Here is a 111,848-nt window from a genome sequence, read left to right on the forward strand (position 1 = left end):
CATTCTTTGAAGTTGATGTTCCAATGGTTATTGTAAAAACTAACTGTTTTGAAAAAAATTTAAATGCTATAGAATACGTTGTAATTTAATGTCTTGAAGCAGTTTTGAAAAGGTCTCGATACAGTGTGAACCTTACGTATCAGTGACAAGGACATGTATAAATTTGTCAGATTCAAAATACAACAGCACATATTCTATTGTAGATTTTGTCTATAAATATATATTTTTCAACTGTTTCTTGTTCGTCGAGGCTTAGCATTTGGAATTTCTTTATTTTGTTTTTGTATAAACTAAAATAAAAATAATCATCTCATTAAACAACAAATTCAGTTCTATTAATACGAATCTCCGATCAATTCAGCAAAATTAGAAATAAACCTGATATCGTGTGTAACCAATTAAATATACTCGTCCTATATTCTTGCGGATACTGATCGAAATGTATTGTTTCATCATTTCAAGTTCCTCATTGTTAACAATATTTTTTGCCGTGATCCTAACAATATCAGGTGGTTCTGTCAGTATAGAATATTTAGGATGGTCCTAAATACATATATATTAAGTTAACAATGCAAAAGAATCTCAATGATAACAGTATATTAATAAAAATTAAAAATTGTTAAGATGTGATACGCTAAACATTCCAAGCAACACTCTTAATAAAGAAATAATACAGTATGCCTTATGTATAGAACACCCAAGCACTAGCCGTTTGTTTCAATTACTGGCGATAATTTCATAGTCACTAAACAACATAACGTCGTCATCACCACGTGTAAGTAAAACTATACATAATTCTTTATAAAAAAACGTCTTGTGGTGAATGAAAACCCTGTTGTTAAACAGGTCCCACAGTGGATAGTAGTATGTGACATAAGTTATTACGATACATGTCATTGTTTAGGTGTGATGTTAAGTAGCAGGACAGTGCCAACAACAATTTAATGTTTGTGAATATACAGAATAACAAATAAGAAAATGAAATAAATACCTAAATCGCAGAACAAATAGCTAGAATATTCTTGATGACGAGAAACCCACTTGAAATAAAAATGTATCTCAGAACTGCTGGTATGGGTATTAACACTTTTATTAATAAGACATACCAGCTATTCTGAGCTAGAATATTGGTTCTGCAATGAAAATTAGGCGCTACTTCTGCTAGTTGGAGATATATCAACTCTTGCCATTCTCTATATCTGTATACTGTGATAAGTTGATGTTGCAGATCGGGTCACATCCGATTTCATCAATTATGAAAACCTATTGCTGAACTAAACTATATCTAGTCTCATGAAATCAACAAGGTAGATTTCAGAGAAAGAGATCAAACTGACCTTTTATTATATCTCAGATGTGTAATCAAATATCTCTTTACGATAACTTTCTCTTGAATGAAGCACGTGAGCTAAACTATTCTTAGAATTGACAAAATCTTCACCATTTTATAATAGATAAATGATATATATATATAATATTTATATAATATGTGTGGAAAATAGCGTTTGTTGAACAGAGAAATAAGTTCCTTTATGTTATTTCAAATGTCAGGTTCTGTTTGATTCACAGATATCAAGATATGAAAAGCGATTAGTCGTGTATTTATAAATATCACAATAAAAATGTATTAGTTTAGTTTGTTGTTACTAACTTCTGATCAAAGCAAGCTCTCGCTCAGTACAAGAAATTAACCCAGTTATGAATATAACTAACTTTATAAACCATTCTTTATCTTACCAGTTGATCTCTTCAGGATTAGGTTCTGATGTTATTTAGTTGTTGTTGTTGTTTGCAATTAAGCTCAAAGCTACACAGTGAGCTATCTGTACTTTGCCCACCACAGATATTGAAACCAGGATTCTAGCGTTGTACGTCCGCAGACATACAGCTGTGCCATTGGGGGGCTTGTTATTTAGAGTAAAAAAGATATTCTATATTTAACACTTAAAATAAGATTACAGCAATAAGAGTTAATTTCTATATTCCTTTAATTAAAGAAACTGATGTACAAAGTGAGTGTCACAAATCCACACATTTTAAGAATATTAAGTTTGGAGCTCTACAGCCACTAACAATGTCAAGGAAAACATAGCTGCTTGCTTTCTCATTGTCGAGGTTTTAGTTATACAGACCAGGGAGGGCCAGGTTCACTTAGACCTCTTCCTCCAAACCAAAGATGTTTCACTAAGTTTACTTTGAATTTCGCGAAAGCTACACGAGGGTCATCTGCCCTAGCCGTCTTAATTTAACAGTGTTAGACTAGAGGGAAAACAGCTTGTCATCACTACCCACTCTTGGGTTACTTCTTTACCAACAAATAGTGGGATTAATCGTAAATTCCAACGCCCCCACGCTGAAAGGTCAAACATGTTTGGTATAATAAGATTCGAACCTGCGATCCTCACATTACGAGTCGATTGCCCTAACCATCTAGCCATGCGGGTGTATTTCATTAAGTCATAAATGTAAAATTCATTCTTATCTCCGCTTTATCTTTGAACAGCTTTTAGCCAGTGAATGAAATGTTTTTATCGTTTCTCTTTAAAAAAATAACGATTTCGTTTTTGTAGAACCAGTGACTAATTATTGTTATTAGTATAACTGGTGTTCGAATTTAATCCTAGTTTTATGTTATCTATTTAATATTAATATAAAACTAAATTTAAAATAACATTTTCACCCTTGTATACATACATACATACATACTAGCGAGCACTTGTGGTAAACATTCACATCTAAAAGCTTTTATTCTTCTTCAAATACCCAGGCAAAAATATGGACAAAGACATTAAGAGTTATTGTATTATTCAATTCAATTTTAGAGGTCTCTCAAAAGTGTAACTTGGAAAACTCAAATGTTTTGAAGGTAAGTTGGTTTCATTTAAACGATAATTGCACAAGGGCTATTTGCGCTGTGCAGTCGACTCCAAAATATTCCCCATGAATCGTACATCGAATTTTCAAACCATAAACCTTCTCATTTATCGCTGAAATACCGAGATTTTAATAAGTAAGTTTATTTACGAAATATTTCGTAGCGTTGCAGGGAAGGTGTACTGCAAACATAATGTTTACTGACACGAGTAAAATAAATCGCTACCTAATGATGTGTTTATGAACATAACGCCATTTTAAAAAAATGTTTTTAAAAATATTTCTCTTATGTGTTTTGTGAGTATATTTTCGTGGTTTCGAACTCGAGCTTTTTTTGGAAATTTATAATAATCCCCAGCCTATATATGTTTTACTACTATATCTTTACAGTTTGACAAAACTCCCCCCTCAAACTTTCCCGCTCTTACAAAGTAAGTGATCCATTGGAAACAGTCTAGCAGTGTTGATTCTTATCTTCAATAATACTTGACGACACATTTTCAGAGAATAACAGCAAGTCAGACTTTTAAAACAATTTCAAAATGCCATAAAACTTATATAGTTATTAAATGAATGTGGTCGCTGTTGAAGCGCTGTTGATAACTTTATGAGAATTGTGCTCGCAAATGCATTCGTATTCATTGTTAGGAGTGCTGTCACCATTGTTATAAACTGTTTATTTTCTATACACATTTAAACAGTTCAGTAAACAGGTTGCTTTCAAAACGATTATTTTGTCGTTTTAAAGAGCAAAGTTGCACAATGGGCTACCTGCACCGTGGTCAGTGCAAGAATCTTGTCCCAAATTTTAGTGTTTTAAGTCCTCGGGTTTACCACTGAGCAACTGGAGAAGGTGGTAATTCATCAATAATAAAACATACAAGCTCAGTTTGTGCTTTGTTTTTCACGAAATTTAGATTTTGAAAGAAAGTAATTTTGAGATCATACGCACATTATGTTTCAATAATTGAATAGTGGCGCGTGACTAGTCTTATTATTTTTAATTAGTTCTTTGATGTTACAAAACAAATAAAACTAAACACGATTTGAACGCGACAAAATTAGTTGGTCTCAGCTAGTGACACATTTGTTCCACTCGTTTGTTTTGAAGTTTCACCCGTGAAAAATCTTTTTCATCTGACAGACAGTATGTAACGAAGCATTGGCATTACATACACGTTCCACAGAGAAATAACGAAAGGAATATAAGAAACCTTTTCTGCCCAAAAAATCGATCGCTGCCTGGAGTACGCTGACGAGGAAGCAGGGATTTCAATTATCTTTGAGACGGAACGTTGGCTATGCAAATTACTTGAGTACAAAGGGTCATATTTGCCGTTCTGACTTGAACCGTCCAATTTCGCCGTGTCGACTGCAGCAGGGGATTGGAAGAGTAAAAGATTTCAAATAACACTAGCTGCCTCAGAGAGCTCAGCGAAACGGTAGGGTTAGCATAATCTTTGTGTGTGTGTGTGTTTGTAAGAGATGTTTTGAATACGAGGCATGCGAACATGTTTCTCTACAGGGTTGTTATTATTGTTACTTGTCGGGAAAACCAACCTGTTTAAATCCAATCAAACAAGAACTTCTTATTTATAATTCCTGACAAACTCAACCTCGAGGCTCAGAAAACCTTTTGTTATTCGTAGACTTAGACGTTTTCTTTAAATCCAAACTTAACATTTCAACTTTTAAGTTTTCAAATTGACAATAGTGATGTTCGAATGTCTGGAAATGTAGACTTTTATTCATTTGCCAAATCTCAGTTAATTCTTTTTTGGGTTCAAACGAGGCTTAGGTGAAGTATACGGTATATATAGTGTTTATTTTATAGTCCAGCATGATGAATTACCAATTATTGGTTTTAATTTTTGTCATAACAAAAAGATAAATATTGTACGAAAGTTACTAGAATGTAAACACAAGTTACTATAGTTTTGTTTCAGAATTCTCTTTTAGTTATTTATATTTACCCATACTGTTCATCAATGAGTTGTAAACATTTCAATGATTGCTTACGTTAATTAATACCAACGAGTAATATATAAATATTTTATTATAATTACTTGGAGTACAGGATATCCAAAAAAGGTTAATACAGTGTAAGGTTATTTCAGTTTGACTACACTCTATCCAACGAGTAAATAATTATTTACCCAACGATACTGAAATAAGCTGTATAGTTTATAAAATCCCCATTTTTATGTCTGTAGTACAAACTTCTCTCTCACTTTTTAATTCAATACAGAAGTTTCACAAATTAGATACATGCGCAATGTTTCATGTTTCTCTGTTCCTAGTTAATCTAGTTTTACAAAAACAATTCTTTTGAAAGATCTATTTTGCGGAGAATTGCCAATCGATCGCAATGAATTGTTACAGGAAAATGCAATAGATTTCATCAAGTTGAAAAAAATTGTTCTAGACGATATAGTTTCATATTAAACTGTTCTTGTAACTATTATGATTTCGTGGTAATTGCATTTTAGAACTGCTTTATATAAATATGAGTTTGAGCGATATGTTTTGTCAAATAACTAAGTGACGGAACGAAACTGAAACTTAACGAACAACTCTTTAAAATGATAATTTGATTTTACTCAATATTAACTGTTCACCAGAATTTGTTCTAAAATAAAATATGTCAGTTCGTCTAGTTAACTCTTGTTCATAACTTGACCGATAGTTCTATATTGTTATTTGGTCAATAATTAGTTCTTAACCACTTGGATAATCAATTGCGATTTTAATACGACACTGGACAACCAGGTGAATTAAGCAAACAATGAAATAACATGTTTTTATCTTAGTTAAACAATGAAAGAAACAAACAATTTGATGTTCCCGACATCGTCGAAAAATAACCAATATTTGAAAAAAAACTTATAACAAAATACAACATTTCAGTAAACATCAAATGTATTCAAAAACCGGGTACAAAACTAAAGTCCATACTATGTAAAAACTTGAGTGACAAACACAACATCAACATAATTTATAAAATAAACTGCAATAACTGCCACGACTTCTATGTTGGTGAAACATGCAGAAAAATTGAAAACATATTTAAAGAACACAAAAAAAAACACATTCACACGTGTTTGAACACTGCAAATCAAATAAACACAACATAACCATAGAAAACACCCAGATATTAACTAGAGAAACAAATATAAACAAAAGCAAAATCAAAGAAGCTTGCTTATACAACAACTAAAACCAAATTCAACCAATATAAAGGGACACCTTTATACCTACACTAATTGATAACATAACATCTAACTGCAACGCCCCCTACAATCGCGTACCCGTTTTTACTCTCGTCCCTAACACATTTGGCCAGCAGCGATCAGTTGCAAACTCTCTTTGTGAACCTATAGATGACCTAAGAAAGTCGAAACGTTGTTTTCTGCTTTTTTAGTAAAAGTCGTCCTGAGATACATTTCTACTTCAAGCGGGTTTCTAGTCGTCACGAAACAATTTCAATTGAGCAAGTCGTGCTGTAGATTGTGTCTATAAACGGTAATAAAGCAAAGTGTTTTTTATAAACGATTTGATTGTTATTAAGAGCAAAACTACACAATGGGCTTCTTTTTGTTCTACACACCACGGGTTTCAAAACCCGATTTTTAACGTCGTAATTCTGAGACCTGCTAAAAAGCCAGTAGGGTGTGTGTAAATAATGTCAGTTAAGCAGGCAAGGAAACAAAATGTTTATGTAAACAGTTAGGCAGGCAAGGAAACAAAATGCTTATGTAAACAGTTAAGCAGGCAAATAGACAAAATGTTTATGTAAACAGTTAGGCAGACAAGGAGACAAAATGTTTATGTAAACAGTTAGGCAGGCAAGAAGACAAAATGTTTATGTAAACGGTTAAGCAGGAAAAAGACAAAATGTTTATGTAAACCGTTATGCAGGCAATGAAACAAAATGTTTAAGTAAAGAGTTATGCAGGCAAAGAAACGAAATGCTTATGTAAACGGTTAAGCAGGGAAAATGACAAAATGTTTATGTAAATAGTTAGGCAGACAAGGAGACAAAATGTTTATGTGAACAGTTAGGCAGACAAGGAGACAAAATGTTTATGTGAACAGTTAGGCAGCCAAGGAAACAAAATGTTTATGTAAACAGTTAGGCAGGCAAGGAAACAAAATGCTTATGTAAACAGTTAAGCAGGCAAATAGACAAAATGTTTATGTAAACAGTTAGGCAGGCAAAGAAACAAAATGTTTATGTAAACAGTTAGGCAGGAAAATGACAAAATGTTTATGTAAACAGTTAAGCAGGGAAAAAGACAAAATATTTATGTAAACAGTTAGGCAGCCAAGGAAACAAAATGTTTATGTAAACAGTTAGGCAGGCAAGGAAACAAAATGTTTATGTAAACAGTTAGGCAGGCAAGGAAACAAAATGCTTATGTAAACAGTTAAGCAGGCAAATAGACAAAATGTTTATGTAAACAGTTAGGCAGGCAAAGAAACAAAATGCTTATGTAAACGGTTAAGCAGGGAAAATGACAAAATGTTTATGTAAACAGTTAGGCAGGCAAAGAAACGAAATGCTTATGTAAACGGTTAAGCAGGCAGAAAGACAAAATGTTTATGTAAACAGTTAGGCAGGCAAGGAAACAAAATGTTTATGTAAACAGTTAGGCAGGCAAGGAAACAAAATGCTTATGTAAACGGTTAAGCAGGGAAAATGACAAAATGTTTATGTAAACAGTTAGGCAGGCAAGGAAACAAAATGTGTATGTAAAGAGTTACGCAGGCAAAGAGACAAAATGTTTATGTAAACAGTTAAGCAAACCATGGAACAGATACAGCTGTAAACTTCTCATGCAGGATAGGAAAATAATGGACAAAATATTCTTGTAAGCATGTGGTCTCAGTAGTAAATAAACAAACTGAAGTATAGCCTTTCTTAAAACTAAAGATTTTTCCTACGTTACATGATATGATAAAAAATGGTTTAGCAACACATTAAACTAAAATTAATTATGCAATAGACATATACATTTGAATCAGGTTTTATTTAGCACATTTTCTGCACAGTAAATCAGTCTGTTTCTATGGTTACTTTTTAAACTGATTATGCGGCTCTACATATGACACGTTAAAGGTAATTCTCAGCAATCTCATTCAATTTGTGAAACCCATTTAGTCTCGCATTATAATTTATTTCTAATCATGGTGTTTTATTGTTTAAAAACTGTTACAAGTATTCATAAAATTGTTTTGTGGAGTACAAATGGACATTTTTTTAAATTTCAAACCAGCTACGTTATTAGATAAAGAATATAAAATTAGTGTAGCTTCACTGTTTGTGAGGACATCAAAGATAGAAGCTCTGTATACGTAAGATATGTTTTATTTTTCGACAGTTTTCTGCTTTTTGACAGAAGCTCTGTGTACATAAGGTATATTCTATTTTACGATGGTGTTCTCATTTTCCATTTTCTAGCCTTGTTTGTTCGCATATCTAAAATGACATCGAACAGCCTGGGAACACGACAAGAAATTCCACTTAGGCAGAAAACTCGTTTCTAGAAGTGATATAAAGAAGTTCTGTGATTTTAAAGTTTTGTTACACACACATAATAGTTGATTTTTCATTAATCAAATGGTAATGGTATATGGAAACTATTTGAAAAACTTCATGGTAATAACACTAAGCCTTATTAGTTCAGGGAAGATTCCAACACGTTAAATAATTTCATGCTGTAACGTCTAACTGCTCAAAAATCATATAGAACAGCTTTAGGAAGAGTAGGTGAAACTGTGTTAAAGCTAACGTTTCATGGAGCTACGAGGTAGTTTTTATTTAATTGAATGTAACTGCTGCTCAAGAATTGGATAAGGCAAAAGCAGTAATGCAGATTTTGAAGTCGTTAATGGGATCATAATACATTTTGCTAATCTGGCGTTATTAAAACAGAAGGACACAAATATGTTTTGACATTTCATTAACATAAAGAGTTTAATTCCCGCTCGACTCCCGTTTAGAAATTAACAGCAACATGACTGCTTAATCCAATTTTGATATCTTGTTAAAATGTTCTTATTGTGAGATTCACGAATCTGTAACCCCATAATATCTTTTCTAGAATAACGAGGAAATTGTTTGAAAACGACTCTTAAGAAAGGAGATTCAAGGAGATTCGTCATTTTTGAAAACCCGTTACTCAATCAGCACTATTTCTGCCATAAAGTGGTTGTAAAGTATTTGTTTAAAGTAACAGTAAACCTAAGAGAAACTGTTAACAATCTTATTACTCATTTGTTAAAGAGAAAATTAAAACGTACACGAAGCAGCCTTGGTTTAACTGGTATATCTTATGCAAGACGAGAATTTCTGACAAAATAAAAGGTTGGATCTGAAAACAGTGAATATGAGATATCCAACAGGTGACGGCGTTAAAAAAAATCTTACACACAAAATGGATAGCAGCATACTATGGACTGTTTTCGTGCTCCATTTAACGACGAATTCGTAGTCTAAATCTTTCATCAAGAGTTTGTTTGTTTGTTTTGAATTTCGCGCAAAGCTACTCGACGGCTGTATGCGCTAGCCGTCCCTAATTTAGCAGTATAAGACTAGATGGAAGACAGCTAGTCACCACCATCCGCCGCCAACTCTTGGACTGCTCTTTTACCAACGAATAGTGGGATTGACCGACACATTATAACGCCTCCACGGCTGAAAGGGCGAGCATATTTGGTACGATTTGGATTCGAACCCGCGACCCTCGAATTATGAATCGAAAGCCTTAACGCGTTTGGCCATGCCAGACCATTTCATCAAGACTAATCAATATCTTCGTCATTAAAGTAACTTAAATTTTGGTCTAGAAGGGGCTTATGATAGACTTAATCAACAGTATTGAAAATAAATAAAGAAATAAGAAACTTATATATTTAGTTTTAAGGGATTAATTTCGCAGGCCTTTGGGGACCTAAACGAAAGTGTTTGTTGTTGTTTTTCTGACCACTAGACGATAAGTTGAAACGAGAGAGATATGCGTCAAGGAGATCCAACCAGTGGACTTTCCTACTTTTGCTTTAGAACTTTTCCATTGTGGTGTTGGAAAATCTGTCATGCACTTCCTAGACGAGAACGAACGTTCAAATGAAGTAAAAGTCGAATTATCTGGACATTCGCTGACGATATAAGTATTTCTATAATCCCAGAAAAAGAGCTCAATTCCACAAATATTAAGCTAAAAATAGAAGACTTTTCTCTATGTTGTGAAGTTAAATATATAGAAATCTCTTGGTCTGTAATGTATCAATATTCTTGTATGTTCTGAATATCTGCTAGACAATGTGTGGTCGAAGTTAGTATTAAAAGTATTTGAAGCTTATCCAAGGATTTTAGCAGAGTAGAAAAAAAAACGATGAAATAATGGAAATTCTTGGGAAAGCTTAGTGGGGCTTGTAAGAGATTAACTCTTTTTTTTCATCATCGAAGGATAGGATTTTGGTTTTTAAACGTGTGTTATTTTCAGGCTAATTTATTTTAAACGTGTGTTATTTCCAGGCTAACTGATTTTAAACGTGTGTTATTTTCAGGCTAACTGATTTTAAACGTGTGTTATTTTCAGGCTAACTGATTTTAAACGTGTGTTATTTCCAGGCGAACTGATTTCAAACGTGTATTATTTCCAGGCTAACTAATTTTAAACGTGTGTTATTTTCAGGCTAACTGATTTTAAACGTGTGTTATTTCCAGGCGAACTGATTTTAAACGTGTGTTATCTCCAGGCTAACTGATTTCCTCTGATATATAAAATAGTTAAACCCATTAATAACTGGAGATCCAATCCGAAAATAAGGAGCTTGTTTATTCTGTGTTTCTTAACCTAAGTTTTCCTACTGTGTGATATATAACGACATTGGAGAAGTATAATTAGATGCATAGCCCGTCTTTCTATCGACTAAACACACTAATCTTAAAATATGTCTTTACTCAAAGAACTCCAGATAGAATACTGAACAAAAAACGCACGCTTCATTTCTGCAGGCAAACTTGGCTTCCGTGATTTCCGTGATTACTTCATAGCACTGCTTCGTGATCTTCGTCATCTCACAGGCTTTGGTCGGCTACAATGTAAAGACAGTGCTGACTGGGTCAGCAAAGGATACTTCAGACGCATATCACTTCAATCTAGCTGTTATATGTTATTGTAATATTCTGTTGGACAGAATAAACATTTTATACTGTAGAAGACAAACAAACATAAAACAAGACAATCTCGATGAGTTTTTAAACCTAGGTCTTTATGCTAAAACAGTTTACAAGCTACATAAATGGAAACACGTCTATACCATTAAGTGGGTAAAAACATATGACATGCCTACTACATATCATAAGAGTAGCATGTGGCATGTATTAGAACTTATGAGAAATGTCGGTGTGTTATTACTATCATTAAGATGTTGACAGAGTTGTTTGAAAAGCGTTCACTCAACAAACATCATTGAAAGTTGTTATTAATCTTGTAAAAACATCTGTTTTTGGCCCGACATGGCCAGATGGGTTAAGGCGTTCGACTCGTAGTCTGAGGGTTGCAGGTTCGAATTCCCGTCACATCAAAAATGATTGCCCTTTCAGTCATGAGAGCGTTATAATGTGATGGTCAATCCCACTATTCGATGGTAAAAGAGTTGCCCAAGGGTTGGCGGTGGGTGGTGATGACTAACTGCCTTCACTCTAGTCTTGCACTGCTAAATTAGGAATGGCTAGCGCAGATAGCCGTCGTGAAGCTTTGCGCGAAATTCCAAAAACAAACAAACAAGCATGAGTTTTCGGACATGTATTCTGCTTTAAATCCGTGTGTTCAGCTCTTTGCATTCTAACTGAACCTGTATTTTCCTTAAGTACAATCTTCATTGTATAAATTATAAATGATCTTAGGAAAACACAATAAAAACACTTTTTTCTCAGAACTACAACAGAAAAAAAAACAAATTATAGTGTACAGTTAAGTAGAAACATTGCAGGCCTTTTGTATAAGGCTATATGTCACCGTTTGCAATTGTCAACTAGTTATCACATTTTGTTTTTTTTTTTTTAATTTCGCGCAAAGCTACACGAGAGTTATCTGCTCTAGCCGTCCCTAATTTAGCAGTGTAAGTCTAGAGGGAAGGCAGCTAGTCATCACCGCTCACCGCCAACAGTTGGGCTACTCTTTTACCAACGAATAGCGGGATTGATCGTCACATTATAACGTCCCCACGGCTAAAAAGACGATCATGTTTGGTGTGACGGAGATTCGAACCCACACCCTCGGAATACGAGTCGAACGCCTTAACCCACCTTGCCATGCCGGGTCAGTGGCCACAGAGACACATCCTAATATCAAATCATCCACACTAAAAAACTGACTGGCTCTTAAAATGTGGGTATCGCTTGTTGTATCGTAAGGATATGAACTTGGCTGGCTGGTAATGTTTGTTGTATCGTAAGGATATGAACGTGTCTAGCCAGCTCTAAAAGACAGTGTTCTACCTTCACTCTACACATTATTCAATACACACTGTTTTTAAACTTTGGGTTTTCTTGGATATTCGCACAAAGTTACACAATGGCCATGTGTGTTAGCCGTTCCTAATTGTGAACCAATGGACTATAAGAAAGGCAGATGGTGAACAGCACCTACCACCAACTTATAAGTTATTTTAATGGAACATCAAGATTCGAACATCGATTGTATAACATGCCCACCGTCCCGAAGTGCGGAGCGTGAGTTTTTCTAGTGGGAAAGGGATGCGAGGTACGGAATTTTTGGACCCACAGTTTGCTCCGCTAACTACTAGGGCACACTAGGCTCTCTATGAACTTAAGTTTAGTAGGTGGTAATGTCTCCTTTTTGTTAATTCTCACTCATAGTAACTGGTGTGATTCGAAATCGAATAAATGGTTTTTGTTTGTTTGTGAACTACTCAATGTGCTGTCTGTGTTCTGTCCATTGTTGGTATGAATCCCGATTTTTAGTGTTATGAGCACTCGGGATTAATGTTGAGTTACTTCGGGGTGGTCGAATAAATGGAAAGTTAACTTGTCAGTAGTGATATTGTATTAGTAAGATGTCGAAAATAAAGAAAGTTTGAGCAAATAATTAAGGCGATCACACCCTCAAATAAAAAAATTACATAAATGTGTGTTATAATTATCATGTAATCGTGTTATATAGATAAGTGTTATAATTATCATTTAAACACGTTAAAAGATAAGTGTTATAATTATCATGTAAACACGTTAAAAGATAAGTGTTATAATTATCATATAAAAAGGTTATATAGATATGTGTTATAATTATCAAATAAACAGGTTATATAGATAAGTGTTATAATTATCATATAAAAAGTTCATATAGATGTGTGTTATAATTATCATGTAAACAGGTTATTAGATGTGTGTCATAGCTCTCATATAAACAAGTTAAATAAATGTGTATAATGATTCCAAAATACCAAAATATCATTACTTTCGATAGTTTTTAACTTCATTTACCGAATTCTGCTGAGAAATGCAAATGCTAAATGTCAGTGTGGTCTTGTATGTTTACTCGTCGGCGTCGCTAATAACTTATTGTTTTTGTTTGTTTTGAATTTCGCGCAAAGCTACACGAGGGCTACCTGCGCTAACCGTTCTTAATTTAGCAGTGTAAGACTAGAGGAAAGCCAGTTGGCCATCACCACCCACCACCAACTCTTGGGCTACTCTTTTACCAACGAATAGCGGGATTGACCATACACATTATAACGTCCCAACAGCTGAAAGGACGAGCATGTTTGGTGTGACGGGGATTTGAGCCCGCGACCCTCAGATTACGAATCGAGCGCCCTAATCACCCTCAGATTTACTCTTTTCAATATTATTTTGAAAAGTGGAATTTAAAATTATTAGTTTGACGTAAAACAAAATCTAATTGTTCTTAAGTATTGTTTACTAAGAAGTACGAAGTAATGTTTCTGTAACCTGATTATTTATTAATTTTTATTCTTTAACGAACAACCACATTATTTTGATTTTTAACGAATATTCATTGGTCACATAACATGTGGCTGCAAACTGTGTCACAAACAAACCAATGTAATCCAGTCTCTGAATTAAATATAAGTCCGGTAAATAGTTTCGATGCAAATAGTTAATGGACTGACAGACAGTATAGGATAAACTAAAGACACTGTGAAACATTCATAATATAAATGTTTGTTTTATGACCAGTTATGTCTTAAGGTGTATAACAGTGAAGGTGGTAAAGAGTGAACGTCTTATTGGTAATACATCGCATTAGTACTTTTCATTACGGTGCAAGTAAGAAACGCACGTGCTAAAATTGCAACTACGCCCGTCTCTATTACACGTCACAACTAACCTATCGTGTTTCGTAAACTTATAGGGGCTATACTCTTTAAGTCTTACCATGTCATATTGTATAACATTTCAACTACACTTCCCCGTTTCATGCCACAATTAACAAAACTTGATTTGGTGGTATGGCCGTAAGACTTGTTGTATCATATTATATAACATTTCAAATACGCGCGTCTCTTGCATGCCCAAAATAACGGATTATGTGATTCTTCTGCATATGAACTTTGCATATTTTGACACAGGCAGCCTGATGAATTCTGGTTTCGAGCACATGAGGAAAACAAAAAGTTGTATATGAATTTTATTTCCAGCTCAGTTACCGTATTGCCCATAATTAACGCCTCCACTCTAATTATCGTTCCTCCCCCCTTGCATTATATTTTTCACCGTAGCAGCAAGCTTCAAATATGATATTTTGAACTTATAAACAAAGGTCACCATATTTACTGCCATAGGAAAACTGATTCTTATAGCAAAGTTGGAAATAAATAGGCTACGTTTGGTACCACTTACTGTTCATATAATGTTTATAATTGAGGTTTTTACCATATGACCCACTTAGTTCTAGTTAGCGCCCCATTTTGCAACGCCCCGGGGGGCGTTAATTAGCGGCAATTATATAAATTGCTGGTCAAACCTACCTTTGTGTTGCGCTGTGTAAGAGATCTGATTTTGTAAGAATTATTGGCAGCGTTACATAGTAACAAAAATAAATTACCATTTTTTTTGTGTGAACTGCTGTACGTTACCAAAAGTTTATTATTACGCAAATAATTCATTAACACCTGTCCAAGTTTATGATAGATTAACTTTCAGGTGAAAGACGTGCTAAACCATAACAAGCACATGTATGCCACGTCAGAATTGTGCGTGTTAATTCCACAGAAAACACTTTATTTTTTCGGTATATGAAAGTGTTATTTGGAAACTTTTCAAAAATCATTGAAAATGCTCAGAAATATTTATCAATAGATGGCGCATGTAGAACTATTGCAGATATTCAACTGCCATAATTTAAAACAACGTATTTTGATATGACTCGCACATATAACATTTTTCCTGCTTGCGAAAGTTTATATAAACTTGTAAATAGATTAAAAAGTGTACATTCTAAGCGAGTAATCAGGTTTCTGTAAGATCAAATCTTGTAGAACAAAGAACAGAATTAATAACGTATTTTTATTTGCATTAACAATACGAAGGTGTGCTATGTTTAGCGAAGTGGATGTCGTAATCTCTTTTACAGACTAGACAAAATTTTGCGTGTAACAGATTATTCATAGCCAAGTCTTGGAGAGAGAAATAACATGATGCCACATTGAAATTGTTCCAGGTGAGTTATCTAGTTTATATTTACATTATCCATACATCATATGATGCGGGATTTTAAAACAGCTCTAAGTGAAAGTCTGTTATGTTATCCGAATTTTGAATTAAAATTCACTACCAAAGATACAGCATTTGATACACGTGTCGTATCACACGAATGAAATTGTCTTTTTCCTAAAACGTGATGATAAACTGTTAAAAAGGCCCAGCATGGTCAGTTGGTTATGACGCTCGAGTCGTAATCTGAGGGTTGCGGATTTGAATCTTCGTCACACCAAATATGCTTACATTTTCAGCCGTGGGTGTGTTATGAAGTGACGACCAATCTTACTTTTCGCTGGTAAAAGAGTAGTCTAAGAGTTGGCGGTGGGTGATGATGACGAACTGCCTTCCATCTAGTCTTACACTGCTGAATTAGTGATAGCCCTCGTGTAGCTCTGCGCGAAATTCAAAACAAACAAATAAACTGTTAAAAAAGATAAAAAAGAGATATGGGATAATAAACAGTAAGCCTCTCGCTGGGACAGCAATAAGTCTACGGATTTACAACTCTAAAATCAAGGGTTCAATTTGCCCCTCGGTGGACTCAGCATATAGCCCGATATGGTTTTGCTACAAGAAACCACACACGTAATATACAAGAATGGTATTTACGTATTATTCGAATTTCTCTCATTTCATTTTTTTAATGAGCAATTTTTTTATCTGTAAATTATCTTTCTTTAGTTCTCATTCTGTTATTATTTGCTTAATGTTCTAGTTTTCTCAATAAAACTTTCAATGTTTTTATAGTTCACTTCCTTTACAAATTCACTATTATTACAAAACTTATCCTGATTCGCTTTGCAGTATTTCTTCTTAGGTCCTACTTTTTCCTTTTACTCCTTCATTTTCCGTATAATCTCAACCTTGATCGCAGATGAATTTCCGGCTTCTTACCTTTGTTTCTCAAAATCTCTGACCTTAGCTTTGCCAATAAATTTTGTTTTGAACCTAATCGTATTAAAACAAGAATGAATAAAGTTGTTTAACTAAAAAAAAAAAAAAATCTATTTCCCTTTTTTTATGGGTTTCTGGTGACTTCCTTCTAGCCTTCATGTCACCCTTATGCGAACCGTGTCACAACTTTATCTGTATTATTCCGATCTTTTAATCATCGACTAACCAATGTCGATTTTGAATTACTTTTGAGTAATTCATACCTTTATACAAAGTTGTTTTTTTTATGCTGAAATTCTATTTTAAGGATGGTTTAATCATAAAGCTTTGTTTTCATTTTTTTGAATCGAGTAAGCCTACACAGGGATGTGCGAAAACATCTTGAAATTATCTGTGACTACCTGATTAACCGAGATGAAGCAAAGTCCAATTATTCTCCCTCACTAGTCTGTATCATCACTTCACCCTTCTTTACCATGCAACTCCTATTCTGTTGTCTCAACAGTCGACTGACTCATCGTTGTTTATTCCAGACCCTCTGTTTTTATCCTGTTGACTCATCAACCCAGTCGCGAAAACCCTAAGTAACAGCATCATGTTTCACATATAGACTCATCTGTCCAGTCAGACAAGATTAAAACTTTAACATTCTAAAATTAATAATCTCACCCAATATTCCATACTTCAACCTACTGAAACGACAAAATGTTGTTTTTTACAGTATCATTATTCTTTATTCAGAACACCCACACACCGATTTATTTAGTACCAACTGCTTCATCTCGAATTCTAGAAATCTTGCACTATTGTTCACCAACATTACTAACTTTTTTATTAAGCAAGTGGGTGGATGCTGCTGTACAAAGTGAAAGTTTATAATTAAACTTCATATCAGAAACACATTATTTTAACATATTGGAAATTTTTTACCTTTTGATTTATTTAAAAAAGTTCCATTTAGTCTTTCAAAGTTTTTTGCTTCAAAAAGATGTAGCATGTTCCTCAATGTGTTCTTAAACAATGTGCAGCATTTCTTATTATTGTACACTAGATTCTTGTCGTGTTTTTATAAAGCTTCAAGTATAGATAAGCTAAATTTTTCTAAACATTTAGATACCTTAAGTTATTTGACTCTGAACGAACTAACATGCTGAAAACAAAAGTCATTCTGCGTAAAACAATATAGCTCCGGATGCTTACTTTGGTTAAGATATAAAACAATCACACAATACCAGACACAGATAAAGCTTTAGCCACCGTTATAACAAACATAACGATGAAGAAGCTAGCTGGCTTGACAAGTAAGTTTATGTTGGCTTTCTTTTGAATTGTGATTTGTTTACAGCCGTTCCTTGGCTAATGCATAAAATGTTCTGTTCTATGAATGTACACCAGTGGACTCCATTATTCTATTAGAGCTTTTAAAAGCATGAGAACCACGACCAATGAATTCCCGTTCCAAAGTCGTTTGTCATTGTCGCCGCTATGTTAGCGTTCAGTGATATTTTAAATAGATCAGTGAGAGTCATCTATCTATCTGTAAGTTAAACATCTTCAAATTGTCCTATCATACGGACAGACCTAAAATAAAACATACATAAACAGTCAACTTTATTTGATATTTGCACAAAAGCTGTATGTGCATAACATGGATCAGCAAACATTCAATAGGCATGTCGTACTACGATAGTGTAACAAATTGGAGTCTGAGAAATCGGAGACAATAGTAGAGCAGAGACAAATTCATATATATATATATATGGTTGTCCTTCTTTTTCAGTTATTTAAAACGAGTTAAACTACGAACTGGGTGAAAAAACACAAGAAAACAACAACAAAAGTACGTCTCTGCATATCAGCGTGGATTGTGTTCGTTTCTTCGATATATAAAAGTAATTGCGAACATCTTAAGAACAATAAACCAGCTACACTGATCAGAACTAAAACAGTTTAAAACTACGATATACACTAATGAATATAACAGTAGAAGTAAACTAAGTTATATGCTGATTAGGTTGTGTTGAAGCGTCATGTGAGTAGTATATTAATATTTTCGACCTTACGATCAATAAAATTTCATCACTTGTAGCCAATATATTTTTATTTGTTTGTTTGTTTTCATTAATCACAAAGCTACGTAATGGGCTATCTATGCTGTGCCTATCACGGGTATCGAAATCAGGTATTTGGCGTTATAAGTTTTCAGCCTTGTCAATGAGTTACAGGTAAAACCAATTTAGGATGTTAAACTCACATACTATGGCCAACAAAGGAAAACAGCTTCGTAAAAGTAAAGATGAATGAAACGTTTCTTAAGCATTGTTATAAATATCCTCACTAATACGATTTGGCCCGGCATGGCCAGGTGGGTTAAGGCGTTCAACTCGTGATCTGAGGGTCGCGGGTTCGAATCCCCGTCGCACCAAACATGCTCGCCCTTTCAGCCGTAAGGGCGTTATAATGGGATGGTAAAAGAGCAGCCCAAGAGTTGGCGGTGGGCGGTGATGACTAGCTGCCATTCCTCTAGTTTTACACTGCTAAATTAGGGAGGGCTAGCGCAGATAGCCCTTGAATAACTTTGCGCGAAATTAATAAAAAACAAAACAAAAACAAATGAAATAGGCTATTTCAGAGATTAACAACGATTTACTTGTGCTAATGTAACAGTATGTTTGTGTTGATGCAACTAGTGGCGCCACATGCAACATGTTTAGTAAATATATAAATTTGCTTCACAGCAAAATCCCAGCTGTTTGATACTAAAGTTCCGATAAGATTTTTTTTATGGCTTGCTGTTTGATACTGAAGTCCTAAGAAGATGTTTTTATGGCTTGCTGTTTGATAGTGAAGTCCTGACAAGATGTTTTTATAGTTTGTTGTCCGACACTGAAGTCCTGACAAGAAGTTTTTATAGCTTGCTGTTTGATATTAAAGTCCTAACAAGATGATTTATGGTTTGTTATTTGATACTGAAGTCTCGACAAGATGTTTTGATGATTGGTGGATTATGTCACTACTCTTTTCGGAAAAAAAAAAAGTTTATAGAGCCAGACTTTTAAATGAGTTAAAGCGACATAATGATGCTTTTCAAAAATTGTAGTTTTAGTGTTTTCCATGGAAACAAAGAATCTTCTATAATATAGTGTTTCGGGCAGCAAAACGTTTTTACTAATCCATTATTGAAGTAACGGTTCCGTCTGCTAAACAAAGGAAGTATTAAAAAAATACTCCTGCCTCAAAAAACAACAACAACAACGAAAACTGAAAAAAAGAATTTGATGTTGAGTGAAGAAATAGGTTCAAGACTGTTAACCACGATTCTATCCAAACTTTGACATCAACATCCGAGTTTATCAGAGAAACAACTGAAAAAACTGATATCCCAGAAACCACATTCAATCACTTACCTGCCATATTTCTCTATTCCGTATCCTATGGACGTACCTATGGCCCGAAAAAACGCAGTTTTGGAATCTGATATCCAGGCACAGTTGAAGGTTTGTGGAACGTTGTCCGAGCCACATCTTTGAGAAAGACCTCGTCTTGATTCGGAGTAGCTTGTTACAATGGACAATACGATTATAAGTGAAGACAGTTAATTTATTTCTGAGGGAAGGGATAGACTGTTTGATTGCAACTTTCCGACGGATAATACTTTCATCCTCAACAGAGTAATAAGTCGCAAAAGCTAGTTATATTCAGGAACTATTTTTTGCAAACTGATAAATTACATAGTCAAAGTCATTGATGAATAATTTATTGGAAACTTCAATGCTACATAATGCCCACGAAGTCTCAAAATCGCATTACTTTTACTTACAAATGAGAAATTTTACGCTGTTCCTGAGAAAGTCGTTTTAAAGTAAATGGACGATTGTTTGTTTGTTTTTGGAATTTTGCGCAAAGCTACACGAGAGCTATCTGTGATAGCCGTTCCTTATTCAGCAGTGTAAGACTAGAGAGAAGGCAGCTAGTCTTTACCATCCACCATCAACTCTTGGGCTACTCTTCTACCAACGAATAGTGGGATTAGCTATGACTATATGACGCCCCCACGACTTAAAGGGCGAGCATGTTATGTGTGATGGGGATTCGAACCCGCTACCCTCAGATTAGGAGTCGAGCTCTCTAACCACCTGGCGATGTCGGGACTGTAATATAATGAACGAATAAACTACTTAATTATTGCGTTAGCTTTGTTTGTTATTAAGCACAAAACTACACAATTAACTATCTGTTCTGTGCTCACCACGGGTATTCAAACCCAGTTTTCACCGTTATTAGCCTTAAGGATCACCGCTGGGAAAACGATTTTGAGTTAGGGTAATTACAATTACAAATCACTGTTTATACATTGACGAAAATACTGCATTTTTCCTTTTTTTTTCATAATATTTATCCGACATAGAGTTGCTACAATTTCTGCCTCAATGCTACACGTATGCCCATAAGGAAGTATATTTTCATTAACTTACTTATGAATCATATATTATCAAGTTATTTAGACATAAGCGCTCAACACATTTTTCTTTATAAGCGCTCATAGTCAATATATATTGGTCATATACACACCAAATATATATAAATACTCCTACAGGGATAAATGCTCCTATGTAAAAACATCGTGTGTTTATGTTTTCTTATAGCAAAGCCACATGGAACTATCTGCTGTGTCCACCGAGGGGAACCGATTCCCTAATTGTAGCGTTGTAAATCCGTAGACGTACTGCTGTACCAGCGCGGTACGTAAGAGAAGCAACAACAACGTAATGGTTTTATTCTGCAGGTTTACAGTAGCCTAAATGTTTGTTTTTAATAGGACATTGTTGTTTTTGTTATTTGATGTAAAAACCATGATTGTTCTCTGCCTCACTCTCACTATACATTTGTTTATTTTATTTCACTTCACTGTTGAGTATTAATATTGTATACATATACACAATCAAATAACACTATAAAAGATCACTGATAAACTATCCATTGCTTATTAATTTTTGCTTTAAAGTTCAGTAAACAGTACATTGTAAACTTCTGTGAGCTCCTACCCAGAAATCCCTCATCTGCCCCCAAACCCCCTTACCTCGTGTCTCCATTTTAGTTGCATAATTAAACTTTCGTCTTCTGTTCGTTTCAATGTGACGCTTTATATATTGTTAGTACACTGATCCAAATTTTGATAAACATTTTAAAAGAAGGCATCCTACTTTTGGCACACCCTATGTTATAGCAATGTGGTATTGACTTATTAAGTTATAAATTATAATATCTCTAGTTGAATTAACTAAAGTTATGTAAGAGAACATACTAACTGTAACTGACATTTATAAAATAAGTTACCAAGTCTAAGTTCACACCTCCCATACGCATGGTCTAGATGAGATGCAAGCAGCTAGAAACAAAGTCGAGCAGGTTTCAGACTATATAAAATGTATGTATAATGAAGCTTAATGATCAAAGTTAATTTCTCGATACAACACTCACTTTATTAATGAGATCTGCCAGAAGAAAGTGAAACCTTTAGAATTTACCGAAAAGTAAACTTAGAAACATAAATGATTATACTAATAAGTTCACTCAATACATAACAAAATAACAAAAAGGTTAAAAAACAACAACTAATTATATTCCCTGTATGTATTTTGGCTAAAGAGATCGTACTATTTAACCCATATTTAACCCACTGTGTTTCACGTTACTCTTGATTTCTTGAAATGGGAGAGTCATAAAATCCAAAATGCATTTATCCAGATTGAATAGTTCGAATACTGTCCGCTCATTAACATTTTAATGACATGAATGTAAGAGTACCATGAAGACGTGTCGCGAAACCTTATGAGTGCAGTAAGTGTTGATATGATAAGTCTGAACTAATGATGTAATGCAGGATCACCTTCTCTAGATTCAAGCACATAAAATTTACCATGAAAGTAAAAATAAATATTCAATTTTAAATTCAAATCTCTATTAAATTGAGCTATTTTCTGTTATATCACCAATGTTTTAAATGAAAAACAAACGTCTCTAATCAACAGAGATTCTAAATTAAGAAGTCAATAGGTTTGTTTCCAGTTTTGTTGTCTATACGCTTCATTTTGGCCCAGCATGGCCAGGTGGTTAAGGCACTCGACTCGTAATCCGAGGGTCGCGGTTTCGAATTCCCGTCCCACCAAACATGCTCACCCTTTCAGCCGTGGGGCGTTATGATGTTACGATCAATCCCACTATTTGTTGGTAAAAGAGTAGCCCAAGAGTTGGCGTTTGGTTGTGGTGACTAGCTGCCTTCCCTCTAGCCTTACGCTGCTAGTTTAGTTTTGCGCGAAATTCAAAACAAACCAAACAAACCAAAACTCTTCATTTTATACGTTTAGTACATGAACTAAGAACAATATTAGATTATACTTTTGTTGCTAGCAGCATTATTTGAAAAAAAAAAAACATTGTTGAAACGTAGTGTCACCACTACGCATTGACTTTTCTGTACAATAGAAGTTGTGAATATAACTACTTTTTACCAATAATTATTCCATGAATACGTCACGAATTCATTTCATGACTAGCCTTAAATTTGATTATCTCACAAATAAATTTATCGACGTTTGACTATCTCGACTTCAATTTTCTAAATCTTTGTTGGTCAAGCGTTGTTTCGCACACTTTATTTCAATTAGCTATGAAATGTAATGTTAGGGTATACTATGGAGTAAGGTAGTGGTACTTGCCATGTTATCTTTGACGAGCTATACGTTAGTACTATATAATAAGGTACTATATAATTTACTTACAGATGGTAATAATAATGATTTCCCTATGTAATGTTGTTAATCATTTTCTTTTATCAAAATAAAAAAAAGTGTTTGTTATTGGGCTACAATGGGCTATTAGTGCAATGCCCATACGAGTATCAAAACCCAGATTTTTTTACGTTATACGCCTACAAACAATATATTTATATATATATATTTGTTAAGCACAAAGCAGCACAAAATATAATGGGCTATTTGTATTGTCCCCACTAAGAGTATCGAAATTATTGAAACCCAGTTTTTTTACGTTATAAGCCTTCAAACAATATATATATTTGTTAAGCACAAAGCAACACAAAATATAATGGGCTATTTGTGTTGTCCCCACTAAGAGTATCGAAATTATCAAAACCCAGTTTTTTTACGTTATAAGCCTTCAAACAATATATATATTTGTTAAACACAAAGCAACACAAAATATAATGGGCTATTTGTGTTGTCCCCACTAAGAGTATCGAAATTATCGAAACCCAGTTTTTAGGGAACGAGACCTCAGACTTACTGCTAAACGAATAGCAGGTTAAAGTTAAAACAAAAAACAGATAAATAATGACATAGACAAAAGTTACTAGTTCTAAAAACTAGGTGTTGATAGATGTTAATAAGCTAACTGTTTAATCTTATAAGTAGTAGTGATTGTTAAATATACAGAGTAAGAATAAGTTTCTTGAATTTTGAATGTTTTCTGTTGCGTGCACTAAACCTTGTGGAGTGAATATCGTAAGATGTGAATCAGAAAACGTATCTGTTTTGTCACGTAGTTTGAAATGCAACATTTATTTAACAATGTGCATATCTATGTGAAACTAATGTGATTTTTATTTTTGCGGACACATTTTCTCTTGGAGAAATCGTGGTGAAAAAAATGTTCTTCTGTAAACCTTCTTTATTATGAAAGAGGAGTAAAGATGGAAGATGTCACTTTTGGATAATCATCTCGTTTCTTTTAAAAATTAAATTTGTTATCATGTGAAACTAAAGAAAAGCATTAGTTTGCTGGTCAAAGGTCGTGTACAAGTTGAAAACGCGTGCATAATGTGGAGTCATACTTTCTATATCCAGAGTTACGATTACTGTTAATTAAACCATACAACCCTGACAATAACATTTTTTTTTCCTTGTTGTGCATGTACTGTTCATCAGTTTATGCAAAACTAGGCTTAAGGTAAGAACTCTCCAGTTGTTCAAAGGTTACTGAACACAATGATCAAGATCTTTTTTTAACTATAAAAACAAGAGGAAACGTTTTAAGATACAATTGTTGGTGCATTTTCATTTTTCAAAAGTAATTTTGTGTTGATAAAATTACATAGTAAGACAGAGAAGGTAGAGCATTTTAACCGAGAGTTCAATTACAGAAGATAAATGTTTACTCTTTGGTACGAGCAACTATTATTATTTAAAAACAAATGTTAAATTTTCATATACATACTGGATTAGATGTAAATACTGATAAATCGAATTTGACGAAAATGGAAAAAGGTATTACTACGTTATAGTTCCCCGCTGGTTCAGCTGTGAGTCAATGGATTTATTACGCTAAAATCAGGGGTTCGATTCCCCTTGGTGGACTCGGCAAATAGCCCAATGTGGCTTTGCTATAAGAAAACACACACACACTCATACCACGTTATACAGTTTCCCTCATGAATAAATTCGTCACATGGAAAAGTGTATTAACTAACAGTGAAAATCAATTATTATAACAACGAACAGTTTACTTGAAACAATTGGACTGTAGGGAAATCTCAGATACTCTAGAAAAAAAAAGAAGACAGTTTTAGTAACAATGGGTAATTTTACACGTGAGATTTATAGTACAATTTTTAGGCGAACGTAACATTTACTGCCTTATGTTGAACTATGAATTTATTAATAATATGAATAATTTCAAACGAACGTTTAATGTGTTTTTCCCCTCACATACCTTGTTGTTTTCATCAGACAAAAGTAATAACACACATCAAAGGTTTCTTGAAATGCTCATGACTTCTCTGTATGTTTTACACCTGTGTTATGTTACTTATATGGAATTTCTAACATTTTTCTTTATTATTTTCATTTCAACTCTGTGCCTATACTAAGACATCAAATTGTGAAGTTACGTAGATGTACATGTATTTTGCATTTAGTCATTCTCTCGTTAGGATAACAAAAGAAACCCAGTGTTGCCATAGAGATTGCGCATTAGAGTAGCAACTTAGCAGTGAGGAGCGAAAATGAACGTTCTGTCTGATCACCACTAATGGTGGAAAATTTATAGCGAAATAATCCTCCTTGTTCTTGAGTTTAAGGTTTGATTAGTTATACTGTAACAAGTTCAAAGGCAGCTACATGTGTATGTTTGGTGAAATCACGCGGGTGAGAGTAGGGGCGATGTAATTCTGAGGCAGATAATATGAGATAGTAGAGCCTGTCTTTGATATTTGTTGTTGTAGGAATTTCGCGAGGTCCTCACTGTAAAAGGTTATTTGTTATTTTGAATTTCGCGCAAAGATACTCAAGGGCTATCTGCGCTAGCCGTCTCTAATTTAGTAGTGTAAGACCAGAGGGAAGGCAGCTAGTCATCACCACCCACCGCCAACTCTTGGGCTACTCTTTTACAAACGAATAGTGGGACTGACCGTCACTTTATAACGCTTCCACGGCTGAAAGGGCGAGCATGTTTGGTGTCACGGGGATTCGAACCCGCGATCCTCGGGTTGCGAGTCGAGTGCCTCAACTACCTGGCCATGCCGGGCCTCTTGTAAATGTATCGAATTCATTATTGAAGAGTTAAAACACGACGTCTTATTTTTAATCCCTTATACGATCTAGATATTGACATCCGTGTTTCAGTAAACGGATAACACAACCATAACACTCTTCAATTAATACTCACTCATCCATATTAACTTTACAAACGTTTGTTTGTAGCTGCCTTCTAGTAGCACAAAGCTGTATCTGCGGACTTGCAACGCTAGAAACCGAGTTTAATACCCTTGGTAGGCAGAGCACAGATAACCTATTGTTTGTTTGTAATTAAGCACGAATATAAACAATGGGCTACCTATAAGTTCGCAGACATACTGCTATGCTACGTGGTGAGGGAGGGGCGTTATAAAAATAAAACCTTTTTAAAATGTCACTTCGTTCGAACTTCATTGTGCATTTTAATTCCCATCAGTTTCAAATACAACAGGCGATTATGAAACTATTAACAAGCTTTGTGGTTAAATAAACGTTTATGTTTTCTCTATTTTATTAGGAGTTTTCATTACGCATTTAAAACACACTTTCCTAATGTTGAAGTTTATTTTACCAAATAGAAAATTTATTATTATTATATGACAAACAGCTTTATTTTCCAAAGTAATTGCTTTAAAATTTTTTTTCGGCAGAGATTTGGTGCTGATGTGACACGGGATAGACGAGTGCCTAAGATACAGTATGACAATAAACATGATCTAATTGTATTCCTCCACAGAGTTTTGGACAAGTACGTTACAAATGGCACAGTTTTAAGAGCACTTTTCTTTTTCGCACAAAACATTTACATGTAATAAAACAACTATTTAAATTTTTAGAAACTATAAAGGTTCCCTTTATCTACAGAAAGAAAACTGAACTTTTCTATCGAGTTATATCTATACATGTATGTATATATATACTTTAAGAAAACAAAACAACAATGGATAGAAACAATAAACTAAATGACCTTAAATCTTATTGGATCATGTCCGAAGCAGTCTTGTTGTGTTGGTCAACTGAACAATTGTTATACAAAGATTGAATACGTTATATTAAATCGATTTTAGAGCCTCAAAACATTATTTAGAGTCTGTGTTGCCGCGTCCAGTCATGCTCCATATGATGACCGTACATCTTTACATTTGTTTTGCAACGCAATTTACATTGCAAAAGGCACCGTCGTAAGCTTATCACGTCACTCTTATCTGAATGCTTTCCACAATTCAAGGAGTGTATCGAGCACTTCCCAACATCTGTTTTAACAGTCTATCTTTCAGAAATCTATAGACCTGCGTAAGGCAAATTAACTGGTATGTTTTTATATAGAGAAGCATAAATACCCCTTTAATTCTCCAGCTGTTTGAAGTATGCGGTTTTTAATGGATATATCGAGGACGCAATCTGTGCACACGTGACCTGGATTAGTTTTACAGACGAGAATTCTTCTTGATAAATATTACGTACTGGTGGGGTACGTGAATGACTTTTGCCATTGAGCTTTGTGTTCGTGGATTCTCAACTGCTACAAGACACCTAACGTTTTTAACATGGTTAGAGTAGGACTTGTTGTAAGTCTCTGTATGGATGCTCCTAGATCCCCAAGTTGATTCATATTATTTTATAAAACAATGTCATTAAGTACATTTGATAACGACGTATTTGAAGTATTGAATCTTTGGCTTGAGCGCATCATTATGACCTAAGTGTACGAATATTTTGCACCGAAAGAAGCTGTTAAATGCTTTTCCAAAGGTGATAAATCTTCGGCGGCATTGCACAACCTACGCAGCGCCAAGCAATATCGAAATGCAATTCTGATACACTCCGTTCCACCATGACTTTGTATTGATTGTAAATGTCAGGTGATTAGCATAATCAAAATCGCTTTAATGTAACGTGTTAAACACTCTGTATGCAAATACGGTCATTGAAAGTTTAACCAGTCTTAGCATATTGAAACAACACAAATATGTTTTTATTTCATTGAAATATTTTATAGTGCACTCTACTAACATCAGGATATACGTATAGCATTGAGACTTTTACAGATACCCATTAGTTTCTTAAAATTTTGTCGGACTCGTTACGAGGTACTCTATGGTAAGATACCTTCTTAAAATCTGCTACAAAAAGTAACATGTTGAACATATCTACAATATAAAGCTGTAGGACACAATTACCACTAAATATTTACGTATATGTAAATAAAAACTTTAACGTATAACGTACCATCGCTAGCCTTTCTCTAAACACCGGTGAGATATTTTACAATTTTCAAAATTTTATAATATTTATATTAAAGTCTGAACATTTGTGCAGTTTCTGCTATGACAGGAATGATCTGTCTTATACTGTAACAAGTTCATATATATATATATGTTTGGTGAAATTGCGTCGATGACAGGAGGGATGACGTGATTCTGAACATTCAATATGAATTCGCTAATAATGAACAAATATAGTTATATTTATTTAGTAGCTCTTCAAAAATATTTTTTCCCATATGTACAGAAATGCAAAACTTGTGATATTCTTGTCTAGGAACTTTCAGTGTATAGAGCTGAGATTTTCATTGCGAAAAGAAGAGGTTTGAATGACATGATAAGTGGCTTTAATACGATTAGGGTAAAACGAATATTCGAGGGTGAGACTAGACATATCGTATTTAGAGAAAATATAAAAATAGGTACAATTAGACGGAAATATAGATTAAATAAGATTCATTACTTAGGAACTAACTTGAACTAAGAAAACTAAATACTTTGCTGAAAGAATTCATTAAAATAAGTCGGTCTGAGAAAGTTGTGTCACTTCTACCAGTTAAACCGAACAATAATGAAGCAAACCCGATTTGAAAAGTGGTGTCACATGTTAAACTAATCATATTCAAGCAAAACTAATATGCGACAGTACTATCTTTCTACCTATATGACTAATAGGGTATACTATTAAAACAATTTAGATCACTAAAGCCTAACGAACCAATGAGAAAGAGACAATATAGAGAGGAACTAATTGGAAAACCGACAAGTTGCAATGTCATGTTTGCGATTGATCAATAACGAATCTTTTGTTTCAGATCAAATTCTGCAAAAATGTTTTTTTTTTTTTAGAATTAAGCACAAAGCTACTCAATGGGCTATCTGTGCTCTACCCACCACGGGTATCGAAACCCGGTTTTTAGTGTGTAAGTCCGCAGATATACCACTGTGCCACTGGGGGGCCTACAAAAATGAACCAAATATTGCAAAAATTCCACTCTAAAATGGCTGGAAAATATATTTTGTGATTTTCACATACCAGAGCATGATATAACCAAGAAAAAAATATACAAACAGTTTGTAGAATAGAAATAGCTTGACAGACAGTTAAAAGAAAATTCTTCAGAAAATTATTGAAACATTTTTGAAACCAAAACATTTTTCAAAATACGCTTCTTCTGTTGAATTAAAAATAATTTTGAATGTGGATGACAGTTAACATGTCGGATGACAAATAACTTGCCAATTTGTTTTACAAATGACACATATATAAATCAAACGTTGAAAGGCTCACAGATTCAAGCTACACGCCTAGTATATAAAAACTAAACATTAAATACTTCACAGAATCGAGTTACATGATCAGGAGATAAAAAAATAAACATCAAATGCTTCACGGTTTCCACTAACACGATTTAATAGATAAAAATTAAACATTAAATGTTTTACAGATTAATGTAACACGACATAGGACATAAAAATTAAACATTAAACGCTTCACAGCTTAATGTAACACGACATAGGAGATAAAAATTAAACATTAAACGCTTCACAACTTAATGTAACACGACATAGGAGATAAAAATTAAACATTAAATGCTTCACAGATTAATGAAGCTGACATTCAGTGCGTCAGTTCATTGCTAAAAGAACAAAAAGTATAATCACACTAGATATTGATGAGGCGCCGGTGTGTTATAAGAGTGACAATCAAATAATAGTATTCTTTTTGACAAGAGTAATCGAACTGAATAGTAATGTTAACTAAATATTGTTCCTATACTCTCATATCATTTTGAAAGTAAGGACTACTATCACAGAAGGCTCTCGTGCAGCTCTGAACGAGGTCCACCAAACAAAACGCCTTTTTCAAAAACATTTGCACACATAATAATTATTTTTAGCGAGATAATGCACCAATTGAGACATAGTTTCAGCATATAATAATTATTGTGACTTTGTTTAAGAGCAAAGCCACATTTAGCTATCTGTTGTGTCCACTGAGAAAAATTGAACCCCAGTCTTCTAATTCCGTAGGATTACAACTACCTCATCGGTGGATTCAACATTGATAATAATTTAAATACGCAAGTCAAATTAAGGTTTCATCTTTCTATACAGTAAGATAACAAGTGTTTGTGATTTCTTATATCAAAGCCACATTGGGCTATCTACTGTGTCCACGGAGAGGAATCGAAACCCTTGTCGTACGTTCGCTGTCCCTTCGGGGGACAGGACGTGAAATATATATATATATATATATATTGGTTTGTTTGTTTGCCTATTTTTTTCATATGAAATAATATTGTTAATGGTATATTTAAACAAAATACCTTTAAAACTATTTTAGGAAAAACAACAAATGTTAAGTGTAAGACTTCATATTTTTATTAAATAATTTTTCCATTTTCATGTAACTGAATGAATTGCTGTCAGCACTCCTTACATTTGTGCTATAAGCTAGTTCTGCCTCGATTATCGTACATCATAATTACAGCTATTAAGTGTTATTGAAAAGGTAATTTTAACGTTTTTACAAAACATTTAGTTTGAACATTTCCTGACTTGCACTTTCAATCCTTCAGAATGTCATATCATAACTCTAAAATCAAAAGAATCTTTAAATATTAACATTTTGGTATATCATTAACACATATATTAACACATACATTTTGGTATATCATTGGTCACAATGGGCCTTCATTGAAATCAATTTTTAGGAGTTTTTTTTATATCTATTCTGTTGACAAGACTACGGGGAAAATAGTAGCTGAACACTCAACCTTGTGGTGATTCCTGACCTAATGGTCAGTTTGCGAGAGCTCAGAAGGAAACTTCTGGGTCACGAATCATTACCTACAAAATAACAAAGCTCTTGGAGGTTGTGGGAGGGTAGCAGTAGGACAAAAGATGCCAAGACGGGAACATATTTTCTCTGTAATCAACATAAATTGAATGCAAAGCTGAGAAGCCCTAGTGGCTGTTGGAGTCATCACAGACATTTACAAAGATGTCGTGTTTCCGGTGATTGATGAAGCTCAGACCGGAACACCCAGAAATGTTCTTGATGTATGTGTTTTTTAAACTAAGCCCAAGTGACTTTGCTTTAACGTTCTGCACAAAACGTGGCTTGTCAAAGTGTTTCTTTTATTCAGACCATAGCTTATGAGCAAGTCGAAAAAGTTATTGATTCGATGTAGTCCGACCATTGAAAAATAAGACGCCTGGTTAATTCTAGCTTGATGACAAACATATACATAAATATTTTTAATATTCTACTTAGTCCCGTGGCTTTAAAACTTCAAAGAGTGGATACGTAGTTTGCAAGAGAGTGAAGCTGAAAACAGTGTAGAATGATGACAATATATCGTAATCACAGACTGCTAACAGTTCTGACTCGCAGTGGTAAAATATTGTTTGTTTTGAATTTCGCGCAAAGATACTCAAGGGCTATCTGCGCTCGCCGTCCCTAATTTAGCAGTGTAAGACTAGAGGGAAGGCAGCTAGTCATCACCACCCACCGCCAACTCTTGGGCTACTCTTTTACCAACGAATAGTGGAATTGACTGTCACATTATAACGCCCCCACGGCTGATAGGGCGAGCATGTTTGGTGCAACCGGGACTCGAACCCGCGACCCTCGGATTACGAGTGGAACGCCTTAACACGCTTGGCCATGTCAGGCCAGGTAAAAGATTGTAACTGCACAACAGACTCGTGTAATGAAAAACACGAATGTTACAGATAAACGTAATAGCATTTGACGCAATAATCTTTAATATAAACTCATCTTAGTAAAATTTAAAATTTTCATTAAAAACTTTAAAGTTTTATGTTATTCTCTCTTACAGGGTGGCGTATCTTTTTCTTTAAAGTATAAATAACGTTTTGCACTTTTCTCGTTATAAAACGGCTTAGCTTTTTAATAAACAATGATGTAGAAGTTAAAGTTCAAAAACTGGTCACTGTTTATAAGTTTACATCGCATACGTCACTCACTTCTGAGCTTGTAATTAATTATCAAGAGAATTACAAAATGTGTACTTCATTGATACGAATCCTGGATCTCACTTATCTACAACGTTTCAGATTATGTGTTGAACATGCTGGAGTTGACAAACAGAAAAGCTACATACGTTGTGACAGATGCATATTGGATTTAACTCGTATATGAAGCACGTAAGATAAATATTGCTTTTAGTACCTTGTCTAAATTTCATGAATCTTCCAAAATAGAAGTTTTATCAGAACATGACCAAATACGATAAATACTTTTATGAGTCTAAAGTATCACAGATCTCTGATTAAAGTTATTACTAATTTATATTACAAGCCAATACCTCACTAACGATTTAGCGATTATTTATAGAATTGTGCCTAAAAGCCTAATAATAAAGTATATTTACGGATTATCTTTGAAATTATGGAAATTTCTGTAGGTGGCGCATCGCTTGGCCATCTGTTATGAAGATCCCTGACAAACGAAAAAATGTTTTAAGCGATTGATTCAAAATAAGTTCCTCTTCAAACCTGTTCCATAAACCTTATATAACTCCTCTCTTAAAAAATATTTATGAAAACGAATACTGAAATAAAACGTAATATTCATTACTATAAAAATACTACGAATAGACATTTATCACAAATATTCTACTAACTGATGGCATTTAATTAATTTGTGTGTGTTTTTTCCCTTATAACAAAGCCACATCGGGCAATCTGCTGTGTCTACCGAGGGAAATCAAACCCCTCATTTTAGCGTTGTAAATGCGAAGACTTACTCTTGTTCCAACGGAGGATATTTAATTAGGTTTACGAAACTTTTCAATGCAATTAATATCTAGATTGATGCAGTGTAAATCAGTTTGCAATTACATTTACTATTTTAGTTGTTCGATAAGGGTTATTTGCATTTTTCAATATGCGAATCGTTCGTTAGGAAGAGAATAAACATGTTATATCTTTACAATTGCAGATTGAAACGTTTATAGGTACAAAGCTATGGCCATGACAAATGCAATGTATTTAGAACATAACTAAAGTAATTTTTATCAGTATCTAAGCCTAAATGTAAAGCACTATTTGTCATACTCTTTTAATGTGTTTAAAATATCAATGTTGGGAAGGAGTTGGCAAAATCACAACAGTTGGTGTCAACATAAGAGTGACTTATTCCATTAAAGACTAGAAAACAAGCAGCGTTGGATTATTTAGTATGTAAACCAGTGAACTGGAGTAAGAAAACGTACAAACATAAGAGTCCTATTGAATGAATAGAAACAAAATATTGTTTTTCCATTCCATAAGTTCGTAAAAACTATATTCTTAATAAATCGAAGAAAGCATTATTTCACTACATTTTTTCGTCTTTTCAGATGTCTTATGAATGACATTTCTGAAACTGAGTTATTTTATATTTTCGGGCGGTTTCTGAAAAATGCTTTTAGTTTGCTTGTGTTTTGATTTCTCACAAAGCTACACGAAGTCTAACTGCGAAAGTCGTCCCTAATTTAGCAGTGTGAAACTAGAGGAAAGGCAGCTAGTTGTCACCACCTACCGCCAACTCTTGAGATACTCTTTTATCAACGAATAATGGGATGGTTCATCACATTATAACGATCAAATGGCGAGCAAGTTTAGTGTGACGGCCCTTCCTGGCACATCAGCATATCTGCAGACTCACACCGCTGGAATCCAGGTTTCGATACCCATGGTAGGCAAAGCACAGATAGCCCATTGTATAGCTTTGTGCTTAATTACAATCAACCAATTAATCAATCAAACTTGGTGTGGCGGAAATTAGAATCAGCAACCCTCAGAATACAAGATGAGTGCCCTGTCCACATGTTCATGCCGGGCCCTCGTTAGTATGATTCTGCGTAACATGACAGACACTCGTGTTTGTCCAGTACTTGAAATACTTTATTATAGAAGGGCCACTAAACATTATTATCGAGCTAAATTCTATTTCGGTAATAAAAACCCTTTTGGAGATTTAGCGGCAGAGTTTAGAGAATTTAACATCGGGGCTAGATCCCTGCGAGGAAATATAAAAGATAGTTTATTCTGCAGCTTCGAGTTTAAGTAATCAAACACACTTTTATGTTTAAGTAAGAAAAACATGTTGAACAATATATTTTACTTATGTATAACTCGCAGTCCATTTGTTCAACTCCTAAAGAAATGGTCTGTCATGGCCAGGTGGTTAAGATACTTGACTCGTAATGTTCGGGTTGAAGATTCGAATCCCCATCACACCAAACATGCATGCCCTTTTACCCGTTGGGGCATTATAATGTGACGGTCAATCCCACTTTTCGTTGGCAAAAGAGCAGACCAAGAGTTGGCGGTGGATAGTGATGACTAACTGCCTTCCTCCTAGTCTTACACGGCCAAATTAAGGACAGCTAGCATAGATAGCCCTCGTGTAGCTTTGCGCGAAATTCAAAACAAACACAACCTAAACAAATATACGAATGTTTTCATTCTATTTACTTCTGAACATTTAAAAACATACTAAAACTTGCAAAACTCAGAGGTGACGTCAAAAAATGTTAACACTGAAGAAAAAACTGAGCACAGATAGGTTCAGCTCATTATCATTCGAAGCCCGCTACTAATTTAAGCAAAAGATCATTTAGGATTTTGCTTCAATACACAAAGTATAGTAATATTTCACAAAGTCAAGTTTTTCATGTCACTTTAATCATTCAATAAAATTTGTAGGGAAAATAATTAACACCGACACAAAAATGATTGTTTTTCGAGACGTGATAGCGATGCAGGAGTTGCCTGGGACTCTGCGTGAATATATTTATTTTTTTCTCCTTTCTGTTTCGAATGTTTTAAAAAAACTGCTCACATCAGTCTATGACAGCCAGATGCAGAAACAATGTTGGCTTAATCTCTACTTAAGTATTCCATCTCGGGTCCAGGCTCCAAACTTCCCAATATTTTCCCTTTTGTTGTTCCGCGTTAATTGAAAAATGGCGGTTTTGTTTCGTATTGTAATTGTGACGATAAGGTTACTTCAACACATATATATTTATACAGAATATAAGTGAAGTGCTCTCTATAAATTTCTAATGTGTTTCCCGTTTTTATCATCTACCGTGTGTCTTGAAACGCAGAAAATCGAATACCACAAAATTTCAATTATATTTGGAGAATCTATACAGTTATCACAAAGATGGATTTGCATATATTGATATGATTTACGTACAGACTATTTACAGTATATAGTAGTTGTTATTGGACTTTTATTGTTACGACACCATACCTATAAAGACAGAGGGATAGGTTCACTACAATCACTTAAAGTAGCGGTGTATATATATATATATATATACATATACAAGCACGATATTTTCCATGCAAATTCAATTCACTGTGAAAATTACTAAGTGTATATTGTTCTTTATCTCATTGACTTTGTCCATAAAGGCGAAGGTTAGATTTGTACCTGGGACTGATTAATCTATAAAATATAAAATTTCATTCTGCATGTCATAAAACTATTGATCTGGTATATTTACGTATCTAAAGAAACCTTAAATCGTCGGCAACAACAAGAAAATGGTTTGTTGATTATACGTAAAGATAGGCGGCTTACTGCAAGCTCATGAGTCACGTTCAAGGTTTCCACTCCAATACGTTAATTATTACTTTCCGTCTAGAGGAACTTAATTGTGTACGTAATACTATTCTTGAAAATGTACCTCTCCAAATTAATCACGAAAGAAAACATTGATCACCATTAGAGATTTCAAAAACTTATTAGTTACATACGACTTTCCTTCTGCTCTTGAGTTATTATCAAAAATTATATTCGATATTTCTATTGATGTAAAGAATACACATTGTTATCAAAGACGTCGGAATCGAAAATAAATAGATTTTGTTCACATTTTTTTTTTTAGATGTGGTCCTAATGACACGACTTTGGTGTCACGAAGTTTGTTCTTTACGTAGACGGATGATACATGGTATTGAGATAAGTTTCTGTCGTAATTCTTAACGATAGGTTTGTGTCTGTTATGTACTCCTAACAGATAAAATCTGTGTTTATCAAATAATCTGATTCGTTAACGCTGTTTCTAGTTCATCTGTATTTATCTACAATATTATACCGTGGTAAAGATTTGCAGAACCGACTGTTTTACACAAGACATATGATACTTATTCTCACCATGTTTTACACAAGACACGTGATACTTATTCTCACTATGTTTTCCACACGACACGTGATACTAATTCTCACCATGTTTTACCCAAGTCATGTGATACTTATTCTTACCATGTTTTACACACGACACGTGATACTTATTCTTACCATGTTTTCCACACGACACGTGATACTTATTCTTACCATGTTTTCCACACGACACGTGATACTTATTCTTACCATGTTTTCCACACGACACGTGATACTTATTCTTACCATGTTTTCCACACGACACGTGATACTTATTCTCACCATGTTTCCACACGACACGTGATACTTATTCTTACCATGTTTTCCACACGACACGTGATACTTATTCTTACCATGTTTTCCACACGACACGTGATACTTATTCTTACCATGTTTTCCACACGACACGTGATACTTATTCTTACCATGTTTCCACACAACACGTGATACTTATTCTCACCATGTTTTACCTAAGTCATGTGATACTTATTCTCACCATGTTTTCCACACGACACGTGATACTTATTCTTACCATGTTTTCCACACGACACGTGATACTTATTCTTACCATGTTTTCCACACGACACGTGATACTTATTCTTACCATGTTTTCCACACGACACGTGATACTTATTCTCACCATGTTTTACCCAAGTCATGTGATACTTATTCTTACCATGTTTTACACAAGACACGTGATACTTATTCTCACCATGTTTTCCACACGACACGTGATACTTATTCTTACCATGTTTCCACACGACACGTGATACTTATTCTCACCATGTTTTACCCAAGTCATGTGATACTTATTCTCACTATGTTTTCCACACGACACGTGATACTAATTCTCACCATGTTTTACCCAAGTCATGTGATACTTATTCTTACCATGTTTTCCACACGACACGTGATACTTATTCTCACCATGTTTTCCACACGACACGTGATACTTATTCTTACCATGTTTTACCCAAGTCATGTGATACTTATTCTCACCATGTTTTACCCAAGTCATGTGATACTTATTCTCACCATGTTTTACCCAAGTCATGTGATACTTATTCTTACCATGTTTTCCACACGACACGTGATACTTATTCTCACCATGTTTTACCCAAGTCATGTGATACTTATTCTCACCATGTTTTACCCAAGTCATGTGATACTTATTCTCACCATGTTTTACCCAAGTCATGTGATACTTATTCTTACCATGTTTTCCACACGACACGTGATACTTATTCTTACCATGTTTTCCACACGACACGTGATACTTATTCTCACCATGTTTTACCCAAGTCATGTGATACTTATTCTTACCATGTTTTACACAAGACACGTGATACTTATTCTCACCATGTTTTCCACACGACACGTGATACTTTTCTTACCATGTTTTCCACACGACACGTGACTTATTCTTCATGTTTTACCCAGTCATGTGATACTTATTCTTACCATGTTTTACACAAGACACGTGATACTTATTCTTACCATGTTTTCTCACCATGATAATTATTCTTACCATGTTTTCCACACGACACGTGATACTTATTCTTACCATGTTTTCCACACGACATGATGCTTATTCTCACCATGTTTTACCCAAGTCATGTGATACTTATTCTTACCATGTTTTACACAAGACACGTGATACTTATTCTCACTATGTTTTCCACACGACACGTGATACTAATTCTCACCATGTTTTACCCAAGTCATGTGATACTTATTCTTACCATGTTTTCCACACGACACGTGATACTTATTCTCACCATGTTTTCCACACGACACGTGATACTTATTCTTACCATGTTTTCCACACGACACGTGATACTTATTCTCACCATGTTTTACCCAAGTCATGTGATACTTATTCTCACCATGTTTTCCACACGACACGTGATACTTATCCTCACCATGTTTCCACACGACACGTGATACTTATTCTCACCATGTTTTCCACACGACACGTGATACTTATTCTCACCATGTTTTACACACGACACGTGATACTTATTCTTACCATGTTTTACCCAAGTCATGTGATACTTATTCTCACCATGTTTTACACAAGACACGTGGTACTTATTCTCACCATGTTTTACCCAAGTCATGTGATACTTATTCTCACCATGTTTTACCCAAGTCATGTGATACTTATTCTCACCATGTTTTCCACACGACACGTGATACTTATTCTCACCATGTTTTCCACACGACACGTGATACTTATTCTTACCATGTTTTCCACACGACACGTGATACTTATTCTCATCATGTTTTACCCAAGTCATGTGATACTTATTCTCACCATGTTTTACACAAGACACGTGATACTTATTCTTACCATGTTTTCCACACGACACGTGATACTTATTCTTACCATGTTTTCCACACGACACGTGATACTTATTCTCATCATGTTTTACACACGACACGTGATACTTATTCTCATCATGTTTTACCCAAGTCATGTGATACTTATTCTCACCATGTTTTACACAAGACACGTGATACTTATTCTTACCATGTTTTCCACACGACACGTGATACTTATTCTTACCATGTTTTCCACACGACACGTGATACTTATTCTCACCATGTTTTACCCAAGTCATGTGATACTTATTCTCACCATGTTTTACACAAGACACGTGATACTTATTCTCACCAATTTGATGTTAATGGTAGCGTCATTTTATTGCTGTGGCTGTTGAATGTTTGTAAAATAATCTTTCCATTTTTGTTGATTATAAAACCTCAGATGCTTACAATAAAGTTTATAAAAATGGAATCGTCAACGAATTTGAAAATATTCTTTAACAATTAGATTAGAACTTGCTTTAAGATCTGTACCGCCTTCATCAAACTTTCTTTGCACAAAAAACAAAACAAACAAACAAAAATATGTAAATGTACAGTATTTGGATACTTTACACACATTAAAAATAAATTTATTAAAACAAATACAAATAATGAATAATTTATATCTGTATAATAATAGAGACTTAACAGAAAGGCACGTTTCTTAACGAGATAAGCAAACATTAAAATTCTTATGTTTTATTGGTAGACCGATTTGCTCTATTATAAAGAACAGGCGAAGGTAGATTTTTATTGGATAGATTTCTTTAAATTGAATTATTATTATGAATCTCTGATGCGAGACAGAAATATAAGAATAGAAACTAATTCACAAATTTAATCAATTTTATCATATTTTAGGAATTTATTGCTGTACACAAGTGGCCTTGTTTAAACCAATTATTGTATTATAAAGAGGGTTGTATATATATATATCAAGCATTTCTAATCAAAGAAAGCTACCTATATAGATCAGAACTAAAAGACACTAATCTTGTAAATAATATAATTAAGTTAATATACAGAACTGTTGCGGTTCAGTGTTGTTTGTTATTAAGCGCGAAGTTACACCAAGAGCTATCTGTGCTCAGCCCACTACGAATAGCGAAACCTGGTGTTATTCGTATGTAACTGGGAGTGTAAAATCTTAGGATAAACTATAACGAATAGAGTGCACTGATTCAACAGTTCTGTGTCCTCGCTGTTTTTGAAGTTTTCAGCCATAATCCCAATAATAGCTCAAGAGGTTCGAGTAGTTTATGATAATTAGGTTAGTTCTAAATCCTTATGTTCAGATGAAAATGCAAAAGACTCTTCACACTCAAAAACTGTGAAAAATAAATGAAACCAACGCTAATATGAAATTAATTACAAAGAAGGAATATAATATTCCTTATATACAATGCGGAAATAACTCTTTTTTTTTGTTTTAATGTCGCATAACTTATAAGGTAACATGAAAACAAATGAATTCATTATAAATTACGCTTCCAGAAAAGACGGTAATGTATAAAAAAGTTGATGTTTGTGATTTATAAAAAGTTACAAATAAACAAACAAACTGTTGTTATTTGCGATGATATAGGAAAACTGCCTAAGCCTAAAAATTACTTTTAGAATATTTTTTAACCGAGTAGAAACAGAGATCAGGTAATAGGATTCGTTATTCATCTCTTTATTCAAGTGAAATGTTCAGTCAAAATACACACATGTATATATTAATATTTTATACGTTCACACATCGAAGTAGAGATTATCAACATTTGCACATGACCTGAATGTTTATTTTAAAGCGATATTACTTGTCAAAGTGCTGGATTTACACCCTCCCCCAAAGTTAAGTACTCTAAGCATACATAATGAAGCAGCAAATGACATTAAACTTGCTGTAATCCCACATTGCGGAATCAAAGTATGCCAGGCATTGAATTATGGTAACTGTTTACAAAGCTGCTGGAAAACAAACTTCAAACCTAAAATAACAATGTCATTGATGCTTTAACGTGATAAATTATCCTCATAAGATTGCATGCATCTTGGTTGTGGAAGGTGATCTTTCCTAATGACCAGTGGAATAACATCCAAATACTTATCTTTCTGGAGGAATGAACTGTCTACTCTTAGGAGGAAGATGAGACGCAGTTTTTAGAGCCTGTGTCATCCATGCAACGCAGAGATAGGCAACAGGGCGAGATCACGAGCGGTCAGCATTACTCTGATAAATGCTAGCATGCGTCAATGTATGTGTGCGTGCACACGCGATTTGAGAAAAAAAAACAACAACAACTCGCAGTCTAGAAAGACTCCAGCATCAGAAATCAATATGCAAAGCTTCAAGTCAGCAGGCGTCCATTTATTTCCGTTAAAACGGTCCAAGACTCATCTCTTTGAAATCAATAAACCCTTTCCTCATTCCTCGCTGGTCTCGTAACCCTCTGCTGTTGAGATGCAGGTCTTTAGCTAGCCATGGGAATTGGGGAGGGGGGGAGAGGCGTAACAAATATTCAGCCCCTTGCCTCTTATTTGGAAACAGCACAGCTTCATCCTTCATCAGATATAAATGTATGCAACCTTTCTGGCGCCTGATGGCTGAGGGATTTGCTACCCGCATCTCTGAATAGACCTAGCTGTTTCAACGCTAGGCGAGAAAGTATGAAGGCATCCGTGAACGTTCTCCGGTAATCCTAGGAACCTATAAGTTCGACAACACCAACTAGTCTTACAAGTGGAAAAATGCACGCAGTTTGAGCCCCTAAAGACGCTGAAGAAATGAGTGGAGAAGAAAATAAACATTTGGCAGAATCTTGCGATCCTCAAGAAGAGATGTTAGGACGCATCTCGTGTATACTGATAAGTTTGATGTTTGAGAACAGCCACTATATATTGATGTTTACAAGTTGAAAAATATGTAAACTTGGTGGAAGGTAAAGAACAATTGCTAGTTACGGGCTGTGCATGGTGTATTTTTTTTCAAAATTATGTTTGTTACAGAAATTAATTTCTACTCAGTATTTGTTCGTATATACAAAGGCATACATAATAAATCTTCTTTATTATTAATGTTCAATAATCGATAGAATACTGACATATGTTTTTAGAAAAGTTTCGGTATCACTTCTCATTGTAATTACTCTAAAGCCATCTAGCTTTCTCTTGCCTTTGATAGTTTTGAGCCCTTGGATAAATTATTGTTTAAAAGGCTTTTTTCCATATACATTTACAGTATAAGAGTCTGCAGTAATAATAGAGGTTAATTTCATATCTGACATTAGCTATCTTATTCTTTTCGCTCAGTTGCTAAAAAAGTATACAGGTTGATGAAAGAGAATCAACAAAAAATAACGTTTACCAAAGTTCACAAATTGTTTGGACTTTAACAACATTCGAGCTGCAGCACAAGAATTTGAAGGTTGCCAGCTTAACATAAAAGGCTAATCAGTCGAAGCTGCTTAGGGAAAGTGGCAGAAAATGTTATAAAAAATGCACTTTCTGAACGAAGCTAATGACTAATTAATGGAAAATGAATAATAGTGGTAAGCCTCTTAATATACTTTATTCTATATATCTGAGCTTCAAGAAAAGACGAGGAAGTGAAACACATTGTTTCCACTTGATGATTATGTAAGTTGTTCATTAATCTAAAAATAAATACAATGAATTACGTGTTTAACTGTAAGCAAGCCAGAGTGGTAGAGATAATTTGGAACAGTAAACGGAACGTAATATCGATAAAAAAAAACACCATTTAAACCGAGATTATGTACTTTTGCGAAAACAAGAATATTTTGACACCATAGTTTCAACAAATATGCCAAAATGTCTTTGTTTTTTGCAAAAATAATTAACTGTAGTCTAAGTGGTCTATTCCTTTTTTAAATTAAATATCACAAAGTGTATGAGTAAACCAATTAATAAATGGAATAACTTAGGGAGAAACGCTTATATAAAGCATATGTTAGTTTGGTTTATTGGTTTCTTTTTTTGTTTTTGTTAAAGAAAAGTATGGCTCGGTGGTTAAGGCACTCTACTCGTAATTCGCGGGTTCGAATCCCCGATATACCAAACTTGCTCGTCCTTTCAGCCGTGAGGGAATTATAATGTGACGGTCAATCCCACTATTCCTTGGTAAAAGAGTAGCCCCAAGCGTTGGCAGTGCGTGGTCATGACTAGCTGCCTTCCCTCTAGTTTTACACTGCTAAATTAAGGACGCCTAGTGCAGATAGCTTTCGAGCAGCTTTGCGCGAATTTCAAAAACAAAGAAAGAAAAGTATATCAAAAATTATGTTTTCTATCTTATTTGTAGCTTCTGTGTAAATATTTTAATGAGTTTGGTTCATGCCCCCCAGTGGCTCAGCGGTATGTCTGCGGACTTACAACGCTCCAATCCGGGTTTCGATACCCGCGGTGGGCAGAGAAGAGATCACCTTTTGTGTAGCTTTGTGCTTAATTCAAAACAAAAAACAGTTCGGTTCTTCCTCTTACCTTTCTTGATAGGTTAAAAATACCTGATATTCTATGTATCTAGAACCAGCACTATTAAAAAAACAACAACCATGTTTCAAATTTACTTTATATATTTGTTGTATACGTATAAGACAAATGCTTTATTAAAAAACCTGTACACCAGTTACACACGGCCAATGATGTTTGGAACTCTCTATAGTTTCAATGTAGTGTACATAAGTTTTTCACTTCTGCTGTTATAAATTATAAGGCAGAACACACCTACACATACTATCATCAGGCAAAAAAATATTAGATTAATACTGACAAGTTAACAAATGAAATCACGAAAGCTTTTGTAGAACTGGTGAGGCGAACTGTTTGATCAACCTCTAAAATTAGAGAAAGATCAAAGGTCGGTCGGGTTATAAATGTATGGAACAAACTGACTGCTCCATGTAAAAAAAAACACACAAGGGTTTAGAAGGTTATTTTTCTTATCACAACCATATATATCAATTACATAATTTTACATAAATTAAGTTCAAATATGTGTCATTCAGCCTAAGTTATTAATTGATCAGTTGAAAATATAGCTAAGCATTTTTACATTTCCTTTAATATGATGTGAGGTCATCACGAACAGAACAGAAAATCCAGACTGTCATTGAAGTTACATGATGAATGGAGAGTCGATTGGATGGAACAGGTCTTTCAGAATCACCTTATATGTGTGTCTAATGGGGCTGATGTGTGAAAAGTTTGGTTTGTTTTGAATTTCGCGCAAAGCTACACCAGGGCTATCTGCGCTAACCGTCCCTAATTTAGCAGTGTACGACTAGAGGGAAGGCAACTTGTCCTCACCACCCACTGCTAACTCTTGGGCTACTCTTTATCAACGAATAGTGGGATTGACCGTTACATTATAACGCCCCAACGGCTGAAAAGGCGAGCATGTTTGGTGTGACGGGGATTCGAACCCGTATATAAAGAGACTCAAGTATACAGTTTTCAGGTGATCATAATACGGGTGTTGTTAACAAAAGATGACTGATATGTGTTACATCATTCTAGAATAAGACATACTTCGTGTAACAGTTTTTTACTTCCAACTTCGAAAGCAATTACTTCGTGTATGAAAATCTTACATTTGTCTAGAAGGATTGACAATTTGTTCTTACGAACATGTAAGACAAATTTTATAAGAACATAATTTTCTGGTTCCATCCTGTTAAAAAAACAGGATAATCCAATGGCATTGTCATCACGATCTTCCACTTCCCACCATGATTATAGATAAATATATCTTCAGTTTTTTTTATGATTACATCATGGATGTTGTGGTCCATTATCTTTTTATTTAATTCTTACATCAAAATACAGTTTATTATAAGATACAGTTTCATATTTTAACTAAAACTGATTTATACAATTATTTATATACGTTAAAAATACTTTTATGATTTATTTCTGAGATTCATTGTCTATCTTATCGTTTCAAGTGAATTCACAAGAAAACATTGAAGTAATGATCTATATTTCTAAATGACCGCAGTGTTTACAAAAGCGTGCGTGGATTTTATGATGAGGGGAGGGCTGTCTAATTCACCATAAAGTACGCTGAGACAGTAGACGATATTTCTTTATTTTTTATCAGAAAGTTAAAATTCAAATTTTAGTTTTATCAGAGGATTATCTCGATGGAGAAGTTCTAAGAGTGTCGAAGTTGTTGTAACGTTTTACAAATACGGAGTTAATGAAGCTTTCTAATTGATTGAGGGAAGAAAAAACACAATTGAACCAATAGAAACATTATATGTCACATGCTAATAAATACGTTCTATGATGCAAAACGTTTTTTACTAAATTGCATTTTAATATAACAAAAAATTGACAAAACAAATTGAAAACTCTGGATTACTTCGTTTGAGAAATAGTTTAAACTTGAATTGATAAATATGTAGGTAAGTACAAAATAAATATAAACCTCAGAAGTGAAGCAAGGTAATCTTTATCACGGTTCTTGCATTGTTTTAACTAGTAACATACACTATCAGCAACAGTGGTACTTGTGACAGTAACAGCAGCTATCCTGATAACAGTAACAGCACCGAGAGCAATGGTACCTGTTGTATTACTGCAGTGGTGGTACTAGTGGTAATACTAATACCAAGGTTAGTATCTACAATTGTGACTGTAGCTACACTGGTAATAGTGGAACATCTGTGATTTTGATGGAGGCTACAGTGGGATGTGTTAACAATACTAGCAAATGTACTTACTCTACGCTCGGCATTTATTTTGTTTTCTTCACTGGAATAGGGGCCTGGCACAATCCTATCACGGAATATGTTATCTCTTTCAGATGTCAGAATGTTATAATGTGTCGCTCAATCCCACAGTTTGTTTGTAAAAGTACATGAAGACCACCTGTGCCGGGCATCTCTAATTGTGAAGTGATAGACTAGAGGGAATTGAGGTGGTTAATCAGCATCACTCGCTGCCAAATCAGTTAGAGGAATTATAAAATACCCATGGCCCAGAAGTGCGGAGCGCAATTAATATTATTTTCTCTTTTTGTTTTGCGTCAAAGAGGTAAGAACATTAAATCTCCAGCTTTACACTCTGATACGTTAAGAAAGTGACCTTATTATGTACAAATAGGACACCTTAGGCAGAGGTGGATGTTTCGAAATATTCAGTGTTTATACGTTGCTCAAGCTGAACGTTTTTAGGCCCAGTACAAACATTTTAGCCAAAATACATTAGAATGCAATGTGTCATTATTCAACTTTCGAAATCAATTGTTCCAAATCACTCAAAGAGGGTTCATTCAACATGTTAAAAGATACGTTTTACAATAATATGTGAAACTAGATCTTATACACAGATGGAATAGAGATTGCGGTAAAGTTTACTACGATTTGAACGAAATTAAGTAATTTACATAAAGAATAACATTTTCAGTCAAAGGAACTTTGAATTTTATAAAGGTAAACGCGATTTTACACACATCTAAAGATATATATATATATACACATTACTTGTTGTTTAACACATTTTTAACATGATAAAAACTATTTATTTTATGTATACACAAGTGTTGAAAAAGTAAAACGTAATCTACTGAAGTATCAATAACATATGACAGTATTCAATAATAATTTTGAACTCGTCAAATAAAAAAAGTACAGAAAAATTTAATAAATTAATCCTGTTAATACGTAATTTACATATAGGCTTTGAATTTCCCCCCTAGTGGCATAGCGGTTTGACTGAGGACTTATAACCCTAAATAACGAGTTTCGATACACATATAGGCAGAGCGCAGGTGTTGATTTGTGCTTAATCCATAACAACAACTTTTGAATTCGAATAAAATGTGACCATATTCCAGTCACCTTTAGCAGACACGCAGATACGCCTCTGAGAAACACTTGAAAGCACAGACAAAAATATATATTCTTACAAAACACGCCAATACGAAAAAAACAACAACACACGTACTGGTAGTGAGACAGCAGGAACTGAATTTATAATAACTTAGATAAAAGATTCGTGCGCACACACCAATAAAAACAGTATATTTTGTCATCTGTTAATCCACTAACATAAAAAAATCCTTGTTTATGTTATCACCAGGTGTTCTGCTCACATTCCTCTAGAGGGCGTTCTAAGAACATCTAGAACAGTCTCTCTAGAGTCTAGACTATGGGCTGGACTGTAAATTGAGAACTGTAGAGAAAAATACAACAGCACGATAAAGAGTGGAAAGAACTACTTTTAATGCATTTTCGCAAATAGAGTTCGTGTGGCTAAAACACGGTGACTGTTATGTCATACGCCCTATAAATTACGTGATATTAAAATTTTCGTTCCCTGTGAGTAGAACACAATCCTGATATTACATGATTTGTTTGTTTTTTTACACTGATGGCAAATTTATTAAGCACCGTTTGCTTTAAACTGTCACCCTGATATTTGATATGGCCAGCTTATCTCTATACCAGTTTTACCTAATTCCATATTAATAAAATAAAACCTCATAATTTTTGAAAGGCCTGTCATAGCTTGGTAACTAATTAGGGCGCTCAACTCGCAATGTACGAGTTGCTGGAACAAAACCCGGCACTAAACATGCTCGTCCTTTCAGCTTTGAAAGCGTAACAATGTCGTGGTAGATCTTGCTATTTGCTAATAAAGAGTAATGAAAGAGTTAACTGCTGGTGTGGTTAGGGGGCGCTCGACTCGCAATTTAAGAGTCGATGGTTCGAATTCCTGTCACGTCGTACACGCTTACCTTCTCAGCCGGTCATTCTTCCTGTTCATTGGTTAAAGAGTAGACCAAGAATTGCCGGCGGGTGGTAATGACTAGCTGCATTCCCTCTGGTCTTATACTGCTAAATTAGGGACAGCTGGCGCAGATAACCCTCGTGTAGCTTATCGCGAAATAAAAAACAACAGCAAACAAACAGAAGAGTTGACGGTGGGTGCTTTTCTCTGGGTGGTATTTAAATATTAGAAACAGCTTTAATAGATTTACTCAAACCAATGAACAAACAGTTTGATGAAATTACACTATTGAATCAGAAAGGACCCTTATTAGTTCTCGTTTTATGTATATATTATATAGAAACATTATGTTTCTATACAAATTTTACTTGGCACATAGTACCATAAAAGCGTGTGTTTTCTTATAGCAAAGTCACATCTGGCTATCTACTGAGTCCATCGAGGAGAAACGAACCCCTAATTTTAGCGTCGTAAATCCGTAGACTTACCGCTGTGCCAACGGAGGACGATAAAAGTGAATAACAGTGGAATACAATAAATAATTTAAGCTTGAATCGGATCATATTTTCTATTTTTCAAAATATGCACGTCACATTCCTTACAATATAAGGCGTTATATTCATCATATAATACATTTGGCTAAACTGCAATGCTAGATATCCTTAAGGATAATTTGTGATCATCCTTGATTAGAGGGTTGATTATTTAGCGGTCTTAAGGTTTATGTATAGTCATTCTATGAGAGTTAAGAGCACGAAGCGTCTTCAGTGGTATATCGCGATTCGAACCTTGAACGGCAGAGCAATATACTAACGTTTAGGCTACACTGGGCCATGGAATTTGAAAAGACAGCTTGAACCTGGCTATATTTTTTTTTGTAGTCACACCTAATGGCCTTACTTACTGTTTGCATTCTCTGTTGATATATGCTGTAACATCGTGTAACAACATTTGTTAACAGTTATTTGGTATGGACGTTATGAAGCGCTTTTGGAGGTATTGTTCCAGAATTGTTTTATTTTTCATTATTTCAAACTGTTAGTTTTAACAAAGAATCAGAGTTGTAGAAGTTAACTGTCTCACAGACACACTGTACGTAATGTACAGGAAGAAATCAAATAACTTTTTAAATCGAGTCAGGTACAACTCACACAAGGAACGACTCTGGTAATTGTTAGTTTGAGGCATATCTTAACAACCACAACTAACACAAGGAACGACTCTGGGAATTGTTAGTTTAAGACATATATTAATAACTACAACTAACACAAGGAACGACTCTGGGAATTGTTAGTTTAAGGCATATCTTAACAACCACAACTAACACAAGGAACGACTCTGGGAATTGTTAGTTTAAGACATATCTTAACAACCACAACTAACACAAGGAACGACTCTGGGAATTGTTAGTTTAAGACATATCTTAATAACTACAACTAACACAAGGAACGACTCTGGGAATTGTTAGTTTAAGACATATCTTAATAACTACAACTAACACAAGGAACGACTCTGGTAATTGTTAGTTTAACGCATATCTTAATCATTACAACTAACACAAGGAACGACTCTGGAAATTGTTAGTTTAAGGCATATCTTAACAACCACAACTAACACAAGGAACGACTCTGGGAATTGTTAGTTTAAGACATATCTTAACAACCACAACTAACACAAGGAACGACTCTGGGAATTGTTAGTTTAAGACATATCTTAACAACCACAACTAACACAAGGAACGACTCTGGGAATTGTTAGTTTAAGACATATCTTAACAACCACAACTAACACAAGGAACGACTCTGGGAATTGTTAGTTTAAGACATATCTTAATAACTACAACTAACACAAGAAACAATTCTGGTAATTGTTGGTTTAAGGCATATCTTAATAACTACAACTAACACAAGGAACAACTCTGGTAATTGTTAGTTTAAGGTATATCTTAACAACCACAACTAACACAAGGAACGACTCTGGGAATTGTTAGTTTAAGGCATATCTCAACATCCACAACTAACACAAGGAACGACTCTGGGAATTGTTAGGTTAAGGCATATTTTAAGAACTGCAACTAACACAAGGAACGACTCTGGTAATTGTTAGTGTAAGGCATATCTCAACATCCACAACTAACACAAGGAACGACTCTGGTAATTGTTGGTTTAAGGCATATCTTAGTAACTACAACTAACACAAGAAACATCTCTGGGAATCGTTAGTTTAAGGCATATCTTAATAACTACAAGTGACACAAGGAACGACTCTGGGAATTGTTAATTTAAGGCATATCTTAATATCCACAACTAATACAAGGAACGACTCTGGGAATTGTTAGTTTAGGACATATCTCAACATCCACAACTAACACAAGGAACGACTCTGGGAATTGTTAGTTTAAGGCATATCTTAACAACTACAACTAACACAAGGAACGACTCTGGTAATTGTTAGTGTAAGGCATATCTCAACATCCACAACTAACACAAGGAACGACTCTGGGAATTGTTAGGTTAAGGCATATCTTAATAACTACAACTAACATAAGGAACAACTCTGGTAATTGTTAGTTCAAGGCATATCTTAACTACAACTAACATGAGGAACAATTCTGGTAATTGTTAGTTCAAGGCATATCTTAACAACTACAACTAACACGGGAGAAGGAATGGCTCCGCTATACGCACAGTTAAAATAATTTTTTTCCACTGACTGGCTTTATTGACAAGTTCAGAGTTTCGGCGTAAACGATTACTACAAATTTTAATTATCTGCCACTTTGAATCTTGAATACAAAGAAAAAAAAAAGAAAGAAAAAATGGGTGATATCTCCCACCCACGGTTAGATGGCCTTCTTTCACCAAGAACTTTGTATGCAGACCTATTAATGAGCACAGTTAGCCATAACATTAAACCATCTATTCAACACAGTATCTCAAATGATCAAGCAACTATATAACTACTTAGAGTAAGCAGCTGGAAGGAATTCTGCTGAATGGTTCCGTGATTAACCTGATAATTAACATAGGTCTGCATAATTTTTTCTTTATGTATTAAGGGTCATTAGCAAAGAAAATATAATATTTGAAATAGTTATATCTTCAAAACTACTTATCTAACATGAGGCACATTGGATTTGTTTGTGTCAAGCACATAGCCACACGATGGGCTATCTTTGTTCTGCCCACCACGGATATCGAAACCTGGTTTGTAAATCACAGACGTATCACTGTGCTACTGAAAGCGTGTACATAGATAACCATAAGTTTTATTCAGAAACGTCTGGATACATTAGAGAGTTGTTTAGTATGTTTATTTCAAAAACTCTCACGGAAAGTGTATTGATATGCTCTCTGCCTTTTCTCTTTTACATAAATGAAGCTGCAGCGAATGTCATAAGTTCTGTACCTTTTTCACGGATTTCTCAATAGCCTGCACATTAACACATTGTATTCAAATTGTCCATTTTCTCTTGTTGAAAGAAGGACAGGAAAAGAACACAGATGAGACGTACTTCACGAAAAGAAAAAGTGATTTTTTTTTCACTGCATTACGATACAGGTAATACTTCTTACAATGCACTACATCGTACAAAAACAATAGTGCTGCATCTAATACAAGGAATATTAGTAGCTTATGTTTTCATTATGTTATTGTTTGTCAGTTAAAACTTATGATAAATCGACAACGAGACAAGACAAGGACTAGAAAATTGCGTGCATTTCTCATTCTACTCCCTTTCCATTAGGCTTAATCGTTGAATAAACAAATAATAAACGATACAGAATAACAATACATGTGGAAAACATGGAGTTTCTTCTGTTAAACTATAGAGGGAGGATTGTGATTCCGATGGCGGCGCCAGCTTCCTGCTCGCTTTACTTTCTCCTTCATCCCACCCACGTGGGTCTCCTCATGGTCTTTCATGTGTGTAACCATTGCAAACCTAATCCATACTGGTATATTTTCGTATGTTGGTTTGCAGTGGTTCGAGGCAAATTCCGTTTGTTTTAAACTGTTTTATAAAGAAGGCAGCCGAAACATTTGTTTAGCATTACAGTTCTTGATGTTTTGCACGTACTTAACCAGTCGCTGTTTACCAACGATTTAAAACAGCAAGCAAAATTATTTAAGGAGTTAAGTTTTAGTAAATGTCGTATGTACACTGCCATTTATACGACTAACAAGACTTTGATTACGTCAAATCTTTAGGGTAAATAGAAAAAAAAAAAAAAGGCTTAGAAATATTCTCTAAAACTTATAACTTATTATGTGATTAGCTTTAAACTCTTTCGGCAAATTGAAAAAAAGGCTTAGAAATATTTTCTAAAACTTATAACTTATTACGCGATTAGCTTTAAACTCTTTCGGTAAATAGAAAAAAAAAGGCTTAGAAATATTCTCTAAAACTTATAACTTATTACGCGATTAGCTTTAAACTCTTTCGGTAAATTGAAAAAAAAAGCCAAAAACGATCCCAAATGAATCGTCAATGATTTGTGATCAAATGAAAATACCTACATTTGTCATAACTATAAATTAACTCAATAACTGATGTAAGTCATTTCAGCTATTGGTCTAACTAGGAGTGTTTTATATACAAAACTTAACAATAATTAGTTAGTACACAACTAGTTAATCTCAATCAACTTAGAAGATTTAAGTTAATTTAACTACGTAAACTAAGCTAGTGATGCAAGATAATCCCCGTAAGAAAATATACAGAGTTATTGAGTTATCTGATCCAAATCGTCAGTAATGTCAGTAACTTCTTCTCCAATCATATCGTAATGTCAGTAACTTCTTCTCCAATCATATCGTAATGTCAGTAGCTTCTTCTCCAATCATATCGTAATGTCAGTAGCTTCTTCTCCAATCATATCGTAATGTCAGTAGCTTCTTCTCCAATCATATCGTAATGTCAGTAGCTTCTTCTCCAATCATCTCAATTCGCGGTTCTTCTCTTTCTTTCATCACTCTGTCTCTCAGATCGTTCAGTTATCCATAAGTAAAATGTATAATTAATAAAGAAAACTAAAAATATGTACAATAGACTTTTGACTGATTGTTTTGAACTTCGCGCAGAGCTACACGAGGGCTATCTACACAAGCCATCCCTAAATTAGCAGTGTAAGACTAGAGGGTAGGAAGCTAGTCATCATCACCCACCGCCAACCTTTGGGCTACTCTTTTACCAACGAATAGTGGGATTGATCGTCATATTATAACGCCCCAACGGCGGAAAGGCCGAGCATGTTTGGTGTGACGGAGATTCGAACCCGCGATCCTAGGATTACGAGTCGAGTGCCTTAACCACATGGTCATGCCCGGACTATAAAAACGATCGAGTAACTAAATTCATATTAAATAAAAATTGGTTAACGTTAGAGCTTGTGTTATATTAATGTTTAAAGGAGTTTCAACGTGCATATAGAAGGAAGAAAGTGAAGATAAAAGTAAAACACCATTAAATAACAATAAAAAGTAAAGTTTATGACATCCTCGAAAATTCGTTTGATAATCTTTGAGGAAATCTTTTTGAGAATGTGTGCTAATTATTCAATCCGCATTTTGTGAAGTCTAGTGTGCAGGCAAAAGTAAATATCTTGAACAGTTAATTAAGAACTTTAAAGGAATTATCTTTCGTTATTTTTAAGGTATCTGAGCTTAGGACTTACGGCTTTGAAAACTTTAACAGCAAACTGTACATCGGGACCAGACGATTTGGGTTCACGCATCTAGAAGAGTTTAACATCGGGATATACGACATACAAGACTGTAAAGTCAGAGTTCATAAATTAAGATAGTTTAAGATCAGAATATGACGTAATGTACTGGAGAATCAAGATTCATAATAAAAAACGCTTAACATCAGAATATATGACTTAAGAGGTTTTAATATCAGGATTCATGAGCTAGTAGTTTAAGATTTAAATATGCGATATGCAGGTGTTTTAAGGTATAATAATTCACAACATAAAGAAGTTAAAGCTCAGAATTCACAATGCAGAAGTGTCAGAGATCATTATTAACGACTTATACCGTAAGAGTATTAAGATTTACTACTTATAGGCGTGTAAGATACAACGTCATGTTATGCAATTGTCTCGATAAATAATTCACGACATAAAGGCGTCATGATTCGTAATATAAAATAGTTTGACTTCTTTTAATATATTATTTTGAAACTAATGCACTATGTGCTGTTTATTTATTGTTAATATTTATCACCAACAAATCACAGACACCTACTGTAAAGAACCCGGCCCATACAAAACAAAACCTGACACATGCTTTGGATAAGTGTAAATTAATAACAAAAAAAATGCTGTGGAATAAAGTTCAAAAGGTTTTTGATATTATTATTTTGTTTGTTTTGCAGATGAAAAAATAGTTTTTGAATGTGTCAGAAAGAAAGTTGACATCTTTATTTCGGAATTCTTATGCTTATGAGCAATGTGTTATGATAAACCACTCAAGGTAAAAACTGTTTGAGGATTGTTAATTATATAGATATTGTTTTTCTTCTTTACAATTTCAAAATGCACTAGGTAAAGTTATATTAGACGTAATAGAAACAATATAATGATAAAACCATTAGACTGCGGTAAGACAGTACTTAAACAGAGAGTTCTATCGTAATTAAACACCATGTTCAATCGGTACGGGCAAACTAAACGTGCATTATTTGTTTGGTTTTCTGAAGTATTTATTTAAAAAAAAATTCATACAAATGCCTTTATATTAGTCCCCTACTAACCAAGATTGTATTTAACATCGTTTAAAACTCTCGCGTGACTTAAAAAAAAAAAAAAAAAAACAAACCAGAATCGAACGTTTACTCTTTTATAAGCTAAGGTTTTTAATTAAGTACACGTGCCGACGACTCCTATTATGGTAATTACAACCGCCACGGCAACCTGCTGGCCGACACGTTGTAAATAACATGTATACCTCTCACCAACGAAAGCGCTAAAGAAACACATTAGCGCGAACGATAATTATGATGTAGTGTAGTAAAAAGGCATTGTAAGGAACAGTTAGATAATCATATGAATATACGAATTATGTTTCATAAATAAAAAAACAAGGCCTTCGCTGAAAAACTTGGTTTGTTCTTAAGCGTTTAATCTCACAGTATGTTCCTACAAATAGAACATTCAGTTGCTAAGTGATGTATCATAGCGTGTTGTCGTAAATGGCACTGTAAAGATTTGTGTATATCTTTCTTCTTGGCGCTGTAAGATTGATATATGATAAATGACATAACTGGTGATTAATCCGATATCTTTGAAGTGAAGATAAAAATAATTACATCATCAGGTTACTAATGGTAGTTTCGTTGAAAGATGACATACGATATTTTTTTTATTCTCGATTAAATATTTTTTCATCTCTTATGTACTGAATATGTTATATAAATTTTATTAACAAACCAAGCCAAATATTTTACCTTTCGTATACGATGTACAGCTAATACTGAAACGTTTTAGATCAAGTTGATAAAAAAAATCTCTCGATATGATTATTTTATTCAGTTATCAGTATTTATGGTTAAATAGTATGTCAGTAGTTACATTTGAGGTTAGTTGTTGTACTGTTTTTAATAGAAAACGTATGTGTATATATATATATATATATTTATACAAAAACTGGCTCTTCTTGAAAATGGTTTTAATTTGTTATATCGTCTACCAGATAATAGAAACATATATAAAACTACATGTTTTTATAACGCATTCGACGTTATAAACGCTAGTGCAGCGGTAAGTCTACAGATTTACAACGCTAAAAGCAGGGGTTCGATTCCTCCCTGATAGACTCAGCAGATGTGGCTTTGCTATAAGAAAGCGCACATTTAAGCTAATCTTTTCCCCTCGGTGGGCTGAGCAGATAGCCCTTTGTGGCTTTGCTATACGAAAAACACACACACACACGCCTTCGACAAGATCTCAAATCATAATTTTAACACTGACTTCCGTAAATATGTAAACTTTTCATGATTTTAGCTACATATTTTGATGTAAAACTTTGTGCACGTGCTGCAGTTTGTAAGATCTCACTCCGTGATGACGAGAAAACCCACTTGTAGAGAAAAATATATCTGTAAAACGGCTGGTTTGGGTTGAGAAAAGTTTTATGTAGAGGAGCGAACAACGTTTCGACCTTCTTCGGTCATCGTCAGGTTCACAAAGAAAGAAAGAGATAATTGACCACATGTTTGAAGGCGGTTGTGTAATTGAGTGTAGGAATATAGAGGGCGGACTTAGATGGTTTGTTTTTTGTTTGTTTTTTGAAATTCGCACAAATCTACTCGAGGGCTATCTGTGCTAGCCGTCCCTAATTTAGCAGTGTAAGACTAGAGGGAAGGCAGCTAGTCATCACCACCCACCGCCAACTCTTGGGCTACTCTTTTACCAACGAATAGTGGAATTGACCGTCACATTATAACGCCCCCACGGCTGGGAGGGCGAGCATGTTTGGCGCGACTCGGGCGCAAACCCGCGACCCTCAGATTACGAAGCGCACGCCTTAACGCGCTAGGCCATGCCAGGCAGGCTAAGATGGTTTAGTGATTTTTTTTATTCGTGAGATATATTTACTTTTGTAAGTTGATTTTGCTTTTTGTCTAGGTGTATGCGTGTAATGTTTTCTACGGTTTGTGGAGGAAACTTATTGATGTTGATGAAGTATTGTTTTATTTTGTCTAATTTGTCGTTAATTTTATCTGGTGAGCATAGTTTTATGGCTGTGTGTATTTGGTTTCTTAGTATGTTGAGTTTTTGTTTTGTTTCATGTACTGAGTCCCAAGAAATGTATAGTCCAGTATGGGTGGTTTTTCGGTGAATTTCTGTTTTAACTTGTGCATCTGTTCTTGTAATTTTGAGGTTAAGAAATGATATTTGATTGCTTTCTTTCTGTTTACATGTGAAGTTAATGTTGGGATGTATAGAGTTAATGTGATTAAAAAATTAAGTGTGTGTTCTCTAGATGTGAATCCTGCAATTGTATCGTCTACATATCTGTACCATTATAGTGATGGATGTAATGCTATGTTAACTGCTTGTGTTTCAACTTGTGTCACAAAAATATTGGCTAGAACTGGTGATACTGGATTGTCATTAACCTACAAAATGATCAAACATGTTCTCTGCAGTTGTGGAGTCGTTAAAAGATATCTTAGAAATAAAAGAATTGATGTTATGGAATGGCCAGGTAAAGCACCTGATATCAATCCGATTAAAATTTTATGGGTTAAGTTACACCGATTAACGAAAGATTACAAGCCAAAGACAGAAAGATAAACTTTTTGAAGTCCTCAAAAAAGGATGACAGTCAGTCTCTCAGGAATACCTGTACAAACTTATTGAAAGCATGTGGAGCAGTACTGAAGTCATAGGGAATGCTGACTACATGTTAACTTGGGAAACTCGTTTGTGTTTTATTTTGAGTTTCGTTTCTATGTTCGATTACTGCAGAAAAACTTGTCTGATCATTTTGTAGGTTAATTGGAACAAGAAGATATAAGAAACTACAGGAGATTCACAATAATTTATATCAAAATGTGTGAATAAAGATCTAATAAACTACAGGAGATTCACAATAATTTATATCAAAATGTGTGAATAAAGATCTAATAAAGTACAGGAGATACACAACAATTTATATCAAAATGTGTGAATAAAGATCTAATAAAGTACAGGAGATACACAACAATTTATATCAAAATGTGTGAATAAAGATATAATAAACTACAGGAGATACACAACAATTTATATCAAAATGTGTGAATAAAGATCTAATAAAGTACAGGAGATACACAACAATTTATATCAAAATGTGTGAATAAAGATCTAATAAAGTACAGGAGATACACAACAATTTATATCAAAATGTGTGAATAAAGATATAATAAACTACAGGAGATAAACAACAATTTATATCAAAATGTGTGAATAAAGATATAATAAACTACAGGAGATAAACAACAATTTATATCAAAATGTGTGAATAAAGATATAATAAAGTACAGGAGATACACAACAATTTATATCAAAATGTGTGAATAAAGATATAATAAACTACAGGAGATAAACAACAATTTATATCAAAATGTGTGAATAAAATCATGAAAAGTTCACATACTTATGGAAATGTTCGAATTACGATTTGAGATCACATTTGAGCAGATCTCTTTGGGTGCAGTCTAAAAACATGTAGTTTTACATATTTTTCTCTCATCTAACAAAATCCATAACAAATTAACATTTTCAAGGGAAGGGTTCACATTTTAGTCCACCTCCTATATTTATAATAGTCTTTATGTTTGCACTTATTTCGAATTGTAGAAAAACTGTAAAAGTATGCATTTCTGACAAAAAATAAGCTTTCACACTTATATATTATTTTATTTCATTTCATGTTTCTCAATGTTTGTATTATTTTGGCATAGTTTATATTTTATTGTACATAAATAACATAATTTATTTGTGTATTATTTATCACTTTTAATACCTTTATCTACTATTTACGCCAATTTTCACCATGCCTAGCACGTTGACACGCGCACACAAAACAGTTTCGTTTCACGATAAAATATTATCTACAAAATAAATTTTCAATCATTAATGCTGCATTATTTCTTTCAAATGAAAATTGAGTTGAGTAAAACAGTAAAATTATTATAATACTTTAATAAAATAACATAAAATAATTCTAAGCTGATTCAAACCTAAGAATTTAAAGCCAATGTAAACTCGAGTCACTTTTTATTGTAAAAAAGAAAACCTACAGATGTTATTTCATATCTTTAAAAAAAGAAGGAAACAAACAAAAAACACGTGCTTAAACGTGCATCAAAGGACCCATCACGTGGAGACCATGGAAACAAAATAAATTCCACTTGGAACTCTTGCGCCACTGTTATGTTTCCCACACAGTTTACGCTCAAAATTACTTCGCTCACAAAAACTTAATGACAACGCCAAACGTCACGACGTAAATCGTTTTGTGCACGATCGCGTACTTATAAGAGTAAGATACATAATCAGCTCGAATGTCCGGTTGGTTGACTAGACACACGTGGAGGAAGTATACAGCTAGTAGTTGTTTAATCGAAAATGACCGGACATTTTTTTCCCCATCTTTCTACAATCTTCTTCCCCGTAGTAGTTCCGTTCATTTCATTACAGTGTTCGTACGAGTTATAAAAGCTGGTCGTTTTTGCATTAACACCTATTTTCCTTTCAAGTGAAGACGGACATTTTATTTATGCTCATTAAGGTAACTCAAACACCAGTCTGATTAGACGCATCACCATGTTAGTTTCCCAAGAAAGTTTAACTCCTGGCATATATTATGTATGAGATAAGATTTTTTTCCTGTCATCTTGATATTAGCTTGCTAAACAGGACAGTAATTAGATGAAGGAAATTGAAACATTCGTTTAAATTTTAGTAAAATTCTCAGACTTGGTAGAACCGTATACTTTTCAGTTTTTATGGGAATATTAATTTGGGTAGTAGTGTCTATCGGGGACAAAAATGTCATGATATCAACTAAATTTCGGCACTTGAATCTGAGCTGGAACTGCATAATTAAAAACGTGTAATATTTCACGGACATTTTTTGCATATGTTGATTTGAAAAGGAGATACAACTGCTCTGGGACAGCAAAAAGGTGAAAATATGTCAAATGTTTCAAGAAATTGTGATTCAAATATAATAAAGTTGTTTTATAAAGAAGACAATTCAGAAATGTATATATATTACTGAGTAGGCCTAAAAATAGATATTGTAAAGGAATATCTTTTCAGCTGCGGAAGAAGAAATTGAGCTTTATGTAATTTGTAAGAACTACAAAAACAATAAAGAAAATAATAAAGCTATTTTTTCTATTAATAATTTACGTAAGTACAGTACGCAATAAGTGCAATTTATGTGTGTGTTTCTTATAGCAAAGCCACATCAGGCTATCTGCTCAGCCCACCGAGGGGAATCGAACCCCTGATTTTAGCGTTGTAAATCCGGAGAGTGCAATTTATTGTTCAGAATGCGTAGGTTGTAGTGAGTAATATGTTTCTGAAATAGTTTCATTTAGATTTCCTGAAAAAAAAACCACAAAAAACAACAACTCAACATATGCTAGCAAGCACTTTAATAAATGTGTTTGGAGCAAATTTAAAATTCTGAGATAATCATATTTTCGTGATTTCCATTTTTGGGTATGCAATATAAAATATAAAATATTAATTTTCGTATGCAACGGTTAAAACTATATAGTTAGGGGTCACGAAAAGAACAAGAAATTAGGTTTAGGTTTGGTTTGTCTGCGATAGCCGATCATAATTTAACAGTGATGGACAAGGAGGTAGTCAACACCACCCACCGCTAATTTTAAGCCTACTGTTTTACCAACGAATAATGGGCTTGACTGCACATTATAACGCTCCCACAACTGAAAGGGCGAGCCTGTTAGGTAACGGGGATTCGAACCCGCGACCCGCAGACCGAAAAAAGTACGTAAGAGGAATATCTGTTTTTATTTTTGTTTTTTAATTTCGCGGAAAACTGCACGAGGGATCTCTGCGGTAGCCGTTCCTATTTTAGCAGTATAAGACCAGAGGAAAAGCAACTAGTGATCACCGCCAGATCTTGGTTTGCTAATTTACCAATGAATATTGGGATTTATCGTAACGTTATAACGCTCCCACAGCTGAAAGGATTTCGTTTTTCTATAATAACAGTATAAGTTATAATTAAAATAAAAGTCAAATCAAATAATAAAAGTATTTAAATAGATGTTAATTTGTTTGTTTTGAAATTCGCCCAAGCTACACAAAAGCTATCTGCGCTAGCCGTTCCTAATTTACCAGTGCAAGACTAGAGTAAAGGCAGCTAGTCATCACCACCCACCGCCAACTCTTGGGTTACTCTTTTACCAACAAATAGTGGGATTGTGCGTAACATTATAACATCTCCACGGCTGAAGGGGCGAGCATGTTGGGTGCGACGGGGATTCGAACCCGTGACCTTCGGATTACGAGTCGAATGCCTTAACCACCTGGTCATGCCGGGCTCAAATAAATATTTAAGTATATTTAGTAAGCTTAAAGTGATTTATTTCTGAGCATATTTTAACGTATTCAAGTTACATAAGGATCGTACGTATTTCATGTTTGTATATTTTTTAAAATATCTATCTAAATCAAGTTAACTATTTATTTATTTATTTATAAAAGTGGTAATTGAATGTTTTTGTTAAAAAATTCCCAGTAAAGTTACGTCGTAAAGAGAGACCTTTGAAGTTATGAAAACGGTATAAAATAATAAAAAAAGGCTTGTTTTGCATTTTGGTCAAACCTATACGAAGGGTATCCGTGCTGGACGTGCCTGAACAAACAGTGAAAGACAAAAGCCAGTTCTTGGGCTACTCTTTGTATCTCTTTTTGTGTGTTCACCATCACTGCTTGGATACATATGAACCTCATTTGTTACGCTAGTCTTGGTTGTTTCATGAGGAAGACAAAATGCACCGCAACCTTTATGCGCAAAAAGCAAATTTCAAATCGAGGAAAGCATCACTGGCTACAAGAAATGCGAGTTTCTCTTACTTCCTAACGTTTTTCTTCTATTGCCCAGGAGCAAGAAGATAATGTTGCACTGTGTAAAACTTGTAAGATCACAACAGTGTTTTTGGGTTTAGAAGACATAATTTTGTTGTTTTTCACGAGTCTTATACCGGACATTTTCTAATATTTCACGTAGACTACTTTTTATTTTTAGTTTACACTGAGCCATTGCTAGCAGAACGACCTACATTTGTCACAACGAATTATAACTATTTTGTGTTCCTATTTTGCGCAACGTGTAAGGACTCTGGTGTCAGCCTTTTGGAAACTGTGTGATTCCGTGTAAATGTGCTAGTTCCTTTGTAATATACACGTGTCTTGATGTAGTGTCGCAAATAGTATGTGTCAGTTTGTTCTCAAATTTAGTTATACGAAAACTTATTATCACACAAGTAAGTTAATAAGTTATAAGTAAGTTAATAAGTTTTGAGATGCTACGTCTAGTCGTGTGGTGTTTATTTCACGAATTTAAAACTATATATACATATGTGTAAGATACATAAAGGATATAAGCTTTTAGCATTTTCCCGAAATTTGTTGGCTACTCCAATTTAATATTGACTATTGATTAATAACTTCCATTTTTTGGTTACGACATTCTATCTTGGAATTGCTTTGCGCTGTACCTGACACAGCAATTTAAGTTGATTGTTGCAGTCTTGCACGTATCCTTTCAATTGGGGCGAAAAGAAAACAAACAAACAACACATTGACTCATGAACTTTGAACTGTCTCTTCTTGTTTTCGTTTCTTTTTCAGTCCCATACAATCGAAGTGCATAAATTATTAATATTGTGTTGGAGTGCCTTGGATTTTTTATTGTTCCTACTATGCCACGATCTCAATTCGAATCGTCTTGTAAGCTATGTATGACAAGTGGAATGTAACCAAACTGTGTTCGAGGCTTGCAACAGTGTTTGTGCGAATGTGTCTTTCCAATGTCACCTTTCTCAACATACGTCTTTATCCAGAACGTTTTAAGTTTCCAGTTTGCTGGAGTGTACACCCGATCCTTGAGTAGGCTTACTCGATCTTGGATTACATAATCAACAGACATATGTACAGTTGTGTTTTTTCTAGATACTTAGCTTCGCATCTGCACTATAATTCTTTATACCTAACAGTACAATATACAAAGATAGCCCGTTTTACGCTTATTTTTCCGCTCTAACGTAATTTCGTATACATCTGTTGCAGTGTTCCACATCCATATCTTCTACTTATATGAAATGCAGTCATATTAATAACCCGTACACAAAACAGAATTTTCCTGAACAGACTTAAACGTAAAGGTTAAAAAGCAACAACAAATATGAATAATCATTGTAAAATAACATTTAAATTCATTTATAGAGTGAAAAGACTGTTCAATACAATTAGTATTTGCGAAATGCGAACATACAACTGACTTACTGTGGAATATGGATGAAGTATGATTCCTTAAAACGAGTCTTTTCTTTACATCAGATAACCAGCTTCTGTCCTACCAGACTACTCTATATAACTCTACACTTTTCGTGTACGGAACAATTATACATTCATGTTATATATCTTATCAGGCATTGCTAACTTTAAACACGTTTCTATTTGAAATGCTACTTTGTATTCAGGTATGTTCCAAGCCACAGATGTGAGTAAAAACTTTAAATGGCCCTCCGCAATATTTCTCAACGTCATCGTATCTCAGGACGGCTGGTATGGGTGTTAACACTTTTACTAATAAAGCAGAGAACAACGTTTTGACCTTCTTAGATCATCTTCAGGTTAACAAACGCCATTGTGTTTACCCTTGTTTTAAGCTTCGGAACAGGCATCTCTATTAAAAAAACAACTAAAAACATAAATGAAAATCATTAACCTGTAACTATGATATTTTCCTAAAGTTTTAGCGTATTTGGACTCTCTAAAACATCTATCTTAATTATCAAAAGAATGATTATACACTGACACGTATCCACACTTCTCCATCAAATTCCTTGCTTGATTTTATTCACTGAAACAACACATTTCGTCAGAGAATCGTAAATAGCGATGTTTGGTGTTTATTTTTGAATATCGCGCAAAGCTACAGGAGGGCTATCTGCGTTAGCCGTCCCTAATTTAGAAGGGTAAGACTAAAGGGAAGGCAGCTAATCATCATCACCCACCGCCAACTCTTGGGCTACTATTTTACCAGCGAATAGTGGAATTGACTGTTACATTATAACGCTCTCCTGCTAAAAGGGCGAGCATGTTTGATGCAACGGGGTTTCGAACCCTCGACCCCCAGATTACAAGTCGAACGCCTTAACCACCCGACCATGCCGGGCCGAGATTCTTAAAGATTATCTAATAATAGTAACAATATTATTGAAACTGCGTCTACGACTGAACTTTTTACTTGTTGTTAACATCTTACAACGGTATTAATTCCAGTAAAATCTGTTTTCTGAACACTAGGAGTTTATTCTTTGTTACCAACAATAAATAGTAATATAACTGTAATACCACGCTAAAGCAACATTATACACGAAAACTCTGTAAACAATATAATGATAAAAGTATTTTTTTATGTAAAAGTAATTTACTTCTTGGGTTCACTATCTAAAAGGAATTGGGTGTGAACTAGTGATTAACGTGCCTAGAACTTGAATCCGATGATACATGGCTCATGTTCCGCGGCTCTAAAAAAATAACATTCTCCTGCAGTTTAAGTCTTTATAAGAATGGGTGCTTTATACGAATGACAGTAAAATTGTTCGAATTCCCGTTACACCAAACATGTTCGCCCTTTCAGCCATAGGGGAGTTATAAAGTTACGATTAATTCCACTATATGTTGGTAAAAGAGTAACCCAAGAGTTGAGGGTGGGTGGTAATGACTAACTGCCTTCCATCTAGTCTTACACCAGGTATAGCTTTGCGCGAAATTCAAATAATAAACAATGAAACAATATTACAGAATTAGAAATGGCTATACTCAGATAGTTCTTTGTGCAGGTGTGTGTGAAAATGCCAAAATAAGTACTGAATTAGCAGATGAAATGAGGAAAGAAAGAAGACACGAGCTTTTAGATTTAGAAGTGTTTATTCTCCTCTTATGAGTAGTTTGAAATGGAGTTGGCGATCATAACTGGTGTATTTCAAATTGAAGAACTTACACTCAGTGCTGTAGGCCTTAGATATTGAAAAATAAGTACTTTGCTTTAATATGATCGTGGGAAAAGTAGTTAAGAAACATCTGTCTATTTAATTCAAAAAAGTAAAAAAAGTGCAAATTTCTAGAATGCATTTGTAAATTCACCTTTCACAAAATCGTGTTATTTTTTCCCGAAAATTAAAGTTAAAGAGGTGTAGGCCCGGCACGGCCAGGTGGGTTATGGTGATCGACTCGTAATCCGAGGGTCGAGAGTTCGAATTCCTGTCACATCAAACATGCTCGCCCTTTAAGCCGTGGGGGCGTCATAATGTGACAGTCAATCCCACTATTCGTTGGTAAAAGAGTAGCCCAAGAGTTGGCGGTGGGTGGTGATAACAAGCTGCTTTCCCTGTGGTCTTGCACTGCTAAATCAGGGTTGGTTAGCGGAGATAGCTCTCCTGTAGCTTTGGGCGAAATTCAAAAACAAATAAGAGGTGTGCTTACTATAGATAATTTGAAATGATATTTTAAAGGTACATAATTGAAAATGAGCAAAACTTATAGGAGTTTTATTTGACTTTGATAAATTAGTGTGTTCATGTCATTTACATCAGTGTCAGTGAAAGAAACAGATAATTCGAAAGTTTCTGATACGAAAGGAAGAAATATACGACGACAGAGATCTGATTGGCTTGTTTTACATTAGTTACTTTGGCTAAAGTAATTTTGAGTGAAATAAAACGAATACTTGATGTATTCAAGTATTAAAATTTTATCGGACTTTTCAGATTCATACAGCTTCTCTTCAAGTCAGAAATAGAATCAGGTATAGTCAGAGAAAAATTAATAAATAGTAGAGCTCTCAGCAGTGGTCAGAAAATATCAATTTCTTTTATAACGAACAGTTAAGTGAGCTGCTGTCGGACATTTTAGGCTTATGAGACAAGTCTGTCTGATATAAAAAAAAACAACATTGAAATAAAACATATAAATATAAAGGTAAATCTAGGTGGATACCTGGAATGAAAGGCTAATTTAGCGCCTACTGACCTGAAAGTACAGAAGGGTAATTTTATGGCCTTGATCTATCCCAGCCCGTTAGGTCAAGCAGTAAACTTAAAAAGGATATGGGAAGTTTTCATTACTTCGAAAGCGGTAAGAAAAAAAAAGTTAAATGAAGCGAGGCAACATAACCCAAGGATTCCAAAAGTTTCAAGTGAAAATGAATAGTTCTGCTACCCTCTAGCAGTATCTGAAGGATACTAGTGGTCTCTCACGCTGCTGTTCTTATTTGCACAATAACATGCTTTAGCCTTGGTGTCACCAGCAGATGGATGTACAACCGGACTTTGTAGTTGGATCTAGCACATTATAAGTGAATGGTTGAGTGAACAAAAATGGGCGGTTAGACACAGGTAAATACCCTGAATTATATAAAATACCAACTGTTGACTTTACGTGCCTGAAGACACAGCTACAGACACCAGTTTTATACATTTTTTAAAGGAATATCTTTATATTTTTTTAAAGTAAGACAGAAACTTTATGTTTTTCGCTCCAACAACATTCTTTGGATATAATGGACTGTGGAATGACGACTTGGAATACATTTTTGGAAATGACATATGTGTATGTATATATATATAAAACGGTAATGTCAGATTCAGTCTAATTGTAGCAGAAGTTAGTGCAAATCTAAATAGTTTAGCGTATTTCTGGAAATTTTTTCTTTAATCTTTTCCCCATGCCACGAAGCTTGATTCTGTACCATTTTTAAATTCATTTTAGAAGTATCAAAATAATAAAAAACAACCTATCTTCCGTTTTTTATGATTTCTTTCTTTCAGTGGTAAACATTCATCACGCGATTAGAGCTTTTTTTAATGCTTTTTTTAAAATTTCGCGCGAAGCTACACGAGGACTATCTGAGCTAGGCGTACCTAATTTTGCAGTGTAAGACTAGAAGAAGGCAGCTAGTTATCACCGCGCACCGCCAACTCTTGAGCTACCCTTTTACAAATTAATACTGAGAATGACCGTCACATTATAACAGCTGAAAAGACGAGTATGTTTGGTGTGACGGGGAAGATTCGTGCTTAGCAACAGTCATTCATTACTACCGCATCTACAAGATAATAGGAAAACGGTTAAAAGTAGCCTTATCTGTTTAGTATTTGGGCTACTTTTAGTTTAGTTTTTACAGTGGGATCTATTTTTATGAAGAAGAATGTCAAAGTCATAGCTGTTACTTAGATCAACAACTAGAGTTGGAGCTATTTATTAAGAAGTTGGCTAGTTCTTTTATATGAGCTTTTCAGTGGGCTTATTTTATTGTACTCTGCTTAATATTGTAAACCCAACAGTTAGCGGAATACAAGTAATAGTTCTGCTAGCGAAGGTACAACTTAACTTCAAAATTCTCTGTTAAATTTGGTTTTATCAAACAACATCGATGATGATTTAGGATGGTGTTACTGTGGCACTTTGAGCTCTCAAAAACGTATCTTAGTAGTTCTAGCTAAGATAAATTGTTATCCCATTATCTTAGTTAATTACATAATCGCTTGCAGAGCGAACGGCCCTGAGTTAAAATCCAAAAAGAGAAATAAACTTGAACTACCACAAGAAAATAAAATGGTGCACAACAGATAATTGTCCACGACACCGAGATAAAGCCCAAGGATAAGACTGATTCTTATGAAAGAGGGGAGAGAGAGGATATGTTGATAATTTGAGTTGTTAAAAAGTGCCATATTTACCAAAACTGAAGAACTTACACTTGTTCAGGGCTAGTTAATGTGAAATGTTGAACAAATTAGGTTTACCATACTGGATGAATGGTGTGGTAAAATGAATATCTGATAATAGTGAATCTGCTCCTGTTATAAACAATCGATTTTTTTGTCTCAAATTTAACAAACTTAAACCTAAGTAGATACTTTGTCGTTATTCAAAAAAGATTTGAATGTTGCTGCTTTTATTAACTTAATGAAAAAGCGTAAATTTCATCCTTTGTGAGCACGTGAAGAAAACTTTCATCGCGTACTTTCTACACAGGTACAGGTAGTTTTCTTTTAGTTATCAGTATTAGTATCTTAATTATTGGGTTGAGGAATAATTCGTGAGCGTTTTTTCAAGTTAAAAAAATATATTCATAAATGAAACGCTTTCGCAAAATATTTCATGTCATTTGATAGATAATTTTTTTGCTCTAATAGATGGTGTGTTTGATTTTCATATGTCTTTAATTTTTGCTTTCATTTTCAGCTCATTAAATGGAATGTCAAGTGGACAAAATCGAGCATTTTCGACACCATCTGCTTTTCGCATTTAATTTCTTGCAATTTCGTTTAAAACAATGCATACTATATACCTAGGTATTACATGAAATAAAGTATCATAATAAATGTTTTGGGTGTAATGTGTTCATGCATTGAAGTATTGTATAGTCTTGCATGTAATGCTTGAATGAAATTATTTAAAAACGCTCACGAATTATTCCTCAACCTAATACTTAAAATGGAAGGTTTGAACAAAGCAATGTGACTTGATCGGTTTAGAATTGAGGGGAAAAGGCAGGGGTTGTTCCACGTCATCTTTGTTTAAACAGAACAGTGGGCTATAAGATACAAAGTTAATTCTTTAAAACAAAAATACGAGACGATTGTATTTAAGGATATCATTAACAACAAAAAGCTAAGACGATTGCGCTTAGTGGGTTGGATTTAAGGTTTATCCTTAATAAAGAAAGATTAGGACGATTTGAGCTAAAGTTTACCTTTAAAAACAGAATATTGAAATTAACGTTTAACCTTTAAATCAAAAGCTTGAAATGAGTGGAGTTAAAGTTTACCCTTAAAAACAAAAGACTGGAATGGTTTCATTTAAAAATTATTGCTTAAAGCTTAAAGGTGACATAACTGCAGTTAAAAATTTAACCTATAAACCAGCAACACCATATTGTTGTTGTGAAAAGTTAAAGTTTCAAACAAAAAAGTTATTACGCTGAACTGGAATTCGAGTTACATGCGGGTGTTTTTCTTATAGCAAAGCCATATCGGGCTATCTCCTGAGCCCACGGAGAGGAATTGAACCTTTGATTTTAGCCTTGTAAATCCGGAAATATACCGCTATACTAGCGGTGGCGTTCCAGTTACCTTTAAAAAATATTAAAGCGAGTTGTTTTGATTAAAGAGGAAGATCATATAATAACAAACAATAAAAACCATTTCATATCCGTTAAGTCAGTTTGTAAAAAAAGCGCGTAAGCACAGCTTATACATTTGACAAACTTCTAACATTTTACAAGAAAACTAATAATATTTTATTTTTCTAATACCGAATTCGAATTACACTGATTTTGTAAAATGAATTGTTCGACATTTATACATAAATACAAAATTATACATTGTATTAAAAAGTTAACACGCAAGACAGTAGGATATTTTTTGCTTGAAAAATCTTCTGCATATTAAGACTGAGCTTCATTTGTATAAGTAAATAAAATACATTATTCTACTCATTGTCCTGACCTCCATATTGCCTGCTCTGTTTCTACCTAGCAGTTCTAAGAGATTCGATTGTTAATATACCACTATTATTGGAAAGGCTTTTTATCGATTTTTCAAACAACTCTTGGCTGTAACTGAACCAGTGTGGCACAAACTACAACACTAACTAATCATACATGCATCCATTATTTATCTCTCTATGCAGTCATTATTCTATTAACACACGCTTGTATGCATTCTACGTTTTATGTCAATACCTTTGTTTTAACCGCAGCGAGGTAAAACAGTTTAACGTTTTACTGTCAAGCAACAGTCCACGAGGTATAAACACCCCTTAAAATTCTTACTGTGAGTTTCAGATAATTTTATTTCAAAATCTAACTGTCACATCTATCTTAGTCGCTCTTTTTTTTCTCACTGGTGATTGTTATTAGGTAATGGATCTTGGGTTTGGTTTTGCGGATTCAATATCGTCTGATTAGAGTTATCTATCCAAAACGTCTAGTTCATGTCCCGCCTGACTTTGCTTTTAGTCTGGAGAACGAGAGTAGAATTTTAAGGGAAAAATTATTAGTCAAAGAGAAAATTATGCATCGAGAGGAAAATTTTAAGATTATTCAATATTGAACGTTCCACTGAAAGTATTTGTTGTTGCTTAGTGTCACTTATTAATGACGATTATTAATATCATAGTCGTAAGGAAATGCATTCTGTACGTATAATAAAATTCAATCAAACGTGTCAGTGAAGACCTATGAGTACATCAACATTCTTCATTAATTATTTCCTCTATTGGCCAAGCGTATTAAGGCGTACGACTCGTAATCTGAGGGTCGTGGGTTTGAATCCACGTCACACCAAATATACTCGCCCTTTCAGCCGCGGGGGCGTTATAACGTTTCGGTCAATCCCACTATTCGTTGGTAAAAGAGTAGCCCAAGAGTTGGCGGCAAGTGGTGATGACTAGCTGCCTTCCCTCTCGTCTTACACTGCTAAATTAGGGACGGCTAGCACAGATAGCCCTCGAGTAGCTTTGTGCGAAATTCAAAACAGCCAAACAATGTCCTCCATTTGTTTTGCTGTTATAATAGTAACAAAGCTGGCTAGATCATGGAACGCAAAATTTGTTTTGGGATGTGTGTGTGTGTGCGTTTTCTTATAGCAAAGCCACATTGTTGTGTCCATTGCAAGAAATCGAACCCCTGATTATAACATTGTAAATCGGAAGACTAAACGCTGTCCCACCAGGGGACATTTGGGATATATCTGTGGTTAATAAGGAACCATAATCTCATATTGAATAACACAGGGTATATATATAAAGAAAACCAATTTAAAAACAGTGAATCAAATAAGTAACATTAAGACACAAAGGAACTGTTACAAAAGCTTTTTACTGGATTAAATTTTTCATTAGTTGCTTGAGATCAGATGATTACGTTCGCTAGTTTAAATCATGGCTAACAGTGCACTTAGCTGGATAACTAAACCATTTCTTTTAAAAGTTTAAATGCCACGTCACTGGGTACATATTACATTAATAAATTACTGAATAGTGTCGGTGTTTGGGTATATACGTTATCTACACATCTATCAAGTCATCGGCTATGCAAAATATCGTATATAATATCCTTGGAAAACGTGAAAACCTAATTCTAAAAACAGAAGTTAAAAGAGAGAAATTGTTAATTAAATACAGCCGTTTGCACGTATTTAACAAGCGTGATGGTTACGTGATATGAATGGGAACTTTGTTTAAGTGAGGCATTATAATTTGATAATGTTAACCTTGTAACGAACGTGATTAGCAAAGCGGCAGAGTACTAAAACTATCTTTAAGATCTTCGGTATTATTGTTATGTAAGTTTCCCTGTACGACACCTCTTCTGGGATGAATGTCTACCGCCGTCTATCGAGGAATGTCTACCTGTAAACATGGAAAGAAAAAACAAACAAAAAACGGTAGAAACACGTATTTTGGTTCTACCTGCACATCATATTGGAGCAGCTGATATATAACTAAATGTATAAATTTATATATAAATATATATGTATACACGTTTGTAAATACATTTTTATACTGATAGTTACGTACGTAGGTGATAGCATTTTGTAAAGTAACATGAGGGGGTGAGGTTCCTGGACAAAAGTAATTAAAGGCATGTGAATACTGGCTGAATTGTCCTAGCCAGGGTCTACAGTCCACTGATCTTTGACATTAGATAGTCACCTATTCAGGTTTTTCCCCTTTTATCAAGCCAGTTAGCAACCACATCACGAATGTTAATAAATTATTTTTTTCCCTTTATCAAGCCAGTTAGTAGCCACATCATGAAGGTTAATGGGCTGTTTTTTTCCTTTATCAAGCCAGTTAGCAAACATATCACGAAGGTTAATCTTTCTTTCTTTCGTTTTCATGAATATTATTCTGTTCTTCAATTTCTTCAGCTTTCACCAGGGTTCGAGTTAGAGAGCAATACTAGAAAATCGTATTTTACGAAACGGAAAACAAACGAATGTCAGAGAGGTTAGTGTCTATACATATCAATAATAACAAGTGGTTATACAGGCTGTGACTAAGAATTACTAATCCTCTTCGATAAATGGAACTTATACATATGTGAATTACCTGGACTGGTGCTGCTATAGGAGGTTGATACACCTTACGTGTCATAGTTCGAATTCACCTCAGGGTTATTATTATTGATGTAATTCAGTGTTAATATGCGATAGCTTGTTTTTAAAGTGAGCTAATTACTTGAATTTTTACAATTATATATTGTAAGTTTTAAGGCGGATGTATGTGTGTCTTGGAAAAGAGAATAAAGTTATTTGGTGTAAAGGTGAATACTTAGTTTTAAAGGTGCATTTGTGAGACAAGTTCCTGTTTAACTGTAGTTAAACATGTCTGGTACATATATATACAAAAACGGCTCGTTTGTGAACCTGACGATGACCGAAGAAGGTCGAAACGTTGTTCGCTCTTCTATGTAAAATATTTTCTCAACCCAAACGAGCCGTTTTTGCATATATATTTCTCTACAAGTGGGTTTTCTCGACATTACTGATGTCTGGTACATAATTCAGGTAAACTTCTGTACTACATGTCAGGCACATAATTCAGGTAAACTTCTGTACTACATGTCAGGTACATAATTCAGGTAAACTTCTGTACTACATGTCAGGCACATAATTCAGGTAAACTTCTGTACTACATGTCAGGCACATAATTCAGGTAAACTTCTGTACTACATGTCAGGCACATAATTCAGGTAAACTTCTGTACTACATGTCAGGCACATAATTCAGGTAAACTTCTGTACTACATGTCAGGCACATAATTCAGGTAAACTTCTGTACTACATGTCAGGTACATAATTCAAGTAAATTTCTGTACTACATGTCAGGCACATAATTCAGGTAAACTTCTGTACTACATGTCAGGCACATAATTCAGGTAAACTTCTGTACTACATGTCAGGCACATAATTCAGGTAAACTTCTGTACTACATGTCAGGTACATAATTCAGGTAAACTTCTGTACTACATGTCAGGTACATAATTCAGGTAAACTTCCGTACTACATGTCAGGTACATAATTCAGGTAAATTTCTGTATTGAAACATGTAAGGTACATAATTCAGGTAAACTTCTGTACTACATGTCAGGTACATAATTCAGGTAAACTTCCGTACTACATGTCAGGTACATAATTCAGGTAAATTTCTGTAGTTGAACATGTCAGATACGTAATTCAGATAAACTTCTGTAGTTGAACATGTAAAGTACCTGATTCGGATAAACTTCTGTAGTTGAACATGTAAGGTACCTGATACAGATAAACTTCTGTAGTTGAACATGTAAGGTACCTGATACAAGTAAACTTCTGTAGTTAAACACGAAGAGGTAAAAATCTGTATTAGAACATATAGAGTTCGTATGTAAGGTGAACATCTGTATTAGAGCATACAAGGTGAATATGTTAAATAAAAATCTGTACTGGAACATGCAAGGTGCATGTGTCAGGTGAGAATCTGTATTATAATATGTAAAGTGCATATTTCAGTTGATTAATCTGTAGTTGAACATATAGATGCACATTACAAACTTCAAAATATGTAATTATAAGATAAAGATCTGTGCGTATTTTTACGTATATGATTTTGTTCGTTTTACGTGGTTAGGTAAATAATTTTGTAGTCACTAGAAAAATTTGCATTGTTAGTAATAAAAAAAACAACAACACTAATATCTGCGCGAGAAAGGTGTAAATAACTGGATAACACAAACTGAACAAGTCATAATCTGGTTTTTCTACACTGGTAACAACGTTTATGTTTTTTGGGATATTTATTCAAAGCTGCACAAGAGCTACCTAGCTGTCCTAATTTTTAATTGACAGTTTAGAGATAAATGAATTAGTAAACAGCACCCAACGTTTTGGCTACTATAATCAAATAGTGGGATTTGATGGTCATTCTTATAAAACGGAGCATGATTTTGCGGCAATGGGATGCAAACCATGAATCTTTGAATCCACACCATCCAGTAGCAAATGACGGAGACGAAAGCTATTCAAATAAAATCGTACAAGGCTTGCGTACTCAAAAGAGTCTGGATAGGTAGCTATTAAGGTGATTTTGAGGATGCAAAGAACTAATAAGGAACAGGGAATCTTAGCTTGGAACGTTGGGTTATTTTTAAGTGATGAATACTTGAAGGTGATTGATTCGTTTGCACTCGTCTGAATGACGTGGTTATTTTTTATGTTTCAAAAGTAAACTGTTCACAGCAAAGAAGAACAGAATGAAATTATTCGAGTTATATACTTCATTTTTTACAGAGTGAAATAAATGGTTTTGAGGAAAGACGTCACACTGGATATCTTGAAAAGATTGGCCTCATTAGGTTATACGTGAGCTTGGAAATTAAGATAAATAACAAAAACACATTTACTGCAAATACAACATAATTTTAATTGTTATTTAATTTATATTATTAATGTATAACTGGGTTTATTTGATTAATACACAGCCATCAATCGTGAAGTGCTTCTGTCTGGTTTACAAGAAATAAGCAAACTTTGGATAAATCTACATAGGAAATTTGTAAATATTTTTGTACAGATTTCGAAATTGTCGTGATATAGACCACACGAACTGCTTAATACTGGTTTAGGTTTTGGTTATTCAAATACATATTGAGTTATGGACTCTTTCTAGTATTTAATTATATGTTTAGGAGTGTGTTTGTGTGTGTTTTTCTTATAGCTAAGCCACAATGGGCTATCTGCTCAGCCCACCGAGGGGAATCGAACCCCTGATTTTAGCGTTGTAAATCGGGAGACATACCGCTGTAATAGCGGGGGGCTTATGTTTAGGAATTACAAATACTTATATATTTCACCTGGTCAAAGGTTTTGATTAGATTGTGGTTTTATCTCAGGCGCGTTTGTTTTTGTTTTCTAAATTTTCAACTGCTGAAGGAAAAAAAAACACATCAATTCCTTTGTTGTGATTGGGAACCACTTAAATGACACTACTGCTGTAGCATGGCCAGGTGGTCAAGACACCCGACTCGTAATCCGAGGGTCACAGGTTCAAATCCCCGTCACACCAAACATGCTCGCCTTTTCAGCAGTGGGAGTGTTATAATTTGACGGTCAGTCCCTCTATTCGTTAGTAAAAGAGTAGCCCAAGAGTTGGCGGTGGGTGGTGATGACTAGCTGCCTTTCCTCTAGTGTTACACTGCTAAATTAGGGACGGCTAGTCCAGATAACCCTCGTATAGCTATACGCGAAATTAAAAAAGAAACAAACAAACAGCCATAGCTTTTTATTTTTGTTTGTTTTTGCTCTGCCCACCACGGGTATCGAAATCTGGTATTTAGTGTGTAAGTCCCCAGACGTACCACTGTGCCACTCGGGGGCAACTGTCGTTGCAAAGAAATTATTTCGAGGTGACGGAGAGGGCTGGTGAGAAAATGACTTTATGATTTGTGTTCTGAATAGACGGAAGAGATTCAGTATTTGACATGTATAATAGTGTTTGTTTTTGAATTTCGCGCAAAGCTACACAAGGGCTATCTGCGCTAGCCGTCCCTAATTTAGCAGCGTAAGATTAGAGGGAAGGTAGGTAGCCATCACCATCCACAATCAACTTTTGGGTACCAACGAATAGTAGGGTTAACCGTTACATCATAACGCCCTCACGGCTGAAAGGGCGAGCCAGTGTGACTGGGATTGGAACCCGCAACCCTCATATTACGAATCGAGCCCCTTAACTACCTGATCATGTATAATAAAGTACTGCGACAAGTTTCTGAAGTTTTGAGGGGGTGGGGATAGGGTAGTGTGGTTATTTCTCTCCCCCAGATACCCATATTAAAGGTAATATAAAATGATTAAACTGGTCAGTGAATAAAAATATGTTTTGTTTGTTCATTCGTGTTTGTTTGTTTGTTTTTTGCTTCTAGTGTCCGTGCTCCATTTATTTCTCTTCATAACAATTCCGCAGTATGTGTTCTTGTGGGTAACTTAAAACTTACCTGTTGTGTGTCCCTGTACCTGAATACCATATTGTAATTTAACACCTCTCGAGTACAAACTGTAGATCGGAGACGAGCAGTGTATAATTCACTGTGATTATTTATTTATATAGCGCATTCTTATATTATGATGACAAGAGTATGAATTACAAGAGTACACAATGGTATAATCGTTAATATGTTTGAAAATAAGTTGTTAAGTTTTAAAAACTTGTCGAGGAACGAAAACATTCAATTACGTAACATCTATTAACATTCTTATACGGTGACACCTAACGTCAGCTTTCGTGAGGTGACATCTAGCGTCAGTTTTTGTGCATTTGTCAGTAGAGTTCACATCTGCAGCTGTTTTATCTCGACGAAAAGCAAGAATTAAAGCAAATGATCCTCACAGTTTCATTTCTGAATAAACATAAAATGTGCACGCGTAAAGAAAGCTGTACTTCTCTTTCTCTCATTGTTACACGTGCATGCACTTGAACAGTAAGAAAAAGTAAGTGACTGTACATTCTAATCTTATTACACATGTTAAAAACCTACCTTAGGATATTTTGTGAAATTTGTAGTTATGTTTTATAATATCACACCCGAGCAGATATTTGAAAAAGGATCAATGAATACATGATATATAATTAGCTATGTTGTTTTTAATTCCAATCTGTAGGGTCCAAGGTTCGCGTATCGTCATAGCAAAATCTAATTTCACACTTTGAGACCAACTATCCAGTTCCCATTCAGCTGATTAAAGTAGTCCAATAATTGTTTGTGGGTGATCATGGGTTGCTGCTTACGCTCTGGTTCTGAGACATTTTTCAGTGCGGACTCCATTTCAGATATCCTGGCTCTGCGCGACCACATGTGTTTTTGAAAATGTGCCTCAAACGCCCTATTAAGCATTGGTTGCTACATATGATTTTTCCACCAAATTCTCTACCCCACCATAAGTGTGACAATTAATGGTCTAGCCTTTATCAGTTTAAAATTATGGATGCTAATACAAGTAGCCCATATGTAACTTTGCACGAAGACCCAAAACAGACTTTACTGATATAAATATAAATTTGTTTGTTTTGATTTTTACGACGTTCCCTTTATATTGTTACAATCACTACAGGCGTTTAATTTGTTAAAAATGATCAAAACAAGGTAAACATGTCGAATTCAAAAGCGGAAGAAAAAACAGTTATTTAATGTGCGTTTATAATACGGATTTCGACATTTTTGGTCACGTTTTTTTGTTTTCTTGTGAAACGTTTCGAGCCAAGAATTAAACTTCAATATTATATCATCAAATCGTATTATATTTTACAACATGGTATGATAATATCAGTACCGCTAAATATTCAGTTGAATGAGATTATAATTACATTACGAATTTTGTTTTTATTCTTTTTTAATAAAGAAACATTGTTGTCATGGTAAAATGTTTTCTGGCGTACTTGTGCTGTTGTTCACCCAGTCTCCCCTCGGCTAAGCTTGTGGACAAGTGATTAGGCCCACCGCTTCTTCCCTGCGAGCTGTCAGTCGCTTATTATCCATACATGAACTAAAGGCATTAGTCATCTAAATTTTCCATTAAAAAGTACCCCTCACCCCCACCATTTTTCCCCTTCGTCTAAAAAAGTCTGTGAGGTTTCGAGAAAACGATAACGCGCGGAGAGTGTTGGTAAGGAGAGTATGAGATTAATGTGAACCCAGGCCTTAGCAGGAAGTAGCTCGGACCAATAAAGGCTGTACAACACGAAACAACCATCAGGCTCGTGCCACGCGTACTGGCATGCACAACGCTGCAGATGTTTCACATCTGTGTAAACGTATGACCTGGGTTGTAAATTGGTCCAAAGCCATCTAAGTATAAATAGCATTATCTTTTCGCAGTTGAGTCGTGGAACAGAGAGATGAGTTTCAGGATGGACAGAAAGAAAAGTATGAATAGATGGATGGGCAGATTGGGGATGCACGTGCTCTCATTTGGTCACGGGCACCTATTCTGTAGGAAGTGACTTCACCAGCCATTAGCCTCCATCAATAGTGATATCACGAATCGTTTTTTATGTGGTGCTGCCTCCGTTGGTCATAGGGCTAGCTATCTATATTGTTGCTATAATTTGTCTCCTAGTTGTTGTTTTTTTCAAACTCACTTCGCACAATGGTTCAGATCGCGTAGATCGACATAAAAGATAAATTTATGGCATGGGTCGTAGAGCTGTTAATAATTTATATTCACCATAGTTTCGAAATGATAAATACATACACACACATACACTCGATAAGGGGAAATATTACGACATAAAGGATATCTTTATTTTCCCCTTGTTAGGGACAGCAATGTCTTGTAATTCCACAGTATGGTAAAAAATGACGCAAGTCAAAACTATTTAAGAAAATGTATATCCTATTTTAACAGTGGTGCTGATTTCAGTACATACTTCTGTGTGACAAGATGCTTTTTGAAGCCATTTTTAACAAGATTTAGATTCGGTATCTGACACACAAATCAACTTATATTTACAAAACTACTTCACGTTAGAAGCGTGAACGTTTTATTGCAGGTCTTAGGAAGAATAGGGACCACGTGCACAAATGGTCGCGACCTCCATATTGTTTGTTTTTAGTGTTTAATGTTATAATCTGGTCAAACAAACTACATGCGTAATCGGAACAAAAATTATAACCCTATAAATGAAACAGCTAACTTGATATATCGATCTAACCAGTAGTATGTAATGCTATAAGACATGAACTTATAATAATTAGAATGTATTGATTCATTAGTTGGGCATTTTTTCTTTGTTGGTTATTTTTGGCAGTAATTCCAAAAGTGTCTAGTGAGATTTAGTTAGCTCAGTAAAATTAGGTTAGTTTAAAGTTCATATATCAAGGTAATAGTACAAATTAATCCTCACAGTTAAAAAACACACAACAAAAACATGTACAACTAAGTATATCAGATATGTTTAACATTGTAGCAAATACTTCTAATAAATCTGATATCAAAGAAATAATGAAATATAACTCTACTTACAAGACACATAAAAACTAATAGTTTGTTTTATGTGTTCTTACTGATTCTTTCGATATACAGAAAAACTCCCTGAAGAAGAGACTGGAAAAGTAGAGAAGTGTTTGATTGTTTACTTTTGAATTTCGCGCAAAACTACACGAATGCTATCTGCGCTAGCTGTCCCTAATTTAGTAATGTAAAACTAGATGGAAGGCAGCTAGTCATCACCACCCACCGCCAACTCTTGGGCTACTGTTTTACCAACGAATAGTGGGATTGACAGTTACATTATAACGCCCCTACGACTGAAAATGCGAGCATGTTTGGTGTGACGTGGATTCGAACTCCCGAACCTCAGATTACGAGTCGAGCGCCCTCTAACCACCTGGACATACCTGGCCGAAAAGTAACGAAATAAAGAAATATGTGTTATGTGTTTTCACCAAGGTACAAACCTGGCATGACCTAGTAGTTACAACGTTTGACCCGCAGGTACGAATCCTATTCTTTGTTGGCAAAGTTTACACCAAGAGTCTTGACGATCAGTAGAGCTGACTGGCTGCTTTTTATTTAGTCCACCACTTGCAGAAGAGGTACGGATGAGGCAGATAGCTCTTCGAGTAGCTTTTCACGAAATTCAAGAAACAGACAAACCTCCGATATCTGCTAGGTGGTTAAGGTTGAAAACTACTTGTTTGTAGAGTTTTGTCGTTTAGCTTTTTTTCATATAACACAGCGTGCGAACAGTAATTACTCCAAACAATTTAATTATGCGAAAAGCTCGTAGTAATTCGCGTTTCACACGAACATGCGATGAAAAATATACTATACAAAATCCCTGTTGTAACAGGTTAATTTCCTTCCGATAATTCTTTAATCAAGCATCTAAGTAAGATAATGCAGGGACTGGGAAAGAGCGTAAGTAACATCCTAAAAGTTACAAACGAAAGACAGATATAATTTCCTGTTTTTTTTTTTGTCATAGCCTTCTTTTTCTCTTATATCGTTTATCAAGAAAATTTTACTGTCCTCACTAGCAATGAGACGAGCTCAGGAAGGAAATAGGCCCATGTCTTGGAAATTAGGGACCGTAATTATATCAGAATTGGTATGGTCGTCGACCTAGGAAATAATCATTTTATCGTTTCCTGTTTAATACGAAAAAAACAACAAAAACAAACAGCACTATGCCTGTAAAAACACCATTTTACACACTAACAGAAACTGATGAAATATTGCAAGCATAAGATGTCGAGCTATAAAGACATTGATTAAAGGTCATCTCGAAATCACAATAGTTAGAAGCTCACCTGAAAAAAAAAAAAAAAACTCCGGAAAAGAAATATATTTAAAGCAAGGGACATTATCTGCTCCTGTGTTCGGGAAAACCTAATATCCCCCCAAAATTAAATTTCAGCAACAAATGGTTGTCAGATCAGAGGTAAATCTGCAGCACAACGTTTCTCTTCTTAACCATTCGAATTTATCACGCGTGCAGGATGATAAGGCCTTTCAAGTTTAAGAAAAAATTAAAACCATATGTAACCGAAGTAATGTTCGCTCTTTACCGTGTCGAGACATCCTTTTAGAAATTTAATACATTCTCAAAGAGAAGAGCGTTCAGATAGAAATTAACCATCTTATAAACGAGCCCTTTGTCACTTCGTAAGAAATCAATCACATAGCTTGTAAAAAATATAAATTACAATAGACACTTTTTCACTTCTTATGTATCGGAACCAAAAGAGGGCTACAGCATGTACGCTCTTTTGAACTTTTTTAACTACTTGCCCACATTGCGAATCTGAAATAATATATCTTTTAGGCTCAGGCATTTAATAAACCAGCATGATTTTTAGGCTAGAAAACAAACTGATGCTTTACAAGAAACGATTTTGTTATTTTTAAACACATTAATGTTGAATAATGTGTTATCTGCATCGTGCACACGATACAAATTAAGTCCTAAATTTTACCTTTGAGCCTCTAACAAGAAACGTGAAAAAATAAAGTGTCTAGTGATTACAAAAATCTCCAGCGTAGAAACGTAAGTTGATTTAGCTATTGGCTTAACTGATCAGTTACAGTTTTACTTGTACTTCCTCAGGGCCCCCGAAAGTGTCCTGTTTCAAGAGTAAGTAAAACCGTAATTAAAAGTAACAAATATTTTTATTTCTTGTTTTTGAAATTCGCATGTCATGCTGTAGTCTGCAGAGCGAATAATTCTTCTCGTGATATATGGCACGCGCACGTTTTACTGTCGTCGAGACAGGACAAATTGCAACGTTAAGCTCCCTTATGTGACACCATTTTAGTGTCTACTGACTGACTGACAAACAATGGATTAATACGTAATGGTCCCAGTAGTTAAAACAAGTGACACCTCTATGCAACCTTCAGATTAACTTCGGATGAATAACGAACATCACATTTAACTGTATGTTATCCAGTGGACTAGCGATAATTTTTACGAACTTATAACGCTTATGTCCCTAACTAATAATTTAATTATTCAAGTTTTCTTTTTATTAAAGTGTTTATTCATTAATTCTGTGACGTGTAAGCCCGACATGGCCAGGTTGGTTAAGGCGTTCGACTCGTAATCTGAGGGTCGTGGGTTCGAATCCCGGTCGTACCAAACATGCTCGCCCTTTCAGCTGTTGGGGCGTTATAATGTGATGGTCAATCCTACTATTCGTTGGTACAATAGTAGCCCAAGAGTTGGCGGTGGGTGATGGTGACTAGCTGCCATCCTTCTAGTCTTACTCTGCTAAATTAGGGACGGCTAGCGCATATAGCCCTGGAGTAGCTTTGCGCGAAATTCGCAACAAACAAACAAACTGTGACGTCTTTTTAATTTGTAAAACAAATGCGAATGTAAAATAGTCGAAATGGGTAGATCACTTTACTTTACTCGATTATTCTGCCAACCATATAAAATATTAAAAAAAACAACCAAACATCATAATGCGCCTGACGCCAGTGACATTAGTACCATTGGCTTTTCAAAAGTAAATACTAGAATATTCTTTGAAAGAAAAGGTTGGATTTATATATGTTTTTAATTATAACCGTAATTAAAGTTTACAAAACATGAAGTTCGTCTATTAAAATAACTAAGTTCATCACACTTCTATCTTTCGGTTCACTTGTTGATCAAACGAAACGACAATTTCAGTGATAAGGACAACTGATGGAACAATACAGTTAACTCGTGGCAAAGTGTAGTATTATATCTTACAATTATATACTGTCTTCCAGTGCATTGGTAATGATGTAGTCTATTAGCCTATTGTTTTAAAATTATGTGCGGTGTGTATTCATATTTCAGGATTATATTGTAGTTGTCACAACCTACACTGGTTTTATTGGAATCATCTTTGCTACTGAGTTTTAGTTCGAAATCACATCACTTTAAGGTGATAATAATGCTGCCTAATACAGGTTAAATGTACAGTGGCTTAGTATGAGGATCCTATTCAGGTATTAATAATGCTGCCTAATAAAGGTTAAATGTACAGTGCCTTAGTATGAGGATCCTATTTAGGTATTAATAATGCTGCCTAATAAAGGTTAAATGTGCTTAGTATGATCCTATTTAGGTATTAATAATGCTGCCTAATAAAGGTTAAATGTGCAGTGGATTCTATTGATCACAGATTAATAAACACAAAAAGCAGTAAAAACCACAGTTTTTCTTTTTCTGGGCCTTTGGCTGGTATTGAACCTCAAAATATAAGAATGCTTCAGATCGTTTTCCTAGTTGAAAGGAAAACTACAACGTAAACACACCGCAAGAGAAAATAGTAAGTATAATAATAGTTTTATAAAACAAAAAGTGTTATGTTCATTTCTGCTTTAGAGTAAGTATAATGATAGCTTTATAAAACAGAAAGTGTTATGTTCATTTCTGCTTAAGAGTAAGTATAATGATGGTTTTATGAAACAGAAAGTTTTATGTTCAGTTCTGCTTAAGAGTAAGTATAATGATGATTTTATGAAACAGAAAGTGTTATGTTTAGTTCTGCTTTAGAGTAAGTATAATGATGATTTTATGAAACAGAAAGTGTTATGTTCAGTTCTGCTTTAGAGTAAGTATAATGATGATTTTATGAAACAGAAAGTGTTATGTTCAGTTCTGCTTTAGAGTAAGTATAATGATGATTTTATGAAATAGAAAGTGTTATGTTCAGTTCTGCTTTAGAGTAAGTATAATGATGATTTTATGAAATAGAAAGTGTTATGTTCAGTTCTGCTTTAGAGTAAGTATAATGATGATTTTATGAAACAGAAAGTGTTATGTTCAGTTCTGCTTAAGAGTAAGTATAATGATAGTTTTATAAAACAGAAAGTGTTATGTTTAGTTCTGCTTTAGAGTAAGTATAATGATAGTTTTATGAAACAGAAAGTGTTATGTTCAGTTCTGCTTTAAAGTAAGTATAATGATAGTTTTATAAAACAGAAAGTGTTATGTTCATTTCTGCTTTAGAGTAAGTATAATGATAGTTTTATGAAACAGAAAGTGTTATGTTCAGTTCTGCTTTAAAGTAAGTATAATGATAGTTTTATGAAACAGAAAGTGTTATGTTCAGTTCTGCTTTAAAGTAAGTATAATGATAGCTTTATAAAACAGAAAGTGTTATGTTCATTTCTGCTTAAGAGTAAGTATAATGATGGTTTTATGAAACAGAAAGTTTTATGTTCAGTTCTGCTTAAGAGTAAGTATAATGATGATTTTATGAAACAGAAAGTGTTATGTTCAGTTCTGCTTTAGAGTAAGTATAATGATGATTTTATGAAATAGAAAGTGTTATGTTCAGTTCTGCTTTAGAGTAAGTATAATGATGATTTTATGAAACAGAAAGTGTTATGTTCAGTTCTGCTTTAGAGTAAGTATAATGAGTTTTATAAAACAGAAAGAGATAAAGTTTTTACATAGGAATCCGTTTTACACACTGGGAAAAACCTACACTTTAAAAAGTATTCTGAACGTTTTTATAAGAATATTGGTGTACTCATCTATGAAACACTAAACAACTTTGACGCGTTTGCATTGTATTCAGTAATTACACATGCTAATAACGTCTTTTGCTAAAGATTGTAGAATTAGTCATATGACACAAATCCAAAAAAATAAGATGGTACATTGTTGGGAGCTGCAATACTACACGTACATAGGACTGTAGTGAATGATGAGGTTTTATAGCACTGGTCTACATTTATAGTCCGGCATAGGCCAAGCAGGCTACAAGTAAACAACATTTCAACTTTCTTCGGTCATCGTCAGGTTCACGAAGAAAGAAAGGGTTACTGACCGGTAGCTGACCACATGTTTGAAAGCGGTTGTGTAGTTGAGTGTAGGAATGTAGAGGACGTGCTTAGATGTTGGAAGAAAACAAATAATTTACAGATATTTTATAAAACTTCAGTTATATTTTTACTTATCAATACGCTGTGTATTTTTCCCTTTATATTATATTTTATGTCATTACCGATAATGTTATTTCGTTCTTCATGTTTAATAACTGGACACAAAGAAAACCAAACATACGAATCTGATATTTACCTCAAGTTTTTCTTTGACTGTTTTTATATTTTACTTTTTAAAAAAAACAAAATAAATATTAAAAGTTACAATGGTGAAAAACCTATAACCATTGGATGCACGTAACCCTACTCATTAATGTTTTATGTTCGTTTGTTTGTTTTGAATTTCGCGCAAAGCTACACGAGGGCTATCTGCGCTAGCCGTCCATAATTTAGCAGGGTAAGACTAGAGGGAAGGCAGCTAGTCTTCACCACTCACCGCCAACACTTGGACTACTCTTTTACCAACGAATAGTGGGATTAACCGTCACGTTATAACGCCCCCACGGCTGAAAGGGCGAGCATATTTGGTGTGACGTGGATTCGAACTCACGACCCTCAGATTACGAGTCGAGTGCCTTAACCACGTAGCCATGCCGAGCTTTAATGTTTTATACACAACCAACCATCCTGGTCAAGACATAAAGTTATATAAAAAGGTTCAACTTATACAGATGTACACAAATCTCATTTTAGCTGCTAAAATTGACCCGTATGGATTTGAGTATGAGTTCTATTGCTCAGATGTCGTGAACAATTGAGACATTAGATTGATTAATTAATTAATTTTGTGAGTTAAAAGTTAACTTTTTTTGCCTTCTGTCTGACAAAGGGATTAATTAATCACTGCGACATATTTCACAGTACAAGTGTTCCCAGATCTGTCACACTTACTTGGACAATGGTGCAACGTAGATAATTTCTAATGAGCTTAACATGCTAACGACTGGTTCCATTTCTGAAATTGTGTAGAAAATATGAAGGGCTACAGAGTAGTTTAGAAAAGGTACTGCCTCCCTCCCCTAGTACAGCGGTAAGTCTATGGATTTATAACGCTAATATCATGGGTTCGATACCCCTCGGTGGGCTTAGCAGATAGCCCGATGTGGGTTTACTACAAAAAACACATTCATAAAGAAGGGTACCTGTTACTATTAAAAAGAACGGTACTCAAATATTCGTTATTGATTGACTACAATATTTTGCCTTTTTGAGTGCCCCTTTCGGGGCTGTAGGCGCCAGGGAAATTTCCGCAGCCTCCTTGACCTTTCGACGAACTTGACCACGATACGTTTTGTAGGGTTAAAAGTCTCCTGATTTTATATTGAGACTTTTTCTTGTTTTTTATAACGTTCTTTGATTGAAGATTAGTCCTTGCAACATTTTTTAACTGAGAGAGAACTGTGTCCAAAAGAACGAGAAAATGTTTCAGTTTTAGTATTTTTCATAAGCAAAACTGAAAATTTCCTTTTATTTCTTGTGTATCCTTCATAATCTTTACTAAAAGTGTGTCGATAGCTTCTACAACATTTCTGTTATTTCTAAAAACTTAATTTCTCTTATAACAATCCTTTTAATCAATTACATTTTCTGATAACTTAGACAAAGAGATAGAGTGAAACGAGATACTATTTGTTCAGAAAAGTAATAATATTTTTATTAGAACAAACTATTGTTTTGTGCCTGCTTGATTTCAAGTGATTTATTAACATCCTAATTATTATGTGAATACGATCTTCGCAAACTGATTGAAAAACGTACCTATAATGCACCTTTACCACCAGTTAGCGCTAAAAACAAATATATTTAACTCAATTGATAGGATAGTTGAGAGATGAAAAAATTGAAATGTAGCTGACAACAGCCATGACTCGCGAAATAGACATCTTAGAAGAAAGCACGAGACTTGATGTAATGATAGCATAGATATACGCGTTTCTGAAGAAAACATATCATTAAATGAAGTACTGACATGTAAAGGGACGGTGTTTTAAACCAATGCTGTAATTATGAAAAGAGTATTTGTGATATACAAAGTTGAATATTTTTGCAGAAAATTTAAGTCTTCCAGAAAATGCCACATTTCAGCTGTTTTAAAAAAATAGAAATGATAATCAATGTTATTGTCCCTTCCTGATGTAAACGTTATACTCCCACTACTGCTTGTGTGGTTCAACAGTTCATCTGAGGTCCCGGCATGACCAGGAGGTTAAGGCGCTCGACTCGTAATCCGAGGGTCGCGAGTTCGAATCCCCGTCCCACCAAATACGCTTGCTCTTTCAGCCGTGAGGCGTTATAATGTTATCATCAATCCTACTGTTTGTTGGTAAAAGAGTAGCCCAAGAGTTGGCGATGGGTGGTGGTGACTAGCTGCCTTTCCTCTAGTTTCACACTGCTGAATTAGAGACGGCTAGCGCAGATAGCCCTCGAGTAGCTTTGCACGAAATTCAAAACAAACCCAACCACATGTTTTACAGCATTGCATGGTATATTCTATAATGTATACATTAAAGAAGTTCTTGGATATGAGTGAATAAAATATTCTCACCTCGTTAATTGAAGCTGATGTCGAAATCTGAAGTGTTTTGTGGGCGCAATTAACAATGTTCTTTTGCTCATTTTAATTTCAGTTTGTAAGTATTTTAAGCCTGTGAATGGCTTATGAGCTTTCAGTTCATTATTTACTCACAGTCATTTCTTTTACCAATGAAACTTTGAGAACAAGACACACTTTCGTCTGAGTTAGTGGAATAATAATAATAAAAAAAATCAATATTTTTAGTTTCGATTCTCGCTTGGATCTCACGCGTTCATGCACGATATAAAAGACTATCATTATCCCTCTAGCAATTTCGATAGGAGAGCTAGAACGTGTTGGTAAATAAATTTACTTCTGAATAAAAAGCCCAGTTGATATTCGATGGTTAAGCCTAATAATAAGAGTTTATCGATTGCGAAGAAAAACGGTTTAAAGTTTAACAGAACCTCTTTATAAATTACGCATCCCAGTATTGTAATTCACAAATAAACATTGATGTTATATTTTCACAATAAGAATCACAGCCACGTCACGTGAAAATAAACAATACTGGCGTATATATTGGTTATAAACACGTGTCTGCAAATTAATTTCAGGTGTTTAATACTGTATGTTTGTTTGTTTTTGAATTTCGCACAAAGCTGCACGAGGGCTATCTGCGCTAGCTGTCCCTAATTTAGCAGTGTAAGACTAGAGGGAAGGCAGCCAGTCATCACCACCCACCGCCAACTCTTGGGTTATTCTTTTACCAATGAATAGTGGGATTGACCATAACATTATAGCGCCCCATCAGCTGAAAGGGCGAGCATGTTTGGTGCGACGGGGATTCGAACCAGGGACCCTCAGTTTATGAGTAGAGTGCCTTAACCACCTGGCCATGTCACAGCCTTTAATATCGTCACTGTATAACAATTATCTACCATGAGGAAATAATGACATCCAAAAAAATTCAAAATAATAAGTTACCACGTACGGTTAGATGCGAACTATTTTATTCAAAATGTGTTGAGTCTATATTTGATATATATGGCTGTGACAGAAGGTGCAATCAAAGAATTTTAGAAAATGAAGGAAGGGAAAAAAATTTAATATCAAAATTTTAATAAATGCAAACTCGTTTCGGGACTGCTTGATCGATGACACAAAAATCATTGAATGTGTACAATCTCTGTCGAATGAATAGCATCCACTTTGAAATCAACTGCACGCGAATTATTCATTTGTTCCCGATGTAACAACACAGTTACGAAAGAGGAAAACATCGAATCCCATATTAGTGCGATAAGACTCGGAAAAAATCAATAACATGCTATTGGTGTTTCATGCTAATATAGAAAATTTCAAATCAATTATGCACTAGTTTAGATAGCACAGCTTTTGGTGGTACATAATCTATAACTAAGGCGCGCGTTTGTTAAAAACAAACAAACAAACAAATTTTCTATTGAAAATGGTGTACAACGGACCGATGAAAGTACAGACATACACGTATATATATTTTATCAAGGGAATGGGGTTTGTTCGTTTTATCCCATTTTCCACTAATGATCTAAATTGTGATCAACAACGATACACCGTATTCGGGTATATAGACGACAGCATTAGCGTAACTTACGAAACGTACGTTAACGACGCTTGAAGTTCAAATGACGAGTAATTCTCTCTCAAAATGTATTGCACAACGTATTTGTTATATACTCTGTATACGTTGTTAATTCCTTATATATAAATGTATGTTTATTTCCACAACTACGCTCGGCTTTTCTTAGAGAAGACACGTATGGTACAGTAATTTCTGGAGCAATGTCCTCATTGTACAATAAATATGAATATTAAATAAAATAACTATCATATATAAATATAGATTTTCATTAGATAGAGTCGGTTTTTTTTTCCGATAAAGATCATTATGTGAATATTAGCCCTTGAAGTTTTGAGTGTTTGAAATCGTTTGTTGTAAATCTTGGGTGTATCGTATGTATACATGAAACTTTTTGAAGCTTCGTGCTTTGCAACTCTTTGGTCTAACTTGTTGGTATCAGTGACTATAATATAACACAATTTTTTTTTAAATCATTTACTTTGAAACGCCTTGATTTAGATTGTTAGTGTCAGTGAATATAAACTTTTGATGTCCGGTACTTTAGAACTCTTTGCTCTAGATTGCTAGTGTCAGCGACTATACACTTTTGATTTTCGGTGCTTTAAATCGCTCATATAAGTGACTACAGAGTTTTAAGGTTATCTGTTATGAAACCCTTTAATATATATTGTTAATATTAGTGACTATAAACTTTTGTAGAACCGTGCTTTGAAGAACTATGATCTATATCGTCTGTATTATAGTGCTATATGTATATTTGGTGTACAGAGGTTTGACATACATATCGTCGACTTTCTGTACATATAGGTCTTTGAAGTACACTGTTATCAAACTCTTAGTTCTATACATTCATCGAAGTTGCAGAATTTTCAGGTTCAATACTTTAAAACCGTTAGACTTAATTGAACGGTATTTAGTGATACATGAACTCTTGGAGTCACTGGTGTCTATTATTTAATATATCCCAAATCAATACTTTGTGCTTATGGACTTTTGAAGCTTCCTTTTTGTGAAATTCGTAGTGTTAGAGACTGGATAATTAGTGTTTCTGAAATATTATACTCAGATATTTCGAAACGTTTAAATTTAAAAAATTTGTAGTGAATACTTTGAAATTCATGAGGGATGGTTAATAAGTTTTTTTGACGAATGCGTTTGGTTAAAATCTTTCGATACAGTTCACTACGAATGATTTACAATTGTCTTGGTTTGGTTTGAATTCCGCGCAAAGCTGCAAGAGGACTATCTGCGCTAGGCGTCCCTAATTTGTCAGTGTAAGACTAGAGGGAAAGCAGCTTGAAATCACCACCCACCGTCAAATCTTGGGCTACTCTTTCCAACGAATAGTGGGATTGGCCGCACATTGTAAAACCCCCACGGCTCGCCTCCAGGGCGAGTATGTTTGGTGTGACGGGACAATTGTCTTGAGAGTTAACTTACACTAGTTTTTGAAAACTTACGCAATTTGTTAAAAAAGTCGTAAAGTCTTTATGACATATGAGGTTCATTACGCGTAATAATTCCTTTACAAAATACCATTAACTTATCTTAAAATTTCGCTCGTGAACAAATTCTGAAATTTAGTCTCAACGTAAAATAAACTGTCAAAGATTTGAAAGATAATGAATTTTTAAGCATCAAACCTGCATAACTGCTATTTTCATAATTGGAATTGTACTACTTTTTCCCGTGACTTAATAACCAATTTTATTTCACGTGTATGGAAGCGCATCGCGACAATATGATAAAAACTGACAAACAGCGATGATAGACCTAACGAAGTGGTTTATTTTGAAGAAAATGTACTAAAATGTTACGTCCAAAACAAATAACGTATAATGCTTATAATCGTTGTTTGTTAATTTAGGACTAATATGTTAAGTGAATTTCTTTATGCCATGTTTAGCTAAGAGAGTACCCCTTAGTTAACACGTGTTTTTTTATATCATACCATTAACATTTTGTTAAAGTCTTTTTTTTTCTGTATTCAAAATTAACCTTAAAACGTTTTTTTTTTGTGTGTGTAATTTTCGGTAATTTACTAGTTCCATGCCAATAGAAACTTTTGTCCATCATAAGCTACCTCCAATCGTAAACCACCCATTCTAAGGCCGTTCACTGACCATTCACGAGAGTAGGATGACCACGCACCTCAGAGCTGCCCAACCGACGTTCGTCCACTTAACCTATTGGGCACAATGTTATTGATTAACCACCCGGCACAGTATACGTGGCATGATTGGCTACAAAAAAATCACAGGGAACACTCCCTCCTCGAAATAAAAAGAACAAAAGTCTTCTTGAAGGACAGTATATTAAATATCAATAGTAGAAAACAACAACCTCGGAAACTCAATTATTCGTCTTGTTTTGCGGTGCCTTTAAATGGTGGTGGCTAGTTATTACTAGCAAAATCTATCATATTCGGCTACAAGAAAAACAATTATTTTGTTCACCTGAGAAACAGAGGAATAATAAATCATAGTTTCTCTGAATGGACAGATCGGTGTATCTGTACATTCAATTTATATGTTGAAAGTGTGAAGAAAAATCACTCGTTCTTAAAAAAAAAGGAAAAGATGAAAGAAAGACACGGAACGTGTTAATATTTCTTACATGCTATGACGCTTTCCCGCTTATATATGATTACGTTGATTGGAACGTGGTTTACCCTTGGTAACTAAAACTAAGTCGGATTTCACACTTTTCTCAGTGTGACGTCCCCGAGAGATGCGCCAGATGTTTTATACAGCTAATAATATATTTAATTCCAGTCTCTTATTTTTTTCATGCAAGCAAACCTTTTATTTATTAATGGAACTAATACACTTACGATCATTATTGATGTATTGCAAAGACTGATTCATGATTTTGTAAAATGATTTCCGCCACACTGATTAATTTTTGCACGTTTTACTTGCTGTATCCCATATTGTAAATAACTGCAGTCATGTTTACTTACTAAATCATATGTTGTAAATAACTGCAGTCATATTTACTTGCTAAATCACATGTTGTAAATAACTGCAGTCATGTTTACTTGCTGTATCACATGTTGCAAATAACTACAGTCATGTTTACTTGCTGTATCACATGTTGCAAATAACTACAGTCATGAAAGACTAAATGAAATCAATAGCTTTGTTTATAAGATATTTACTTTACTTCAACATAAATTATTGAAACTATTTTTAGTAACTAACGACAATTTTTACGAGACATTTGGTGCGTAAATGCTTCAGAAAAAAGGTATTCGGAAAATCGGCGAGATCTAGCAATGATGGTTTTAAACTAAACGAATGATTCTCAACTATGCTTACGTGGTGTCTCTGTTTGCACATGAGTATGGGATTCAAGAAAAATTTAAGATCAATATTAAAATTATGCTTAAGGCAGCTCTGAGCACGTGTCGTATCAAGCATATTATTTCACTCATAAACTTGTTTCGTGGTTTCAACAACGAGAATTTCATTGGGTTCAGCAGGAGACAGTTGGCATACAAGCCACAGGGTTTGTCTAACACAATAGCTTTTTCCACTAATACGAACCTTGTTGGTTTCTCTCTGATTTCCTCTCACTTCCCAGAGTCATACGTCCTAATTATCAATCGGTCAGTAATGTTCGAGCTGTCAAAAGTGACAAATTACGGTGGCACCTCGTGCAATCGCCGCCCTTGCAGTCGCTGAAGCACGCGTTGATAGCATATGGGTCTGCAGGACAAAGTTTGTTTGATGGAGGAATCAATATTTGGACTCATTTATTTGAGTAAAGAAGGCATCTTCATAGCTAGCCTGCTTTTCCTAATAAAAAGGGACAGCTAGAAAAAAATTAGTTACATGGTCGAACCATTTGTTTTCAATGTGCTTTTTGTTTAATGACACGATTTCCTCTGTGTTATTTTATTAATACTCAGAGTGAAAGTTAATGATATGGAATATATCAATTAATTATTTGTTCGAACAGTTTACATAACGTAACAATCTTGTAGTTAAAACAAAGAACCTTTAGTACGTAAACGTAGTATGTAAAGTTCAACCCAATCCCTCATTCGAAGAGGCTATCAAGATTAACAAATGAAGAAACCAATGTTGGGGAAGAGATCAGTCATTCAATCTCACTATTTAATTTATAGAAACAAGACTTGGGAAAGAACCAATGGGCAAAAACAAACAGCAACGAAAAACGTTATTTCTTGTAATTCGTGTATTTACTTTAAAATCACCAAACTTTCTTTACTTTGTACGTATTAGTTCAAAATTATATAATTATTAACCTAGTTCTACTTACAGTGAATTAATAAGTTACATTTTACTCAGTTCATTTATATAGGCATTTATATGTAAATATCATAGCGTTAACGAACGTCTTATGACATTACACTTATACTGGGAAAATAATGGAACCGATTATTGCGCAACTCATGTGTGAAAGAAAAATAATAAAGTTATTACACCCAGAACGGAACTTAAAGAGTAAACGTAGAACGGTACCGTACACTTTAACGAATAACACACCAAACAGATAGGTAATGATTTAATAACATACGTTACCCAAGGTCCCGTATAATGTAATAAAATAAAAGATTAGTGACACGTAAGTTACAAAATGTCATGATATTGTGTATTTTCATGTAACAAGAAAGAAATTAATTAATAATAAAGATGTAAGAGACTATATTAAAGCGGGTAACTTATATGTGGTATGAAAAACACGCGATAGCGACGAACCTACCTCAGACAAACAATTAACACCTTATAAAATTTCAATCGGAACAAAGAAAACCAACAAGAGCTGATTAATAACAGATAATTTAAATAACTTGATATACATATAAAATATATATATATATATATATATCCTGGATTTCTGCGCGTGCTAGAATGCCGGATCTGTAGAATATGTGCCATTTTGTTTCTTAGCTTGTTTTTATAAATTATGTTATTCTACTTAGTATATAATTTATATTGTTGTTAATCTTACTACTGCTGAAACGTTGTTGTAAGTGGTCGACAAAACTTAGTCAACTTAGTTTCTTGTATACACAATTTTATAAGAAACGATCTATAATTTTTTTTTTTCACGTCAATTCTCTTGCGTCTTAACCCATTTTTCTTGAACGGTTGTAACCTTATCTGCAACGCATTCAAGAAACGTTGTTGTCGTTTATGAAGGCTTAAAAGTGACTTGAAGAACTATCTACATCAAGCAATACGGCGATCGAAACCTTCTGACGTCACAGCCAACAAGAAAACGGCTGCAGGCGGTGAAGCCAACTCTCCTGTGGTTTTAAGTGGAACTTATCTTCCATACCCAGGCCCCATAATTAGTATGCACCAAGTCTCCCGACAGTGACACAAGAGAGCGCTGAGGCTTCTGTCCATAGAAGCGTTACAACAATTTTTTTTTTTTGTATTTATTTTATTATTTTAGTAAAGGAGAACTTGGTACCGTGTGCAGTTACCCCCTTGTTTTGTGAAATTCATAGAAAAGAAATGAACTCCAATTCCTGGGTTACAGTTAATTACGATTTCTGAGTCCAGAGAACTTCCGAAAATAAAAATGCCAACATGGAAAGTCTCTTTTAGAGCCAATAAAATGTAAATACGAGTATAGAAATATAAAGGCCGTTTTGATGAAACATTTTGTTTTGACCGACAGTTCTTTAAACACAGGCTATACGTCAATGTTAGTAAACAGTTGATGATTCAGACATTTTGTCAACTGCGCTCCTTGGTGTTCAGCGGTAAACTAATAGAGTTGTAACACAGGGCTTTATCCCTGTGGTAGGCACAGCGACGATAGTCTATAATGTAGCTTTCCTCGTAAAAATAAACATACAAACATGTCCTAAAGTTTATTTGTTTTTCGTTTGTTTGCAGCAATACGAGGAAACAGCACAAACACAGAACTTCTTCAGAGAATATTTGAAAACGCAGAAGATGCGTAAAAGCATTCTGACGTTGAATGGCATTTAATAAAAATATATGCACAGGAAACCCAAATCCTTGTCGACAGGCTCTACGTTTTCTCATGTGAATATCATGAGTTTTAAATATCCATGCGATGGTTATCTTTCACGTGTGCAGTGGAGTAGCCACGTAATATATGCGGATCTTCGAGAACTATAAGAATAAGTAAGTTACACCTCAGTAACCAGCGCGAATTTTACCAATAATTTTATAAAGATTAAAATTATTTTTCACCCCTTTGGGGTAAGAAAATCCTTAAGCCTAAATTGAAAAGTAGTAAATAATATTCAAATAAAATAGTAGATAACTAATGTTTATTTGTTTTGTCGGTAACGGGATACTACACTATTCCTTGAAATTGGTTTTTATTAATATTAATTATAAAGCTTAAGATAATTTTAATTCTTTTTATTGTTAACCTTTAAACTTATGGAGGTTATTTGCATTGTTAGGCTAGTGTAGGAATTTAAGATGTACCTAAGTATCTTAAGCTGATTGAGCTGTGTTTGTTAGGCTTAAGGTTGAAAATGTTGTTAACAACGAGACGTCTAATTGGTAGATCGATAATGATAGGTTTTTTCTTTCTCTTGTGTATATTTATTTATTACTTTATATACCGTCATAATCAACTCCATTAAGTTATAAGTTATAGCTTTTACTTTGGATCTATAAAATGAACTTACCTTTAATCGGGAATTATACAGTTAATTACTGATAGTAAAACCCGGGGACTCGCGGTACTTAAGAATACAACGCTCAGTGTTTAGTATCCCAGACGTAGTCGGTATCCCAGGTGGAAGATGGTAGTTACACTAGTCAAAATGAATTATTAGTTACCATCAAAATCCCATATATTCACACCTCTCCAACAACAAAATAACTCATATTCATTACAAAAAAAAAAAAAAAAGGAACTGACAACTTAACTTTATACGCAAGAGTTTTGCACCAGCCGGAAAACATATTAAAAAAGAAAGAAGGTTCACTTTCTCAATAATAGTTGTATAGAGTTAGTGTTGTATGGAAATAGCAGGAAGAGATATACTATATATGAAACATCATTAACCTGGATATTAGTTATTAAACGCTACGATTTAAAAGCAGTGACGTTTGTCACTTTGTACCGTGAGCCCCTTGTGACTAGTGGTTAGCGTATCGCAAGGTTCAACATTAGAGGTGCGATGCCGCTGAACACTTTGCACACTCGTCTATGAGCGCGTTAACAGTTGACAGCCAATTCCGTTATTTGATTCGGGAGTCCGAAAAAAAAATACATTTGTGATGAAGGGTACTACTGACCGACAGCGCTACTTCTTGTCAGTAGCTCGAAATGTGGACGGTGGACAAGGTACTTGAACCCTGAGGCCATTTGTTTTGGGCGATTAGGTCGTATGCGCAAAAGGTGCCGTCGTTTAGGTTAAAATCCAAGTAATATTTTATTTTGTTTTTATACAATCACTACATGACAGGAATAAAATAAAGTTAACAAATTGGTACATGAATTTACCCTAACGTGCGTTGTTACTTAATAGTTTGTCAAGTTCGAGCACAGTGGTTAACATTCATAAGTATTTACTCTATTAGTTGTGACACGTCTTGAGTTTATACTACTGTTCGATTACAGAGTCTGCGCACGAAATACTTTTAATTCCGAAAGATAAAAGTCACAAACTTTTACTAAGCTCACACGTTGTTACTTGAAGCGTAAAAGTACTTGAAGTAAAACTTCAACTGGATTAAATATAACTTCAAAGCAACGTGACAAAGTCTTTAAGAGCGAAGTTTTGTTTCAGAGAAAGTGTTGGAGAAATGGACTGAGAAACTTAAACGGATTAGAATACCGTTATCAGCACGAAGATTTGTCACAAACGTGTATCAAAGAAGGATTATGAATTATAGAAGTAAGTTCCTTTTTTGAAGAAATGTAGTATAAACTTATAGGTTGAAATTTCTAACATTTATAAATTAGCTCTTGGAGAAGAGACATAAAAATTAATTTAATCTTCTTCCCTGTAAGTAGAAGTTATGAAGAAGTTACTACACTATGAAGACACTATCAACGTAATTTAAACTTGCATCTGAATGTATAAGTTACAACATTTTAAATGACATAATAAGCTATTTAAACCTCTCTTCTGAATGCGTAAGTTATGAAGAAGGATATACTCTTTAAATGTGTGTTTTTCTTATAGCAAAGCCACATTGGGCTATTTGCTGAGTCCACCGAGGGGAATCAAACCCTTGATTTTAACGTTGTAAAAGTGTACCAGAGGGGGACCACTTTAAATGACAAAATAAGCTAGCTTAACCTTAAAGTTCACCTCTGTGCGTACAATAAATTACGTTTTGCACTTTAAAGAACATAGTTAATTAGCTTAAACGTTGCCTCTGCAGATACAAATAATGAAGAAGTTATTGCACTTTAAAGAACATATTAAACTAGCTTAAACGATGCCTCTGCACGTACAAATAATGAAGTTATTGCACTTTAAAGAACATAGTAAACTAGCTTAAACGTCGTCTAATTACTATTTGGGATATTCCTAAACTTATATGTCTTAAAATCTGATAGTTACTGCATACCGTATTAAAAAAGCTTCTGTGATTTACAGTAATATTTTATTCAGTAAAAGTCCTTGTGAAAATTGTTGTCTTGTACGGTACTTTGAAAATAATGTAGATTATTTTTTATAAAGTGTAAAATGCTACACAAATTTTTGTTTCTAATCTGATAACGAATATATAACCAATGCATTTTGTGCTGCATGAAAGAGAGAACCTAGTATATCTTTTTGTATTAACAGCGAATGAATTATAATATTTTAAGTATAGAAGATACTATACTTATAGTATTCATGATCTGAAGCGACATCAGAATTTATAGAGGTGAGATACCTTATTATATTTACTGATATATAACATGATTATATTATGTGTTTTCTTATAGCAAAGCCACAGCAGCCCACCGAAGGTAATCGAACCCCTAATTTTAGGATTGTAAATTCTTAGACTTACCGCTGCACAAGCGGGGTACATGAGTATAGTTGCCAGACAACTCAACAAAAGTACATTTGAGACACTCATAGTTCTGGTAACAGGCGTATGAGGGCTATAAGTTTGTTTGTTTGTTTTGTGAATTTCGCACAAAGCTACTCGAGAGCTATCTGCGCTAGCCGTCCCTAATTTAGTAGTGTAAGACTAGAGGGAAGGCAGCTAGTCATCACCACCCATCGCCAACTCTTGGGCTACTCTTTTGCCAACGAATAGTTGGATTGATCGTAACATTATAACGCCCTCACGACTGGGAGGGCGAGCATATCTGGCGCGACGGGGATGCGAACCCGCGATCCTCAGATTAAAAGTCGCACGCCTTAACACGCTTGGCCATGCCGGGCCGAGGGCTATAGGTTTTGTTTTTTTGTTTTTAATTAGGCACAAAGCTACACAATGGGCTATCTGTGCTCTGCCTGCCCACCACGGGTATCGAAACCCGGTTTTTAGCGTTATAAGTCCGCAGACATACCGCTGAGCCACTGGGGGGCTAAGGGCTATAAGAAAAGAAAAATAATTGAAAATTTATATTTATTTCTCAGACGAGATACAAATATTTCTAAGATAAGATCATAATAAGTGCTATTAATAAAGCAAATTAATAAGATATTGAACTAATAGTATCTCTGCGGTTCTAAGTTTAGATTTTGCGCACCCAGAAAAATATTTGAAGACTGCGTAATTGATTATCATTCAAGATAAACATTGAAACTCTTCTACAAAAATCACTTTGTGATAATGATGCGAATGTTTACAGCCCTTTATCACTAGCTGCCCACCAGTGGCACAGCCATATGTATGCGGACTCAGACAGCTAGAAACCGGGTTTCGATACCCGTGGTGGGCAAAGCACAGATAGCTCATTGTTTAGCTTTGTGCTTAATTCTTAACAAATTCTTACTAGTTAAAATGCAATATACAGAAACCTGTGACTTAAACAGTGATGACTTGTTTTGATATGTTTTGGCTGTCATTGTTCATACATGCTATATCTGACATTTACTTAATTAGTTACCTAGAACGCTTTTCATTCCACTTATCTATTAAAACAGAACTACAAGAAAAGGGCCAATATTATGGATATTCTTGGACAGGTTAATTCTAGTTATGTATGGTATATCATGTGATAAACTGCGAATAAACACCGTCACAATAAAAAGAAAAACTTATTTATTTTAAATAGTTAACCCGGAATGTCCAGGAGACAAGGGCGCTCTACTCGTAATCTGAGGGCCGCGAGTTCGAATCCCCGTCACATCAAACATGCTCGCCCTTTCACCCGTGGATCCGTAATAATGTGACGCACAATACCGCTATCCATTGGTAAAAGAGTAGGCCAAGAGTTGGCGGTGGGTGGTGGTGACCGGTTGCTTTCTCTCTATACTTACACTGCTAGCATAGGTATGGTTTGCGAAGATAATTCTTTGTATGAAATTCAAAGAAACGAACGTCTTTTAAATGGTTATTTAATAGAGCGTGAGGTAGTGAATAACTCGTAAGAAGCAATGCCATTTAGTTAGAGGTTAAAATGTTCAAAGGATTATCAAGTCATAATTCTCTATTGATAAAACAGAATACTTGTTTGAAAATGTTCAACTACTTCTGTTGTTTTTAAATTAAACGTTTAAAGGCAAAAATCGAAGTATAGCATTATTAATTATTCACATAAAATTAAAGTACAAACTGTAATAAGTTATCGTTGATTTAAAGACCGATAAAGCCAGATTATGTTGTATTAATCGTGGGTTGCAGGTTCACGAGTGAACCGTCTTTAATTCACTGCCCTAACCGATGTATAATTACAGTAATGCTGTCGAATTGTCTAAATGTAACATCTATCAATTTACAGCATCATTACGGTATTAAAACAGTAAAATTATCTCGAAACGCAGTAGCTGCTTATCATTAAGGACTATTATTTTACAATGACTACGATTTCGGTGTATCTATTAACATTGCTACCAGTGTTTTTAGCTTTAAAATATAGTAATTATTAAGCAATGGACTTCAGTTTGAAGACATGGTAAACTAATTTAAGCTTGTCTTCTGCACGTAAATCTATGGAAGAGTTACCACACATAAAGACACGATAAACTAGTTTAAGCTTGTCTTCTGCACGTATATCTATGAAAGAGTTTATTACACTTGAAGATACGATAAACTAATTTTAGCTTGTCTTCTGCACGTAAAAATTATGAGGTACTACAATTGGAAGACAGTCAAGAAACTAGCTAAGTTTAACTTCTATACGTATAATTTATTAAAAATATACTAAACTCGGAAGACACGATAGACAGATTGAAGCTTGGTTTCCGCACGTGCAAGTTGCAAACACGACTACATTTTAAACGATATGATAAACTGGTTTGTGCTTCACTTCTATACGTATAAGTTTTGTAGAAGTTACAAAATATTAATAAAGACTCAAAAACTTGTTACTTATGAACACATTGATTTTATTTATAAATTAACTTTTATACGAAAGGCACAATAAAATAATACAAATTGTGCAGTTTTTTTTGTAAGAAATAAACCATTAATTTCCAAGAACTATACGTCATTTAAGGTATTTTTTAAATTCATTATTTTTATTTTCTCACGTGTTACAGGCGGTGGAACAATATTAACAAAAGATGAAAGTCCAGCTAAACTGAAAAAAATATTGTGATGTTCTCCAGAAGGAAGTTTTAAGACTGCCGTAATGGAAAACTTCAACTGGAACGTGTCTTTCAGTCGCGTGGATCACCAATGTAGCATCCACTTCGAAGACCGACCAATCAGAGTCTTCAGTAAGAATTAGATTATCTGAAATCTCAACAGTTATTAACCGCTTTTCTAAAAACGTGTTTATTCGTCGTTTCGGTTAATTCTTTAGCTGAAAACTAGAAAAAGAAACATTGCATCACACAAGATTCAAATAGTATGTTGCGAAACAAAAAATGGTAAGAAACAAGATATATCTAGATGTAATGGTCGACTTTAAAATGAATGCAAAATCGTGATATTCGACTACCACTCTTTACTATAATAAGGGAAGACGAAATACATGAAAGCACATAAATTATATTCAAAGAAGATTCATATTAAAATATTTAGAGAACAGCGCTTGGTTTTAATAGAAGAAACAAAGGATTATGGTGATAAGTTTCGTCAGGAAACAAACAATTAAACACAGAATAATAATTGGTATTAAAAAGACATTTGCAACGATACAAACAAAGCAAAAGTTTGAATACTAACAGGGAAACATTTGGTATAATAAGAAGAAATAAATAACTAATACTTGTAAAACAGAAACAGCAGTAGTAAAAGAAATAACAACAACATTGTTAACAACAACAACAAACAAACAACACCGGTTGGAGAAACATGTGGTTATTTATTATCAGCTTAAAAAGAGCCAGCTTCTAGCATCTTAGCTCCGTTTCTCTGGTGTGCTTTGTTAAACACTGAAAATTTAACGCAAAACTAACATTATTTTCAAGATGAAAGTAATCTTATACATTCCTGTAATGACTAGTATATTAGCCTAGTTTAAAGAGATCTTCACTATGTGGTATAAACCTTACGATCATTAATAATCCAAAGATTTACACATCAGTTTCTCTGATTAACCCAGCACTTTTTATGTCCACCCCACCCCACAATACAATCCATCCGTACAGTTTAATAGCAACTTTATATGCTCATAATTATATAGAGTGAACAATGCATGTTTTTCCACCCTTCACATTAACAGCTATTAGAAGGTTAGTTATTACAAGGTATGTTCTAATCGACAGGTATTGCATTTTGTTTGAAATATTAAATGTGTAATATTAGTACCATTTTCCGCTCTTCACATTAACAGCTATTAGAAGGTTAGTTATTATAAGGTATGTTCTAATCGACAGGTATTGCATTTTGTTTGAAATATTAAATGTGTAATATTAGTACCATTTTCCGCTCTTCACATTAACAGCTATTAGAATGTTATTTATTACAAGGTATGTTCCAATCGACAGGTATTGTAGTATTGTTTGAAATATTAAATGTGTAATATTAGTACCATTTTCCACCCTTCACATTAACAGCTATTAGAAGGTTAGTTACCACAAGGTATCTTCTAATCGACAGGTACTGTAGTATTGTTTGAGATATTAAATGTGTAATATTAGTAAAATTTTCTGGAGGCTCGTGTGCAGTTGAACAGGTATGTAAAAACAAGAAAAAGGTATCAGACTGGTTAACAATAATTAGATTTTAAGTTACTGATTTTTAAACAGGATTTCGTAGATTGCCTTAACATACAGTTCTACAACAGTTGGGACACCTCAGTCAAGAGTGGTCCATAAAGCGGGAAAACTCGTTAATTTTTTTAAATTATTATTTAAACGTTACAGTAAAAATTGGTGAAGAGTGGATATACCTACTTAAGAAACTCGTCAAGTCTCACCTACAGATCTCACCACTTGGGGTGCAAATCTCCCTCAATTTATGTTCGACCATCCTAAACGTTATTTGTCTCATACTTTATAAAACCTTGTGGTCAGTAGGGCCTTCCAGTGAATGAGCGGTACGTTTTTCGGATTTACAATTACAAAACCGGAGGCTCGATTCCTTTCAGTGGACACAGCAGATAATTCAATGTGTCTTTGCTAAAGAAAATACATTATCCTAATAACTCCGTTATTTTCTAACGATCCTTTCTGAATGAAAATAAAAGTAATTTCTGTTCGTTTAGTTTGAATAAAACCATATAGGGTTATTTAATATGTTCACTGCCGGAAATTGAACTCTGAATTTTATAACTGGAAGACTCTAAACTTGCCGCTGTCACACGAGGAAATAGCAATTATGATCAACTTACTTTCGTCACAGCAGTGAGATGGCATCAAGTTTTTATTGTCTTTGTGTACATTTTGAAGATTTCTGTGTCCACTAATGTTACTTTTTATTATAATGAATGCTTCATTGCTCACTCTTCTTAAGTACATTAACCTTTCCAGTTTTCATACTCTATACTCCAGAGTGAATCAATATATCCCAATTAGCCTCATTAAAAAAAAATTCCTGGGGGAAGTGCACCCTCACCCTTAGATAAGTACGGCTACGCCTCGCATGCATGCCTTTGGCATATGATTGTATATATATATATATCGTGGAAGACGAACCCTAACTTTAAAAAGACAATTTTAAGAAAAAAAATTTTTAATTCAGCAACCAACATCTTCATGCAGCCCTAACGTTTTTTCAACCTACTGAGTAAATACAGTCAAATACGTCATATTCTTCACAGTATATCGACAACATTAGTTAAACTGAATGTTCTATGCTGTTGAAAATCCTGGTAACTGTTAATTAATGATATTACAATCTGTATGAGAGGCTGTTTTGAGTAGACCCTAGGCTAACATCTTGCTAAGTTAACCCATCACTTTGACAATCTGTATGAGAGGCTGTTTTGAGTAGACCCTAGACTAACATCTTGCTAAGTTAACCCATCACTTTGACAATCTGTATGAGAGGCTGTTTTGAGTAGACCCTAGACTAACATCTTGCTAAGTTAACCCATCACTTTGTCTTGGAAGACGCATAGTGATTCTTCAAGGTATTTTTAAAGAAAGAAAATGCGTCTTACAAGGCGTAAAATAGGGTATATATACTCTTGGTAATTAATCAACCTTGGTATATCTCATACTGTTGTTATTAAATATAGATAAAACATAGTAAATACTTTTGGTTGAAAAGAAACTCGATAATTGTAGTGCTTTTTGGAAGATGCACATTAATTTTTCAGAGACGTTTAGGTTATCGTTTTTGTTTCCTCAATTGTTCGTGTTCATTATTTTCAAACTTCGTGATTTCTATAATATTATTAATATATATAATTATTAGTATTATTTATTATATGTCTAAAGTGTGTGTGCTATAAGATGCTGTTTGTTTATTCTGTGTATTAATTTTTCAGTTCGAGTCTTTGATGGAACTTGCAAAAGAGAGAAAGAAAGAACGAATATTCAGTGGTTTGTTGACATTTAACTATTCAAGCACTTAAGTGAAAGTGATGTAAGTTGAGAATTTATTCTCACCACGCGGTATGCAAATATTATAATAAATTAATATTATCTTCTGATCAAATGAAGCTATTTACATAGATCAGAATAAAAGTGTATACTTAGTAACAAACATAGCTAACTAAATATAACGTTGAGACTGTATTGATTAAAATTATTTCAATTTATTGTTTCAGTAGTTAGCTACTCTCGCTGTTAACGATATTTTTGGGAGTAAACCCAATCATATCTTACGATACTCGGCTAGCTTAGGTTAGTCCTAAGTTTATATAATAAGCTAATAAAGTAGATGTATCAACTATGATAGTTTGTGTGTTTTTTTTATTGTAGCAAATCCACATCGGGCTATCTGCTGAGTTCACCGAGGGGAATCTAACCCACATTTTTAGCGTTGTAAATCCGTAGGCTTATCGCTGTACCAGAAAGGGACTCTTTTATTGTTAACGCTGTGTGTTCATAACATGGTAAAAGTTATACTTGGCTTGGTTAGCTTAGTAGATTTCAGGTTAGTTTTAAATCAGTTAACTAAACTAAAAATATGAAATAATTAATAATCTCCAAATAATGATATAATAAGAATTATCAAAATTAAACATTAAATTTAGTAAAAAAATATTCTTAATAAAACTAATCTTATAGAAAGAATAGTAATAATGAACTTGCAACTGCTGGAAAATAAATACCACTAGATGTCCTTAAATTTTTTAAACCTGAAAGAGCTGACCATTATGAAAACAATGTCTTCACTCCCAGAGCACGTGCGAAACTTATGTCATTATTGGTTATTCTGTTATGAAATAGCCGAATAAAAGTTACGCTCTCCAGTTATCACCTGCTCTGTTAGTTGTAATAAAATAATTACTGTCTACATTTTACGCTGTAACTGACGTGTAACGTGAAATAATCCCGGAAGAAGAAAAGGAAACTTAGTCAAAATAAACCTAGCCAGATTCCTTGAGAAGCCCGCCATTGGTAAAACTACCTACATGTCTTGAGCCACGTATGCGATAACATACTGAAAACCTTTTCGAACTTTAATAGCGCAGGGTACTAGTTGAAAACAGATAAGTATTATATTGCACAAAGGATTGTGAAATTGTGAGGTGAATGAAAAAAAAACACTTGTAAATTTGTATGTATTATGTTGGATAGATAAATAATTATGTTTCTCACTTTCCAGGAGGGTAGGCGCCCCTTGCCCCCCTGCGAACGCTCGCGTATGTGCCTTCATATAGTATATATAATAAGATGTAAGAAGGTGCGCACTAATAATACGATACAAGAAAACAAAGCGACAAAATCACAAAGAAGACAAAGTACTTAGAGGGCTTAATGCAACATAACTCATGATGTTGTATTATACTACACACTTGTTGCAAGAACACGAAAGAATAGCTGAAGGTCAAACAAATGGTAGTCGCTATATTGTAGCGATTCTTTATCATTTTAAATAATTAATTAAAAATAACGTATAGGCAATAATTTTGAAGAGGCCGTGGTATTTTCAGTAAAATCCTTAAGTCCATAATTGGTCCCAAAATAATTATTAAATTTCTCGCAGAATTGGAAGAATTTGTGTTGCAAATTCCTTGGGAAGAATTCTCGTTTGTGAGGAGTTGAAGCGAGTTTATCAGCACTGTCTTTGAAATATTATAATTTTGAACAAATTATGAATTATCCAATTATCCAACTGTGAATCATAAACATTGTAACGTTTTTTTTATTTGTTTTTCTGGAATATTTATACTCGAAAATGGGACGTTTATAGCTTCAAAGCTTTATTTTAAAACCTTTTTCAGTACCATTAATAAAGGTCTATTTCTTTGGTGTTCAGTGTAGTTTGGTGTTCGAAATAATTTAGGCGTTACATAATTGGATTTTACGGAATACAAAACAAGTATTATAAAACTGTATTGCATTGTCTTTGTATGTAACAATATTTATTGCAATAACATTTGAATTTGTGCATCATTATTTCCTTAGGCAGACTTAAGAACCTTCATCGTAACTGAAAAAATAACTTTAAATGTTTATCAAGTAACACGTGTTGTATAAATAACAACAGTATCATAGTTGCATCATCTGTTTAGATTCGACACATCATGCTATCTCGGTTCTCTCTCAGTTACTGATGTAACAGAGAAAAGTTTGTGAGAGTTACTATAACTCATTTAAAGCTGAAAAAAAACAAACAAACAAACGAAACACCCATGGAGTTTTGCAGTTATAAGCAATAGCTCCCGGTTACGTCATAAAAATTCAAAAACTGGACTGTTTTATTACTACAGGAAGATGACATACATCGAAAATAAAAACTTATATTTCAATATAAATTATTCTCACACGGTTAAAACTTCCAGAAGTAGAGTAATCTATATATGATAAATCTCAACAGACAGTTTCATAGAAAGACGATATGAAAAGAAAATTAAGGTAATTTTTCCTTTAAAGTCGGTTTTGCTGATGAGTCATCTTTTTAAAAAAATGCGATTTATTTCTTCGTAACTTTAGTTTTCTCTGGTACGTTTTGTCATGACATCTGCACAGCTTTAATAAAGGCCATTCTCGAGAAACTGTTAAACAACTAAGAAGGTTCTGTTTTAAGTATAACGTGAAACAGAAGCTTATTAAACAGTTATCTCAGTTGAACATAAACAGATGTCCGTAAAATAGGACAACTACGAAGTTGAATTGGAACATTTCTCTGGTGTAAATAGTGGAAAAGAGTTTTGGATAAAAATTTGTGATGTAGGCATCTCAGGTTTTATTATCCTGTTCATATATGTAATTGATCATTTCACGTATCACTCCTGGTGATTCAATTGTACGAATCTGTTTTATTTCTTATTTCTGTCTTAGCTTCATTCTATTTTATTAAGAGCAGCTAACTACGTATCCGCAACAGGCTACCGGCAGTGAATGGTACTTTTGGATCATGTTGAACGTTACGAACCGCATGAACATTCATATCTGCCTTTAACATTTAGATACACATATAATTCTTTTCACATTTGAGGCTTACGAATAGAGATTAAATCGGACAGATAGTATAACCCTCCCCATTCCATAGCTGTGTCCTATTTCCGCAAATAACTCTCTCGCTAAAGCTTATTTTGTTCTATTCATATTCTAGTTTGTACCTTGATATCTATTTGTTTTCTGTATGTAATGTCTTTATTTTTGGTAATGCTATCTGACTAGATGATTCAGTTCATTTAAATATATATATATATACTTATTTATATCTTACAAACACTTTACTATATATATTTTTCTTTCCAGGTCTCAATCAATGTTTCTGCTACAGTATTAATACAATGTTCATTACTTTAGAAACGTGGTAAATAATTTCTTCTATCACAATTAGAAAATTCAGATTTATTTATTAGGTGTTTTAAACGGAACTTAACGCAAAGTAAATCACCCTCGTCATTCTTTTCACCAGACTTCTATATTCAGTTAAATATATGTACAGTTATTATAACGTGTGTTTCTTCTTTTGTTATGTCTGTTAGTCTGAAGATAACTGTATGTTATGGAGTTTGCATGTGTGGTTTAATAACTTTCAAACACGGTATTCCAAACACAGAGCAGCGGACCCGATACTCTTTTGTGATTTTTTTTTCATAGCCAAGCTAAGTGTTAACATAAATCGCTATTTGTTATTCTCTATTTAATCGAAACTATTCATCAACGTAATTGTACCTTTGTATTCTGAAAATAGAGCTTAAAATATCGTTATCTGGACATACTCAATACAAAAATATTTGTGATCTTTAAAACATTTATTCTTATCAGCTTGTTTAGTTGGATGGAAGGCGTATTTTTCACGTGTTATATTCACCCAGGTTTTAATACATTCTTTTTCCTACAGTATGGTTTTGCGAATTTATAGTTATTAGCTTTATGAAAAGAGTTCTTTATTTTATAAACTTCAATGTCACAGACGATCAAATTAATCTTATGGGAGCTCAAAATTTTTCGTGAAATTCCATAGAATGTAATTTTTTATCAGGATATTTCTCCATTTTTAATCAGCTTATATAATATATTGTTTTTGGTTTTTCTTGTTGTCTTTAGATAAATTTTTAGAATGCTTATTGGAATTGTATAAGTTAAGGCATTCAAAACACAGTGTTACATTTCAACCTCATTATATCTTTGTTACTGCAAGAATCACTTTGACTATTTGGTCATTTAAGGACATTTTTAATTCACCACAACTATTTGTTTCCTTGTCCGTTTTGAATGTCGCGCATAGCTTACTTGTTTGTTTTGTTTTTGAATTTCACGTTCAGCTACTCAAGGGCTATCTGCACTAGCCGTTCCTAATTTAGCAGTGTAAGACTAGAGGAAAGGCAACTAGTCATCACCACCCACCGCTAACTCTTGGGCTACTCTTTTACCAGTGAATAGTGGGATTGACCGTCACATTATAACACTCCCACGGCAGACAGGGTGAGCATATTTGGTGCGACAGCGATTCAAACCCGCGACCCTCAGATTACGAGTCCAACGCCTTAACCCACCTGGCAATACCCAGCCTCGCGCATAGCTACACGATGACTATCTGCACGAGACGTTTCTAATTTAGCAGTGTAAAATTAGAGGGAAAGTAGCTGGCCATCACCATTCACCGCAAACTTTTGGGCTATTCTTTTATCAACGAGTAGTGGAATTGAGCGTATCATTATAATGCCCCCACGACCGAAAGGGCGAATATGTATGGCGTGAAGGTGATTAACCACAAATAAGGAACAACATTCATGATTTTGATCCGATGAAAATTACTGAAAATGTATTTTAATGTTACTATACATGCTGCCAAATACAAAGAATTCTGCCGTTGTTTGTTTATAGCGCAAAGCTACACAATGGGCTACCTACACTCTCCAAGGAATCGAACCCGAAGTTCAAAACTCTCTGCTAACTCGCTTAGGAACAGAAAACAGAAACATTTTTAAAAATAATTTTTTTCCTGATAAAGATAGTAACCTAAAAAAATGGTTTGATTTTATGACGAGCATTAATAAATTTGATAAAAATTTTTAAACTTTGTCTCTCTAGGTTTCGCTAGGGAATATTTTGTTTGTTTAGAATAAAGCAAAAGCTACACAATGGGCTATCCGTATTCTGTCCACCAGTATCGAAACCCGGTTCTAGTGGTGTGAGTCTGCATAGATATCGCTGTGCCACTTGGGGGCCTAGGGAATGTACCTACTCCATTGGTTACTATTTTTACAAGCACCAGTTTACAGATGAAAAATAATATATATATATATTTATTTTCACCTAAGAGATGTAAAAACAGTTTGTTTTGAAATAACTAATAAAGAAAAACCTTTTTCTGATGATGAATGATTTATTTTGCAGCTGGAAAACATTGTTCTATATTCTTCACAAAACTGGACGTTACACTTGTTTGTTTATCGTGTACTTTATACACACACAGTACAGCACGTTTTAGAAACTTTCAGTAGAAAGCAAAATGACTTGTTACAATTAAGCGCTTATCCAAATGAATATGCAGTCACTTCGAGTAATGAAAATTTTGTTGTTTGCAGCAGTTCGTTCTGAACCTTTGATGAAAAAAATGTTAGGATGTCGATTGCGTCACTTTCTGATGAAAGGGAATGCCAGCCAGTGATGTCAATCTGAAAGGAATTCTTAACAGGATACATCGCCCTTCAAGCGATGGTGACAGTTTCTAAATAAAGGAGTTGTTGACAGAAAATATCGCCTTTTAGTCAGTAGTGTCGACTTTTTAATAAAGGGTTGACAGATGACACGTCACCTTTCAGCCGATGGTGCCAATTTTTGCATAAAGGGATTGTTGACAGAAAATTTCGGGTTTTAGTCAGTAGTGTCAATCTTTTAGTAAATGATTGACAAAAGACGTCACCTTTCAACCGATGGTGCCAATTTTTGCATAAAGGTATTTTTGACAGGAAATATCGCGTCTTAGTCAGTAGTGTCAATCTTTTAATAAAGAGTTGGCAAATGACACGTTACCTTTAAGCCGATGGTGCCAATGTTTGCATAAAGGGATTGTCAACAGGCATCACCTTTCAGTCAGTGATGCCAACGTTTGAGTAAAGGAACTGTTGACAAGAAACATCGTCTTTCAGTGGATGGTGTCAATCATTATGTTGGGCTGTTGATAGAAAATGTCTTTTAATCAGTAGTGTCAATTTTCGAATAAAGGATTGACATGAACCATCGTCTTTCAGCCGGTGATGCCAGTCTTTAAATAACACAACTGTTGACAACAAACATTGTATTTCATTCGATAGCCCCAATCATTGATGTAGGATTGCTGACAAAAACGTCATTTTGCAGCTGGTTTAATGATTTATTAAAAGAGTCATCAATACTAGACACTTATACCAAACCATTATACTGGATAAAAGGTCAGTGAACCAGCACGCTATTTTACCTTTATTCAGTATATTTCTTAAATAAAGGCTTATTCATACGATTGCCGTATAGTATCGTGAAATTATATTTAAATAATATATATAATATTGATAGATAAATTATTTCGACTTAAACGACCTGTATCATGCCATTTTGATATTATGTTAAAACACGGGGAACAGTTCTAAGTTAAGTACTTAGAGACATTGTTAATGTATTTTAGATATCGTGACATATGTGTGTATATATAATGTTTTTTTTTATTCTAAAAATACGTAATTTAAGGTAAATAATGAAGTAAAAAGTTTCACATATAATAATTTCGAATATGATACCAGTAAAAGTAATACAAGTTTAAGACGTCATTAGTTTCAAATTCGTAATTAGAAACTAAGTTTTAATAGAGAAAAGAAATACTTGAAAAAAGTTGTAGTTACAATGTGCTAAAACGTATAATAAATATCCAAATCTGCTAATGCTATGCTGAAACGTATATATGTAGCTTTTCGTCTTGTATTATATGAACTATTGAAGTTATTCATCAATAAAACTGAATAATATTTGATTAAGTTTTTTTTTTCAGATCTATTAACCTTACAACAATAATTACTAGTTTAATATAATTCATTCAACCATTTTGTGTTTAATACGTTACAGAGGCCTACGTTATTTCGACTTGTCTTTCTTTTCACTCTGAAATCTTAAGGCTTATCTGAATGCTTCAGCTCTATACTCGAGCAAAGTATTTACAACGTTGTTTTTGTGTTATTAAACATAAATATCTGAACTATTTGACAATGACTCTTACAACAACTATAAGCTACAACAAAAAAAAGACAATAAATAATTCTTCTCCGATTTTTCCTTTTATTGTAATGGGTCATTAAATGTTAATAATAATAAAAAACGTAATTCCAATTTTTCTAAATAATGAACTGATTGTTAACTTTGTAATTTTTACTACGTCATTCTGTTGTGTACTTCTATATTTTAGTCAATAAAATATTTGTTAACATTGTCCGCTGTTTCATATTATTCTCCCGATTCGTTCTTTGTCACCACTTTGATCTAATTTCTGTCGCTTTTTCTTCTAGCATACATTTCTGTAACTCGTTGTGTGTTTATACGTTCGAAGGATACCGTTTTTCTTTGCTTTATGATGCCCATGAATTATACATCTATATCAAGCTTTCTTGTCATTTATTTTTATGTCTACCTATGATGTTCTTCTAAGACTTCGACACATCCACGTTTCAAACGCTTCCGAATTTTTCTCTGTGCTTTCATTGACTGTCCAAGTTCCATATAATAGGTGATTATGAATCTCATGTCATATTATTATTAGTTACAAAGTAAAATTTACATTCTTAACGATCGCAATGTGTACTGTTTAAATGTTTAACTGTTAAATTAAGGTAATAACAATTTTTATTTCTGTTTTGTTTATATAAAGAGGAACTACGAACATGGCATTCTTTGTATCTGTCTCGTGTACAGTCACACTGTACAGAGTTTTACATCTATAATCTACTTCAGTAGCGTTTAATGGACATTGTATGTCATTGGTTCACCATGCTTCACTTCCTAGTAGAGAAGCCTGTGTTGGCTATTGCACACTTGATAAAAGCGTACTCGGAGATATGTGCCACACCCATATTTTCCTTCTCTTAAAACCATCTAGTGCTAACTTAGTTCAGGTGACATAACCTTAACTCTATGTTACTGGTCTTTTGATGACCTGACTTGGTAGAAGTCAAGCATATCAGATCTTTCTGTTCAACGTGACCAATGAACAGGAATTAACTCGAAAGTTTTGAATTTCCAATTTCTGTTTGGTATCTCTTCAGAAATCTTAACGTACCTTTCATGTAAAAGTTTTTTTTAATTATACATTAGTCTGCTATTACCCATTGTGACCTTATTAACTCGCTCCCAGTAAGACATCTTCTTTACAAATGTTTAGTCAGTTGTTTCACGGTTAAATCGTAAGTCTAAATTGGTGGCATTCCTCAATTCATTAAATAAATAACGTGTTTACACCTTGACCTTCCACTTTGGAACCTAACATCTTGTCAACTTTGACACTTTTCCGTATCACTCTTTAGGCCACTTTTACCGCACTTAGTGTAATTGTAAGTCGGGCTAGCATCTAATATGTGTAATTAATAAGACACAAAATGTATTGAACTGTATTTTGTGTTAATTTGTACGTCTAGCACTCAAAAGCTACAACAGTGAGAGATGTGTATCTAAATTAAATCTACTAATTTTGCAACTTTTGTTTGTTTGTTTTTAATTTCGCGCAAAGCTACTCGAGGGCTATCTGCTCTAGCCGTCCCTAATTTAGCAGTGTAAGACTAGAGGGAAGGCAGCTAGTCATCACCACCTACCGCCAACTCTTGGGCTACTCTTTTACCAAC

General features: G+C 34.3%; 1 long non-coding RNA gene across 2 annotated transcripts; it reads left to right on the forward strand.

Moving 5' to 3' along the window:
* The first annotated feature begins 4,094 nt into the window (after positions 1–4,094).
* On the forward strand, positions 4,095–110,302 carry LOC143228566 (uncharacterized). 2 transcript variants are annotated; one of them, XR_013015352.1, is made up of 4 exons: positions 4,095–4,316; positions 99,565–99,744; positions 102,906–103,003; positions 108,576–110,302. It is a non-coding gene; the product is annotated as an uncharacterized LOC143228566 (long non-coding RNA). The 2 variants fall into 2 exon arrangements; XR_013015351.1 differs by lacking the exon at positions 108,576–110,302 and having other exon boundaries at positions 102,906–103,510.
* Positions 110,303–111,848: the final 1,546 nt, after the last annotated feature.

Source organism: Tachypleus tridentatus, chromosome 1 (assembly GCF_004210375.1).
Source record: "Tachypleus tridentatus isolate NWPU-2018 chromosome 1, ASM421037v1, whole genome shotgun sequence".
Classification (NCBI taxonomy): domain Eukaryota; kingdom Metazoa; phylum Arthropoda; class Merostomata; order Xiphosura; family Limulidae; genus Tachypleus; species Tachypleus tridentatus.